Source organism: Gymnoscopelus braueri (genome assembly GCF_963280865.1).
Source record: "Gymnoscopelus braueri genome assembly, chromosome: 8".
In the NCBI taxonomy this organism is placed as follows: Eukaryota; Metazoa; Chordata; class Actinopteri; order Myctophiformes; family Myctophidae; genus Gymnoscopelus; species Gymnoscopelus braueri.
In genome coordinates this window covers 6,781,716-6,907,940 of record NC_137609.1, presented here as the reverse complement: position 1 = coordinate 6,907,940, position 126,225 = coordinate 6,781,716, and the positions used below count along the sequence as shown (strand labels likewise).

The 126,225-nt window shown below is 40.2% G+C and overlaps 2 protein-coding genes and 1 long non-coding RNA gene across 3 annotated transcripts; 2 read left to right on the top strand and 1 right to left on the bottom strand.

Moving 5' to 3' along the window:
- Positions 1-19,334: 19,334 nt before the first annotated feature.
- zbtb20 (zinc finger and BTB domain containing 20) lies at positions 19,335-69,369 on the top strand. Its single transcript, XM_080435789.1, has 4 exons — positions 19,335-19,529; positions 56,430-56,586; positions 59,523-61,151; positions 65,833-69,369. The coding sequence occupies exons 3-4, from the start codon at positions 59,543-59,545 to the stop codon at positions 66,501-66,503; spliced, it is 2,280 nt and encodes a 759-aa protein (XP_080291915.1). The 5' UTR covers positions 19,335-19,529; positions 56,430-56,586; positions 59,523-59,542; the 3' UTR covers positions 66,504-69,369.
- A 2,214-nt stretch (positions 69,370-71,583) lies between these two features.
- On the top strand, positions 71,584-83,098 carry LOC308090588. The gene is made up of 2 exons (XR_013933639.1): positions 71,584-74,467; positions 74,606-83,098. It is a non-coding gene; the product is annotated as an uncharacterized lncRNA (long non-coding RNA).
- A 25,621-nt stretch (positions 83,099-108,719) lies between these two features.
- LOC308090137 (ADP/ATP translocase 2-like) lies at positions 108,720-112,322 on the bottom strand. Its single transcript, XM_080435184.1, has 4 exons — positions 112,081-112,322; positions 110,208-110,694; positions 109,552-109,692; positions 108,720-109,167 (listed from the first exon to the last, which is right to left on the bottom strand). Exons 1-4 carry the CDS (start codon positions 112,195-112,197, stop codon positions 109,010-109,012), a joined length of 903 nt encoding a protein of 300 aa, XP_080291310.1. The 5' UTR covers positions 112,198-112,322; the 3' UTR covers positions 108,720-109,009.
- Positions 112,323-126,225: the final 13,903 nt, after the last annotated feature.

The window sequence follows — 126,225 nt, the reverse complement described above, 5'->3', positions numbered from 1 at the left end:
TTAATCGATAGAAAAAAATAATTGTTCTGGGTGAACTATCCCTTTAAGGAACAGATTTAGAAAGATTTGTATACATTTGAAAATTTGTGAAATGGAACATTCTGCATAATGAGTACTTTTACTTTTGGTACATTTTGATTCCAATACTTTTGTACTTTTACTCAAGTACATTTTGAATTCCGGACTTTTACGTGTAAGGGCACGGTCACGGCGCACTTTTATTTTACCTATGCCAATGCTTTGTCAATGCAAATGCTTGGATTCATGGTCTTGCACATCTTTCCGTGTGTCGCACACATCTTGCGTTTGTGTGCTCTATAAGCCTGCTGGTACATGCCACACCATAGGCCTACTGGCCTACTTTTGGTGTGACCGTGCCCTAACACGGAGTATTTCAATATTGCAGTATTGATACTTTTACTTAAAGGGATATTTCACTTTAAAAAAAACTTTGGGTCATTTTATCGTCTACTCAGCCCCCCAGACCGTTTTTAAGTTGCTTGATTCAGTATTTAGATATTTGATATTCATTTAATCAGACACGCCCCCTTCCTATACGAACCCATTATAACTTCAAACTCCATTTTTAACATGTTAGATTTATCAAAAACACCCGTCCTTGGCTTCTGGTGACTCACCCTGCCCTCCTAATACGCGAGGGGGCTGTGTTTTTTCGATTCATTTTTCCAAAATTATTATTACATTTTTTTATTGTATTGAATTTTTTTTTATTTTCCTTTTTTTTAATTTTTTATAAATGAAAAATGTTATCGAAAAAACAGCGTGTCTGATTAAATGAATATCAAATATCTAAATACTGAATCAAGCAACTTAAAAACGGTCTGGGGGGTTCACAAAGGCCTGAGTAGGCCTAGATAGACAATAAAATGACCCAAAGTTTTTTTGAAAGTGAAATATCCCTTTAAGTAAAACATTTGAGTACTTTTCACACCACTGTCCGCGACCCACAAATGGGTCCTGACCCACAGGTTGAGAACCACTGCTGGTTGGTTTACGGTAAAGGACACGTGGTCATCACGTCTCCATGGTGTTGGAGGAGTAGATGTAAACAAGGAGGGTGACTTTTTCTTCTTCTTCTTCTTCTTCTTCTCTGCCCAGAATCCATCCATGTGAAACGCTTTCCCACACTAACCTCAATAACAGTTGTTAAACATGCACATTGAACTTCCACATTTTCCCAGTGGTGTAAAAGTAACTAAGTACATTTACTCAAGACCAATTTTGAGGTACCTTTTACTTTACTGGAGTATTTCCAATTGTCAATACTTTTACTCCACTATATCTCTGAGGAAAATATTGCACTTTTACTTCACTGCAATTATTTGAAAAACTTTAGTTAATAGTTACTTTGCAGATATAAATGATTATATTATAAAACATACATTAACCACTTTAGCCCTATTTTATACCTAGGCTATTTGACAATAACCAATCTACAAGCTCACAACGTGTCGCATCGCGACGCGTTGTGAGCTTGTAGATCTGCTATTTTCAAACTTTTTAGTGCTTTTACTTTGGGTACTTTCTTATTGATGCCAATACTTTCATACTTTTTCTCAAGTAACATTTTGAACACAGGCCTTTTACTTGTAACAGAGTATTTTTACATTGTGGTATTGCTAATTTTACTTAAATAATGCGTACTTCTTCCACCACTGGATTTTCCCCAGCTGGGATCCCAGCCACTTTGTACCACAAATATTGCCTCCGTTTCCCCGTTCCAACAGCACATTATGTTGATGGTTTTATGGTCCAAGTTGGTTGTTTGTTTGTTTTTCCCAACATGCACAGAGTGGGAACTGGGAATGTCTTCATGAATGTCTTCATTTTCGGTCAGTGACGACGAGAAGCTGCCATATATATTAAAGGGATAGTTCACCCAAAAAATGACTTATTTTCTATCAATTACACACCCCATGAAGCCTTGAATTCATGGTGTTTTTGTCGCATTCCTAAGCCAATGATTTGATGACCAGCGGAAAGATGCTAATGTCTCCGGTAGGAGACTCAAAGTTGACTCTTTGAGTCTCCTACCGGAGATACCGCCGGTCATCAAATTATTGGCTTAGGAATGTGACAAAAACAAAAAAATCTCCATGAATTCAAGTCTTCATGTGGTGAGTAATCGATAGAAAATAACTCATTTTGGGGGTGAACTTTAAATATCGTTGCTGTCGAGGAGAAACCTCCTGTCTCCATATTTTATTTTTTGGCGTTTTTTCCGTAAATTAACGCCCTATTTGATCCTACTACAGCGTCACACAAAAACATCAAAGTAGCAGATCTACAAGCTCGAAATGCGGCGCGTTTTGAGCTTGTAGATCTGCTGCTTTTGATGTTTTTGAATATGAATCCTGAAAAGTAAACAGACACACACACACACACACACACACACACACACACACACACACACACACACACACACACACACGGTAAGAACAGAATATTTTTGCTGCTCCTGCATAAAATATAATAAGAGAACATTTTGAATTATTAGGTAGAAATTGGCAGAAAGCCGTAAAGCAAGCAGCCTTGGGGAACGAACAGTTCCAGAGCCATGTGGCCCATTATGGTCAGGAGCCTCCCAGGAGATCTCCTGTTTCTGTAGCGTGAGGTAGCCCTGAAACATGACTGTCATATCATGACAGTCATGGCGCAACTTGTTCCTGGTTTAGGATATTTCTCCATTTACAACCCGTACATCTACATAAACGTTCACATTTCAAATATAAAGTGCTGACCCCACGCAGTGGCGTGCACAGACATTTTGAGGGGCAGTTGCTCAAGTAAAAAAAAAGGGCACCTTGCACGGCACGCAGAACCGCCGGCTGCCCTAGTAGTGTCAGATTTATAGAAGAAAATTGCAATGCACATTTTGGGGAATTGTCAATATATTAGAAGCTTTTAATCCAGAATTGATCGATGTAACCATGGGCTACATACTGTAAAGTGAAGAAGAGCAAAAGGGCACTTCTGGTCAAGAGTGCAAAGGGCAGGTGCTCTAGCACCCCTAGAGTCTATCTGTGCACGTCCCTGACCCCACGGCCGAGGATGTAACTTGAAACGCTCTGGTCTAAGTACCGGTATCTTCCGTATTGTTCAATAAAAAGCATTTTAATCCGATCGGTGGCCAGACGAGCGTCATGTGAACCACTTCAGCTTGATGTACAACTGTATGTGTACAAGTACAGTACAACCCCTGGACGTGACGCTAGTATGTCGCAGGGACTTAGTAATCCCCAATCCGACCCAGGCAGGGGTTGCCCGCAACACGAGATATCTGTCTAAACACCTGAACGTGGCCAGAGCGCTCTGTCCTCTGGTCTGTGGAATATAAAATAACAGCACTCTTGACCTTGTATCTCAACGAACGCATCGAGCCTTATGAACCTGCCAGAACACCATTGCGTTCACAGCATGCAAAAATGCTTAAGGTTCCAAAAATTCCAAAAAAGGTTAGAACAGGAGGCAGAGCACTTTAATTGCAGGCACCTATCAGCCATGTGAAACGCTCGAATGCTTCGAGCTGGAAATATTAGAATTTCCTCCTTACGCACAAGATCGGGATCGGTATCGGCCGATCGTGAGAGAAAAAAGTCGGGGATCGGTCCCAAAAAACCTGATTGGAGCAACCCCCTATCCAATATACAAGACATTAAGGAGACAATACTAAAGGAGCTGCCATTTACACTGACGCATGCATTTATACTGATGTCACGAGTGATGCAACCTGGGAAAAAACAGGCTTTTCGTTTTGCATGTGACACCGTCATCCTGACAACACAGCTGGGGGTCCACGACCCCGGTCTCCAATGTTCTGTGTCCAAGTGTGACCGCTGTGTACCGGCCCTACTAATTGCTCCATTTCCATAAACAGACATCTTATACCGCCTGGAGGTCATTTCTGATGATGGTCACTGTATTGTGCGCGTCACTCCTTCATGCATCCTTGGTACTCATTCATGGTCATTGGTCATGTACTCTTTGCTGGCCTCCTTGGAGTGCAGGAACACATTCAGCTCAGACATGTCCTACTGTGATGTTTTAGAGACAATGCACAAGTCACGGCCATTCATCAACCCTCAGCTGCTAGCCTGTGAGGCAGAGGCAGTGTTGCCAGATGGGATATTTTAAATTAAGTGGAAATATGTAATTTCACAAACAACAATGGCGTATTTATTGTTTGAAACTCCTACGTGAATAAATGCTTCACATAATTATGCTGCGTGCAGAAGCAGGCAACTTCCTGGACATACACAAATGAAAGCCTGATGTTTAACCGATGTTTAATTTAACCAGTGTTTTAAATGCCTCCAGGTACAGATCTAGGGTCAGATTTATTGATTTACTGGCTTATTTTGAAAAGCAAAACCGTATTCCCGAATCAGCAGCGAATGGCGAAAATATCGTGCGTTTGGGATTTTTTTAAATTATTGATGGTACATTGCACAAAGGTTAAAATGATCGCACAAATACAATAATTATGGTACATCTGACAACGCTGGGCATATAGGCTATATGGCATCTTTCCTTGTTCAGTGAAAGGGTAACAGGAACATTCGGCACCATTGTTTTCTTTATATTAATTTATTTTGGTATTTTATATTTTACATTTAATTAGATTTTTATTTACATTTATTTTATAAACGAGCGGCCAAATACATATAATATTTTTAAAATTACATTTAAGGTCCAATATTTCTACAAATACTACACCGCCAACACAGCATATGAGTAGCACGGTTTGGGTGCAGCAGGTCGTGCGGTAAGTACTGGGGGCTGATCGTAGATGTGGTGCAGAAAGCTGCGGCTCGTCTGGTGTTCAACCGCCCCAAGTTCTCCCACACAACTATCCTTCTCCGTTCTCTACACTGGCTCCCCGTAGCGGCTCGCATTCAGTTTAAAACCCTGGTGCTAGCCTATAGGGCAGTGAAAGGAACAGCTCCTTCTTACCTCCGGGCTATGGTCGATGCTTACACCCCTGCCCGACCACTTCGGTCTGCCACCTCGGGGCGACTGATTGCCTCGTCACTCAAGGGTCCTTCTGGTCGATCGACACGGCCACAACTTTTTTCTGTTCTGGCCCCACAGTGGTGGAATGAACTTCCCACTGATGTCAGGACAGCAGAGTCACTCACTGCCCCTATCGCCGCAGGCTGAAAACCCACCTCTTCAGGAAACACTACCCTTCCTCTTTGCCTGGCCTACTTGTTGTTAACTAGTTGTACGAACTCTTGTTTTATTGTTGTATTGTTTTATTGGATCTTGTTTAGTCGATACACTTATTAGTTTTAGCTCCTGCTCATTTGATTTTGCTATTTTGTCTCATCTGTTTAAGAAAGTAGGTAGCTGATATATTGCACTTTTACCTTAGCGCTAGGTATACTCTTGGTTGCTTGTTTTTGCAGGAAATGCACTTAAGACCTCTGGTGATTAGTAGTTTCGTTCCCTACCTATGTTGAATGCACTTATTGTAAGTCGCTTTGGATAAAAGCGTCTGCTAAATGACTGTAATGTAATGTAATGTGCTCCACCTCAGCATTCCATCTTCCAGGGGTCTAGCCTATAGCGCATTGAAACGGGGATAGACTCCTGTGTTCTCGGCTGCTATACCGACAATAAGCCTCTCCGATCTACTTATTTAACAAATCAAGGGGGGAAAGGCAATGAATAAGATATCTATAAGAGGAGACACTCAAAGCGAGTGCAATATATGCAAAGCCAAGTGTGTCCATTCTACATTCACTAGTCCCTGGCAGTGTAAGAGTTGATATATATAATGGCTGATTTATACTGGTGGGAAAACTGTGTTGATCCTCTCTGCTTGAATATGTTGACTGGCTCGTCTTCAGTACTAGACAGTATAATCCACCATGACCCAATATTGAAGTTAAAAAACGGCTGTACGTACACTTATTATCAGCTGGTTAATGCAATGCAAATTATGCAATGCGTTTGAGATTTGATTATTGTATAACTGTACTGAAAACTGTTAATGAAGCATTCAAATAAATCCCTGAGTTGTAAGGCATGTGTGGGTGAAGAGGAAAACACCTGTAGACATTTCTTCATGCATGATTTACAGTATACACTATAACCTACTGTATTTACATGATAATTATTTGCATGTAAATAAAATCATTAAAAAAGGAGTACTTGTCAGCTCTGTTAGTCAGACCTTAGAAGGCCATATACTGTAGTAAGGGCCTTGTACTAGTGTATTTTAGTGTTAACCTATATACGTGTGGTTATAGATGGAGATGGGTCTGTCCTGGGACGAGGCCCAGGCCAAAGCACCAGACGGGGTTCAGTGAGAGTGTATGATTGCAGGCTTTACGCCCCAGCAGGTATGAAGAGGATAAGTAAGTAAAGTAGATCAGATATACTGTAGCTCTATAATATCTCAGTCTGTTTAACCACTTAAACCCATATTATACTTGGTTGACCGAAGCAAAGTCCCCCAGGGGTCTACTACTACACTCCTACTAGGCCCCCTCCTTTTACACTCCTCTAAATCAGAAAACCAGGTGCCCACCACCGTGGGCGGAGTCAAGGGGTTCAAATCCACCGCTGCGATGCATCCGATTTGGCTGACCGTCTGTACCAACCAACCATTGGACATGCTGGCCAAACATAGATACTGCAGCTTATTACGGCTTAAAACGCGTCACATAGGCCCCAAATAGGCCCCGCCCGTTACAATTCCCAACCCGGAAGAAGGGGTGAAAAGGGAGCTGGGTGAGCAACTCCATACAAGTGGATGGGCGGGGATTTCTGGTGCCCTCTCTATTATTTTTTAATATATGGTACCAAAGGGGGAAGCAGGACGGGGAGGGTAGTCTTTGTTGCTGCACAGGGATCTTCAACGTTTTTCAGGCCAAGGATCCCGTAGCTGAGAGAGAGATGAAACAGGGACCCCCGCTACATATTGTATGCAATTGTGTTGCAGATTAAACTTTTTCGGAGATTTCATGAATTAGATAGCTTCATAGACTTGTTAGACAGTACTATCATCAGTAAATTTATGTTATTTTTTTGTTTATTTGCATACACAATATATCGTCTATTAATACGTTGGAAACATGTGTATTTTCAGACATTTTACCACTTAAACCCTCAATACTTAGTAACAGTGGTGGAAAAAGTACTCACATTTTTTACTTGGGTGAAAGTATCAATACCGCAATGTAGAAATACTCTGTTACAAGTAAAAGGCCTGTGTTCAAATTGTTACTTGAGTAGAAGTAAAGTATTGGCATCAAAATATACTTAAAGTACCAAAAGTAAAAGTACTAAGATGTTTGAAAATAGCTGATCTACAAGCTCACAACGTGTCGCGACGCATTGTGAGCTTGTAGATCTGCTATTTTCAAATAGCCTACTGTAGGTATAAAATAGGGCTAAAGGGGTTAATGTATGTTTTATAATATAATAATTTATATCTGCAAAGTAACTAGGGCTCTAATGTTTTCAAATGATTGTAGTGGAGTAAAAGTACAATATTTTGCTCAGAGATGTAGTGGAGTAGAAGTAAAAGTATTGAAAATTGGCAATACTCCACTAAACTTAATACCTCAAAATTTGACTTAAGTACAGTACTTGAGTAAATGTACTTACTGTAGTTACTTTATACCACTGCTTAGTAAACTTGATATTTGGCTCTGTACTTGGTCTGCTCTTTTTTCCCATCTACAGGTGTTTGCGAGTTTGTAGATTGGCTATTTCCAGCTAATGTTTCCCTCAGAATAAAAAAAAATCCCATCACAGAAAGATTAGGCGGCCCCCCCTGGAATAACTCTGAGGACCCCCTAGGGGTCCCGGACCCCCTGTTGAAGACCCATGCCTGTCAGCGCCTGTCAGCAGGGAATGTTGAGTAGCACGGAGGTGCTACATCGTGGCAACACCGAAATATGTGGCAGAGGAATTAATTGGCATAACAACCTAAATTGGGAGAAAAAAGGGGTACAAAAAAATAATTGGCTGAAAATGAATGTTCATCCCAGAATAGGGAGGCATATAGGGTTCAAGTGGTTAACCCATTTAGACCGGGAAAGCATCTGTCATTTTAGATTTGAACCATTTTTAACCATTATTTGGCTATTTAAATATAGCAGATATACAAGCTCATAGCGCAGCACCGAGTGCCGCGCTACAAGCTTTTAGATCTGCTATTTTTTAAACATCATGAAAATTTGAATTTGTATTGAATATATATATTTCTTTAAATCATTTGTAACAAACAGTTTTGCTTCTGGGGGTCCCTGGAACTAAACATTTTGAGATGGGGGTCCGCGGCCAAATACATATAATTTTGGGGGTCCTTGACATGAAAAGGTTTGAGAACCACTGATATTGTAGCAACATAAAGTGTTTCAGAAAACTGTTAGGATTTAGAAGATCATTTGTAGAATCGACCTCAGGGTCTTATAAAACAATTATATATTCAAAGATTTGCACAACAAAAATAGCACATCTACAAGCTACGAGCGCTACGAGCTTGTATATCTACTATTTTTTGAAAAGCCAAATAAATCTAAAAATTACACAGATGCGTTCCCGGTCTTAATAGATTAAGTAACTCTGGCAGCACTGCCTGAACAAAGTGGCCGAGTGGACTGATGATAATAATGCTCTGGAGACTGACACACTAAAGAGATTGTATTTGGTTCAACCATCACACTCTTATGAAGCTCCAATTGTTCCCCGTTAATGGGGGAAAATGGAAAATATCATGCATGCATTTTTCAAACAAATGCTGTAATGATAGACCACCATCTGTTATTCTGGAAATGCCACACTGTGTTTGTCTGCAAAGGGACAAAACAAATAACTTATTTTTTTCCGTCTTAGACAGATTCTTATTTATTTCTGTTTTACTTCTGTAGAAATTGATAATTCAAAATATGCTCCTCATTGACTTACATTGTACACTGAAACAGCTCTCAAAGTCACTCTTTTAGCACATAAACGAACGCAAACAAAGTTGATTCAGACAATATAGAACATCACCAAACCCTGTGCTGTTCTTCTTTGTTTGCGTTCGTTTATGTGCTAATAGAGTGACTTTGAGAGCTGTTTTACTGTACAATGTAAGCCAATGAGGAGCATATTTTTTAATTATCAATTTCTAATCAATGGAGCAATTCTTTTTGATGTCTTGCCCACCTTTGGAGTTACATCATGGCACAACACAAACCTCTACAAAAGTGGTACAAGTGTCCATATGAGTGTTCTAAAGTATTGTAATACTACAAGGTACAAGTGTCCATATGAGTGTTTTAAAGTATTGTAATACTACAAGGTACAAGTGTCCATATGAGTGTTTTAAAGTATTGTAATACTACAAGGTACAAGTGTCCATATGAGTGTTTTAAAGTATTGTTATACTACAAGGTACAAGTGTCCATATGAGTGTTTTAAAGTATTGTAATACTACAAGGTACAAGTGTCCATATGAGTGTTTTAAAGTATTGTAATACTACAAGGTACAAGTATCCACAACTTTATCTACCGTATATGAACCCTTAATATGTAGTTGGCCTGGAGTTGTCCAGGGCTCCATACTAGGCCCCCCTCCTAATAAACAGAACCTGCATTTTCAGCTCAGGGACTCAGTCAGGATGCAGATTAAACAAGTGAAAGTGGAAGTGATGACACAAATAAATGAGCAGACACAATTGGAACTGGAACAAAGCTGATAAATGGGTACTCTCTCCTGATTGGCTAAAATTTTGTCACCTACCTGAAAATGTATTTTCTGTTTATTAAAGAGCTGGAGAAACAGAGAGACTCCTGTTACTGAACAAACACTCTGTAGTCTATGGCCATGATTACTATCAGAATATAGAGCTATAAAACATTTTTTAAAAAAGTCTTTGTTTTAACCAAAAAATATCACTTACCCTACCATTACCCATTAAGACCGGGAACGCGTCTGTGTCATTTTTATTATTATTATCATTATTATTATTTTTCTTTGGCTATAAAAAAAATAGCAGATTCCCACGAGTGCCGCGCTATGAGCTTGTAGATCTGCTATGTTTTTGAAAAATCGTGAAAATTTGTGCAAATCTTTGAATATATATATATTTTTAAAGCAAACATTTTTAACTCGAGTCAAATCTTTGCTTCTGGTGGATTCTACAAATGTCTTCTAAATCCTAACAGTTTAAAAAAAAACTTATGTTGGTATACAGTATATCAGTGGTTCTCAAAAGTTTCATGTCGAGGACCCCCAAAATTATATGTATCTGGCTGTGGACCCCCATCTCAACGCCCCCCCCCCCTCCAGAAGCAAAGATTTGACTTTAAAATGTTTTCTTAAAAGAAATATATATATATTCAAAGATTTGCACAAATTTTCATGATTAAAAAAAAATAGCAGATCTACAAGCTGAGCTTGTATATCTGCTATTTTTTAATACCCCCAAAAAATCTAAAATGACACAGATGCGTTCCCGGATTGAATAATAATACATCAGACTTATATAGCGCTTTTCTAGTACCCAAAGTCGCTTTACAAAACAGCTTAAAAACAATTTTATTAGGAGAAAAGAAAACATTAAAAAGGCTAAAAACAAAACAAACAACAAAAGGCTAAGACTTAGAAGAAGAAAGTGAGGTTTGGTTTAGGCAGGGAAAGCAATGGGTTAAGTGTCTTGCTCAGTGACACTTGGACACATAGACCAGGGCCGGGGTGTTGAACCGGAGACCTTCTGAGTGATTCCCTGACGGCCTCTATATACTTGTGAAACTCAGCTTGTCAAGATTGTTGGCCGACCCCTTGAGAAACTCCTAGGAATCGTATTAACATAATAACATATAATAACTATAATAACATATCTTGGACTGACCAAACAGCATTATCTCTGACCCCACCCACGTACTGTACGCCCTGCACAGTGAACATGAATTATTACCATCAGACCGGAGATACTAGGGTTCCAACATTTAACCCATTAAAACCGGGAACGCATCTGTGTAACCACTTTAACCATTATTTTATACTTTGGCTATTCAAAAATTGTAGATCTGCTTGTAGATCTGTTATTTTTTTTAATATACATATTTTTTTAAGCGAATTTTTTTACTCAAATCTTTGCTTCTGGGGGTCCCTGGAACTAAATATTTTCAGATGGGGGTCGGCGGCCAAATACATTTGATTTTGGGGGTCCTTGACATGAAAAAGTTTGAAGAACCACTGATATAGAAACATATGGTTTTTCAGAATACTGTCAGGATTTAGAAGACATTTTGTAGAATCGGAACCTCAGGCCTTAATAGGTTAAATAGGGATAGACTGATGAAGCACTCTTTTGTGTGTAACAAACACATGGGATTTGAACCCGGGGTCTCCCATCATGTGGGAAGGGACACACTAATAAGCCAAACATCTTAACCACACTAGCAGAGCCAAAGAGGGAATCCCCCCTTCTTTGGCCAGGGGGAGGATATTAGGCTTTTTGAGTCTTCAGACAGAGGCTCTGAGCTTAACCACTTAAATCTTACAGCATTGGTTCTCAAAGTCGGGTCCGGGGACCCCCAGGGGTCCTTGGGGGGGTACCAGGGGGTCCCCAGCTAAATTAGTTAACATAGTGTCACAATCATTTTTACCACTTACACCATATTTTATACTTTGGCTATTCAAAAATAGCAGATATACAAGCTCATAGCACGGCACCGAGTGTCGCGCTATGAGCTTGTAGATCTGCTATTTTTGAAAAATATTGAAAATGTGTATCTTTGAATATATACAGGCTATATTTTTTAAAGCGAACATTTTAAACCAAATCTTTGCTCCTGGAGGTCCCTGGCACAAAACCTTTTCAGATGGGGGTCCGAGGCCAAATACATATTAATTTGGTGGTCCTTGACGTGAAAAAGATTGAGAACCACTGCCCTACAGGATATGGTTGACCGGAAGTCCCTCAGGGCTCTATACCACTGTAGTGTCTTTTCTGTTTTCTGTTATTGTGGGGAAAGCTTTCCCTGAAAATAGCTACTTGATCATACTACAGCGTCACATCAAAAGCATCAAAAGTAGCAGATCCACAAGCTCGAAACGTGTCGCTTCTCACTGCGCTTTGAGCTTGTAGATCTGCTACTTTTGCTACAGTACTTTTGAATTTGAATCCTGAAAAGGACATATGAGGACATATGAGGTTTCCACCGACAGAGACGATATACAAAGGTATACTCAACCTAAACAGCACATTGGATAGTTACTTCAGTTCCCGTCAACAAGTCCATCCATGTAAACAAGCTTTTAATTCTTCAAAATCTGCATTTCTAGTCTTCCAAATTCTTAAATCTGCAAGCTCAAGTAAGGTAAGAGTACCTCAAAATTGTACTTAAGTACTTGAGTAAGTAGTACTTGAGTAAATGTACTTAGTTACTATCCACCTCTGTGTATTGTTTGTAGCAGTTATGTACTGTATATATTCTTTCTCACCCAGAATGAGGGAAAGCATAGTAAAAGTTGCAATGCTGCCATCTAGCGGCTACATGTATACAGCAATGAGGGGGGGAACAGAGCCCTCATAAGGATTTTGACATAAAATTATGCCAAAGAGTATCGAGCTGAACATTATCACGATTCCACTGTCAAATATATATATATATAAAAAACAATTGTTTTTCATTGATTGCAATTACCCGATAGCTGCCAACAACAACAGAACTGAGTTTGTACAATGCTTTATTATCCCAAAGACTTTAATTGTAAATTCATAGTTTACTGCTTTATCTCTCCAACCATTATTATTGTGCCTGTCCATGTCTGTACAGTTAATTATTCATTAATTATGGCTTTGTCTTTGCCAGTGGGGAAAAAGGAATATTGATTTTCTCTGTTGAAAGAAAAAAAAAGAAGAAAAAAAAAAGATGGCCAACAGGGTCTCTGTCTGGCTGCCATTGCCCCTCCCTACTACGTAGTTGCATCATCTGCAACACATTTTCCATTCCGCCCTTTTTTTTTCTCAATGAATTCACTGGTGCTGTTCTCAGTGTGAGGAGGTTAGTGCCGGCTCATTTATAGTGGAAAGTGACAGCTGACATGTTCCTTTTTGACCGAGCAGCACAGTGCAGTCACAAGCAGTGCCAGTGACAGGCTCCTTCGAAAAAAATAGCAGATCTACAAGCTCAGAATGCTGTAAAACGGGCCCACACACACACACACACACACACACACACACACACCGGCTTGGCAACAAGCTATAAAATCAGGGATAATAATTTGCTACAGTTAAACTGAAAGCAATGACTGTGTCACTAATAGAATCCAGTGCTTTGGCTGCCGATTATACAGTGGTAACCTTTTTTTGCCTGGCAATAATGGCCTTGTCCCATGGGAACTATACTGAACACTGTGTGGATTTATTTTAGGTAGCATGTTATGTAGACAGATGCCAGGTTCATTTGATGACCTGGCATCCTGGCATCCTAGAGTTTGTAGAGTTTTAATAATATTGATATAAATAGTATATGTATGCATATTATACATATTATTTATTTTTTTGATATTATAGTTTAGACTGATGATTGATGGTTCTTGGTTTAGCTATGATCCTAGATGACTATTTCTATGCATTTGATGTATATTACCTTGTGTTTGCCTTGCTTACTGTAAATTGCTCCGGATTAATGTCTAAATTGTAAATTGAATTATTATTGGTGCGATAAATAACAATAGGCTGTTACTTTTTTTTTATCCCAGTGTTTTTTTTAGTATTTACACAGTGTTGTTATTACATGGTTTTGTACCTGCCTTGTTTTTCCAATAGCTGAATATAACACAGTGCAATGGAATAATAATATTGTAGAGCCGTAATCCTTCAATCAATACAGCATACAGGCACAAAATAAAGGCTATTCTAAGGATAAGCAATTTTGAGTTCTGTTGATGTATGAAACATGTGGCATTATTGTTTAATCATTTTTGGTTTGGTTTTATCGCAGTCTGAGTTGTGTTTATTACAGACACTCTTAATTAAGCTTTGGTGGTCGAAGTTCAAGTCCCGTTAATTTCAGTCAAAATGTAACCATGTGTTTTAGCTAAAATTGTAATTTGAGGGACAATTTTTTCCAGTTAATTTTTATTACACCTACTGATTTCTATAATAGATTAAATAATTTATGTCTTGCAAAAAAAAAAGGAAACAAATGTTTACATCAAGACATGTTTATGCTAAACAAGAGCGTACTAAACAGGTGGGTCAGTCACATTCTGACCAACTGCATAAGTAGCAGCTGTTGGTTGTTTTATGTTATTTTTTATTATAAACACATTTATCGTAATTGGTCGCTGTCGGGTGGAAACCTTGTATGTTAAAAAGAATAATCAATTTTGTATCATTATTAATATTTAAAAAAACAATTTCAATTTTAGAAGATAGCCGATCTACAAGCTCACAACGAGTCGTGAGTCGTTGTGATCTTGTAGATCTGCTATTGTCACTGCTTTTGTGCTGTGACACTCTTGCATGATGAAGTAGGGCATTAATTTACAAAAAGAAACACATAAAAAGTTGAAATATGGATATACAAGGCTTCTGCCTGACAACAACGATATGGTGTTGATTACTATGCTTCTCTATTGTCTGGTATAGTGTAGTGTAGTGTATGTGTCCATTGATAAACCACAGTCAGCACGGGTTGTAGCCCAGTCTGTCACTGTGCTGCAGAGCTGTGCTGGCATGTTATTGACAATGGCTAAAATGGTTGTCATGGGACCACGATGCACACAACTAAGCTTCTCTTCCTGGTTGCCTGTTAATCTAGTTTAGCCATGAGCCAGAGTGCAGTGTGAGATCCATGAGCAGGCCCATGTCGGCACTACATAATATATATACATATACATACACATATACATATACATAATACATATACATATACATATACATATACATATACATATACATATACATATACATATACATAAATAGCATATATATGACATATATAGTAAATCAATGTAGGCTACACTGTACACATATACTGTATATATATGTGTGTGTATATATATATATATATATATATATATATATATATATATATATATATATATATATATATTTATATATATATATATATTTATATATATATATATAATGTATACAGTATATGTGTACAGTATGTGTGTAGCCTACATTGATTTACTATATATGTAATATATATGTTAATTTTTGTTTACATATATTATGTAATTACATATATATATGGTACATACACACATATGTGTCAGAATGTTTACATTACATAATTGTTACACCCATCATCTGCAAGCATTCGTAATATTATTATTACTGCATTTTTCTTCTGGAGACAAGAAAAAGGCGAGGTCACCTTTTACGCATGTACGGTGTGTGTGTGTGTGTGTGTGTGTGTGTGTGTGTGTGTGTGTGTGTGTGTGTGTGTGTGTGTGTGTGTGTGTGTGTGTTTTGTGTGTGTGTGTGTGTGTGTGTGGGGGGGGGGGGTATGACGCCACTATCTGACATTGAAATGTACACTCCCAAATTTCTCAAAATTTTGAAAACAATTAAATAGTACACACACACACACACACACACACACACACACACACACACACACACACACACACACACACACACACACACACACACACACACACACACACACACACACACACACACACACACACACACTCCACAAATCCCATGTAGGCCGTATGTACCTGTAGCTATTTATTTTTTTTATAATATCAAATAGAAATTAATTTAAAAAATAATTTAAATTGAAAATTCATACCTGAATTATGAAGATCATATGATGTGGACTCCATGCTGTGTAGAGAGAGAGAGAGAGAGGAGAGAGAGAGAGAGAGAGAGAGAGAGAGAGAGAGAGAGAGAGAGAGAGAGAGAGAGAGAGAGAGAGAGAGAGAAGAGAGAGAGAGAGAGAGAGAGAGAGAGAGAGAGAGAGAGAGAGAGAGAGAGAGAGAGAGAGAGAAATAAATAAAAAAGATAGATAAGATATTGCTCAATTTCAAGTTCAAATTAACAGCATTCTCCATTGTTCAGAACACAACAGACCCTGTCATTGTAATAATAGCGTTGCTAAGGAACAGCTTTGGGTCCCAAAGTTTATATTTTCCCCTGTCACATATTATTCTTCACAAACAATAATCACAGTGTGTGTCCAACAGGAAGGAAATAAAGTGGGAGTGGCAGGCAGGCACCCATTTAGAATGTTTACATTGTCATCATGTGTTAAATGGTCTATTATTATACACTGGTGGGGCTGTGTCCAGAAATCACTCATTCACATGCTCCATATATTCTACTACAGCGGGTTCTCAGGGTTCCTAAACTTACAAGTCTGTAACTCTGACAGTGTACAAATGGAACCAAATGGACCTGTTAGGGTCCATTTGGTTCCATTTGTACACTGTCAGAGTTAAGGGGGGGGGGGGGGGCGGGGCTCCTTGAAATGTAAAAGTTTGAGAACCACTGCTGTACTATCTATTCTTGGGGGAGTGATTTGGGACACAGACAGCCTCTGTCTATCAAGCAAGGCATTTGCAACAACAGGATGGGGGGGGGGGGGGGGGGGGGGGGTTTTAAAAAAAAGGGCTTGAAATATAGGCCAAGCAGCAGGTATATGGTTTTTTTTTTCCCTCTATTTTTTTCATAATCACAAAATAGCAATAGGTTAAGCCTGTCATTTTTGTCCTTTCGGAAGCTTTTTAAAGCTTATTCTAATGCCTGATTTGAATGAGACGCGGCCGGGCGGCGGTAGGGCCTCCCAGCGGGTCACATGCATAATGTAGGTCAAAGTAGGTGACAGCATGCCTGTCCTCCCTTGAACCCGTGCTGCGGCGATGCCCCGGACCGCCCAGCAGGGGGCGAGCAAGTTCAACTTTGTATGTTATATACTACACGACACGGACCCCAATGGTGGTTTCTTTCCTTTTTTTGGCTACTATTACTCACACAGTCACAATATCCTGTATGTCACCATCCACCACCACCACCACTACTACACTACTCTTTTTTTTACCAGTGTGTGTGTGTGTGTGTGTGTGTGTGTGTGTGTGTGTGTGTGTGTGTGTGTGTGTGTGTGTGTGTGTGTGTGTGTGTGTGTGTGTGTGAGAGAGAGAGAGAGAGAGAGAGAGAGAGAGAGAGAGAGAGAGAGAGAGAGAGAGAGAGAGAGACACCCCCTACTACCACACGCTCAAATCATCAGTGTTTATTTAAATCTGAGTGTGCGGAAATAAGGGTCCATTTGGTTCCATTTCGTACAGTCTCAGATTTATATACTAACCAAACACAATGAATTTTTAGTTCATATGAATTCCCTTTGTGCTTATTATATATATATAATTAAATATAATTTAAAATTAAGGCTATGTTGTAATTTAAAGAAGTAACTTTAAAATAGATATAATATAGCCTATATATTATTTTCCTTTCATGCGAGCACAACGCAGCCTGCACGCTCCCTTTTAAAAGACGCGTATATAAACCCCTACTTATTTGACCTATTTGTCTGTATATTAGCACCCAATAAATAAAGCTCGCTTGTTTAAAAAAAAGAAAAGAAAAAGAAAATCCATATTAAAGTCCTAATCTGCAATTCAGCGAGACAAGACACAAGAACATCCTGTACCTTCTTATACTAAACCATACCAAACCTAAACCAAGCCAAACCAACCCGGGACAAACATTAAAAACAAAGCCACCATGACGCTACGGTATTAAACCAAACGGGCATATTAAAACAATCTATTTTCCCCCAAAAAAATTACATTATAGCCCCCCTCTCTCCCTCCATATAACACTAAAACATTAATCTCAGCCCGTCCGCGTTTCATTATTATAATCTAGACTAGCAGACTAGAGCGCGCATACATGCACACCTGTCAGTGTCTAGACAGGGAGGGGGGGCATGGGGGGGGGAGAGGGGGGGGGGGACTGGTGTGTGTGTGTGTGTGTGTGTGTGTGTGTGTGTGGGGGGGGGGGGGTATCCCACCACCACATGACCCATTATACTGCTTTATTCTATGCCAGACAGAACTGAACATATCATCCTGAACGCATCGCATAACCACCCCCCCACCCCCCTCCCACAAAAAAAAATCAACAACAACAAGAAAGAGAGTGAAGAGAGAGAGCGAGAGAGAGGGAGAGAGAGAGAGAGAGAGAGAATATATGAAAAAAAAAAAAAAACAATCGCTTTACTCAATCTGATTGGCCGTCCTAAACCGACACCATTTTTCCCTCCTAACTTGAGGTCAGCTCGGGACGTTAAAAAATAAATAAATGAGGAAAATAGAAATGCGTAGAAAGTAAAAGACACGGCGAGACAATCTAGCATGTTGGTCGCTGCACGGGGGATGACGGGCGGGCCGCGCCGGCCAATGGGAAGCCGCGCGGCGCTCCGTGTCGCCGTGAGTGACAGCCACGGCGGCCAATCAGAAGTTCGCCTGCGCCGGTGATGGACACATTGCTGGCAAATTCACCCCCCCCCCCCGCCCGTTTTTTTTTTGCATCCACATTGCATTGGGTTTGGGATAGATTTGAGAGTTCATTCAGTTCACTTGCATTGGGTTAGTTGTTAATTTTAATAGTATAATCTGTGGGAATTGGGACGTGCGACAGCAGAAACAGACTAAATTATTCATTATATTCGTGACTCAAAGCCGTTATTTATTACAGACAGTCAGAAGAGAGGTAGAGAGAAGAGGGAATAATATAATAATATAAATTCTGTAGCCTGTATAGGAGAAAAATAATAATATAAATTCTGCAGCCTTGTATAGGAGAAAAATAATAATATAAATGATGTAGCCTAATAGTAAAAAAATAATAAAAATCATTAAGAAATTGGCAGCTTGTGGGTTTTGATAGTAAAAAAAAAAAAAAAAAAAAAAGTTTTCCCAGAAAGCGAGTACTAGTAAGTAGTGAGTAGGAGGTAACATGTGTACCTAACCAGGCTACTATACTAGACTAAAAAGAGAGAGAGGGATCCACAATGGAGCGCTCCGCCTGGTCGGGTCGGACAGGACGGGCAGATAGAGAGAGAGAGAGAGGAGGGTGTGCGAGGTGCGCTGCTACGATTGGGGCATAATAACCATGACCGATTTATTGTGATCCAACCTACAGCCTTCCACAGCCTCCTAAGACACCAGCCACTGTTCCAATCGGAGTTTAAGTGAAAAGGCGTGCCTGGCCCAAAGTATTCGATGTATAGTTAAAAAATGGGAGGGCGCACTTGAAATCGAGCGAGTGGCTCCTCTCTCTCTCTCTCTCTCTCTCTCGCTCTCTCTCGCTCTCTCGCTCTCTCTCTCTCTATGAAGGTAGGCTGCAGCGTGTGTTTATTGATGAGATGAAAGAAAGATGGAAGTGAGAAATGAAACAAAGTAAAAAGGGAACATATTAGAGAACTAAAAGCAGCTTTTTTTTTTGTTTTTTTTGGGGGGGATAAACCCGGAGGGTTTGGTTGGAACGACCCGTTACGAAGCCACTATTTCTAAAGAGCTTCTGGAATAGCAGGTAAGAGACATTATTATAAGGGGAAAGTCTCGGGGACGGGGGGTGCTTTATAATATCTTTAAGACTATTAATAAGGCAAGGGGGGGCATATTGTATTTCGCTGTATAAGATTTTTTTATTTTATTTTTTTAAATCGCAAATTTACTCTTGTGCTTGTGCGTGTGGAATGCAAATTGTAGTTTTATTTTACAACCGGTTTTCCGACCAAATATTTTAGCCATAGGGCTATACACGGGCATAATCAAAAACTTTATTCTAGGGCAAGGAGGCTTTTAGAAATGCATGACATTTTAATAACGGGAGGACAAAATGGAACAGGTTTCGGAGGACATGGTGTTGCATATAGAGATTGTCGCTCATTTGGATTTTTTAGACTATATTACGAGGAAAACCGCGCTATGTCCTGTGGCATGACGCAAGTTGCCCATCTGTCATTCTTCTCAACATGCTGCCTCTATAGTAGCCTATATAGAGGCTCTACCTTTACTTTGAGAGAGAGATAGCTCTATAAACTCTTATGAATGTTCTCCCTACCAAAACTAGCTCCACAAGGCCTATTTCAAGCACCCCTAACCGAGCTAAATGATGCTCACTGTGGGGCTGCATTTGACACGTTAGAGCCCCTATGTCTGGAGAAACATCCACTGGACCCCGATGTGCGCTATTTGGCTTTTAGGTCAATTATTATTTGGGGGAAATCAAGGGAGGAAACAGACTGTTGCAGCTTAATAAAAATCCCCCAAAAATAAAAAATCTTCGTTATTAAGGGGGCGTATTTACTTTCAACACGTTTCAATGTGTTTTAACTTATAAAGGCTACTATAAGTGTGTAGTTGTTGAAGAAGAACAGTGTCTCTGAAATGCATCATTATAACGTCGGGGGCTGTTAACAGCAGACTAGTCGAGCCCCATTGGACTCGGATTAATGAAAATGTGGTGTGGCATTTTGTCAAATGAAGTTACTGTCTGCTTACTAGACATGAGACTAGTAGTGGAAAGACCCAACAATATCTATAAGGCTTTGTACCTTCCCTTCTTCAGCCCCCTAAAAAAAGAAGACAAGACAACCGCGGCTTATATTCAGTTTCAATGATAAATCAAAACCAGCCAGTAGTGCCATTGTGGTCTATATTTTTTGGTGCCATGTTCTTTTCTTTTTTTTTACCAAAATGAATGCTTCAGTTTCATTGTCGCAACGTTGCTCGGAGCTGTTATAACGTTAAAACGTTGCAGATGGATGGATGTTTTTTTGGCAATAAGGTGGCCTAGATATGAAGTCGATGATGCTGCGTGGTGTAGGCTATGTACAGTAATTAAAGTTGCACGAAGACTGTCTCCTTTCCCCCGTGTTGTCTGTTGCCTTTTGAGACATTTTGTTCCAAAATATTCCATGTTCCAACTTTAATATGATTATAACCGCTTCTCTCCGCATGCACGCTTCCAACCATTTATACGTGTTACCATTGGATTTACGCATAACCAGTTGTGGAAAGTTTATGGAAAATGTATTTTGCAATGTTAAGTTACTCTTATTACCCGGCAAAAATACAATATGGCTACATAGTAGCCAGTTCTAACTCCATGACACTCAGACGTATCTGATTATAGGGGCCAAATGAGGAGACATGCAGAAATGGGATTAAAACATGGCAATCACCTTTTTTAATCTTATTTATCCGTCTTTGCCATTTTGAATTGGGGGGAGTTTCTGTGCGTGCGTGCGCGTGTGCCGTGCGTGCGTGTGTGTTTGTATGCATGTGTATGAGCTGTGCGCGCGCGCGTGCGTGCGTGCATGAGGGCGCTTCTTTCTTTCACGGCTGGCTAACAGATGTTGCATGTTACCCATGCAGCGCGTCGCTTTGTCCATAGTCCAGTGGTGATGGAGAAAAAAAACAAAACATTAACAATTCTTCATTATTATGGGGTCGTTATTGTTACGATCGGCATTAATCACGCAAAAGATCGTTGTGGAAATATAGTTTACACCATGCATCTTCCACCGGCCTGACAAGTGTAGATATTAAGTGTGTGATGGAGGGGCCACATGGATGGATGGGATGGACCCACCGACCCGGCCCCTCCACAGAAGTTTAGGCCGCCTGGCCTGGCCGGTCACAGGCTTGCCTGGCCCGTCTTGCATGCATGGTCCTATCCTATATATGGAACTATGCACGGTATACTTTCACAGAAAAGCCTGAAGTCTGATGAGATATGTGTGTGTGTGAAGAAGAAGGTCCGTGCGTGCAAGCGTGTGTGTGTGTGCGTGTGCGTGTGCGTGTGCGTGTGCGTGTGCGTGTGCGTGTGCGTGTGTGTGTGTGTGTGTGTGTGTGTGTGTGCATATGCGCGCGGCTGTGCGCTTGAGCGCACCGACGAGCGATGGCTTCGGCAGGCAGGCGCGTCAGGGGGTCCACTATATTATAGACAATACTACTTTTTATTTTTTTAAATATATATATATATATTTACACATGTATATGTGATTATGGTTATGCATATAGTTTACATAACTGCCAAAACAATTTCCCCCTTTGTGCTGCTCAGCAAAATATATACATAGACACACTCTAGTGCATAAGATGGAACCAAATGGACCCCGCAAGGGTCCATTTGGTTCCATCTTGAACACTCTCAGAGTTATACAGACCTATAGGGGGGTCCATGCTGTTTCCATGTACACTCTCTGGAGTTACAGACCCCACATAAGGGTCCATTTTGTTTCATGTATACACTCTCAGAGTTCCAAAACCCTTTGAGGGTCCATTTTCTGTCCATGCATGCAGGGCTCCTCCTTGGCCCAAAAATGTGCTCCGTTCCAACATTAGATGTATAGACCATTGGTTCTCAAGGTAGGGTCCGGGGACCGCCAGGGGTCCTTGAGGGGTTAAGGGGGTCCCCAGCAAAATGTGTTATTATAGCATCACAATCATTTTAACCACTTTAACCATATTTTATACTTTGGCTATTAAAAAATAGCAGATATACAAGCTCATAGCGCGGCACTATAAGCTTGTAGATCTACTATTTTTGAAAAAGAAAACATTCGTGCAAAATCTTAGAATATATCATTTTTTTAAGCAAACATTTGTAACTCAAATCTTTGCTTCTGGGGGTCCCTGGAACAAAATATTTTGAGATGGGGGTCCGTGGCCAAATACATATCATTTTGGGGGTCCTTGGCATGAAAAAAGTTTGAGAACCACTGGTATAGACCATGTTAGCATCTATTGAGATGATCATGTGCGTCCTCTCTCAGTGTTGTGGCACCCTTGGATGTGTAATGCTTTTTCTCTGTATAGTAAGCGAAGCGTCTTGCAAAATATTGATGCGAGAGCCCGTTTACTGGCCCTATATCCAATGACATGTTGAGTTATGTATAGGGGGGTCATCAGGGCTATACTGTGAATACAATGCATACAGTGACATCATCTGCACGTTGGGCTATTGCATTGGGTTGAATAAAGCATTGGTTCTCAAAGTGGGGTCCGGGGACCCCCAGGGGTCCTTGGGGGAGGTTCCAGGGGGTCCCCAGCTAAATATATATAACATCGCAATTATTTTAACCACTTTATCCAAATTGTATACTTTGGCTATTCAAAAATAGCAGGTATACAAGCTACCTAACTCTTCTCATATGGGGGTCCCTGGCACAAAACATATTCAGATAGGGTGTCCGCAGCCAAATACATATCAATTTGGGGGTCCTTGACATGAAAAGGTTTGAGAATAGAACCACTGGAATAATGGGCAAAACTTGCCTCATTTCAACCTTATATTCTTTTATTGAATTTCTTTTATCAAATATAGGATAATAGCGCTGGTGTGTGTGGTAGTGAGTGACTGCACTGACGCAATGATTGATGCCTGCCATGGGCATGGGTCATATATTGATGCTATATTGATTATTGTGATATGAGATTAGATATTATTGTCTGGGATTTTTGGAAGCTTGTTGTGTAGTTATATTTTCAAAGATTATTTGAAAATCTTTGAAAGATTGCCTCAGCCACTACCATTATGTATATGGTAGTGACTGAGGCAATGATTGATGCCCGCCATGGGCATGGGTCATATATTGATGCCATCTATTGATCATTGTGATATGAGATTAGATATTACTGTCTGTGATTTTTTGGATCTGGTAATATCGGTGATCATATCATAGGTGTTGTCTTCTCCTGGTTTTTTAAAGGCTGCACTGCAGTAAAGTGATGTAATTTTGTGAAATTACATGACTGTAGCGGTTCTATTATTATTTGCCTTTGTGCACGCTTGGTTATTAGATAGTCATTGATGATTATTTATCAACAGTATAATTGTGTAAATATATATATTTTTTGGGGGCGAAAGCACCAATAGTTATGCCCACAATATGGTCACGCAATAAAGATATTGAGGTATTTGGTCAAAACAATATTGTGACATTTGGTTTTGTACATATCAGCCCTAATGCCATGCTGTTAAACACCACTGCTTTGATCACACACAAGAGTGTGTGTATATCGGGCAAAACGGGGAGACAGCCATTACTAAGAACCCGGGGTACACTTGTAGTATCAGGTGCCGGGCGAGCTATCCGTGATACCAACCACTAATGAGCATTTATATGAATATATTCCCCGTTGCATTAATATTCATAATGTTTGAGCCTTAGCCATTTGCCCTCTTTCTCTGTGAATGTGAGAGACCCGCCCACAGTTTATGAATATTTATGAACTCGTCTCCCCAGACCAAGGAGACTCATTAATATATGAAGGAGACTTAGCAGTTGTGGAGACCTTCTCGATTTGTGACTTCACCTTTTTTTAAATAAGGGAAGAAGAGGAGGAATGTTGGGAGAGATATTCAAGTCATCTCCTACACGACTCCACCCAACAATCTGTCCAGTTTTTTTTGTGTGTGTGTTTTTTCTTTCTTCCCCTCCCTGCCTAATCAAAGATCCTTCACTTGTCTAAATAATGCCAGCAGTTCTCAGCCTCTCTTTGAGAAGCACTGAACATGGGATAGCATAGATTACCCCTATATCCACATGCGTCACGACAACAATACATTTGACATTTTAGTTTTTTTCATGACAAATACGCTTTCCTAAGTCATTTTGTAAATAGATAGATAAATAAATAAATAAATAAATAAATAAATAAATAAATAAATAAATAAATAAATAAATAAATAAATAAATAAATAAATAAATAAATAAATAAATAAATAAATAAATAAATATGTATCACTGCTAATCCTACACCATCGCCAGGGGATGCCATGTGAGTTTTTTTTTATATAAAGAAAAGGGATTAGCCATATGAACCCTATATACTCCGTTGACTGGGAGTCCCCCAGGGGTCTGTACTAGGCCCCCTCCCCCCCCCCCCTCTAGAGTAAATCTCTCTGCTGAAAATCTACAAGATCCCAACGTTGTATAAGCTTGTAGATCTGACTGCTATTTTCACCCGAAAAGTTTGCCGCAGAATAGGGACGCTAGGGTTAGACAGACAGACAGACAGACAGACAGACAGACAGACAGACAGACAGACAGACAGACAGACAGACAGACATGTGGTTACATGGATTTACTTGCAGCACTACAACCATTTTGTAGTGTCTCTCCATGCACGATTGGAGCCAGACCAATACAATATCGGTAATTATACAGCCGATTTTTCTTTTTTTGTCCCAATTTCAACCACTTTAAACCGGAAACCCCTATATTGGACATGTCATTATAGGAGATAAGGTTCAGACAAGTTTTTATCTATTTATTTTAATAGCAGATCTTCACACTTTGAGACACGCAGTGAGCTTGTAGATCGGCTATTTTAGAATTTTCTATTTCAAAGAATATATAATTTTGCACTTTTTTTGAACAACAAAATTGTTCAAAACATCGGTAATACGTGGTCTAGGGCATTGGTTCTCAAAGTGGGGTCCGGGGACTCCCAGGGGTCCTTGTGGGAGTACCAAGGGGTCACCAACAAAATTAGCTAGCGTCACAATCATTTTAACCACTCTGTCCATATTTTATACTTTGGCTATTATTATTATAAAAAAAATTGAAAATGTGTGCAAATCTTTGAATATATATTTAAAAATGTATATATATATATATTTTTTTTTTAACTCAAATCTTTGCTTTTGGGGGTCCCTGGCACAAAAAAAAATCAGATGGGGCTTCATGGCTCCAATGAATATCAATTTGGGGGTCCTTGGCACAAGTTTGAGAACCACTGGTAGGGACTCTCCGAAATCGGACCCCCACAAAAAACCTGGCATGCGGGTCATGGCCTCTGGTCATGATATGTCCACATCGTTTTATTTGAAAACATACAGCACAGGATACTGATTCGCTGGCCGCCTCCTCTGACTCTCTCACACGCCACGCTGTCTTCTTGACAAAAATGTCAAACCTGATTGCTGACGTTTCAGTCATGCTCTGACGAACATCTGTTGACTTCAACGTCAGCGATACATTCAGGGAATGTGCCAGAAGAAAGCATGCAGGAGTCCAGTCCATACAATATCTGTTGACTTTATTCCTCCCAGCAGCCCGAGTGCTGAAGTGCTCGCTAGCGTGTGTAAACATTTATTTTTACTATTGATTTATTTTTACTCTGAAGTGAAAATATATAAAATAATAATAATAAAAGAAAACGGTGCCAAGTTTTCAGCGGCCCTGATCAGCGCACCCATTGACTCCCATGATGAAATTATTAAGTTAAGTGTTTCAAAAAGTATTAAAAAAAACATGAAAAGAGGATGCACTTTAACTTTCACAACTTGTCACACATTGGGAGCTGATTATACAAGGCTATTAAGACTAAAACAAAAATATGATGCTAGAGGTAAACAGACGTTATCGTTACATTAGGCTTATGTTATGAATGAAAAAGAGGTTAATAGTGTTCTGTTAAACATCAATTATCCAGTCAGACCACCTGTAGGCCAGCTACTACAAGACGTCAAGAAAAACCTAAAGGAACACCGGCAATTTTGAGCCTGTAAGTCCCATTGTTCTGATATATGAGGGGATTATGTACAGTACTGGGGCAAAATACCTTATTGTCTCCGCCAGGCCGGTATGTTTTACCCCCTGTCCGTCCGTTTGTGTGTGTGTCCGTTTGTGTGTGTGTCCGTTTGTCCATCTGTCTGTGAACAGCTAATCTCAGGCACCGTTGGCCCGGTCGCTCCGAAACTGTGCAAACACACTCCCTGGATGCCAATTCAGAACCTCTGCCCCAAATTTTTCACATGGGCCTGTTATAGCGCCACCAGGAGGCCGATTTGTGCAACACCCATTTACTACAGATTTTATCCAAACGTCATGCAAATCGGTACACAGTATCTCTATAGTCATGTGATCAACACGGATCTGTCCGATTTTCCATATTCCATCCTCATTGGCTAAGGTTGGCTTCCAAAATTTGCAGGATTGGTCCGTTTTGAACAAAATGCCTCAAATCATGAACACAGCTTGCGCTTTCCGTGCAATTTCACACACACATTGCACTAGGCCGAGGAAGAAATGCCACCCTTTTCACATTGGCCTGTTATAGCGCCACCAGCAGGTATAATTTAGCAAAACACATTTTTGGAACAAAATGCCTCAAATCATGAATGCAAGGTCCGATTGCCGTGAAAGGCCCAAGAAGAGATGGCACCCTTTTCACATTGGCCTATTATAGCGCCACCAGGAGGCCACAATAACCTACCTAACCTGGCGGAGACCTGTGCTCCGAGGAGCACTTTTTCTAGTTTGGTATGTGTATTTATCTGCAAGATGCGGAAATGTCCGCGTCATTGCACGTACAGAATAGAATGTATGTGATTTCTGCCACACCATCTCACATCAAAACAATGGGACTTACCGTAGATTCAAAATCATCAAAGTTTTCCTTTAACCAAAGGAAGAATTTAAAGTTTTAATTCATAAGACTGTTAAATTTGCCACAGACCTTTTTATTTTTACTTCAGTAGGCTTTTCCCTTTATTTCTGAATCCAAGTAACCCTAACCTGACTACATTTTGCTTAGAAAACTACACGAGAAAACCATAGCTAGCATATAATGCCATAAATGAATGATAACCCACCCTTTGAAGAATATAACATAACAAAACTGAGTGAAAAACATGCAAATAGGTCCTCCTGAGCGGATTTATTGTGGCCATAACATTTCAGCAAGTCCAGTAATGACATCAATAATATTTAAATAACGTGCTGCTTTCTATACAATAGTAATTGTGCTAGTCACATTTTGTTTTTAATTTAATGTATTACTTTACAGATCAACAGGTTCACACAAAGAACAGCTTTCTCTCACGTACAGTACAGCCTGCAGTACCTCTGCTTACCCCTAGGGGTACACTTACCCCCATTTTAACTACTTTAGCAGATGTAAAAGGTGTGTGAGGATTGGAACAATGTGGGTCCACTGTAGCGCTTCTCGCATCACTTTGGCACAACCTTGCATTGTACAGCTATACTTTTACTTGATCATGACGTTATGGGTCCAAACATCATCTTTATCTGAGTGCGAAGTAGGGATTCCATTCACTCACTGTGTGGTGAAAAAAAGGTCTCAAAATCTCACTTTTAGCACATAAGCCAATGCAACCAAGGATGATTCTACTTACTGTATATACTGTTTAAGTCCTGCTGGTTCATAAAAAAGTGCTGAGAGTGTGATTTCGTGACCTTTTTTTCGCCATAGAATGAGAGTGAATGGAATCACATATTTGGCTGAGTGAGCACCGAAGCCAACAGTTAACCGAAAACGAAAAAATCTCCATGAATTCAAGGCTTCATTTGGTGTGTAATCGATAGAAAATACGTATTTTAAAGTACTCCTTTAAGCCCTATACAATTGCGGGTCTACAAGCTCAGCTATTTATGCGATTAAAAAAAAACATTGAACGTTCTGAAATTTTGGGAATTCTTTAAAAAGAAAATCCCATTATAACGACAAAAATAGGGACGCAAGGTTAAAAGTGCTTAAAGATGATCGGATAATATTTGTACTGACAGTAGTATATCACGGCCCAAGTTCAACAGCGCTTTAAGAGGCATTTTTATCACCGTATAATGGAGATAAATCAATATCATTAGCCACTTTGTTGGTTTTTCCCTCCAAAATGTCACCCTGGTTGGTGGTTGGTAAGTGCACGGCTGCACAGTAAAATGGAGCCTTTAACGAGTGCATTGCATCTTTAACACTCGCAGAGTGAGACGAACGCCGAGCAGATCTTTGTTGTGTATATCATCATCTTGAGATGAGTTAATTTAACACTCTAAAGATACCAGTACCGGCGCAAACGTTAGCAAAACATTTTTGAAATTGTAACCCCGTTTTTCAGCTTTCTGATGCGTCATCAAATGTTTTCTTGTTGTTTTCCCAACGTTTTCCAACTAATTGGAAGTACAGAGTAAAACATCTTCAGGGTTTCATTTTCCCCGCACGTGCAACTCTGAGAGTGTACGAATGTAACCAGATGGACCCGTACGGGGTGGGTACCGGTGCCATTTTGGTTACATTCGTTCACTTTGAGAGTTACATTAACACTGAGGATTTTTGTTTGTGTATACAGTATAGATAGAAGCATGCATGACCCAGGGACCAGATACTCAGCACCCTAACTGACTAACTAACACCCTTTACGGTTCAATTCTTACACTCTCAGACAAGTATTTTCCTGTGTACTGTAGGCGGACAAGGGGGGGGGGGGGGGGGTTCGGGCCCCTCTCTCTCTCTCTCTCTCACTCTCTCTCTTGTCAAATGAACGCTCGTTCCATAATTCAGCCAGAAACGACGGTCTATCTCTCTTGTTGTTGGCCAAAACAATCGGTCAGGGTGACCCGCGGTGTTGTGAGTGACGCCGTCACAAACCATACAGTGTGCACGTACGAGTACACACACACACACACACACACACACACGCACACACACACACACATGCACGCGCGCACGCACGCACACACGCACGCGGCTCCTATATGCACCTTGGAATAAAACGGGAGGCCGGATGCTTCAGAATGGTATAAAAGCGCGAGGGATCAAGCGGTCACAGACACTGTACCCGGCCGCTTCCCTCTAATTGTACCGAACCACTTTAGATGACTGTTTTCATCTGGCGGAATAAACATCCTGTGTTCCACTGTGTGTGTGTGTGTGTGTGCACTGGATAATGTACATAATATGAGGCCTGTTGTTGTGTTGTCTGTGTGCTGACCAGTTTAACAACGTACGGCGGGCGAGACAAGTGCGGCAGATGAAAAAACAGCTAAGCAAATAGAGGCGGGGTCGGGCTGCTCTTCAGTCGTGAGACAGACCTGGCAAACAGATTAAAAAAGATTTAACCCATAAAGACCGGGAACGCATCTGTGTCATTTTTTAGAGTTGTTTGGCTATTCAAAAACAGCAGATATACAAGCTCGTAGCACGGCACAGAGTGCCGCGCTACGAGCTTGTAGATCTGATGTTTTTGAAAAGTTGTGAAAATGTGGGCAAATCTTTGGATATGTATTTTTTTAAAGCGAACATTTGTACAGTAACTCAAATCTTTTGTAACTCAAATCTTATGAACTCTTTGCTTATGGGGGTCCCTGGAACAAGATATTTTGAGATGGGGGTCCGCCGCCAAATACATATCATTTTGTAGGTCCTTGACATGAAAAAGTTTGAGAACCACTTAGGTTTTTTCAAAAAACATAGGATTTATGGAAGGAAGGAATAGGAAGGAAGACATTTTGTAGAATCGGCGTCAGGTCTTAATGGGTTAAACTGAAATGTTGGCATATGTTTGTCGTGCATATTTTTTTTTTACTTTAAATTTTTTTAAGGAAAGGCGTGGTGGAAATGCTTGTATACCTGTATACCTGTAGCATAGTTCCTACAGTGTCTGGGTATGAATAAAATTTAAAAAAAGCACTCCCAATACATCAATCTTCTCACGGAGCTAACATCAAGGTTTGTTTTTTTAACTTAAGAACTTCACGGGTGTTTTGAAATTCTCAGTCACACCAAAGTGACAGCTTATCCCACTATCACAGCCTAATGAAAGCCTTTGTGTTTGGGAACGTTATGGTGAGTTGTTATGAACTCTTGAAAAGCTTTAAGAATATGTAACAAACTATAGCTAGTGTTAAGCACCCCCTAATCCATAATGAGAAATTTGACTATTTTTGGTCGGACGCCATAATAGATCATAACAGTATAGAAGAGAGAATAGAATCACACACTGCTCGCATCAAATGAATTGAAATACAATTGATTCATAAGTTTACCTTCATCTTATACGGTTTCTCACCATAGTTTGATTATCGGTTGCAGAGTATAAATATATTCCTCTAATGTTAGAACGACTCTCTAAACAATGTAAAATGTCCGTTTGTATGAAAATGCATTTTCATAGCCAGCACTCAGGCTCTGTTGTTGTGTGAAGCAAGTGAATTCTTTTCAGTCGTGGCGCTGTTCTTTGTTAACCAAATTGCATTTGGATCATGTTTCACACTCATCCAAATGACATGTTTTACATCTTAGAAAAATAATAGCACAACCACCATTACAAATCATTGTAAAGGCAACGTTCTATTGAAGACGGTCTGGTTCTGCATATGACAACAATGCAGGGACATGTGTAGAGGATTGAAGTGATTTGACTTAGTAGTGTAATGATTGTCATTGTACAAAATTACAATTACTTACACACGTACAGTACGTACTTCACTGTACTTCGCACACTAAGCAGTTACCAGTTTACTAGATCTATAAACATACCGTACCACTGTACCTACAGTATATGCCTGCCTGCACACACACACACATCAAAAACAAGAGTTGTAGGATCATGACAATAGATGCTATAACTGATCATTTGTTTCCATTGCCTATGCTGCTAACAAACTGCTGTTTCATGTTTGTATGTAGCTGTGTATAGTGTTGATGTTAAAATGTATTTTCATAGCCAGGGGCTGGGAACCTTTAGCTTTCCAGAGCCCAGTTTTCCCCAGTATATTTCCATACGTGTGTGACGTGCGTGTGTGTGTGTGTGTGTGTGTGTGTGTGTGTGTGTGTGTGTGTGTGTGTGTGTGTGTGTGTGTGTGTGTGTGTGTGTGTGTGTGTGTGTGTGTGTGTGTGTGTGTGTATATATATATTTATCTATCTATATATCTATATATCTATATCTATATCTATATCTATATATATATCTCTCTATATATATATATCTCTCTCTCTCTCTCTCTCTCTCTCTCTCTCTCTCTCTATATATATATATATATATATATATATATATATATATATACACACAGCATATATCAGATGATGTGTATAACACTGGTTGCAATGTTTCTTCATTCCGTTTCAAACCTCCCGTAAACTTTTCAACTAAAACGCGAGGGAAACGTTTAATTTGTGGGTAAAAAATAAAAAAGCACTAACGTGTCTTTTTCTTTGCTTTATTTGCCCCTCTCTCTTCTTTCTTTCTCTTTAATCACAAACACGCAGCAGGCCGAGGCATTCGACTGATGTGAAAAATGTATCTTGGATTCTAATAGCGAAGTTGTATGTTTGCCAAGGTGCATGTGTGTCCTCAGCTAACCCCGGCTACCCATATGGTTTTCTACAAGTCACTGTGAGCTCAGAGCCCAGTTAGGAGGGAGGGGAAAACTATCTGGAGGAACATTTACAACACAAAAAAACAAAACAAAACAAAAAAAAAGACGGAGACTTTTTCACGGACGGACACTTTTTCACGTTCACTTTTTTCTTGGGATTATTATCAGGAATTATAACTTTTTTTTATGGTGTGTAATCTCTGCTTACACCTTGGCTCCAGGAGGAGTTTCTAAAGCCCTCTCTCCATGCCGGTAAACATCAGTGATGTGAGCCAAAAAAGAAAAAGAAAAAAAGAAATGTTAACACACAGTGCATAGTCTCATTCAAAACACACACACACACACACACACACACACACACACACACACACACACACACACACACACACACACACACACACACACACACACACACACACACACACACACACACACACACACACACACACACACACACACACACACACACACACACGCACACACACACACACACACACAGTGACGACAGTGTGTTATAGGCCTTCTGTTGTTTGAGAGAGCTAAACTTATTATCTACACAATTAGTATTTGTGTTATAAAGCACCAGTTGACCCACAAAAGTAAAGACCTTTAAAGACTGACACACACTTCCACAGAACCTTATTATTTGAAGCCCTTATTTGAAACTTTTTTTTTATGAATACATTTAATTTTGTCCATTCTGTATGGTAGAGTATGTTAATACAATATAACTTATACGATTGGGGTGGTTGTATTTTGTCTCCCTGCTCTTCTATTGAGACATTTAGATCGTGTCAAAGGTCATGTCTCACCTAGACACAGGATCTGACAGGAATTTTGACCTGTGGGTCAAGATTACATTTATCCCCTGTGCAAGCAGGTCGGCTCTATTAGCTCAATGGTAAAATAAATAAATAAAATAAAAAGTACCGGCTCAGGAAACGGTGTTCAAATCCGGGGTAGAAGAGGAAAGTTAAGCCACATATGCTTTGTTGGGCGACGAAACATACAAGCTTGTAGATCTGATGTTTTCTTGCTATTTTTCTTTTGTAATGTTATTTTTACATTTTGTTTAAAACCTTTGAAAAGGTTTAGCCTATAATGACATGCCCAAAGCATGGACGCCATGGGGTTAAAGTGGTTAACTGAATATGCTGTTATTCTCAAAAATATAGCCCTGGCTGCCTGTAATCACCATGCTGATAGTTTTATGTGCGTGTCAAAATGATCGTTTTTTTATTGGTGGAAAAAGAAAACAATATTTTCTGATACTTGTCTCCTTTTAAGTGACTACGATCATAAACTGGTTTTCAGAATATCATACCCTTGACGGAAGAAGAGCGGTGATGTTTTTTAGCATGCTGTAGTGTAGTGGTGTTAACAAGTTGGCAGCTAAAACGTTTGTGTAGAAATGTAGAGATGTAGCAAGATTGTTGAGTTGCATTAGTGGCCCCAGTTGGAATGTAACAAAAGAACACACACACACACACACACACACACACACACACACACACACACACACACACACACACACACACACACACACACACACACACACACACACACACACACACACACACACACACACACACACACACACACACACACACAGGAGGTCAGCCGTACTAGTATACTAGAATGGAGCAGATCCACCCAAGGTCGGTACAGGCAAATACAAGCATACGTATACTGTAGTGTCAATATACATTTAATTTCACATTTAACAGTAGAGAGGCTTTCGAGAGCATTAGCAAATATCGCTGCATTTGAATGCTAGACATGAAAAATGTACATTCATAGACCTAATATTACACAGAAGTAGCAGAAGTACTTCTGTCAATACAGCAGCTTCGTCCACTCATGATGTAATCACTGTGCAATTCCATTGTGCTATACCTGTACGGTCACCTCTTCAAAACCTCTCAGTTTTATTTCCATATAATTATATTGTTGCTGTCGGGCAGAAACTATATTTGAACTTTTTTAGTTTTTTTTGTAAATGAATGTCCTTCTTTTCTTTTCTTTTGTTGATATTTTGTGGGGCTTTTAGGCCTTTACTTGTATAATTTTTTACAGTTGAGACAGAAAGGAAACAGGGAGAGATATGGGGAGAGACATGCAGCAAAGATCGTCGGGAACGGGACTCGAAGCTGCGATGCGCTGTCAGGCTACTTTGGAGCCTAGGTGCCCGGACCGCTACGCCACGAAACACAGCATGACAGCATCACACTAAAGCATCACAAGTAGCAGCTATACTGTCCATCTGCTACTTTAGCTGTTTTTGAATTTGAATTATGAAAAGTAACGGTTTTGGATTATGAGGTTTCCACCCGACAGAGACAAAAAGCAACTGATAGTGTTGTTTAGAATATGGACTAGTATGTATACGTAGATATCAAAAGTAGTCCCTTATCTGTTGCCCTATACCTTTAGACAGGACTGGTGCATGTAGATGTGTTTTCACGCTTGTAAATCTGTCAGGGCTTGTTTGAAGGTGTAGCAAAGGAAATGGACGTGACGCACGCGTTGATTGCCTCCATAACACTTCAAATGAACCCTGATTCATAACACATTCATAAAGCCTCATTCATAATTTGTCGAGAACGTATAGCCAACCAGCTCAGCGCTGCAACGCTTTTCTGTGAGCTTTTAGGTCTGCTATTCTCGACCTTTCTCTCGGTGGGCATAGATTCATGTTCAAGAGAAATTAAAAAGAAACGTAAAAAGAAAATTTGCAGACACAAGATCAAAATCGTGAGCTTACAGTAGATCCGTAATTGTCGCTGTTTTTGAAAATGGGGACGCCTGCTTGAAAGTGATTATGCTAAACCCTTGGGATAGATTTTTATACTTAAAGGGATATTTCACTTTCAAAAAAGCTTTTGGTCATTTTATCGACTACTCAGGCCTTTGTGAGCCCCCCAGACAGTTTTTAAGTTGATCGATTCAGTATTTAGACATTTGATATTCATTTTATCAGACACGCCCCCTTCCTATACAAACCTATTGCAACTTCAAACTTTTTTTGAAAGTGAAATATCCCTTTAAACACATACATTGTAGTCAATGAAATGCTACGCCGCTATTGTTGTTATTTGTATGTATGTATGATGCTTTTCATATGCATGCAGTTTTTCCACATACAGTACCATACTGTAGCTATTGCTAGCTTCCTACTTGCCACATTTCGCTAGTGCTGTAAGCTTGACTATTCAGTGTAAAAGGACTATATGGCTTGCATTTAACTAACTGCAGTCAAATATCTTTTCAGACTGGTGCAAGCTACTTGCTTCCTTGTAGCCACACCGATAGGCTATGTAGTGATGATCAGCTGGCTTTATTGTAGCTATAGTGGACTGTAAAAGGGCACCTCAAGCACTATAACGATAACTAAATCGCTCAAACTCAAGTGGCTGGCAAAGTTCACACCACCACAACTATAACAATACAATGGTGAACGATATACTGTAGTTGTAAAGCGATTATTGTTAAAGTTATAGTGCTTGGTGTGAACATCCCTTAAAGTTTGTAAACACAAGCTGAAAACCACCTTCGGGACATAACTTTCTTTTAGATACAGACTCAATTCAGGAATGTTCTTCAGGTGTTATTGATGGAATAATAGACCATGAGAGGGAATGCTTGAAATTACAAAATGTAATCATCATAATGTAAAATGTTAGAGCCCTTTTTCTTCTGGTTCCACTTGTAGGAGTCCGTATACTGAGTCTGTATATTTATGCTGTGATACACGAGTGGCCGTGGTGCAGTGGTGGAAAAAGTACTCATTCTATTTACTTAAGTAAAAGTATCAATACTGTAGAAGTACTTTTTTACAATTAAAAGTCCGGAATTCTAAATGCACTTGAGTAAAAGTACAAAAGTATTGGTATCAAAATGTACTTAAAGTATCAAAAGTAGAAAGTACTCATTATGCAGAATGTCCTGTTTCACAAGTTTTCAAATGTATAAAATGTATACACATCTACACATCAAAATAGCAGATCTACAAGCTCACAATGCTTTCCCACCACGCATTGTGAGCTTGTAGATCGGCTATTTTCAAATGGCCGAAATGCATATAGGGTTTAATATATAAGTGGTTGATATATGTTTTGTAATAATGATCAAAATCTACGAAGTAACTAGTAACTAAAGTTTTCAAATAATTGTAGTGGAGTAAGTAAAAATACCTAAAAATTGTACTTAAGTACAGTACTTGAGTAAATGTACTTAGTTACTTTACACCACTGCCGTGGTGGTGCATGATCATATCACGGCTACGGGTTTTTGTGGCACAGCGTGGACTGCAGTGCCTTGAATGTCCAACAGTAGACTGATATAATATGCTATATACCATGGCCCCTGAGTGATATAATATGCTATATACCATGGCCCCTGAGTGATATAATATGCTATATAACATGGCCCCTGAGTGATATAATATGCTATATACCATGGCCCCTGAGTGATATAATATGCTATATACCATGGCCCCTGAGTGATATAATATGCTATATACCATGGCCCCTGAGTGATATAATATGCTATATAACATGGCCCCTGAGTGATATAATATGCTATATACCATGGCCCCTGAGTGATATAATATGCTATATACCATGGCCCCTGAGTGATATAATATGCTATATACCATGTCCCCTGAGTGATATAATATGCTATATACCATGTCCCCTGAGTGATATAATATGCTATATACCATGGCCCCTGAGTGATATAATATGCTATATAACATGGCCCCTGAGTGATATAATATGCTATATACCATGTCCCCTGAGTGATATAATATGCTATATACCATGTCCCCTGAGTGATATAATATGCTATATACCATGGCCCCTGAGTGATATAATATGCTATATAACATGGCCCCTGAGTGATATAATATGCTATATACCATGGCCCCTGAGTGATATAATATGCTATATACCATGTCCCCTGAGTGATATAATATGCTATATACCATGTCCCCTGAGTGATATAATATGCTATATACCATGGCCCCTGAGTGATATAATATGCTATATACCATGGCCCCTGAGTGATATAATATGCTATATACCATGTCCCCTGAGTGATATAATATGCTATATACCATGGCCCCTGAGTGATATAATATGCTATATAACATGGCCCCTGAGTGATATAATATGCTATATACCATGGCCCCTGAGTGATATAATATGCTATATACCATGGCCCCTGAGTGATATAATATGCTATATACCATGGCCCCTGAGTGAAATATTGATTTTATAACGATGAAGGCAAGAGTCACATAGTTTTAACCAAACATTGTTATGTTTAGAGTCAGATCTGTTTGGCCGATATACAGTATAGGCTATTAGACTTAATTTTGTTCGCGTATTGGCAAAGTATTCAGCCAATATGTGCCAATTAACCACTTTGAACCTGGCATCCCTATTTCGGGCATGTCATTACAGGTGTTAGGTGTGTTGTGAGCTTGTAGATAGGCATTTTAATGTTACCTATCCACGTCGTGCCTTGTGGCACATAAGGCCATTTTAGGCATTTTAATAGGGATTATAAAGTTCACTTTGCATCTTTCATATTTACTTATTTGCTTAAAGGAGTAGTTCACCCAAAAAAGTACATATTTTCTATCAATTACACACCCCATGAAGCATTGAATTCATGGAGATTTTTGTTGTTCTTGTCGGATTCCTAAGCCAATAATTTGATGCCCGGCGGAGTCTTCGGTAGGAGACTCAAAGGATACATTAGCATCTTTCTGCCGGTCATCAAATAATTGTTGGGCTAGGATTCTCCTAAAATTGGGATCGTATCAGACCCAAAAATCTAGCATCGGGGCGGGCTCTAGCTATGTTGCTATGCTAACCAAAGCCTAGCGTGGTCGTCATGGGCTATTATCGTACAATGGAGAACTTCAAGGCATTCCTATTGGGAGTTCCAATTCCAACTGTTACAATAATGTTTACTATATGGCTGTCTCCAAGGAAACTTGTCTCTCTCTGACTAAGCCTGCACAATATTACACAGACTGTATGTGTGCAGTGCTGCTGACCATACTGTAGAAATTATCTTCCACCTATCTTACTGCATGAATGAGTTTGCTGTTTTCAGCCAAGACAGAAGATTGTGGTCATGAGTCAAATGACGACGAGGCATTCTGGAATCTTCTGTATTTTGAGTTGTTTAGGGGGAGATTATGTTACTGGAATTTCTATCTGTTGACATTATTCCAGTGGTGTAAAGTAACTAAGTACATTTACTCAAGTACTGCACTTATAAGTACAATTTTGAGCTACTTTTACTTTACTGGAGTATTTCCAATTGTCTATACTTTTACTTCTACTCCACTCCATATCAGAGGCAAATCTTGCACTTTTTCTCCACTACAATTATTTGAAAACTTTAGTTACTAGTTACCTTCCAGATATAAATTATTACATTATAAAACATGCATTAACCACTTTAGCCCTATTTTATACCTAGGCTATTTGAAAATAGCCGATCTACAAGCTCACAACACGTCGCGATGCGACGCGTTGTGAGCTTGTAGATCGGCTATTTTCAAACATTTTAGTACTTTTACTTTTGGTGCTTTAAGTACATTTTGATACCAATACTTCTGTACTTTTTTAAATTCCAGACTTGTACTTATAACAGAGGACTTCTACATTGCAGTATTGATACTTTTACTTAAGTAAAAAACGATTCCAAATGAATCGTAGTTTAATGGACAGAGCAACTATTCACATGTCAGTTGTACTTCATTTGAGTTTGAGCTCAGTTCACGTGAAACATTATTAATTGTGGTTTGAAATGCCTCTTAGTCATAACTGTAGTAGAATATATATAAAACCTCACAAGTCACAACTTACAGTACTTGTATAAAAACCTGCCCTGTTTGATTTTTTTTTATTGCATTATTGCTATTACAGTATAATAAAAGCAGGGAAGTTCAGAGTTTTCCGTTCACTTTCACCTCTCTTGTGAAATTCTGTGGCTGACTTTCTTGGACGTGTCTTGCAACATAATTCTATGGGTTTCTTTCTTTCTTTTTTTTTCAAATGAAGGCCATGTAAGATTGAAATTTAGAATAGTATAGAGATGGCATGCCAGTTGAGCAGATAAACCATACATAAATGTAGAAGTACAGCTCTTTTATTTTGCACGTTTGACCAAAGTATTACTAGAATTTTGCTTGTTAAATTAACCCATTAAGACCGGGAAACGTGTTTGTGTCATTTTTTTTCTTCTTTGGGCTATTAAAAAATAGCAGATCTGCAAGCTCATAGATCTCAGTTTGTAAATTTGCTATTTTTTTTAAAACAAAATTGTGCAAATCTTTGAATATATATATTTTAAAGCGAACATTTGTAACTCAAATCTTTGCTTCTGGAGATTTGCACACATTTTCACGATTTTTCAAAAATAGCAGATCTACAAGCTACAACCTATTCATGTCAAGGACCACCCAAAATGATATGTAGCCTACGGACCCCCATCTCAAAATATTTTGTTCCAGGGACCCCCAGAAGCAAATATTGGAGTTGAAAATGTTCGCTTTAAAAAATATATGTAGGTACAGTACAGTACATTCAAAGATTTGCACAAATGGTCAAGATTTTTTCAAAAATAGCAGATCTACAAGCTCGTAGTGCGGCACTCGGCAGCTACAAGCTTGTATATCTGCTATTTTTGAATTGTCCAAATAAATCTTAAAACGACACAGATGCGTTCCTGGACTGAATGGGTTAAAAGACGTACAGCCTAAGAGATAGAAAGCTTTCAGCGAATGCAGGTCAAGTGGTCAGGGTCAAGAGTGTAGGCTCATTAGGAGAAGCTAGAGTTTAGACGTACACTTAAACCGTGCAAGTTACATGTAAGGGAACCTCGTGGCTAAAAGCTGCTGGCTGCCTCGCATATCGTTGCTGTCGGGGACAGAAACCTCTCATCTCCATATTCTAACTTTTTTGTGTCTTTTCGTAAACTCTCTCAGTGCCAAGCCCCGAGTTATTCCGAGTTTTAGGGTTATACCCTCAGTGCCAGAACGAGAAATCCCGAGTTAAAAAAAAAAAAAAAAAAAGGCTGTATCTCGCTTCCTAAGCACTTTCTTTTTCTTTGAAAAAACAAAAAAGAAATTCTGGCACAGTTCACAATATTTTTTTTATTTCATTGGCACTGGGATAGTTCACCCCAAAAAGAATGTATTTTCTATCGATTACTCACCCCATGGAGACTTGAATTCATGGATATTTTAGTTTTTTTGTTGCATTCCTAAGCCAATAATTTGATGACCGGCAGCGGTTCCAGTAGGAGACACAAAGAGTCTCCTTTGTGTCTCCTACCAGAACCGCTACCGGTCCGCTGGGCATCAAATTATTGCCTCAGGAATGCGACAAAAACAAAACAATATCCATGAATTCAAGTCTCCATGGGGTGAGTAATCGATAGAAAAAAAGTCATTTTGGGGGTGAACTATCCCTTTAGCGCCCTACTTGATCATACCAACAGCAGGGCCGGATTAGCACTATGTGGTGCCCCAGGGCGACCTCAAGTTGAAGTGCCCCCGCGCGAAGCGCGCGGGCGCCGAAATCGTGCACTCGCGCGAAAATTTGGCGGATTTTGTTAGTTTCTTTTCTGTTTTTGGTTACTTTATTTCAGTTATGTTAAGGTTATGTGATTTAATTCTTTAAAAAAGTTTTTTTTTTTTTTTTTTTTTTTTGTGCCCCCATTGGCTGGTGCCCCAGGGCACTCGCCCCCTAAGGTCTATGGGTAATCCGGCCCTGACCAACAGCGTAACACAAAAGTATCAAAAATAGCAGATCTACAAGTCAAAACGTGTCACATCTCGATGCATTTGAGCTCGTAGACCGGCTATGTTTTTTTGCTACATTTGTCTGACACTGTATTATTGGGACGAAGTCAGGCATTAATTTACGCAAAAACTAACTAAACTAAAAAAACATCAATGTTAAGAATATGGAGATACGAGGTTTGGGACTGACATCAACGATACGGGCCACCCATGTGGTTGCTGTGGGTCAGCATGACAGTTATAGACGGGTCATAATGTTTAATGAGCTAATGAGATATAGATATATACAAACTGTATTCCTTCATAGCAGCCTGCACAGATATAAATACACACTAAGGAAGTCCCCCCAACCACCCCTATATGCTATTTTGTTATTAAGGTAGATTAAAAGCGGGCGTGGCACGATGTAACTTTGTTTTAATGAATACAATTTTGTCCAATCTATAGGCCTATGGTAGAGTATGTTAAAGGATTGGTTCACCCAAAATATGACTTATTTTCTATCAATTGCACACCGCGTGAAGCCTTGAATTCATTGAGATTTTGTAGTTTTTGTCGCATTCCAAAGCCTCCAAACATTTTATGAGTGGTGGAAAGATGCTAATGTCTCCGGTAGGAGACTCAAATGCAGGTCATTTGAGTCTCCTACCGGAGAGTCCGCCGGTCATCAAATTATTGTCTCAGGAATGCGACAAAAACAAAAAAATCTCTCCATGAATTCAAGACTTCATGGGGTGTGTAATTGATAGAAAATATGTTTTTTTTTTGGATGAACTACTCCTTTAATGTAATATAACTTATACTATTGGGGTGGTTGTATTTGGTCTCCCTGCTCTTCTATTGAGACATTTAGATCGTGTGAAAGGTCATGTCTCACCCTAGACAGGATCTGACACGAATTTTGACCTGGTGGTCAAGATTCAATTTATCCCCTGAACAAGCAGGCACAGGCTCTATTAGCTCAATGGTAAAAAATGTCAGCACTTGCGCATGGAAACCTGGGTTCAAATCCAGGGTAGAAGAGGTAAATTGCGTAGTGCAGCTTTAATTATGTTATTAATTCCATTATTTTTAAAGTTATTTTATTTCCTGAACGTGGCAGATGAGGCAATAAGAGCGGTTGTTCTGTGGAATTACGTTGTGGCTCTTGAATTTCCACGTAAACAGAAATGTGTATGTGTGTTGTTGCCTAACGTTGCAAGCTGAAGAAACATGTTGCATCATAAAAACCTTTTGCAAAGTCCATTTCGTACTTTACACACCATTGTCTCTTTTACAACTTGCATTGTTCACATGCATTTTTTTTTACTGCACAATGCTCCCTCACACGCAACAAACAGCCACACCTACTGAAGTACTAAATGGACGAGGCACTTCATTTAGGGGTTAACGTATGTTAACGTTGCAAACGGACCGTTTCGTTTTTAAAGGACGGGTAGTAGTTATTATAAATCCTGCTACGTTCTGACGGAGAGAATCAAGTTTTTTTCTTCCTCCAATGCCGAACCAATAAAAAGTGCATGGTCATGCTGGTGCCTTCAGCACCCTCCTCTCAATAGTTGAGCTTGTCTCTGTGCGCCTGGCCTGCTGCGTGTGACGTGTGCATGCATGTGTCCTCACATGCACACACTCACAATCGCTTTACTCACCACAGCTCTACAAGTGAGAAGCACTGACTGAGTGAGAGCTATACTGCAGTCATTCATCAATGATGATGATGATAATAGTAATAATAATAATAATATTAACAATAATGAAGATAATAATAATAATAATAATAATAATAATAATAATAATAATAATAATAATAATAAATGTAATAATAATAATAATAATAATAGAATAGAATACTTGTATTGGCAATTTAAAAAACATTTAAAAAAATGCCATTGTGGATTATACACAAAAAGCCATAGCTTGTTTCCATTGTGGTCCACTTTGAGACACGCAGAAAACTGTAACCAGTGTTGATTTTGTTGACTAAGACTATACTAAGATTAAAAGACTAATATTTTTTATATTTAGTCGACTAAGACTAGACTAAGACTAAACAATTTCAGATGACTAAGATAGGACTAAAACTAAATGGTGTGTTATTCAAAAGACTGAGACTAAAACATCTGAATTTGCTGTCAAAATTAACACTGACCAGTACAAACCACACTACACTAAAAGAAGAATCCGATGGAATTAACCCATCCTTAACTATTAATACAGCGCCCGGGGAGCAGTTATTATGGGTTAAAATTGTCTTGCTCAGGGACATTTAGACACATAACATTTTGTAGTTTAAATATATTTTTTCTTCCGAAACAGCCAAAATTGCTGATCTACAAGCTCACAACGTGTCACATAGACATGTGAGCTTGTAGATTGGCTATGTTCACTATAGTTCTGAACATTTCTGAAAATCTTGAATTTGAATCTTGAAATTGAATTTTCGGAAAGATTTAGAATGTTGATTCGTTAAAAGTGGTCAACAAATATTTCTCATCTTTATAGCATTATGGTTCTCAAAGTGCGGTCCGGGCTATTCAAAAATAGCAGATCTACAAGCTCATAGCGAGGCACCGAGTGCCGCGCTATGAGCTTGTAGATCTGCTATTTTGGAAAAATCCCTGGCACAAAATGTTTTTGAGATGGGGATCCGCACCGCAGACAAATACATATCATTTTGTACCACATTACATGTACGCACACAGTTTCAATCACTGCTACTCCACTATTAATTTTTTCGCCTTGACATATTGACTGGCAAACTCATGCCATGACAAGACATAACAGGTCACTGTCACAACAATAGAATGCAGCCTAAAATCTGAGCCAGTTCATAAGCCCCTGCTCCGCTTTATGTTGACTGAAGCGCCAGTAAACGCAGTACACAAGTCATATGAGTATACACCTTTATTAGGGTTATTAATGGCTCGCAATGGGCTGGATAAGGAGGGTGGCTGAAAGGTTTATTTTTTTGGGGGGGGGGGGGGGAGGAATAACCACACGGTAGCTTTATAAGAGGAGAGACAGCTTTTGGCTCACGACTCGAGGTAAAGTGGCCGTTTGGGGAAACGGAAAGGTTCCCCGAGTTCGATTCCCCTCGGAGCTCCTCCAACCTGGCTTTGTGTCAAAGTGTCCTTGAGCAAGACACCGAACCCCCCCTCTAACTGCTGTTCCGAATACCAACACCAGGATCGTAAAAAGGCTTCCGATACTGCCTAAAATGCTGGAAGCGGTATCGGCGAGTATGCCAGTCCGTGCCATTCCGATGCCGTGTGATTATTTATCACATGATGATATTTCATTTACAGCCATCAATTATTTTGTATTTTGAATGCGTTCAGTTGAAGTTGCACTGCTGTTTTCATACTCTTACTGTATTATTTACATGATTATTTTGCTAACTTGTAGCTGCACTTTAACAATTACTAATGGAATTTTCATTTATTCCTATATCTAGTGGTTCTCAAACTTTTTAATTTCAAGGACACCCCCATAACTCTGAGAGTGTACAAATGGAACCAAATGGACCCTTACGGGTCCATTTGGTTCCATTTTGTACACTCTCAGAGTTACAGACCTGTAAAGCCTCACAGTTTCCAAAAATAAATCGGTAAAACCGAGGCACTGTCTCTGTCCCTTTTTTTTTTCCTTTTCAAATTATTTGGTGAGTGCTGTCATGAATGTTTGGATATTGTCTCTTTAGAAATAGATTGGATTTATTAGAACCAAAAGAAGTTTTACTCTGGGAAGGTGAAGGTGAAATCACAAATCAGACTCCTCCATTCATTTGCACTGACCCAAGTGTATATATATATTTGTAGGCCAAAGACATTTTTGTAATGTTCAAGGTTTCCTTATTATTATTACATCTCGTGCACATGAGAGTAAATATTTGACGAATACGATGCACATTCTAAAGCGCTTTTTGGACTACGGCTCTTTAGAAACGCACACCCCCATTTCACCATTTAGAGTGGGAGTAAGCCATTCGGATTGGAGAATGGATTGTTGTTTTTCATAAAGTTTTCGCATTCCTTAATATCACCGGGCATTTTTTTTTGTTTGGCCACGATCCTTCTCCCTCTTTAAAAAAAAAGAAAACAATGTCTTTTTCCAGTTGCTATGGACACCTGTGCGCCAAAATGATGAAGTCTTTCATTGTGAAATATTTGCTTCAGGGTTGGAGACACTTTTCAGACATCACATGAGTAGTCAAATGCTTTTTTTTCCCCTTGTGAGAAGCTCTCGTTTATAACAACACAATAGGTTATCCAGTCAGACGAATATTATTCAGACCATCTTTCCTGCACCGTGCCAACATAGAGCACAAACATATGCTCCCAAACTTTAGATGTCTGACGGTTTATTCTTTCTCATTATTATTCCTGTGGAAAAGATGGCACGATTCCAAATAGTATGCTATCATCTATTATCCACATTAACGCTGGCATCCAATATTTTGGACAATTCACATTTTTTTCCACACACACACACACACACACACACACACACACACACACACACACACACACACACACACACACACACACACACACACACACACAAAGAAAAGACAAAGAAAATAGCCATTCTACAAGCTTGTAGATCGTCTATTTGATCGCTATTCCTCCTACAAAAAAGTATTAAAGTGCTTTTAAGAAACATTCAACTACCCCCAGAGCCCCGGCCTAATAGCGTCTGTTAATATAGGTTTGAATATTTGATTTGAATTCATATCTCCTATTAACTTGGTGGTGATAAAATGCAAGACAAAACCTAAATGGCTTCGGTGTGGTTTTTGTCATGTACTGATTCCCCCGAGTCACTTCATCAGTCAGACAAATAGCCATGGTGGAAGAAGTACTCAGATATTTTACTGAAGTAAAAGTAGCAATACCACAATATAAAAATACTCCGTTACAAGTAAAAGGCCTGTGTTCAAAATGTTACTTGAGTAAAAGTACAAAAGTATTGGCATCAAAATATACTTAAAGTACCAATAGTAAAAGTACTAAAGTGTTTGATGCGACGCGTTGTGAGCTTGTAGATCGGCTATTTTCAAATAGCCTATGTATAGAATAGGGCTAAAGTGCTTAATGTGTGTTTTATAATATAATAATGTATATCTGCAAAGTAACTAGTAACTAAAGTTGTCATATTATTGTAGTGGAGTAAAAGTACAATATTTGCCTCTGAAATGTAATGGGGTAGAAGTAAAAGTATTGATAATTGGAAATACTCCAGTAAAAGAAAAGTGCCTCAAAATTGTACTTAAAATTGTACAGTACAGTACTTGAGTAAATGTACTGAGTTACACCACTGCAAATGGCTGGTCTTTTCTTATAATGCGTGTCTTTATATTGTACTGTTTGTAAATGAGATTTATTAGTGGTCAGAGGTCACGCCACAGATGAAAAGCCTACGGTAACCGTACACCTACGAAATACCGTAGCCGTCGGCTCGGCCCATTGTGCTGAACACACTCATCTCTGTGCGATACTTAACAAGTATACGTATTACACAAGATATATTGCGATTTGATAACAGTTCCAGTTAAGCTTATCCAGCAACTTCTTTTTTTTCTCTTTTCCCCACAAGTCACAGTTAAGCAATTCAGACCGGGAACGCATCTGTGTCATTTTTAGATTTCTTTGGCTATTCAAAAATAGCAGATATACAAGCTCATAGCGCTATGAGCTTGTAATCTGCTATTTTTGAAAAATAGTGAACATTTGTGCAAATCTTTGAATATATATATTTTTTAAGCGATTTTTTTTAACTCTGTTACAACTTCTGGGGGTCCCTGGAACAAATTATTTTGAGATGGGGGTCCACGGCCACAGATTTTTTTTTAAAAACGTAGAATTTAGAAGAATTTTTTTTTTCATTTTTGAACATCTCTTCTGAGCTCAAATCTTTAAATAGTTGTGAGAATGTGCCTTTTCATTGCGTAAAAACAAAAAAAGAAGAGGGAAAGTAAAATGCTTTTAACCTCAAGGACAATAGTTGAGGTGGCAGTTTATAATGGGCTGCTTCTGGAGGCATTCCATATTCTAATTCTTGTAACAAGACTGGTTATTCTAGTTGTGTTACACTCTACTCGGTGCCCTATCAAAAACGGTATTCCTCAATGATTTTTTGTTTCCACTGCAGGCTACACTGCATGTCCTATAGCAGTGGTGGAAGAAGTACTCAGATATTTTACTTACAGTAAGTAAGTAAAAGTAGCAACACCACAATATAAAAATACTCTGTTACAAGGAAAAGGCCTGTGTTCAAAATGTCACTTGAGTAAAAGTACAAAAGTATTGGCATCAAAATATACTTAAAGTACCAAAAGTAAAAGTACTAAAATGTTTGAAAATTGCAGATCTACTGATCTGTGAGCTTGTAGATAGGCAATTTTCAAATAGCCTATGTATAAATAAAATAGGGCTATAGTGGTTAATGTATGTTTTATAATATAATAATCATTTATATCTGCAAAGTAACAAGTAAAGTTTTCTAATAATTGTAATGGAGTAAAACTACAATATTTGCCTCTGAGATGTAATGGAGTAGAAGTAAAAGTACTGAAAATTGGGAATACTCCAGTAAAGTCAAAGTACTTTTACTTAAGTACAGTACTTGAGTAATTGTACTTAGTTACTTTACACCACTGCATTCAGCTTTCAGCCTGCCAGTTTTACTTTGGGCACGTCATTGTAGGCGAAAATCTCCACAAACTTTCGTTTCAAAGACGTTCAAAGACGTTCAAAGACGTTCAAAGACAAGTGAAGAAAGCTGATCTACAAAGCTCACAACGCATTGCACCGCGACGCGTTGTGAGCTTATAGAGCTGCTATTTTCTGCCATTCATTGTACGATGAATTATATAGGGCTGAAGCAGGTTAAGTCAAAGACAAACCTTAATGGCACGGCTTCAGAAGCAGCCTGTTTCGGTTTACATCAGCGTTTATTTTCTAATATAATTATTTTTGCAAATATGGTGGGTTTTCCGCATGAGCAATTAATAAAGGTCAAAGGTAAATCAATTAAAGCTGGGGGGGGGGCTTAAGAGTTGTTTTCCAACCGTCGCTGATAAAGTGTGCGGCGTGTGGGTGCATTAAATGCATTATCTGCTAATTCTCCTGTTTTCACTTCATGCTACAACAGTTTATAATGCACTTAAATGTAATAAGAGATATAGTACTCTGAATGACTCAGTAATTTAATTAGGCGGCAGTGTATTGATGGAAAAGAGGTGAATTGTCCCCTGTTACTTGGTTGATTTGGCGTTGTTTGTATGTATGGATTGTAGAGTGAAGCGAGACACAACTGTTTTTCGTGTGTTTATATTTCCACAAGTGGAGTAAAACTTTATCACGTTGAAGGATAACAGTCGTTTGTAAATGTCATTTTTGGGGAAAAAAGGAAGAGTAAAGATAAAACAGGTGTCGTGTTTGATATATACAATATACTGTACACTGTATTTATCAAAGATACATTATATATATAATTTATCATCTCATGCACACACACACACACCAACATAACACGTATACAGTATGTATTTTCGTAAAGGTTACACAGAACAAATCCATGGTTTCAATGAGCGAATCATTGTCGCTCCAATGTAAATTGGGATAAATTGGTGATTTATATTAATATACCAGACACACTGGGGTAGCTAGCAATCCAGTTGTTAAGCATTTCAAACAAATCCATAAATTACCATGAATTAGGCCCCGGCACACAAAAGCACAACCGGAATACATACGGTTATGTAAATGTCATGTGTCTTTTTGAGCCCCAGATAACAGGCGGTTTTCATCTTCAGCCTCATCAACACGTGCACAATGCATCCAGCGTCTTTTGAGGTGAGGCCACAATGAATGGCCCGATTTATAGTCGGTTAGCGCGCAGGCAGGTGTCACGAGCGGGGGAAAATAGCTGATCTACAAGGTCAGAACACAACGCTTCGCTCCGTGTTGTGACCTTGTAGATCGGCTATTTTCCGGCAACGCGACACCGACGTACGACTGAAGTATACAAAACTGGCTTAAATCAGAGCCCCTCTTTGCCCCTCCCACGTCCCTCTGTAGATTTCAATGTACCCCCAAGGACCCTGGGAATACGTGCTTGTAAAGTGGCATATATTGTAAAGCCTCGTTTGCATATTCAGGATGTATATTATCCGCGTGTGTCTGATACTGTCTCCTTTTCACGAGCACGGCCCTCTCTTATGTCTGGGCCCCCCCGTCCCCCCGTCCCCCCGCACCCCCATCTCCCGAACACCACCCTTGATTAAACTGATGTCCAATTCGATGCAGCATATTTCATGAGGTTGTCAACCAATTCTGGAAGCTCTGATTAACCGCAAGCCTGACTGAAGATGGCCCCCCCTCCTTCCTCCTCTGTCTCTCTCTCTCTTCTCTCTGTGTGTGTGTGTGTGTGTGTGTGTGTGTGTGTGTGTGTGTGTGTGTGTGTGTGTGTGTGTGTGTGTGTGTGTGTGTGGGTGTGTGTGTGTGTGTGTGTGTGTGTGTGTGTGTCTCTTTTCTTCCCTTGCCGTGGTCTTTGTTGTGGTGGCAGCAGAGAGGGCTATGGCACACTGGAGCGGCGTGGACCATTGTGTCTGATTTTCTAGCAGACAAACTGACCTCTGGGGATTTTATTGACAGCCTGACTCTCCATAGAGACAGACAGGCTGCTGGGAGGAGGCTGGTGACGCAGAAAGACAGGCAGACAGACAGACAGAAAGGCAGGCAGGCAGACACGGTGCTGGGCCCAGCACCGGTGGCTAGACAGACAGACAGACAAACAGACAGACAGACAGACAGACAGACAGACAGACAGACAGACAGACAGACAGACAGACAGACAGACAGACAGACAGACAGACAGACAGACAGAGGCTACAGAGGCAGACAGACAGACAGACAGACAGACAGACAGACAGACAGACAGACAGAGGCTACAGCGACAGACAGACAGACAGGCAGACAGACAGGCAGACAGACAGACAGACAGACAGACAGACAGACAGACAGACAGACAGACAGACAGACAGACAGACAGACAGACAGACAGACAGACAGACAGAAAGAAAGAGAGGCAGAAAGAAAGAAAGAGAGACTGAGACAGACAGACAGACAGACAGACAGACAGACAGACAGACAGACAGACAGACAGACAGACAGACAGACAGACAGACAGACAGACAGACAGACAGACAGACAGACAGACAGGGTAAAATTATGAGATGGAAAGACATAGAAATCGACAGAAAGATTGAGAGACAGATTTTGATGAGACCCTTGGAAAACTCACTGTGTGTGAAGGAGAAACTGAGAAATTATATCAGGGATATATAAAAAGCGTGCGTGCGTGCGTGCGTGCGTGCGTGCGTGCGTGCGTGCGTGCGTGCGTGCGTGCGTGCGTGCGTGCGTGCGTGCGTGCGTGCGTGCGTGCGTGCGTGCGTGCGTGAGGGCGTGCGTGCGTGCGTGCGTGGCTGCGTGCGTGGCTGCGTGCGTGGCTGCGTGCGAACGGGTACGTGCGTGTGTGTGTGTATTTCTAGACAGAGAGAGAGAGAGAGAGAGAACGAAAGACAGAGAGAGAAACGTCTCCCCCCCTTCCCAAAAAAGGAGTTTGATTTCCCCAAAAATAATTTGCCTTGGGTAGAGGCAATAAGAACTGAAAAGAAAATGGCCGCCTCCAACAAGGATCTAATTAATTTTGAAGGATCATCAGCCCCCTTTAGTTCAAGGCAGGGTACAGAGGGAGGGAGGGGGCACGGAGCGGGAGAGAGAGACAGAGAGAGAGAGGGAGGAGGAGGAGAGAGAGAGAGAGAGAGAGAGAGAGAGGGGAGTAGAGGAGGAGGAACGGAGGGAGGGAAGGAGACAGACCCCTGGGCTGATTAGAATTCACTGCAGGTAGGAGCTGGCTGCTGTTCACCCACTGTGTCACAGCTAAAATGGAATCAGCGGTTGTGACTGGCAGTCTGGGCAACCGAAGCCTTTGCCTTCCCCGCTCTCTTCTCGGCCCTATAGCTCCTTTTGTGGGGCCGTATTCACCTCACTTTACCCCTCCAGGCAGGTGGATTTGCATGTCTGGATGGTAGGCGGCCGAGGCCGGGGGGGTGTAAATATATATGCTTTGCATTGTCTCAGGCGTTAAGGCCCGCCCGCCTGCCAGCCTGCCGTGGCATCGGGTCGCTGTTGCATCATAAGCCAACCGTGCCATAAAATCGTGTTTTAAGGGGAGCAGTGCTGGTGTCAACAGTCTTGGGCTGGTGCACGTGTGCGTGCCTGTGTGTGCTTGTGTGTGTGTGTGTGTATGTCTCTGTGTGTCTGTGTGTGTGTGTGCCTGTGTGTGTGTGTGTGTGTGTGTGTGTGTGTGTGTGTGTGTGTGTGTGTGTGTGTGTGTGTGTGTGTGTGTGTGTGTGTGTGCCTGTGTGTCTGTGTGCGTGTGCGTGCCTGTGTGCGTGCCTGTGTGGGTGTGCGTGTGTGTGTGTGTTTGTTCAGACGAATGTTCTGCCTCAGCAGGATCAGGCATATTCACCAATTATTGGTGATTTAACAGGCTGTTCATTAGTTGTTATTGTTTTCCATTGTTTGGTTTTCCATTGACCAATGTACTGGAAGGGAGGATAAAAAGAAAATGTTGTGTGCCACAGAATAATTTCCCCATAAAAATGGCCTGGTGCAAATCTTAAATAGAAAACAGGTCTAATTTCAATATAGCTATCTGTTATTTATTGTATGTTTTCAGCTATAAGATTAATGTGTGGGGTTTGGCTGTTTCCATCGTAGGGTTAACTTCTGTCAAATAGTGTTTCTTTCCATGCTAATCGACGGTATACGCAATCCGTAATAAATCATATCTAAAAAACAAAAGGCTAATCTTATTTGCGGGTCCTTTGGGGCATATCCACATGGCCTAACGTTAATGTGTATCTATTTAAAGGTCCTTGACACAGAAAAAGTTTAAGAAGCGTATCTATCGCGGTAAAGAGCAGACCATCAAAAAGAGAGCCCCCCGAAAAAAGAATAAAGAGTAGAAAGACACGATGCAGTTTTCCATTCATCGTCCCCTTCGTTAAATCACAGTACTTATGTGTTATCCTACTTCCTCTCTTAAGTCGAACCGTTGGCTTCCTGCTCTCAAAGTGAGGGAAGGTGTGCTGCGTTCTTTGAACGTACTGGATGTTTGTAAATGTGGTTTCTGTGTAAATAATAAGAGAGCAGGTCTGATCAAATCCCAGAGCCCTCACTGTGCATTCAGAAACGTGATAGTTAGCGTTTGTACAAATAGCACTATAGTACGTGATTTTTACTAAGATACGGCTGTTTCCTTTTTTTTTTTAATTTAAAGTATCACACCCTGCTCGTGTTCATTGCTCCTTATAACCACATATAGGAAGAGATAAGTCCTTATCTTGCATCATGCTTTAGTGATTTCACAACAGTTATAAATCTGACGGTGTTCACAGAGCAAAATGAGCAGTGTGTAATATAACTGAAAAAGTAGAACCGGAATAGGTTTGATCACGGTACTTTTATTAATGTTTTGTGTGACCGAACGAACGGGTTAAATCGTACCTCGTCGTGTAGATATTGTCTCGATGCGTTTTATAATTTGTATAGTTATAGTCTCACGGTATAAAAGATACATTCCTGTAATGTTTTCTTAGACTCTCTCTCTCTAAAGCTGGTAATTATGTCTAAATGCTGGTGAGTGCCATTCTAGTGTTACTTTATGAATGTTGTTTTGTTGCACTGAGTTCTTTTTTTTTTTTACACGTGTGTGTACATGTGGGTAATAATATTCCAAGTTCTTCTTAGCAACTACTAATAGGCCTCTATACGTTTGCTTAGGGAATGTTGCTTTATTTGTTTAGTTTACAAAAAAAGGACATGCACACACACACACACACACACACACACACACACACACACACACACACACACACACAGCAAACAGACACACAAGTTGCGCACACACACACACACACACACACACACACACACACACACACACACACACACACACATGCAGTACACACACACGCACACACCTCACATTCAGTATATATACACACGCACGCACACACTCACACACACACACACACACACACACACACACACACACACACACACACACACACACACACACACACACACACACACACACACACACACACACACACACACCACAGTGAGTGTGCGTCGTCTTCTTTCGTCTTGGCCAACAAAAAAAATTGGGCTTCACTGACCCGTGATTTAGAGAGAACGGCCGGGGAGATCTTGGCTCCCGTCGCCGTATGATTTTCCACCTTGATTTGTAATTGGTGGTCAAGTGCCGAGCGGAATGTCCGCTCGTCACGGCGTTCCTTTGGAGACGTGTGAGCACATCTGTTGCAGAGAGACAGTGTGTCGGTGCTGCAGTGGTGTAAAGTAACTAAATATTTATACATTTATACAAAATTTATACAAATGTATAAATTTACTTAAGTACTGTACTTAAGTACAATTTTGAGGTACAATGCTCTGAGGAAGGCTCATAGCCGAAGCGCGTAAGCGTTCATTTATTGGTGTGTCCAATAAAGAAAGTGGAAATGTGACTACGTTGTCCTTCATTTAATTGAAACTTTGGATGTGCTACCCTTTTTGGGATTTTTTAAATTCCTTATTTTGATGTGTATACTGGACTTTGGGTCTAGGTATAATTACTTTACTTGAGTATTTCCAATTTTCCATACTTTTACTTCTACTCCACTACACCTCAGAGGCAAATATTGCACTTTTACTCCACTACAATTATGTGAAATCTTATAGTTACTAGATATTTTGTAGATTTGGATTATTATTACAAAACATACATTAACCACTTCAGCCCTATACATTTCGGCCATTAGAAAATAGCCGATCAAAAAATTACTTATTTCCTATCAATTACACACCCCATGAAGCAGATTTTTTAGTTTTTGTCGCATTCCTAAGCCAATATAATAATAAGACCCTAATGTATCCCGAGACACAAAGGAGACTCTTTGAGTCTCCTACCGGATACATTAGTGTCTTTATTTTTATCATCAAATTATTGGCTTAGGAATGCGACAAAAACAAAAAAACCTCCATGAATTCAATGCTTCATGGGGTGTGTAATTGATAAGAAATAAGTAATTGTTCGCGTGAACTACTCCTTTAAGTAAAAAATGTTAGTACTTTTTCCACCACTGCGGTGTTGTAATATTCCTGTTACCATACTGTATATCACTGCTGTCGTCGGGGGAGAAAACCTTATTATCTCTATATTCTAACTGTTTTCTTGATCACTTGATCACACACTACAGTGTCACACAAAAGCATCAAAAAGTAGCAGATCGACAAGCTCGAAACGCGGCGCGAACGCGGCACGTTTTGAGCTTGTAGATCTGCTACCGTTGCCGTTTTCGAATTTGAATCTTGAGAAAGTAACAGTTTTTACGGACATGTGAGACGACAGAGACGATATCCTGTTGCCCTGCGGGCTTAAATTTGGGAGTGCTGTATCGCTCGTGTCTTACATTTATAAATACCGCGCCTTGACCCCCCTCCTCCCGCCCCCCCCCCCCTCATCTCTAAGCCTCTAAGTTTCCAAATTGTGTGTGAGCACGTTTTCTCTTAACCTATTCAATCCAGGAACGCATCTACAAATGTCTTCTAAATCATAACAGTTTTCTGAAAACCGTTGTTTTCAGAAAACATGCTATAATGTTGCTATATAATATCAATGGTTCTCAAACTTTTTTCTTTTCAAGGATCACCCAAAATTATATGTATTTGGTCACGGACCAATATTTTGTGTGTGTGTGTGTGTGTGTGTGTGTGTGTGTGTGTGTGTGTGTGTGTGTGTGTGTGTGTCCAGAAGGAAAGATTTGAGTTACATGTTCGCTTTAAAAAATATATATATTCAAAGATTTTGCTCAAATGTTCATGAATTAAAAAAATAGCAGATCTACAGGCTCATAGCGCTATGATCTTGTATATCTGCTATTTTTGAACAGCCAAAGTATAAGATAATGGCTATAGCTAAAATCTAAAATGATACAGATGCGTTCCCAAATTGAATGGGTTAATTGTTATTTCAAGTATCAGAGGAATGTGGTCCGTCCGTCCCTCTGTGTGCCCTGTGGGCCCTCTGCCCTCATATGCTCCTCCTCACCATCGGCTATCTGATGTCAGCATCCATGCATATTTACCTTATATTTACCAACCATTGATACTGAAGGCCATGTTACCTGCCTACTACACGCACACGCGCACACACACACACACACACACACACACACACACACACACACACACACACACACACACACACACACACACACACACACACACACACACACAGGCAGCGACGCACACGCAATCACACGTAACACCCCCCACACACACACACACGCACAACAAATCGATATTATTTAAACACATCCCATACACACTTTATTTATTAAGATTGCAGTTGTAATTACAGTATATACAGTATATGTATATGTCCTTATATACACATAGTGTGAGTGTATGTATGTATGTATGTATGTATGTATGTATGTATGTATGTATGTATGTATGTATGTATGTATGTATGTATGTATGTATGTATGTATGTATGTATGTATGTATGTATGTGTATGTATGTGTATGTATGTGTATGTATGTATGTATGTATGTGTATGTATGTGTGTATATATATATATATATATATATATATATATATATATATATATATATATATATATATATATATATATATATATATATATATATATATATATATATATATATATATATATATATAGATAGATAGATAGATAGATAGATAGATAGATAGATAGATAGATAGTTGGACCCATGCACAAAGCACCTTCAAAGCACCTCAAAGTATGCTACAGTATGACTAATGTACACACGGCCATTTCGTGACCTTTTCTATACTTGCTGTTATTCCTAATTCTTCTGTCATTGTTTTGACTGTTGTTGGTACAATGTCGAGAAACCGAAACCAAAAGATTGTTTATCCTCGTGTACATGTGAGATCATGCCTATAACAAATAAAATGTTGAATCTGCCAAGTGAACCTCGGATATGAATGGATATGATGATACGAGTTATATGATTATGATCCGTGAGCTCATTTATTAATTTGTAACTCCGTCCGTGGTAACTCCGAGGGTAAATTAATAAATCTTCTCTGTCGTTACTTTTTTCAGGATTCCAATTCAAAAATAGCAAAAGTAGCAGATCTACAAGCTTGCGGACGGACGTTAGCAGGGCGTTCGTTTACGAAAAAACACAAACAGTTCAAATATGTTGTAAATATGTTGCCCAACAGCAACGATATGTATTAACATTTCTTTCCTTCTATCTAACCCCCCCCTCTCCCTCTCCCTCTCTCTCTCTCTCTCTCTCTCCCTCTCTCTCTCTCCCTCTCCCTCTCTCTCTCTCTCCAGAACACATGACTTGGCCAGAGAGGAGTAGTGAGAGCCTTGCCTAGCACTGGCCTCTGTGCACTTCATCTCCACCACCACCAGCAACACTGAAGCTCCTCTTCCTCACCTGCCCTTCATCATCACCAGCCCTCCTAACAACACAACACATCATCTGACTGTGAGTACTTAGTATATGCAACCTTTCATGCAAATACACAGCAATAATATATGTTTTTTTAGGTGTTGTTTGTTATTATCACAATGTTGGAGTTATGCAGCAATATGCTGCCCAAAAAAAAACACTACCCTCCTACTTGCTTCTGCGTAAAACAATGATAAAATAAATAATAATAAAGTGTTCTTTCACAAGAACAAATGGGTCACAGACAAAATCTGCTTCTGGTTTTTGTTTGACCCAATTAATGTTAAAATGTTCAGCTGTTTTCTTTTTTTTTATCGCTTCTTGGTGTAAAAGAACAGTGTATATTGTATAAGACATTGGCCATATGGTTCAATCGAGTTTTTCCATGCATACATAGTGCACATACATACATACATACATATATACATACATACATACATACATACATACATACATACATACATACATACATACATACATACAGTACAGTATATATTACATACTGTATGCAGTTATGTGTATTTCTCCTCAAAACACTTTTCCCTGGTATGTACAGCATATTAAATGAACATGCTCTCCATTCTGTAACAGTCAGAGTGCAGAGCAGTGCTGCAATAAGTTATTGTAAAGTGACGTAAATTCGTACTGTATCCAAGAACAAAATGGAGGCCCCATTCCATGGCCAGGTTGAAGAAAAACACTGTTCAACTGTCTTCCTCGACTGGGTGTGTCAGTGGTTTAATTGGTTTCAATGAAATTACATTGAAGCCAAGTTCACATTCGTACAAGGAGATCAAAGAAGCAGGATGTAATTAATTTTTATTTCTGTTTGCATACTATTGATGCTTTGCATACAATCCACTCTCTTCTATTTTAGACCGGGGCGGCCGGTTTTCCTTCAATGTTTCGACCGAGGAGAGAGCAAGCGTAGAAAATTTACTTTAAAAGCGTGGTTTGTTTCGCTGTGTCACATCCAAGTGTGCTGGCAGGATAGTTTGGCAGCGCCATCATGGTTGAACACATGGCTACCAAAAGAGATCTATCATCATCCTCTGTGGCTAGTGTGCCACCTACTGGCCGGTGATGGTGGTGTCTTAGAGATATACACGGTGTGGTTGCTGGTAATAACCAGATGGAAACCATCTTAAACGTCTTGCAGTGGTGGAAGTAGTACTCAGATTAAAATGTTACTTAGGCTAAGTGAAAGTAGCTATACCACAGAGTAAAAATACAACATTACAAGTGAAAGTCCTGCATTCAAATCTTACTTAAGTTAAAGTACAAAAGTATTAGCTTCAAAATGATAGTTAAAGTAGCTAAAGTAAAAGTACTCAGTATGCAGAATGCCCATTTCAGAGACATATAAAAATATATTACATAACATGTTATTGGACTATAATTATTGATAATTAACCACGTAAGCCCTATTTTATAGGCTACTTCGGATATAAAACAATTGCAGAAGTACAAACTCACAGTAAGCTTGCAGATCGGCTATTTTTGATTGCATTTTTTATTAATTATTAGTCATTTAAATCGGCAAAGTAACTGGTAACTAAAGCTGTCAAATAATTGTAGTGTGTGCGTCTGAGTTGTAGAGGAAATAAGTGTAGAAATATTACATAAAGTAAAAAGTACCTCAACATTGTACTTAATTCCAGTACTTGAGTAAACATTTACGTAGGTACTTTCCACCACGGCACGGCTTGCCACCCTGGTCATAAATGGTGTATGTGTTGTCAGGAACAGGTTGAACAGGCATTTTCGGTTCAACAGACATTCCCATGGCTTAGCAGAAGAAGATGGTGCATTTGTTTGGTTTGGTTGTGCCAGCTCGTTGTTAGGAGGAGATATATTGGATCGAGGGAATTACATTTTAGATTAGATTCTATGATATCGCAATATTATGAATTTGTACAACATCATGGCAAATAGTCTTGCTCTGTTAATAACGGCAGTATCTATGAGAATAATCTTTAATTCATTGTATTTACTTTTGAAGTTTTTAACTTTACAGTTTAAACAGCCCTTTTTAATGAAGAGTGATAGCACATGTAAAAAGTGGGTTGAAAATATAAGAAATGGAACGAGCTATTTCTGAAGATCCAAAAGCTTAAATCGAATTTGTGATATATTCGCCTTTCATACAATTATCACATGTCTAAGTCTAAAGTATACTAATTGTTTACGTACACACCTACCTACCCACCCACACACACACACACACACACACACACACACACACAGACACACTCACACACACACACACACACACACACACACTCACACGCACACGCACACGCACACGCACACGCACACACGCACACGCACACACACACACACACACACACACACACACACACACACACAACACACACAACACACACACATGCACACGCACACGCACACGCCCACATACGCACACACACACATAATGTGTGTATTAACTCATTAAAACCGGGAAAGCCTCTGTGTCATTTTAGATTTGAGCTTTTATCAGAAAAATCTTAGGATTTAGAACAGTGGTTCTCAAAAATAGCAGATATACAAGCTCACAGCACGTCACTTTGTGTCGTGCTGCAAGCTTTATACTTCATGCTTTTTTGAAAAAATATAAACAAATTCTTGAAAAAGGTTGAATAATTTTGAATTTTCTAACACAGATCTTCTCTTCTGGGGGTCCCTGAGACAAAACATTTTCAGATGGGGGTCCGCGGGCCAAATACATACATACATTTTGGGGGTACTTGGCACAAAAAAGTTTGAGAACTGATTTAAAAGGCATTTGTAGAATCAGACTCAGGTCTTAATAGGTTAATGATTAGCAAAGTTAATGTCTAGCTTTTTGTTCAAGAAACTTAATTTCAAGTCAAAGCATGTGAGAAATTCATCATAAAGGACATGTGACAGAGTTAGTTTTTTCGCTCAAAGAACATGTGACAGAGTTTATGTTTTTTCGCTCCACTTTGCAGGTGACATCAGTTGCAAGGGGATGACCGAGCGCATTCATAACATCAACCTCCATAACTTCAGCAATTCTGTACTTGAGACCCTCAATGAGCAGCGCAACCGTGGGCACTTCTGTGACGTGACTGTTCGGATCCATGGAAGCATGCTACGAGCTCACCGGTGCGTGCTGGCCGCTGGGAGCCCATTCTTTCAAGACAAGCTGCTCTTGGGCTACAGCGACATCGAGATCCCTAGCGTGGTCTCAGTGCAATCCATCCAGAAGCTGATAGACTTCATGTACAGCGGGATCCTGCGGGTGTCCCAGTCGGAGGCCCTGCAGATCCTCACGGCAGCCAGCATACTGCAGATCAAGACCGTCATCGATGAGTGCACCCGCATCGTCTCGCAGAATGTGGGCCTGGCCGGCCCGGGCGGGTTCCCCGACTCCGGTCAGGAGACGCCCCGCGGAACCCCCGAGTCGGGGACCTCCGGGCCCAGCAGCGACGCGGAGTCGGGCTATATGCAAGCGACGTCGCAGCAGAGCGTGGACCGCGCGTACTACTACCAGGGCCTGGCGCTGCAGAACGGCACGCGCGAGCGCTCCCTGTACACCGTGGCGAACTACGACCAGGCCCTCGACGCCGCACAGAAGGACCAGCAGACGCAGGACCCTCCCTGGATCACGCGCATCCACGAGAGGAGCCAGCAGATGGAGCGCTTCCTCTCCACCGAGTCCTCCACCCACTGCCGCAAGCAACCCCGTCCGGTACGCATCAACACGGGGGGCGTGGTGCACCCGGGCGGCGGTGGCGTGCACCCGGGGGGCGGCATGCACATAAAGCAGGAGGCCGACGATGACTACAACTGCTACAACATCATGCCGGACTGCCAGGAGGACGGCCACCACGTGGAGGGCGTGGAGAGCGAGCCCAAGGGCGAGAGCTTCGACTCGGGGGTCAGCTCCTCGATCGGTACCGAGCCGGACACGCTGCTGGAGCAGCACCAGCAGTACTCCACCATCTACGGCGGCCGGCGCGAGAGCGTCGGCGAGGAGGGCATCCAGGTGGACAGTGTCGGGGACGGCGGCGGTCCGGTGCACATCGAGGTGAGCGACTCCTCCCCGGAGCAAGCGCAGCTGGAGAAGATGGAGGACGGGGTGGTGAGCGCGTCCCACATGATCACTAGTGACAGTAGCATGATGCAGCCCCTGGCCAACAACCCGCTCCTCCTGGCCCAGTCCCTGCCCAGCGGGCACGGCGGGCACTACATGCGCGGCGGCCAGGCCGAATCACACACCAGCAGCAACCTGAGGATGCCAATCACTATGACCAGCAACTCCCAGGTGATGGGCACCGCCGGCGGCAACGCCTACCTGCCCAACCTCTTCGCCACGCAGACGGCGAGAGACATCAAGCCTTTCCTGTTCAGCCTCCCCGGGTCGGGCATCGGCGGGGGCCAGCAGCCCCCGTTCGCCCCCATGCCGTCATTCCCCAGCCCGCTGTCGGTGCAGCCGGTGTCCGCCGGTGGGCAGCAGCTGCAGACCCCCGGGGGCCTGGGCCAGCAGGGAGAGAAGAAGCCATACGAATGCACTCTCTGCAGTAAGACCTTTACTGCCAAACAGAACTACGTCAAACATATGTTTGTCCACACTGGTGAGTCATGTCTCCCTCTTTGCTCTGATCTCTTAACCACTTAAACCCTGTATACTTTGTTGACCGGGGGTCCCCCAGGGGGTCCTATACTTGGTCCCCTCCTTTTTTTCTCTTTTTTTTTTTTTTTTTTTACCAATACACCATCTGTTCAGCGAAAACAGCAGCTCTCTACAAGTTCACACGACGCGTTGCATTGTGAAGTGTTGTTTGTGAGCTTGTGAGCTCTGCTGTTTTCGCAGAATGTTCACCTATTTTCACTGAATGATCACCTATTACGAGCGGAAGAATAGGGATGCAGGGTTCATGCGGTTAAGATTGATTTATATTTTTGTCGAATGACGAAAATATCCTATCAATAGAATGGCAATTATTGGTCTAAATTAGGTATTATTGTAGATGCAGTGACCGTTGTAAAAGTATAGCGCTTTTGCATTTATCCTACATATACTGGCAACAGAAAAGTAAGCTTCTCTATTAAGAAAAAGGGAAAAAGAAAGCTAAGAAAATTACTACGTCCCTACATTCTTGACTTGAGACTGAAGCGATGTTGAACGGTAGTTTTATTATTATAATTATTACTACATTAATTTTTCATAATGATAAAGGTATTTGCTGCATTTGTATAAATTAAATAATATCCCTCTGTGGGGTGAGCATCCTAAAGTAAAGACTTACTTTACGTACTGTGAACCCTCGTTACAGTTTTGTTCCATGAGGCGATATTACACAAGACTATATCCATAAATCTTATTATTGCCCAACAGTGATTTGGTGACACCACTGTTGCTAGGCAGAGGCTCGCTCGGCAACTGGAAATGTTGCACCAGTAGCACCATGTACCAATACGTAAAAATAAATAAATACGCAATTCAAATTTCAAACAGAATCTCAACAGAAAACAAGGGCAGAGTTGAGCTCAAGACAAATGGATTAAGATAAGCTTTCAAATGCAAATCAGTCGCATTTCCATGATCAATAGTGTAGACCTTTGACCACCGTGTGTCACATATTGAGCTTCAGAGCTAATATATGAGGTTGAATGCTCTTTTGTTGTGATTTGACGGTGATACAGTGAATTCAAGTGAGTCATAGCAGGCAGGCAAACTGGCATACATAAATGCAGGGTTAGGGGTCCTGGGGGGGAGGTCCATGCCTCTTCTTTTGATATCTCGTCTGGTCCTTCATTTTTATGGCCAGTAGGAATGTTTTTTTATCCCTGATTCTGGTCAGACTGAATAAAAAACATGCATTTCCTTGTGGGAAATGTGGCAAAATGTAGACAGTCTACATGTGATATTTATGTTGGATAATATCACAATTTAACAATTGAATAACAAAATTGCGCCAAACCACATGAACCCCCGCATCCCTGTTTGGGGAAAATGTGTCCAAATTTGTCCATTCTTTTTTTCTTTTCTTTTTTTTAATAGCAGAAATAGCAGATCTACAAGCTCATATGAGCTCACGTGAGCTTATAGATCTGCTATGCCTGCTATTTGTTGCACAAAGATGTAGATTTAAGTGGTTAAGAAAATGTCCCACCCTCTGTTTTTTTTGTTTTTGTTTTCAAATACCTGCAGTACAAACATATGTTTGACGTGGTTCTGCTTGGCAGTAAAGGTCCTACATGAATGCAATGCACGCACTCACACACACACTCACACACTCACACACTCATACACTCACACTCACACTCACTCACACTCACACTCACACTCACACACACACACACACACACACACACACACACACACACACCTACCTATACTTACATACACACACACAGATGAACATACCCCTTCATTACGGTAATAGGATAGGTGGGCACTATGGACATCTAGGCACCTCGACGTAAAATTGGCTATTTTATCCAAAATGTTAAAAAAAAGAATATATTTGAAAAATGATCTTAAGTAAAGTAAAGTATACATGATGTGAACATGCATTCGACGATTAAAGGTAAGGTAAGTGATTTACTTTGGTTAAAATAAGTGTTAAATAGCTCTATATTCTGACGCTCTGTAGCAATGATTACTATCAGAATATAGTACTTTAACCTTTTTAACAAAAAAAAAAGAAATATCACTTACCCGACCCTTAAGGTCTAATATTTCTACAATTGCTACAAATTGCTACAAAACCTGTATATCCAGTCATTTTGGGGCATAAACAAGAAGTTGAAGGATAAAATGAAGTCTGATAATGATGTACCGTGCATGTTCACATCATGTATACTTTACAATACTTAAGACCATTGTTCAAATATATATATTTTCTTTTCACATTTTGGACAAAATAGCCTTTTACTTTGAGGTGCCCAGATGTCCCTAGTGCCCACCTATCCTGTATCCCTCATTACAATAGCTTTCGATTTGCAGCTCAACTAATAAGCTTAATTATGGTTAACTAGCACCACTGTGCTCACTTAGCATACTTAATGTTTAGCCTACCTAAGTGAGCACAATTCCATCTGCTAGCATTTACAGTGTGTTGTTCAACGTTACTCCTTTCACATGTATTAATTTACAACATGTTGACAGCAGAGACGGTGAAAAGTGTCTCACAGGTCCCCGAAAGTGACTGACAGGCAACACGGAAATAAATATTGAAAGAAAGAAAGAAACCAAAATAGATGTTTTGAATCGATGTTGCTCGGGATGTTTTGAAGGTAATTTGCCAGCGGGGGATTTAGAACGTATCATACTAGTGTGTTGTTGTTTCTTTTATTTCGTCTCTCATATCTCTCGCATCGCCTCTCTGTGCGTCTGATCTCTATCGATAACTCCACAGTGACTGCCTTTATCTTTATCAAAGTTTTATCGTTTTATCATTTTAATATTACATTTGAAATTTTAAAGATGATCTTTTGGGCATTTTTAATTCGATATAGGAGAGTGGAGATTAACAGACAGCACAACACAGACATCACTGTGTGATATATACAGTGTTTGTGTGTGTGTGTGTATATATATACACTGTGTGTGTATATATACATATATATATATATATATATATATATATATATATATATATATATATATATATATATATATATATATATATATATATATATATATATATATATATATATATATATACATATATATATATATATATATATACATATATATATATATATATATATATATATATATATATATATATATATATATATATATATATATATATATATATATATACATTTTATTTAGTATATATTTTAAGTATAACATTTTAATTGGTTTAATGTGGTTGACACACATTTTTCATAGTTAATTCTGTATATCAAACATGCAGTGAAACATATAAAAAGGAAATGCATGTATTTAATTCAGTTTGACCAGAAAGAGAAAAGGGGTATGGGGTATGTCCAATGACCAGAGGGTGGGATATCAAAAGCGGAGGCAAAGAAAAAGCCATGGCCAAATGACACTGCAGTCACAGAACCCTGAATTGCTTTTCACTTTTCCAGTAGAACCTGCTACAATATTCCTATTAGATCACAGCTTGGTATTGTCTCAGAAAACAGCGCTGGGGTAAAAAAAAAAAGGAAAGCCACATTTATACATATAACAGTCTGGCTTGTCTTGTCAGGTCCCAATATGGAACAATGAATCAACAATCAAACATCAGAGCCTCCTGGTAAAGACCGTAGAGTCGATACACGTTGATCTGTTTGGCTGAGCTCGCTCAAAGAATAAAATTCATATTTATCATTCCACCTGAAGACGGAGAGAGAGTGCCTTAAAGTGTGTTTCTTTTCCATGGTTATCTGCACCCACTTGGGGTGACTATAGATCAAGCAAAGGACTTCCTGGATTTTGTTTTCTATGAAGCATTTTTTTGTCTCAGACAAAGGCGGCTTTTTGGCACCAAAACTTTAAGCTCGATTCACTCCATTCTCATTTTGCGGATGTCCTCATTCTGCATGTCTTTCCAGTTTGTAAAGAAAGTCCAGACGCGGACTCTCTTATTTCATAATGGCTGTTTTATGCACATCGGGTCAACTGATACTCGCACACCGGACCCCAGCGCTGCATTCTCTGTGTAGCTAGCTTCCCTGGAAAAAAAAAAGAGAAAAGAAAAGCCAGTGCAATTCTCATTCTTGTGTTGGGAAAGAATGTGATAGTAGCCAGCGTGTCATCTGGCCAGTGGCTCTCACTTCAGTCTCTTTCTGTTTTCCGTCCCGTAGCTCTGTCACTGTAGTGTAACATTCCTTATTGCATTCATATTTTATAATATGAGTTACTGGTGTTGTTGAGAGGAGAACCAACCACCGAAAAAACAACAAAATAGCTCATTATATCTCACCACTGTTGTACAATAATACAACTGCCGAGATGTATAAATATTAGTTTGCTGGAGAGACTAAGAAATTACAGCTGCCCAAGTAAGCGCCGTTAGATACTCGCTAAAGAAGTTTGTGCCGGGTGAAGAGGTTTTAGCATTCGCTCATGACACAGCAGAGCTTTGCCAACAGACAGACTTCACTTGTCAGATCCGTGTGAAAAGAAATTAAGAAAAAGTACAAAGACACGACCATATGTTAAAGGCACTTGTGGAAGGCAGCAGGAAAAAAAGAGCGGTTTGTTTTGTAGTCGTGTTCATTCTTTGCTCATTTGTTTTTTCCCCGTATGCTTTCTGTCTTAATGTTTATGTCTTTTATGTATGCAACACGCAGGTGAGAAACCTCATCAGTGCAGCATCTGCTGGCGCTCGTTCTCCCTGAAGGACTACCTAATCAAACACATGGTGACACACACGGGGGTGCGCGCCTACCAGTGCAGCATCTGCAACAAGCGCTTCACCCAGAAGAGCTCGCTCAACGTCCACATGCGGCTGCACCGCGGCGAGAAGTCCTATGAGTGCTACATCTGCAAGAAGAAGTTCTCGCACAAGACCCTGCTGGAGCGGCACATGGCGCTGCACGGGCCCTGCGCGGGGGGCGGCGGCGGCCACGGAGGCCACGGGGGCCACGGGGGCTCCGGCATCCCGTCGGTGCCCGGCGCCACCGCCATGGTCCCGGGGCTGAAGCTCGACTCGGCGCCGGCCGGCGCCGTCGGGGTCGTCCCGGGGCTGACGGTGCCGATCGGCGGCGGCTCAGTCTCTATTCCTATGCCCATGGCCGTGCCCGAGCCGGGAGTGGTGGTCCTGGCCATGCCCGCCCCCGGCGCCGTCGGGGGCGCAGGCGGGGTAGGGGCCGGGATCGGGGTCGGCGTGGGCGGAGTGGGCGTGGCCGCGGAGGCGAGCTGCCAAGAAGGGACCACCTACGTGTGCTCCGTCTGCCCTGCCAAGTTCGACCAAATAGAGCACTTCAACGACCATATGCGAATGCACGTCTCCGACGGATAAGTACAACAACATAGATAAAACTTATTTTTGTTTGTTTTTGTTTTTCCGAAAAAGAATGAGAGAAATTTTAAAATGGCACTAGATTTTCTTTTTTTTTCTTCTTATTTTGGGGGTATGAAGAGTAATGAGTATAGACACTGGCACATTAAGTTTCCCAAAAAAAAAATGTTTTTGTTTTGTTTTTTTGTTTTTGTTATTTTGTTATTCTAAAAGAAAACAAAAGATGGTGGCCTTAAGGCTTAGTAGTTTGATTATTGATCTACTGGATGGATCCTAACTACAGGCCTCTAAATGTATGCTTTCCTAAAAATACTGATTTATGTGTTGAACACTACCGAAAGGCCTACGAAAGAAACACACATACACACAGACACACATATATAGCGTAGATATATCTGTTTGAGTGTAAATGTGCACCAAGTGCAAGTGTAACCGTATTGTGTGTGAGTTTGTGTGTTGACGTCAATACTTGTGTGTACGAGTGACGGTGCGTGTTTTTGTCTTTGTCCGTGTGTGTCCGTGTGTGTGTGTCCGTGTCCGTGTGTGTGTGTGTGTGTGTGTGTGTGTGTGTGTGTGTGTGTGTGTGTGTGTGTGTGTGTGTGTGTGTGTGTACACATACTGCCATGAAACCTTTTTCGCACGGCAGGTTGTGAACCCATACTGACCGGTTTGGAGACTTTAGATGTCCAAGCTTACTGTGGTATAATTTACAACAACAATAACAAAACAACATAAAAAAATATAATATACTATATCATCTGGGTTGGGCTAAATATTCCCTCTAAAATACTGATGGTCACAAGATTGCCTTCTCTTATGTAAAAAAGAAAAAAAGAAAAAAAAACGAGTAGTTAATTTGACACTGGGTTTCTTATTTATTCCTTTGGTTCTTAAGGGATTACAATGCAGCTGTTGTAAAAGGTACCAATTTCAATCATTTTAATGAAATATAACTTCCTGTCATTGGTTACAGGGGCAATTATTTTTGCCTACGTTTTATATAGATATTGTCCATGCGTTTTGACGGTTTAAAAGTTAAGTTTACTAAATTAGGGTTTCTTGATGAGACAGTATTTGAGCAAAACTATATAATGTTTCTTTTTTTTTCTCTCTCTCTCCAGAATTTAGCTCATTTGCATACACTGCCACTAATATCTTTAAAAAAAAAAGACTGTTAAGGCTGGTACACCTCTTCCATTTCAAGATGTAAGAAGAGATACAAAAGACAGAATTAGATTCATTTTCAATTATCAGTTGGAGAAATTCTTTGTTTTTGTTAATTTGTTTTCGAAGGCTTTCACACATACAGTACACACAGTGAAATCCTGCAGTGTTAATCTAACTCGGGAGTCCATTTGGTTCCATTTCTATACTCGTAGACTTAAATTAACGCTTCGGATTTTACAGTGCTGTTTTATGGCAGGCTTGCGTATGCGGACACGGCTCTCTCCGACAATATTGCTGCTCCTTAACTTGCACCTGACTGTTATGAGACAGATTACAGCAGGATTTGTCACTGTTATAACTATTATTGTTATCGAGTGGCCTACAACATGGTTATAATTTGAGAGTCTCGTCATTTGTCAGGGGTTGAGGTCAGCTGTCGATTGGCCCAGTGCTAAAGAGGGAGGAATTTGCTTTGAACCCAAAAAAAAGAAAAAAATCAATGCCATTCTTCTTCCTGGAACCCACGTTAAGAACCTGTTCAATACTATTGCAAAGCTGTTTTAGCAAGAAGGGGGAACTGATGCGCCTTTATACCCGGTGCGTTAGCTCCACCTGGTGGCACAAAATGGCATGCAACGTTTTGAAAGGAATTGCAGTCACATTAATAAGCGAAATACTGGACAGAACACACACAGAACCGTTAACCACTTAAGCCCTAATCAAAAAAATGTTTAAAAAAAACAGCCGATCTAAATCGGCTATTTTAGAAATATTTTGAAGATTTGGGGAAATCCTCCAAAACTTTCAGGGTGAAAGTGGTTGATGTCACAAGTGAAACTCGTGCTATGACCTACCACAAAGTTGCAGACAGACTTTCTAGACAAATGGTATACATTCCAGGTTTCTCTTGAAACCTAGACATCGCAGCATGTACAGCTAACTATACTATTTGGAAAGTTTAGTAGGAGAAGGATGTAAAGTCACACATCACATCACTTATAAAAGAAAAAAAAGGCTCATCTCTGTTGTTTTAATATTGCTTCTTATTTAATTGCTTTTGATCCAAAACAGGACACACACACACACACACACGACACACTCACGCAAACTGCCTACAACTGCAATCTGAAGGATTTGCTTGTTTGTGCGTGTTGTGAACACCCTTCGGTGGTCGTTTTCTCAAAAGAATAAAAGCTAACTAACCACGTATGGCTGTCCAAAACAGACATGCAGTAGATATATAAAAACAACAACAACAACAACACAGAAACAAAGTGCTATTTTTTGCACATTTTCTTCAAAAGATGCCTGTGCTTAATATTGAATTGTTTTTGTCCTTAAATTAACTTCTATGATTTTATTCAATTTCAAAGAAAAAAATATCTTCTTTTTTTTTTATCTTGATAAGTGGACTGCATTATTTTCTTGCATATATGTTGCACTGCTTAAACCAATAAGTGCACTACTGTTACCAGAGTTATTAATAGGTTTAGAACAGAGGAAGCTTTTCTTTTCTTTTTTTTATCTGATATTTGGTTGTAGAGTTCACATGTTATTAGAATAGCTTTGTTCCAGTTTATTCAATAAGTAATTCAGCATTTCTCTGCTTTTGTTTAGTGCTTGCAATTTCCTATATACTTGTGCTGTGTTAATAATGCAAGCATTCGTTTTGTTTCTCGTTTAAATTTGTAATATCGAGTGTGCTCGTCGGTCTTTTTTTAATTTATCTTTGAATACATTATTTTATATAGTCAGTCCCCTATTTACAGTTAAGCCTAATTTATACTTCCTCGTACGATGGTGTCCTGTGCCGAAACATAGCAGATCTACAAGCAGATCTACAACTTGCGCGTTTAGATTAGAGATCTGCTATTTTCGGCATATATATATCTATATTAGGCATTATCGGATCGCATACATGAGACAACAGATGCAGACTTTTCCTGTGAAAGCATCCAAGCCAAACAAAAGAGAAAAAAATAAACATTTTTATCATCATTATTATTACTAATAACAATAATAATAATAATGATAATAAAAGTGACAATTTTTAATTATTATAGTGTGTGTGAACATAAAATACATGTATCCTAGAAGACGTCTCTTTGCGAGTATAGCAGATTTCGGGGGAGACAATTGTATGCAGCAAAATTTGTAACGTCAGTTGTTCGCAGTTGTGTCCCTTCCTCTGTGTTTGTCCGTCTGTGGGTGTCTCCATGTGCGATATGATATCTAGCCTAATCCAACTGTTGAAAAGTTCAATATCTTAACTGTAGGGCTTCCTTTGCAATATGCAGCGCAGATATTTAACGAGAAGCAGCTTTTCTATAAACCTTCATGGGCTAACAAAACGTTTTGTGTGTGAGATTCGACTATAGGCTGTAGAAAGATCAACGACCGATTACTTCGCCGGCCCCTGTTTTTTTAAAAGACATAATGTTTTGGAAAGTCAATAGTGGAAGCAAAGATATGATAACTATTGGATTGCTATGGAGTCACATTTCCAGAAAGCATGTTTCACTATTATTGAAGATAAAATGACAAAAACAGGGAGGTGATGAAAAAGCATTTTGACAAACACAAATAGCCCTATAGATTCATTCAGGTCCTCTGATGAAAACAAAAAACCCAGCACATATTGCCAAATCTGTGCTTCGTCGCACGAGGGCTTCGGGGGGCGACGAAAACAGCAGGCCGACAAGCTCACAACGCGTCGTGGATGCAACGTGTTGTGAGCTTGTAGGTCTGCCACTTTTGCCGCCCGACGTGATGCCCCCATGCGACGAAGCATAAATCGGGCTCAAACATCCCAAAAAAAGGAAATAAGCGTCCATCTGGTCAGTGAAAATGGTTTGAGGTTTTTTGGTCCTCGATAAAAGTAGCAAATTGTTGGCCTTTGTGAGTGGGTACGTCTCCTATGGTGTGTACATATAAGCCTAAAATCGTATGGTTTCTATTGTATGGTTTTTAATCCGTAGCTGTTGTTGCCAGGTTCTCTGGCAATTATTGCTGCATGCTAGTGCTATATTTGTGTATACACAGCACGGGGAGGGTAATCTCTTTTTTGCCTTAACAGACAATGCACTACATAGAGTTATGTTATGAGCAACTGCCGAGATCTCTTTTCCAACAGTATTGCTCACAAAAATGTGGATGTTTGTTGTCTGCTCTCTCAGTAACAATGGTTTAAAGTTTAAAAAAAAAGAAAAAAAAGAAGAAGAAGAAAAAAAACACTGCCAAACTGTCATTGTGGCTGATTGGAAAAGCTAAAAAGGCAGAGACATGATTTTGTTGTGTCGGTGTGTGAGTGTAAAAAACGTACGTACGTATTCAGCAAACCTAGCATTCCTTCGTGGCGCTCTCCGCCGCACCTGGTGGTCGCGGCTGATCTGAGTTTTTCGGTGTAAGACATACTGTATATGCACTATCGACTGTAGCTAGATGAGCATTCCTTTTTCCCGTCAGCTCGTCGGCGTCATTTTGTTTCAATGGTAGGTCAAGTAGCTCTGTGTTTTGTTTTGTTTTGTTTTCTGTTATTTTTACTTTCAAAATGACAACATCAGACTTTTTTTTATATATAATATATATACAGTATATTTCTGGAATATCGAAAGTAGCCAAACTTAACATTATCCATATGAGGACTAATTGGTTGTCCTATGTATAGGGTCAGTTTGCCTAGTAGTTTGATAGTAAATCAAAATAAAACATTACAACAATTAAAAATTTCACAGCATAATAGTGCTTGCCCAGACTTTTGTTCCCTGCCATAGTAGCATCATCTATATATATATATATATATATATATATATATATATATATATATATATATATATATATATATATATACACACGCACACACATACAGTATACATACACACGTCTCACACACACACACACACACACACACAAACACCTTTAGGCCCGATCTCTCTCAGTCACGCTTTTTATAGTTGTTAGGGTTTTTATTTTGTGCTGTTCTCTCGTGTTTCATTTCCGTTTCTGTCAGTGAAACTATGTTTGCTATTGTATTTGTTCTCAGAAACTAGTCGTATTGAACGGTAGTTGAGCCTGCAGCTATTTGTAATGTGTTTCATGTTAGGTTTATTTTAGTGTGTGCAAACATGCGACGTTGCTGTCGTTTTTCATGCGGTGTTTATTTAATCTTTCTGCTTGGTTATTTCACTACCTGCTGTTGGTCCGGTTTCTTCTGTTTTCTTCTGGTGATCACAGTCATGTTAATTACACATAGCTTCCTCTAGGGCTGGGCGGTATGATTACAATTAGTGATGCTAATCTTGGGGCACGCTGGGCTCTTAGACCTAGCCGGTTGAGTGTCTAAACGGAAGTACCGGAATTTTGGTGGAAGTACCGCCCCAAGGAAATGACGTTGACGCTTTACAAATCTGTTTACATTCTCCGTGAATGAAACGAGTGTTGTGATTGGTCAAAAAATATCATTTCCGGGGGGAATACGTACGACGGAAGTCCGGCCCCTAGAGACACTCTCTGCTTTAGGTCGTGAACTGGCTCTTCTCTTCGCGGATGAGTAAAGGCTGGGAACAAGGCTAATCTAAGGGGGGAAACGACCCGCGGGTGCCCGCATTTATTAATAATTTGACCCACCCCGCCCAAAAAGTTTACATTTCTTGACCCGCCCTGGCCCACCCGCACATCACTAATTACAATTAATGAACGATTATACATTTATTTAAAGAGTAATGCGACAAGCATTTTAGTTTACTTTCACTATTTCTGTACCTAACCATTTTACAATGAAGTTTTAATGTCAATTCATTAAAAAATATATATTTTAAAAAATTATTTAAAAAAAAAACTGCATATCGGTTATTCGATTAAACTACATGAGCAAGATTAAAGTATTTCACCCAAAATTATTTTCTATCAATTACACACCCCATAAAGCCTTGAATTCGTGGAGATTTTTTTTTTTGTCACATTCTTAAGCCAATAATTTCATGACCGGTGGAGTCTCCGGTAGGAGACTCAAAGAGTAGGAGACTCATAGAGTCTATTGACCGATGACCCGGTCATCAAATTATTGGCTCAGGAATGTGACAAAAACAAAAAATATCTTCACAAATTCAAGGCTTCATGGGGTTGTGTAATTGATAGAAAACGAGTAATTTTTTGGGTGAACTTCTCCTTTAAGTCGGTTAAAATATTGGCTCTAAAATATCGGTTTCGACATATTTTCGGTTAATTACCCCCAGCCCTAATAACAATATCACACACATACATAGTTACAGTCAACCATTACGCGCAACACTTTGCAGTTTGCTTGCTATGCACAAAACCCAATCTGCAGGACTTGAATCGTTTCACCTGAGACGTGAGACACTGCAGTGAGACGAGATGGAGATGTCTAGCAGAACATTCTTGAAGGATTGTAATGGCGAGATTGAGTGAGGGTCACGCTAAGTGAGGGGAGGGGGCGGGGGGGGGGGATTTCAGACAAAGGACACGTCTGTTTTTCCCGTCTGTCTGTCTCGTCTTTCTGTCCGACCGGCTATCTTACTTCTCTCTTTCCATAAAGTCAGATTTATATTTTAAGCTTGAAATACGTCACAGAGTTAAGAAAACTAGGGGTAGTAAGAGTAAACAATTAAAGAGATAACAGTTTTTTGTTTTTTTGGGTCAAACTACAGTTTATACCACAGTACAAATATTCTATATAAGAAGCACCAACTCTACAACAGATAAAACTTAAGTTTTCAGACAGTTTTGATGCAGAAACACAAACAAACAGCAGCTAGAACATAACAGTACCTTTTGGGATGTAGGGAATACCCTGTCAAGTGCCTATTAGTACTTATTTACAGCTAACTATGTATACAGACAGAATATTCCGTTTTTCTCTCTCCTCCTACATTGCACATTATACAGTATATACAGCTTGATGGTCTATCAGATATGATGCTATATAATATGCTAACTACTGCAACAGTAATGCTGGTCATGAGTGTGTCCTATAACAGAGCGCTATTCATATTCATCTATTCATAGAGGTCGCATCTGCAGTTTCTTGTTTTTTTCTCCTGCTAGTATACCAATACATTATGGAGGATTCAAAGGTTCAAAACGCATATAAGAGATTTCTTTTTTTACTTGTAGTGACAGAAATAACCATGCCATAATAAGATATGTAAAGTTAAAATGACAAGAAGACATTCTAACAAAGAAAAATTAACCGTTTTCTTCTTTTCTTGATGCTGCTTTGACATTTTAAGAGTAATTATTTTATTTTCAATTCAAGCTGTGTACAAACCCATTGCTTTAATGACAGGGTCTTCCCTGTCACTGTCATTAAAGAAATTAGTCTTGGGACAGTGAACTGGCACATTAAGAACAGCAGGGGGAGTCACACTCCAACTTGACGAGTTCAGCCCACATACTGAGTGAACCACAAATACATTTTGAGAATACCACCATTCAATATATTTTCACCTCAGCTGGGTTTAAAAGGAGCAACATTCTACGATAGAATATTGACCTTTGTCATTTTGGTATACAAATAGCATGGGGTGGTGGATGGTTTCATTCATAACACCATACAGTACAGTGCCATGAATCAATACAGACTTCTAGCAAGGGTGGCTCAAATTTAATATACAGTATATATTCTTCAATTCTCCACACGGGCACATGTCATTATTGTAGGGGGAAAAGGTTTGTCATTTAAAGTTGTAAAAAAATATATACTATCAAATTGTTAGCTGATTTTAATTCAGAACGCTAACAATGAGACCAAGATAAAATGACAACATAAAAGCTTTGTATATCAAAACGCGGTGCAAAGCACCAAGTTTGACAGCTTGCCAGATCTGCTACTTCTGTGTGACGCTGTATAGGATGATCAAGTAGGGCGCTAATTTACGAAAAAAACACCAAAAGTTGACATATGGAGATAAGAGGTTTCTGCCCGACAACAACGATTACGTCATTAGTGGGTGCCCTATACAAGGCTTTTTGCTAAATGGCAGGACACACCCACTCATTTGCATACAGCTTGGATTTGAAAAGGCCACGCAGTGAGATAGTGGTTCAGACCGAACGTGACATTTTGACGTAAAGCACAGTGTAAATATTGGGAGACATTTTGGCTAGATAATCAGTTTTTGATTATAGGAATGTTTTAGGCCTTTATGTTCGACCAAGCAGAATGACAGTGTCCATTGTATTTGCATTATATCTAACACTCAGAACATTACCATAGCAGATTAATTTTTTACAGAGATTATCATTACTATGGCATGATTACTCCTGGATCTACTGTACAGTTATGAGCCAGGGCTTACACCGGATGTTATGAATGTCTCTCACAGACACACGCACACGCACACACACACACACACACACACACACACACACACACACACACAAAACACACACACACACACACACGCACACACGCACACACACACACACACACACACACACAAACACAAACAAACAAACACACACACGCGCGCACGCGCATGCACTCACGCACGTGCGCTCACACGTGCACACACACACACACACACTCGTGCGCATGTACAATCTTGTTTTTTATGTCTCTTTTTATGGTTTAGCAAAGTTTTCAAATGGCAAATGAAATATTGTGGATCGTCTGTAGGACCTTCTACAGCTTGAGGATGTTGACATACAGTTACAGTAAAACATTTATTACAACTGTTATAATGCCCCTATGAACATACACAGTATATTCTCTTAAACGTCAATCAAGTAGTGTACCAGGTTTAAAAGATAACTACATACATACATAAATACATAAATAAATACTATAAATTCACAGCACTATGATTGAGTAAGAAAAAAAATATTAAAAGCGATCATATCAAAGCATAGACTACCTTTATTTTGGAACTTTAAATCCTCCATAATACAGTGTTCCACACTGAGTTAAACAGCTATTATGACTAACGGCAAATAAAGAAATAACCATAATGGAGAAGGTTTAGTTTCATACACTAAAAGTTTTCAAAATGAAAGCATTTAATAGGCAATGTGATACAGTTAATCCCTGTCATCCAACAGTTATAATAAGAATACGTTATTACCACTGACAATAATAACACAGACAACAAAAGTATTTGTTCCGATTTTTAAGTGATGTACAGCTACGTCGTCTACCATACGTAGATTAGGTTTACTATCTTTACCACACACACACACACACACACACACAAAAAGCATCTCCAGATTTTACTACTCACGTTGGTGCTTTCTCTCTCTCTCTCTCTCTCTCTCTCTCTCTCTCTCTCTCTCTCTCTCTCTCTCTCTCTCTCTCTCCCCGTGTGTATTTATCAAGCTACCCATTTGAGTTTGTTTTCCTTTTAGCAAACCATCCATGTCACAACAAATCTTACCAGAGTACCATGTTGTAAACGTTTGATTTTATGAACAGGCTAGCCTAGCTCGGTGGTGCTCAACCTTTTCAGGCCACGACCCCCCAAAGTAATCATATTTGAACTGGGGACCCCCCCCCCATATTTAGTTTTGACTCTGAAAATAGCAGATCTACAAGCACACAACGCCTCGCTTTGCGAGGCGTTGTGAGCTTGTAGATCGGCTATTTTCACAATGTAATTTTTTGACAATTTGGCCACTGCTGTTTGACCAGTTTTTATAGTATAGTTTGTTGATTACTTTTGATGCAGCTACTGCAGTAATGGTCTTTTTTCTTTATTTTTTTGTTAGGTATTAAAAGGCCTTAAATTGACACCTCACTGCCATTTGCCCCCCCCCCCCCCCCCCCCCCCAAAAAAGAAAAGAAGATCATGTGGGGACCCCCCTGGGGGTCCCGACCCACAGGTTGAGAACCACTGGCCTAGCACACATCCATAGAACGTCAGCAAGCATTGCAGTCGTGTTTCAACAGCTTTTTGCTTATTAGGGAAGGACCTTGCTCTTTTTTACAGTATGTGTGGCCCTATACAGCAGTGGTTCTAAAATGGTCCCTTATTGGTCTGTAACTCTCAGAGTTACAGGGGGTTCCTTTTGAAATCAAAAAGATTAGAGAACCACTGTTCTACAGAACACACCAGGTTAGGAACATATATAGTGCATACCGTAATCTTTTTTGGTAAATACTTCACAATGGCCTTAGCCTGCATGTTAGCCTATGGAAAAACACAATCAACACTCTTTCAAATCCTTAATGAAAATCTCCCCCCAAATGCACTTACAAGGGTCCAACTCCCAACGATAGAAACTTTATTACAGTAACTGTTCTATTACAATGCATGTGTAAAGTGTTTTTTGCGTTGTGTGGTTTGTTACACCCTCGTAAGTCCATGACGCAGAGGGGACTTTAATTTAGAACCTGCACAGTATTAAGTGTACTTAACAACAAAATAAAAGATAAGGCCATTGTAGAAAGTAATCCTCTTGTTTTTTAACATAATGAATGGGGGCGTGGTTGTGATTTAGTTTCTAAAGATTAAAGATCGATCCCTCTCTGTGTTGTATAAGAGATCTGTCGTCAAAAGTGTTCAGCTAAGTCAGGTTCTATGGAAAGACTATTTATAAATATGTGCAGCATACCTGAAATATGCATTCCTATATAGTCTGGAACATTCCACCACCTATAGCCTATTCTGGCATACATTTTATACACTTAACGGACTTAATTGTGAATGGTGATTTCTAACGTTTAAATCTTTTGACACATATGTTGGGTATTTGATCATGTGATAGCAAACATTGCCTGCTATTATTATTGTTAAAAATCCAGCTGATATTATACCGTAGTAATAAAATAATCACAATGCCTAAAAAATCGGACTTTCCCAAGTACTGATTATTTTTAACCACATCATTGCTACACACAAAAAAACTCGCCAGGTTGTTATAACGTCACAGACATAGCAAAGCTGTATGCTCGCGTTGTTGACTAGTCCTAGACAACATACTGTACATTAAGTTATCCTTCCGTTTTCCCCCCGTTTTAGATGTGCATTAGTGTCTCTTTTATAGGGTGTAGCGCTATTTAAAAAAAACATGTAAAAAAAGAAAAAAAAACAATAATACTCCTTTACTGTGATGTTGGACACTGTTTCAACCCAACATGTAATAATTTATATGTCATGATGGACATGCAGATTTTTTTTCATAGCAACCATGTACAGTAATGCTGTAGGGATTCAGACAGGGTTGGTGGCGGGTGAACGTACAAACGGGGGGCCATGCTGAACAGTATAGAAGTCACAATGGGAATTCCCTGTCGTTTAGATGTTTGTAGGACGTTTGCTTTCATGAATACCAAAGACTGGTACGATCATTTAGGATAAAAAAAAGCATTTTATGGACTTTTTAGTGGAGAAAAATAACTTTTTTTCTATGTGTATGGTTATATTATCAACATGTGGGTTCCTATAATAATCTGGCAAAGATTCCTAAAATTAGTTTTTTAGTCTTTGTTTTGTTTTGTTTTTTTGTTCGTATGGCAGGGTGCTTGTGGAAAATGCATCTTATGTTTTTCGTCACTTAATTAATCACTATCGGTTGTCTCTCTCTAGTCTTGTGGTGTTGTTAATTTAGCCTCTTTAGACCAAAATAGCATTTTGCTTTGTTTTGTCTTATAAAGAAATGCAACAAAACAGCAAAATGAACCTGACACAGTAGCTGTGATGTAAACTATTGCATGTAAACAACATGTATTAGACTGTAAATGTTGCATTGCTCCTCTCTCTGACAACACATCATAGTAACTATATATACATGGGTTATGTTTTTCAGCCAACTAAAGCCGGATTCATACTTAGTCGCCACGCTGGTGTTGGCATGCCGTAAATAGCAGATACTGTATACAAGCTCACAACGCGTCACGTTCGTGACGTGTTGCGAGCTTGTAGATCTGCTATTTACTGAGCGTGACACCGGCACGCAACTAAGTATAACTGAGGCTTAACTAAATTTACACCAGCGATTCGCCAACCTGTGGGGCCAGGGGCCCACTGGTGGGCCCGTGAGGGTATTGCAAGCGGTCCCCCACACCCCAAATAATGGGCAAAACACTATCAATTAAAGAAAGTAACATCAATATTTAAGAAATGATGTAAAACTTAAAAAAATGCATTTTCATTGTTATATACCTATAAATAGGAACTGATTCAAGCCAGAACACAATCAATTGACTGATCATTAAAATATAAACATGCGGCCCACCCACCTGACCACTGAACACGACAGGCTGCCGTTGCTCCGTGGTCAGATTCGAGATTTTCAAGTGAGCCCTGATCCAGAGAAGGTTGGGAACCGCTGGCGTAGTTTAGAGACCTTTTCAACCCAGATATAGTTTGTCTACCTTTGATACAGTTTGCTCTTCCTGTTTGTTTGTTTGTTTGTTTGTTTGTTTGTTTGTTTTTTTAAATCATATCTTTATGTTCTGTCTAAGCCTATCCCTAAAATATTATACTAACAGAGTAGAAGATCACCTCCAGACTAAATTCATCGATTTATACTTGAAATGGACCAAGATGTTAATTTTGCACATCTTTGTAGATCATTTTATTAAGCCAAAAAACAACGAGACATGCAACTTTAAAGTCAGCAAATTCAAGTCACATCTCACTCAAAAACGGCTCATCTTCTGAGCTTTAGTTGTCATTAAAAAAAAAAAACGTACTTATCGATTCATTTTGATAAAATAACATTTAGGGGGGGGGGGAAATAAACCAAACTCTCAAGATGACTTTTAATAATCACCCCAATGTGGTCCAAATTTGTGATACATCAAAACCATTCACAAAAACGACACAATATACTATATTTTTCTAATATCAGTACATCCACAATGTAAACCCTTTGGTCAAATTGCATTGGCATCTTCTCACTGACGGTGAGGGAGGTAATTCTAATTCTAATGCTGTATATCTTTCATTCTGTTTGTTCAATACATGACATTAATCCATCTGGGACATGTTTTCTAAACCTGTAGTAAGGTTGCATTTCTTAGATGTTGACATACAATTTATTTTAATGACAAATCAGAACTTAAACGTGCCCTTGGTTAATAGAAGCTTAGGATTTGTCACATCCTTTGACTTTCAAGCTTTTTTGCTGCCATATATTATATGTAGATGCTTTTGTAAAAAGGACAAAAAAATGCACTTGGGTTGAACTATGAGACGTGCTTATGAATATGTGTATATTTTGTTGGGCTCTGTGGCCTACTTTAGCTTGCTATTTTATTATAACCCTAAAAATACATCTACAGAATACGAACTTGGCAGAAGTGGAGCTGTTGTAGTAAAAGGTAGTTAACATCACAACTAAGCAACCCTAAAACATATGCTGCAGTAGTGTGTTTTTGAGTTTGTCTTTGTTAATTTATGCTCCAAGTTGGTTTATATTTTATTATTTTTACTGTTATGAAACAAGCTTGTTTGAAATGTAATGACTGCTGTTATTTTTTGAAATAGGGGGATAAGGTTGTTTTTATTTTTTATTTTTTATTATATATATTTTTTATTGTATGTGCAAGGAAGTTTTATAATTTGACTTGTCAAACACTGGACTGGGGGGTGAGTTTTCCAACATTTCCAAGTTGAGAGATGGCTGTATTTTTGACAGAACAGCGGCACAGACTGCATCCTTAGCACAGACACTAGCAGGCTCACAGACGAAGCACATTCTCCCAGTTACATAGAAAAACACGGTGACTTAAAAGACAAGGTCACCCTTCATCGAATCAAATAGGTGTCAGATTGAAAAAATGGATATTTCATTTCTGCTGTGCACTTCCATCAATTTTGGGATGTATTAACACACATTTAAGGTATAATGAATCAGGTTTTCCTTCCAAATTGTTGCATGGCATGGGCTGGTAACAATATTGAACCGTTTTATGTTAAACTTCCTCTAAACCTGTACTGTTCTCTTGAATATTTTTTTATTATCTTTTGTTTAAACATCCAAAGGGATACCACTTGACAGCTATCCAATTAACTAAATCACCTGGTATGCTCTTATATACGTTGTAAACGCCAACTACCACTTATCAAAACAGAAAAGAGATTTGCACTAGACTTATTTTGGTCTTCTTTTTATCTAAAAGCAATATAATTCAGCTCACTCAACACCTTTTTAACCCGTTATGAATCAGTTTTCATGCCCCGCGAGGGCAATGATGAGTATTGGTGATATTCTACAAGTTTTTGATTTGATTTTTTCTTTTTGTTGTTTTGTTTGTTTGTTTGTTTGTTTATATATAAAAAATATATATATCTTGGCTTTGGAATACACATGAACTTCGAAATATACATTTTGTTGTCAACGGCCGGTTTGACCGGGCTGCCCTTAACCTGTCCTATAGTGTTAGTGTTCAGTTTAGATGGGGCATTAACACTTATACTGTTTCCTCCTGTGATTGTGTTTTGGACAAATCTAACAGCTTTGTGTGAATCCTTATGAGAGGATGTACTGTATGTGACCCGCTACTATATTAAAATGTCATCCATCGTCTACAATGCCATCCATCAAATGGCTGCGCATACAAAAATGACGTGATATACCAAAACATTACCCCATCAAGTTAACATGCTTCGACTGTCCACTGACGCACATGCTTTTGTTTGTAAACAACTGTGTTATATATATATATATTATATATTTAGGCATATTTGGTCACCTTGAGTGCTTTTGTTTCCTGGGACATTACAAAAAAAAGAAGAAGAAGAAATGCTTTAAAGTTGAAACAATGAGATAATTCTTGGAACAACGGATGAATTAAAATGCACATTTTGTTATACACAACAGCATCACTGACTACGTAGAACATTTGTGTCCACCAAACTGTACCATAATCCATAATTTTTTCAGCTAGGTCATTGACAAAAGACCCACACGATGTCTCCATTTTTTGTCGAATCAATAAGTGTAAAAATCCTCAATAATTCACGACAGCAAACTTTTCACCATCTTTATCTGGACGTATAGTAGCTTTCCTGTTCTCACCGCTTTGTGGCGTTGTCGAAAGGTGTCGCGGTTCGTCTACTAAATATGTTTGTATGTTAGAGGAAGCATAAGTATGTGCCTTCTTGTAATCTCCTTGGTGAGCTTTGTTATTATTGAGAAGCTGAAGCCAGCCAATTGTGTTTGCACTAAAAACCAAATTGCTTTTTTTTTCGTGATGTAGACTATTTAAGCAAGCTTGTTGCGTCACTTTAAACCGTACAGTATGCATGAGGGTGAAATTTGGTAAAGTCTAGGGCTAGAGCTCTCATCTGTTGACCTGTAAATCAGTGCAGCTTAGAGGATCTTTGTGAATATCTTGGCTTAGTTATGCATTCAGTTTTTTACGATTCCATCTCTTTACTCTTCGAGTTCTGTCATCGACAACTTTCCACAGTAAAAAAAAAAGAAACAAAAAAAATACAATAAAAAAGAAAAAAAACGAAAGAAAAAAACTGCAAAAGATAAAATAAAATAACACATACCATGAATAATACAAATATGGCTTTAGTTTTTTCACATGCCACAGCTGGACAGCTATTACCTACACGACTGTAGTAGAGATATTCATTTTTTTTCTGAAATCCATGGGAATGCATGAGTATATGAGGTCGCCTTGAGACTATATGGTCAAACTGATTTAAGTTGTTTTTTTTGTTTTGTTTTTATGAAAACTTGTATTTATAACTTATGTTTGTGTTGACATCTAAGAGAAAGGCCTAAATGCTTTGAGTCTTACAAATGCACCTTATTCATGTCAGTCCATGGTGGGGGGGGGAAAGAAAAAAAAAGACAACAGGCTGACGATGTAATATCTCTGATTTAGCACCTTACTACACAGCATGTTTTCACTTTATGACAGTTTTTAGCTAATCTTCCATGCGTATGATTTCCAAAATTAATCTTTTTTTCTGTTTTTGGTGAAATTGTTTTTAAAGGGATGTGCCAAAGTTTGGAGGCGATCTCCCCAAGTGTTTATAACTTCTCATTTTATTTCTTTCTGTCCTACTTCAGTTAAAAGCAATGGTATGTCAACCTTTCCTATAACAGTGTGTGTGGAAGCAAGTTATTTCAGCAACAGTATCATTACTTGCCATTTTACAATAAGCCCTGTATTTCACATATATTTACCAGTGATGTGTATTTGTTATTATAAAGAAAATAGCCGTAAAATGCTTCATTATGTTACATAATATTGTGACTTTTTTCGAAAAACTGTGAAGACTTATCTTGCATATACTTTATACAGAAGTATTAAGCCTTAATACAAAAGACTAAAAAAAGTGTGGAAGAATAAACTGATTGTTGCTAAGTAAGGATGATTTTTGTAAATGTTACCAGCACTTTTTTTGTAATTTTCACTCTGAGGTATTGTACAAGTTCAAGCTGTTTGTGAAGTTTGATTATGAAGGAATAAAAACTAGTACTTTCCTGTACTTCACAGAAAGTCCTGTTGGCTGTAGTCTGTTTTTCATTATACACAGAGAGTCTCGTCATGAATAAATAGCCCTGGCATATCTCAGCATATTAATCAATTTATACAGTAGGCTTAACAGCATTATTTATTGCTCTATAGTTCATGGTTCGATCTCAGAGCTCTATTTATCCAAGAAAGAGATTTCGCAAGTACATAATTTATGTATTTAAAAACACCCTGATTCAGCGTCATTACAGTGTCACACATTCACACCTATAGGTGCCAATGCTGCACGCATGCAAGCTACTGTATAGTGCAGTGATTCTCGACCTTTTCTGGATTTCTATCTTGAAAGTGTTCGCAATTGTATAGCCAGGGAAGCCATTGATTGTACTATTAATATGAATTGGAACTTCAAACACACAAAAATACATTACAAGGGCACACATATTTTTCAGTTGATTCTGATGTCCCACACACTTGAAACAACATGTGTCTCAGTGCTTGAATCCAAAAGTCCAGAATGTACAGAATGCACACACACACACACACACACACACACACACACACACACACACACACACACACACACACACACACACACACACACACACACACACACACACACACACAATGTCCATGTGCAGGGACACATATAGCCATAGAAAATGTGTATAATTTCGTATATGATTATGAAATAACAGGGTGCACAACACTCAATTTGAAAACAGGCCATCGCACATCCATGAGATTATACAGTGCTGGTCATCTTTTTATTGTACTTTGCTCAGCTGGTGCCACCGGTAGCAAAACTCTGAACACTTGGTATAAGCGGGACTTGATCAATCTTTGTGTATTTGCCCCTTTTTGGCTATGTTCCTCCTTCCAACCATCCAATGCAACTAGCAGTAGCATATGGTAAATGGTAAATAAAAATAGTAAATGCTAAATGGTGCATTCATATGGTGCTTTTATCCAAAGCGCTTTACATAGATTGTGCATTACATTCACCCATTCATACACACATTCAGACACTGATGGAGGAGGAAACCATGCAAGGCACCAACCTGCTCATCGGGAGCAATTAGGGGTTCAGCATCTTGCTCAAGGACACTTCAACACTAACTCTGGGGAGCCCAGGATCGAACAGGGAACCTCCGGCCGCACTACCGGCCACTCTACCCCTGAGCGACTGCCACCCCAAGGTATTTGGTAAATTAGGCCTGAGTGACTAAACAACACTTGATAGTGACAGTGGCCCGTTTGTTGAAAAGAACATCACATCTACTGTACAGGAACATCTGCAACACGTTGCGGTTGCATCCTGACAAGTTCTTGGCCTTCCCTTCCCTTCCCAGACATGCGTTCCACCTGCACAAATCCCATTCAACACTTACAAATGTGACGGCTACGTTGGCCAACCGAACATCATCATCCCAATAAAGAAATCTACGCACAATTCACACGCCATGCCTCATTTGACTGCATATGTGTCTCATTTGACTGTATTAACCCATTCAATCCAGGAACGCATCTGTGTCATTTTTAACTTGAGCTACAACCATTATTTTATACTTTGGCTATTCAAAAATAGCAGATATACAAGCTTATAGCGTGGCAACGAGTGCCGCGCTATAAGCTTGTAGATCTGCTATTTTTATAAAATCATGAAAATGTGTGCAAATCTTTGAATATATATTTTTTTTTAAAGCGAACATTTGTAACTCAAATCTTTGCTTCTGGGGGGGTCCCTTGAACAAAATATTTTAGATGGGGGCGTCCACGACCAAATACATATCATTTTGGGGGTCCTTGACATGAAAACGTTTTTGAGAACCACTGATATTATAGCAACATAAGGTTTTCAGAAAACAGTTAGGATTTAGAAGACATTTGTAGATGCGTTCCTGGATTGAATGGGTTAATGAAAGGAAGTCTAGGATGAAATACTAGTAGTAGGGGTCGGAGAGACTTATTGTTGGTATCAGCCCGAGAACGACGGGAGTCTGTCGCCGTTTCAAGGATGAAATAAAGAAAATGTGCACCGGAATACATTAAACTGAAGCCTCTCAGGATCACCTCAGTTTAAAAAATATGATTTCAAAGGCTCCCAAAGTTCTCTGAACGACCACTGGGGGGCCCAGTATAAACAGTAGTAGCCTACTGTACAGTAGCATTGTATGAACACTGTATGTACGGTGTACAGTGGTGTAAAGTAACTAAGTACATTTACTCAAGTACTGTACTTAAGTACACTTAAGGAATTTTTACTTGAGGCTGAGGCAAATATTGTACTTTTACTCCACTAAAATGATTTGAAAGCTTTAGTTACTAGTTATTTTGCAGATATAAATTGTTATATTATAAAACATACATTAACCACTTCAGCCCCATTTTATACATAGGCTATTTGAAAATAGCCGATCTACAAGCTCACAACGCGTCGCATCGCGACGCGTTGTGAGCTTGTAGATCTGCTATTTTCAAGTACTTTTAATTTTGGTACTTTAAGTATACTTTTGTACTTTTACTTAAGTAACATTTTGAACACAGGCTTTTTACTTGTAACAGAGTACTTCTACATTGTGATATTGATAATTTTACTTAAAAATTGCAGTACTTTTTCCACCACTGTTGGTGTATACAATGTGCGTACAGTAGCCAAAATGCCATACATTCAGTAGTACTGTATGTAGGCTACACTGTATGTACCCTGTATACTGCTGTACTGTGTAGCCTATACAGTAGTAGTAGCCTGGTTCCAGACAAATGTGCCATTGCAAAAGAAAATTGCCCATGGCAGATTAGGTCTGGCCCCTCTCAATAGAGATTTAATTTCTCTCCCTCCGAAGTTGTGAGGGACCAATCAGGGCCCAGTATGTAAATATGGGGCGGGTTTATCACCAGAGGCATTTTTTTTATTTGCCCCCCGGAAATGCAGGTTCCACACAGAGATTCCAGACTAATATCTACGCAGTGATATTAGTCTGGCCATGCCAGGCTAATACAGTAGGTGTATACATTGAGAAGCTCATTGACACTCACCCTCCAGGTCCAGGGATTTGAACCAGCACCCCACCACCACCAGTCAGAGGCCAACTTCTCTCACAGGCAACAGGCTGTATGGATGGATATTAGCATGTATTAGCACTCACTGACAATGGACTGACAACTCCATCTTTAAGAAGTAAAGTAAAGTGTTTTTGTTTGTTTGTTTGTTTTTTGTTTGTTTGTTTGCTGTCTGACAGCCAAAAACAGAACAATTGATGACATGATTTAAAAAATGGAATAAAAATGATTACGGTAAATATGAATGAACACCTTTAAGCTCTGCATACAAAACAAGGACACTTATAGGAAAGATGTTACATTAACTCATACTGTACGTATAAGCAAGAGACTTGATGTTATGGACAATGATGCATTTCTACAGACAACTGTCTGTAAGTGGAAGGACAACAGCATCTCATAAGATTTATTTAGCAAATATATAGTCACTTGAAATGTATAGGCAATGAAAAATAATTATTTACAGAATAAAATTAATTTATTATTGGAAAAAAAATGTTTGAGAGGGATTTTAGATGGAACACAACATCGTAGATGACTTCACACACGTGCAATGATGACATGGATAAAAAAAGAAACAGGTTAAATCTCTTCCCCATCAAAAAGCAGAGAACAATTAGGCTATCTTGAGAAAAAAATACCATCTCTCTTCTTCTCTCCAGTAGGCCTACTATCTCTGTCAGCCTTGGGCTTGGAATCATGTTCCAAGTTCCAACTGGACAATAGTAGATCTGGTCTGGATAAAACAAATGGATAGAGAGAGAGAGAGCGAGGGGAGGGGGGGGGTAGAAAGATATCAGTCACGTAGCCTACTATAATGACATAGGGGTCTACTCTAGTTAGTAGGCAGCCTACAGGCTAGTGAGGCTACATGATCATGCAATTATAATCATTATCAACAGCCAAGCTACACGCACAGTCAGTGTGTCTCTCTCTCTCTCTCTCTCTCTCTCTCTCTCTCTCTCTCTCTCTCTCTCTCTCTCTCTCTCTCTAACACACACACACACACACACACACACACACACACACACACGCACACACACACACACACACACACACACACACACACACACACACACACACACACACACACACACACACACACACACACACACACGAAGATACACAGTCGTACAGTAACAGTTTTGAACAGCACCCTCTAGCCTGTAAGCATTAGCCTATAATATAATTATCATCATGACATGACAACTGGCTTATCATAATAACTAGCCTAATTACTGTAAGAAATACGTTTATGTATCGATAATAGGCTAATAAATGAATGGTCATATAATATTTGTTTGAGGAAAATAAGCAATTAAGTCACTCGACGCCACCTGCCTGCTCATGGCGTCGAGAGAAACACGCTACACCAGAGGTTAGGCTAATGTAAATATATTTGATGACAACTAACACTCAACCTGTTGACGTTGACTGTCTCTGGTCCTGTCATTCTGGTCTCAACCAGTTGCGTTCTCACTTCTCACTGACAGCTGTGAGGCTGACAGCTGTCAGTCAGACAGACAACTATTCTACCGCTATACTGTCAGTGAGAAACGAACTAAAAAATAAAAGCCTCGGCTAGTGAGAAACTGTCAGCCAGGAGATGATTTCAAATGTGGCGCCAATCCGTCTGTCAGAATGTCAGGGGAGTTCTCTGGTCCTCAGACAGTCAGTACTACTGTGAGATGTGTATTACTCCGCCTCCTCAGCCCCTCCGCAGGGGGAAGTAGTCCTTTCTCGTTATACCAGAAAGCAGTGGTGGAAAAAGTTCTTTTTTTTTTTACCTCAAATTTAAAATTAAGTCAAAAATGTATATGTTTTGTGATAATAATCAAAATCTATGAAGTAACTAAAGTTTTCAAATAACTATAGTGGAGTAAATGTATAATATTTGCCTCTGAAGTGTAGTGGAGTAGAAGTAAAAGTACTGAAAACTGGAAATACTCCAGTTAAGTAAAAGTACCTCAAAATTGTACTTAAGTACAGTACTTGAGTACATTTACTATACTTTACACCACTGTCTATGATTGTTGTATGTATGATTAGTGTATAGATGATGTCCATGTTTCAACCATGCAATGGTTTAAAGGTAGGGTGAATGATATTCTTTGGTAAAACGTTTTTTGTTAAAAGGTTAAATCACTATATTCTGATAGTAATCATTGCTGTGTAGAGCACGGTTTCCCAAACAGTGGATCGGGACCGATATGTGGGTCGCAGACCAATTTTTATGGGTCACGAGTAAATACCACATTATTTCTTGTTTCCTACATTTAGTTTTTCATTATTATTATTTCAAGACACTTATAAAACAGCCTGAGCTAATTCTAATATACATGACATCATGGAAGGAGTGTATAGGATGAAGTGAGCGTCATCCCATTGAATGGGGCCATTATCACCGTTCTCATGCCATAGCTATGGTCCAGTAGGTCCCTACTGGCCTACCAGGAGGCTCCGGTAGGCTGTTATCAGCCATTCTATGGGTGATTCAATGTTGTGATAGTAGCCTACTCATTACTATGGAGTGTTTGTTCAGTAACAGTGTTAAATAGCTCTATATTCTGATAGTACTCATTGTTTGTTCAGTAAAAGGTCCTGGTAGGCCAGTAGGGACCTACTGGACCATAGCTATGGCATGAGAACGGTGATAATGGCCCCATTCAATGGGATGAGAACATAGGTATCGGGTGGCTGTGGAGGAGAAAATGAAAACAACAGAGTGCTGTGTAACACATTGGTCCAAAGGTGTTCAAATGGGTTGAGATCTGGTTGGTGTCTGTGAAAGCCTATTCACATCTTTTTCAACCATTCAGTGACCCCTCATGCCCTGTGGATGGCAGCATTGTCAACCTGGAAGACACCATTCCCATCAACTTTATATATATTCTGTCTCTCCTGTGAACAAGCCTGCATTGCATTGACAATGCAGTTGAATGCATTTGATTTAGTTAACAGTAAATAAAAACATCTAGTGATGCACAAACTTGGACACATCAGTGTTGTTACCTGGAGTCACTGGGTGTTTCTGGGTCACTGGGTGTTTCGCAACAACAGACACCCTCCTCCAGGCGACCCGACCAAGGCTGATCAGACCCCGGCCTGTGTCCAAGTGGCATGCTACTGCCCCCACTGTCTCTTGAGGGGAGTAAGAGACAGTGCTAATTGGGGGGTTAGGGTTTAGGGTGGCAGGTGAGATGTTAACAGCAAGTGTTGGCAAAACTTGGAGGCTCTAGACACTGTGGGTTGACTCCGGGCCTGGTTCCTCCTTCATCTGACCAGAAGTGGGCATTCTTCTGTGCGTTGCGTCGTCATCATTGCTGCTAGGCAAAAACATCTCATTCTGCCTTGATGGATTTTTAAACCCTCCTTGCAGGTTTTACTGCAGTCTGTAGCTTTTGGGTTCTTCCTCTCAGAAGAAGTGGTTTGAGCTGCCAACCCACTCCACCCCGGGTCGCCGTCTCTCCGGCCGTCCTCTGTCTCTCCAGATGTCACCACGCTCTTCGTGGCCGTCACCCAGTCTGGTAAAGGTGATCTCTCAGAATAAATGTGATCTCTCAAAATATGTCTGTATTGATTTGCGGTGACCCTTTCCTCTAAGGTCATAATTAGACCCAAACCATGCCAGGAAAAAGCCAGCATAACGGATTCACCGGAACCCCTCACACTATTATTTGGAGCTTGATTGTATTCAACACGTTTTTGGGCCAACTCATAAACATGGCCACTTAAATTAGAGTCAGCTCTCTACATAGTGGCTCCTATGTAAACTAAAAAGAAACATTTACGGATTTACAACGTGTGAAGGATCATAAAGCAGTGATATACTGTATGATGAATATGATTATTATAACTGGACTGGACCAAATAAAACAACCGACAAATTACAACTTGTTCAAAATGCGGAAGCCAGAATTATTATTACTTTTCTTTGACCTTTTCTTTGACCGAGTTTCTTTGCCAAGTTGACAGTGAAAAAGGTACTGGAACCTCCAGGATTTAAAAATGCATGTGTGTGCACAACTTTGTCATTTGTCTGGCTTTTCGCCGGACCTGCTACAATGGAGAAGACTGAACTGTCCTCCTCACCAGCCCCAATATGACCACATGTCTCAGGCTGTCCAGGTGTGACACTCAGTGGAAGGCTCACAGTTTCTATAAAGGATGTACCTATACCCTTCTGCTCAATGTGCAGGATGGAGGGATGCTTCTAGTGGCATACACTGCAATCCAAACGACTCCTACAGTCTTTGCTTGTGTGACCAGATTTTAAGCAACCAAAACAAATTCCATTTTCCTTTATGGAACTTATCTTGTCTCGATGCATCTTTGACTTAAACTGTGAGCATACTCAATGAGTGAGTGTTTTGTTGGCAAAATAAACAACATTTGAGGTTGCTTTCAACAGAGGGGAACTTGGTCTTTTTGTACATGTAGATATTTCCTTCCTTCACTGCTGCGACACTAGTGGCAAAGGTGCTTTCCTGTTCCCCTGTAAGGTCACAAGGTCTCTGAACACTGCTCTGCAACCGCCAATCACATTCACTATTTCTCCATTTTTCTCTTAACTTATAAGGAAGTTTCATCTCAATGTTTCTGAGATTGAATGGCATGGCTAACTCCATGTGCATGATTTGACGTGTTAAGTGGGAGCATTTTCGAAGAAAAAGATAAAATGATTGCAGGTCGTTGACATCCTCTGCTTTAATGAGAGGCCAGTTGTGATTTTTTTCCATGTAAGCAAAAGTAATGTTGTACTCATTGCCAAAATAATCAGCAAGAAGGGATTTGGCCATTTGGTATCCCGGAGCAGGGGGTAGCTGCTGACAACTCTTCACCAATTATCTTGGCTCACCCCTGGTGTACTGCTCCAAATAATGTAGTCGTCACTTGAGTTGTCAGTTTTTCCTTCGACACAACTTTCAAAGGCTCTAATAAAGGAATGAAACTTAAGAGGGCCACCATCAAACACGGTTATCTCTCTCCTTGGTAGAGAGTATGCTAAAGTTTGCTGAACCAACAATGCAGTGAATTCATTCTGCCATTGCATGATGTTCACAATATCATTCTGAGTGCTATTGTTGCATGATATATTCAGAGAAGAATCACATGCTGTCTGTTGAACCACTTGTGCTACGTGTTACCTGTTGCTGTTCTGAGGTCATGTTACGACCCAGGCTAGGGGTCATTAGGCGTTAATATAAAGGATGGACTTTCTCCTTCCCAGTCCAAAACTCTCTCTGTCAACACAGGTTTGGTTTTGTTTGTGAATGTGCAAAATTTAGGATGTCAAGGTATAACAAGGTACAGTAAACTGTGGTTTCAATGGTTTATTGGTACCATTAAAAGAAGGTAAATGTTTCCAAATTCATCGCTATCGCTGTTGGCTGATAAGGAACATTGGCGAAGTGTTCGAACACACTGGTGGCCAAGTGCCAATTAAACAAACCAATGTTTGACGTTTGTACTGCCTTCAGGTATGATTAGGGGGAGTTTACAGGAATCACACCAGTGCATGGATGGAGGAAAACTAGAGTCTGGATTTTGTTTCTCCTTCAGCACACCTTGTTGACAGATAATCAGGTAAGCAGTTGATAATCTTTCAATATATATCATTATAGATCAAATTATATCAAGTTGCAGATGTGTTTTTAATATAGACCACATGATTATAGTAAATTAGGGATTTAAAGTTTACTGTACTGTATACATAGGTTTCCGCGCGACGTCATCACAGAGCAGAATGCGCAATCTGCGCATGCCCGGGGTAGAACGAACCCGGAAGTGCCCTTCACTCTGTTGTTGTGTTCGGGAGTTAGATAGGAATAATGCTGCTATTATAGGCATAATAGGCATAATGCTGCTATTGTATACAAATAAAAGACGAACAGATCCAACTTCCGACAAATCATTTTTATTGAGTAAACAAGATATTACAAACTGCATAGTTTAATCTACTTTCATTAAACCCGGTGAAGACCATTTATTTTATGAATGTAGATTTGACCAGAGCTGCTGCGGGTAATAGCGCCCTCTATAGGCTCACCCATCCACTGCTCGCGCATATCCTCTCATGTTTACAAACAGGAAACCCGTCTATAGTCACCCCTGCAATGGACTGTTCACTCTACTGTCCAGAGAATGTTAGACTCTTGTTCTAGAGCTTCCACTATATGAGGGTCCCACATTATAGTCTACCTTTATACATTAAACCGCAGGATCTTCCCATTCAAGTCTATTTAATAAACATGCAGTACCTTTATTGTAAGAAGGCCATTTTACTTATTCTATAGGCTATTATGTAACCTATGTTAACTTAAAGGGAGGGAAAGTGATATTTATTGGTAGTTAAATTGTTTTGGTTAAAAAGGTTACTATATTCTGATAGTAATCAGTACTACAGAGTGTTTGTTCGGTCACAGGGGTCTCTCCAGCTCTTTAGTAAACAGAATTATGGTACATTTTTAGGTAGGTGACAAAATGTAAGCCAATCAGGAGAGAGCACTGAAAATGCTCTCTCTGTTTAATAAAGAGCTGGAGAGACGTGAGAGACTCCTTTTACTGAACACTCTATAGCAATGAGTACTATCAGAATATAGAGCTAGTTAACACTTATTTTAACCAAAGTAAATCACTTACCCTACCTTTAAGCTTTATTTTATTATTTGGCTATTCGAAAATAGCTGATCTACAAGCTTGTGACAGTAATGTAGATTAACAACAATTGTGAACATTTCTGCCTTGAACTACAGGCCCAAAATAGGTATGGATGGGTTAAAGTGGTAAAAAAGATCTACAAGCTCATAGCGCATAACATCGTGCCACGCTATATGAGCTTGTAGATCTGCAATTGTTTAAAAATCTTGAAAATGTGTGCAAATCTTTGAAAATATATATATTTTAAAGCGAACATTTTTAACTTAAATCTTTGCTTCTGGGGGTCCGCGGAACAATACATTTTGAGATGGGGGTCCAAATGAAACATGAAATCACATTTGAGCGACATACGTTTTTCAGAAAACTGTTCGGCCTCAGGTCTTAATGGGTTAAGAATGCTATCCTTCATGTCGTCACCTTGCTAAACTAATGGCCTAAGTCATTTTTTGATGAAAATGGTATTTTTGCCTAAGTCAGCTCCTCGTGACACTGGCCACCTCTGGTAAAATCGTCTATCTCCTAATTGAAAAGGATCATGCTGTTCCCTCCCCTTTAGTATAATCCCTAGTGTGACTTAGGCCAAAATATGCATTTTTATTCCAAGTTTTTCCAAGTCAGATTTTATCCTATTTAAACCTATTTAAATCTCTTATGTTACATAACTGACAGACAGTGTTATTTTAATTTTAATAGTCATAATTTGTTATAAACATTTTGGGTGAAATGATTAAGAAATATCATATAGCTGGGAGGCAATTCGGCCAAAATCATCAAGATCGTGCACTTGGTGACAAGTTTCTGATTTTTGGCATGAGGTTAGGTATGGGCATAAGGTTTTTAAAAACCACCGCAAGCAAGTTGGGATCGCCCCCTAGTGGTCTGCTTGCAATGATTCCAATATTAGATTGGTCAGTATATGATTGAAAATCCAAATAATTGATAGAAAATATTTTTCAATGGATTCTGTTACTATTGGGCATGCTAAAAAGCATACAAATAAAAAAAAAATCACACCCTGTGTGAAGTGGGCGGTGTCTTGCTAGCTAATCACAATACTGAATGGAGTCAATCAATCATATACAAAAAATAAATACATTTATTGAAACACTCTTTATGATGGAAGAAACCATAACTTAAAAAAAACAAATTTATGGGTTTTTTTAAGTTATGGTTTCTTATATAGGGCTATGCACATGTGTCATGTGACACTGGCCAATCACAGTCCTGAATAGACTGTGATTGGCCAATCACGGTGCAGGGTTAGGCGGGGTACATTTTTGTACATTTTTGTCCATTTTTGGCCAATCACAGCGCAGGATTTGTTGTACAAATATCCAAACCTCACTTATAGGGGCGGTTTCACCACCCAAAAATCACACCCAGTGTGAAGTGGGCGGTGTGGTCATCACAGTGGTCATCATAGTGATGGAAGCTCACTTAAAAAAAAAATGGATTTTTGGAAGTGCATAATCCTATTTATAGGTTATTAATGTCATCATGTGTCTCACTAGCCAATCACAGTGCTGAATAGAGTCAGCCAATAGAGTCAGCCAATCACAGTACAGGAAAGTGGGCCAAGTGGGCCAATTACAGTGCAGGAAACTAATACTAATGAGGTGTCCCAACCCCACTTATAGGGGCGGCTACACCGCCCAATTATAGGGGCGGCTACACCGCCCAAAAATCGACAGTTCAATCTCAGTTGTGGATCACCCAAGACCCGACCAGCCTCACACTGGAATCAGTGCACATGCAACGCCTTGAACACTGGACTGTAGGCCTACTCATGTACAGTAAGAATTGCAGTGCAGTCTCGGTGAATGAAGCAAGGAAACTCCTGTTCACCCATAGCTTCAAATCCCTGGATTCGATCCCCCCAACCCAGCACACTTTATTCCAGCATGGGAAACGTGCCCTGCACACTGCAGCTTTTGTCTGGAAGCTGTCCCTCTCCAAAACTCCCAAGATCCCAGACCCCAGTGAATGGGGTTGGGAATGGAATGCTAGAAGCAAAGTGTGGGTGCCATATTGGACAGATCTGGAAGATGTCAGCAAGGCATGCTCACTGATCCTCGACTGTGGCTCGTGGCTGTGTGGTTGCCTGTAAGGGCAACTGTAAGTGCCACCGAGCTGGACTTCGCTGTACCACATTGTGCAAGTGCAATGGGCAGGGACGGCGCCAGGGGGGGTCTTGGGGGGGCACAAGCACCCCCTGGCGAAAGCCTAGCCCCCCCTAAGCACCCCCTGCCACAAACCCAATTTTTAAGAAAAAATATTTATGGAATACATTTTTTTGATAATAAATCGGTAAAATCAGGCAAAAATTTGAATTAAATAATGTAACCCTAACCTAACCCTAACCCTAACCCTAAAACCGAGATAAAGTACCAAAACCCGCCCGAACCCGCACATTTTTGGACCCGAAACCGGGCCGAAACCGCAAAAAAAAACTAACTCTGGGGGAGCCCCGGATCGAACTGGGAACCTCACGGTTCCCATCCGGTCACTCTACCGGCCATATAAAGAACGGTAAAAGAAACGTGTGATCTCCCCAGCACGCCCATACCATGCCATTCATTAACTGACCTGTTGCACCTGTGTCCCTTATGTCATTGCCTGCCAATCACACACCACTGCCCGCGGTGAACCCGCCCACAACCGGCCAAAGTTGCTACTAGTGGTAAAAATTAGATATTGCACTCCTGTGCTTCTGCCTGCACCGGTCATCTGGATAATGCATCTGCATACCCATGACTGAGGAATGTACTGTATAGTATTGAATATCATACTGATGCTGCCAGGATAAACATACATACTTACTTACTTAAACATCCATCTCTGTAGCAGTTTGTGTACGCATGCACACCGTAGGACCTAGAATATTGACTAGTGGCAGATGGTCTGTACAGAGGGTACTGAAACTTTTGCATGCCAAATATATTACTCAATGCCTTATTTTGTTTATTTGTCTAATGTTGTTGTTGTTTTAAAGCAGTGGTTCTCAATCCTTTTCATGTATTTGGCCACAGACCCCCATCTGAACATATTTTGGACCAGAGACCTTGGATTACATCCTGTTGAAACTTTCTGATCGAATTACGGCAGAAAACTGTGTATTTTAATTGAAAATGGTTGCCATCTTGAAAACTAGAAACCATATAGAATTGTTATGGCACCATTGGATTTATCATGTCAAAATACATACATTTTTATAAGTAGATCATTAAAAGATGTTCTCATATTGAAGTTCTACGCTGAAAACCCTTGTTTAACATTTGATGTGACAGCCATCTGGAAAAATGGCCACCATCTTGGATTTGTATGTGGCTAACAGGCTTTTCTGGAAAAAGTAGGTCCTCGCATGCCAAATGTGATGCTTGTATCACAAAGTGAACGATTGTGTCACTAATCTGCTGCACTATGGTACTATACTGTATGAGACAAGGCTTGAGGGGAACCACTTCATTGAGTACAGAATAGGAATTTTAAATGTTAATGAATGTTTTGCTTAACCTCCCAAGTTATAACATACACTAAACCTCATATTTCAGGAATTAAAAACCGAGACTAAACTGACAGAAAGTGTCAGAAAACAGAGAGAAGTTGCTGAAAGAAATGTGAGTGTGGTGAACTGTCCAGACTGGTCTACGCGTCCATAAAAGAAAAATAGAAGACATGGTTACGAGGAACATAGGGCATTTTGGACCTTTAGACGCAAGAGAAGAAGACGGGTCCATCAGAGACACAGGACACTTCAAGGTGGGAGTTGAGACAAGACGGATGACGCTGTTTGAAAGATTAAAAGGAGAGAAAGCATCCACTGCTGAAGAATGGAAAAAAATAGAAGGGACAGAGCCAGAAGAACCAGCTGGCAAGAGAAGGAAGAGAAATAGGAGCAAAGAAAATCCTCCAAGTAGTGAGTATCATTGTAATTGATTCACTTTTCAATGTGATCATTATTACAGTGACTAAATGTAACATTTCTTCATGCTAAACTCTGAAATGTGTTCTGGTTCCTCTGTAATGTGGACAACATTTAATACTTGAAAAAAGTGACTTAGACTTGAATTGAAATGATTTTTTTTTCTTTCTTGGGTTTTTCTCATTAGCACATCTCAAAAGTCCAGAACAGTGCAGGCACAAAAAGGACAAAAATAAAGATAAAAAATATATATAAAAAAAACAAAATAACAACAGTAAGTAAAACAAATACATTAAAACAAAACAAAAAATCGTTCTAAATGTCTTGCTGCCTGTTGTCTTCTGTTTCAGTGGATGGTGGAGTTGTCTTCAGCATATGACACACTGAAGCTCCCAGTCCACCCTGACCGACAATGACGTGATGACTGTGAGTTGCAAATGTTTGACTTTAATCAAAGTTCACTCAGACACATTTTTATTCTCATTTCTTTCATTAGGGCAACATTTGAATCTCCAAAATAAGCTTTAGTGCGGATGCATAGAATGTAGACAAGTTCAAATAAACAATGTTCCACCCATCTGTCAACTCATTGGAGACAGCTGGTGAATCAAGCAAACAAGGACAATATTTACACCTCTGCAACATACATTAAAGAAAATATGTATTTGTAAAAACAGTATTTTATAATGAAACAAATAATAATAATAATAATAATAATAATAATAATAATAATAATAATAATAATAATAATAATAATAATAAATAATAATAATAATAATAATAATAATAATAATAATAATAATAATAATAACAATAATAATAATTCAAAACTTCAAAACTTTAGTTGCAAATAAAATACTTGTATCGTAAACATGAATAACATTTCAGTACAAATCTGGTTCTCTCACAGAAACAATGTAGATGTTACACTATGATTGGAAAACCAGTCATATTGAAAAAGGAGTGCTTGTTTTCTTCGAGTTTGCCTCCCGTGCTCCCCCGCGGCATGGCGGGCCCCACGCCAAAAAAAGAAATGACGTCTCGGAGGTACCGAGACTATAGGGGGGACGATGATTTACGATTATGTCCCCATCAGGACATAAGTCGGACGGCGCTGAGTTTACTGAAGTTGACTTCGCAGCGCGCGCCTAAGCTCGCTCGGTGAAGCCTCTCGTGGCTAAAGTCCCCTTCAGACCCGTCAGTGAAAACGAGTTCACCTTTTTCAATCTGACTGGTTTTCCAATCATACTGTGACATCGACACCATCTCAGGTTGATTGAGCCACATGGACCAATCAGGTCACACAGTCAGCCTCAATTATCCAATCAAGCATCATATTCAATCATAATGCCATGTGCAATATAATCACACTGCCAACAATCTCATAACTAAAAGTAGCTAAAATGTACATAAGCTTGACAGAACGGTCTATTTGATTATGTCACCAGACAAGAGAAGAGAGGAAACCGAATTAGGGAAAAAGAAACAAAATACAGCAACAAATCATATGGTTTTTGGATGAAATGATTCACCCAAAAACCTAAAAATACAAATCATGCCAGAAAAATCACATCCAACGTCTGCCTCTTAACATGACATTAATGTTTAACTCTTTTAACAACAACCTGGGTCATTCCTCTGTGTGACATCATGAAGCTGTGCATTTCAATTATGCCAATATGACATGTCATCTATAGGTTGTTGTGGCTTTGAAAGGGTCAATCTGTAGACAATACAGTAGACTAGTGGCTTTAAAAGGGTCAATATGTAGACAATACAGTAGACTAGTGGCTTTAAAAGGGTCAATATGTAGACAATACAGTAGACTAGTGGCTTTAAAAGGGTCAATATGTAGACAATACAGTAGACTAGTGATCATTATTATCTCTGAACACACATCCTGGATCAATAGCGACCTCTTCAGGATGTGACTCAGTGAGGGAAGCTCACACATTGTATTTCTTAATTTGTTACTTTACTTTATATATATCATACATGATCATTGTAAGAACAAAGTAATACTAGTTCCTTCTTCCTAATTGGTTCTCACTTACTTACTTATTGTCTCATTTCAAATCCACATCAGTTTGGCATCAGTCTTGTCAACATCATGCAGTGCATGTCAATGTATTTCTATATCAATGTAAAATCAGCATTACTAATGTTTTACTCTCTCTCTACGTTGTCCTCAGACAAGCCCTCCATCGGCGTCGCCAGTCATCCCTGTTCTCCATACATCTGGCCAGCTCGTTTGTGCTTAGGTGTGCCGAGTGGGACGTCCTACTGATCGACGCCCTTGTGTTGGTTCCCACAGTATGCTAAGCTTTCTGGCAGGGAGTTCTCGATTGGTGTCAATGGCAATGACCGGCTAAGTCTCATCCTCCTCCTGATAGCAGTGGCGCCGCTGCCTGTTTAATTAAAAGACACTCTGTGATGCAGTCCAGTCGGAGAAAAAAAAAGATTCAGTCCAGTCCCCCACCTCGAACACCGTGAGGTGGGGGGACCCAGCCTGGGTCTCCCCACCGTGGGGGGACCCAGGCTGGGTGCTCCCACGCGGTGCTCGCCGCGAGGTGGGGGCAGTCCATTCCGTTACAGCGGACATTTGGGATGAAGAAAAAAGAAAAAACCTCCGACATCTACACTTCATGGAGTACTTTTTTTGTACCGAATTAACCAAATTAACATACGACGACATAGGGGGCACGCGCCGCTCGCCCCCTATGTCGTTTTCCGTGCCAGCGCCCCTGCCTGACCTTCCCATACAGACGTTTGTTGGTAATGTGTTCATCCTGTGTTTTTCTATGTATTATAATGACCCATTTACAAGTGGGTTTGTATTGTACAGTATATAATAGTGTGGCACCTGTGTCTGTGAATATGTGTAACATTATAGGGGGGCACGGCGCGTGCGCCACTGACCACCAGAGAATGTGGTCCACTGACCACCGGAGAATGTGGTCCACTGACCACCGGAGAATAATGGTCCACTGACCACCAGAGAATGTGGTCCACTGACCACTGGAGAATGTGGTCCACTGACCACCGGAGAATAATGGTCCACTGACCACCAGAGAATGTGCATTATCTTGTTTAGCAGTAAGTAACTTGTAGTAAGCAGCTATTTGCAACAGTTCATCTTGAAGACATTTGTCTAGTACCTCTAATGTTGGGTTAGCTGCAAACTGGTCAATATCAAAGGTTACCATTATCCCTCAACCTGATTTTCAATGGTAACGCACCAGTTATTACTGCACCACTAGTCAAATCACCAATGACAACAAATTCACTTTACGGGAAAAATTTATCCCGGACGAGCCCCCATCTGTTACGACTACGTCTGTTACGACTACGTCTAGGGGTATCCTGTGTTTTTCTATGTATTATAATTACCCATTTACAAGTGGGTTTGTATTGTACAGTATATAATAGTGTTGTGATGGGCAGCACAGGTGAATATGTGTAACATTATGTCGTTTTCCATGCCAGCGCCCCTGCCTGACCTTCCCATGCAGACGTTTGTTGGTAATGTGTTCATCCTGTGTTTTTCTATGTATTATAATTACCCATTTACAAGTGGGTTTGTATTGTATATAATAGTGTTGTGATGGGCAGCACAGCCCTGTGGCACCTGTGTCTGTGAATATGTGTAACATGGGAATTAGTTACCTAACGATTTGAGATACCTCTCCTAGTCTGACCTTATCTACAAGGAAAATGTAGTTCATGTGCAAAATGTATTTCCACATTATTATGGCTACTGTATATTTCTACGTTTCAATTCAAATAGCCTATAAATGTAAAATATATCTCTACAGTATACCTGCTGATTCATTGTGAACTCCACTGCACAAGTGATGATGACTGAATTATAGATTTAGTTCTTTCATTGATTATGGATTCCATTGTTGTAGCCTATTTGTTTTATATTCCGTTTTGTTTGCTGGATCCTGTATATTAATGTACAGAATTTTGTGTAATCTATCAAGAAATAAATGACTGGTTCATGTAAAAGTACAATGGCTTACTGGAGATTATTTGATCTGGTTGTATCTCTATTATCTGTTAACCAAATTACCCCTGCATGGCCTCCCTATTCGGGACAAATTTTCAAAAGATTGTCAACGTTTTTTTTTTTTTTTAGCACAAGCAATGTGTCGCAGTGTAACACGTTCTTAATTTGTTGATGAGCAATTGCTGAACATTTTGGACAATTATTTTAATTATTCGCCAATTATTCGGGTTTAAGGTCATACTTGACAGTACTCGTACTTTGCTTTTTACCCTTATAATCTATTACACAGCATTGTGGAACAAATGGATAAATCAAAACCTACCTTCAACCAGAAGCATGTGACCTATAGGTTGATCTACTGAGACAGTGAGATGATGAAGATGATGATGTTGATGATGAGGATGACCCTTATTTCTAACTCTATGGGATGACCTCCAAAGAGATCAGTGACCTGCTGAGTGATATTGAGGATCCTCGGAAGGCTCTCCTGCCCCCTGCTGGGCAGCTGATATACCACACAGAGATACGGTACACCGGTAGACCCACACAGACATTCATTACCATTAGGACACGCTGGTTCTCAATATCAGGTCCTGGGACCACTAGGGGTCCAAAATGGACCTTGTGGGTCTGTAACTTCGAGAGTGTACACATTTAACCAAATGTGGTATCATTTGTACGCTCTCAGAGTTAAATAAGCACTGAGGACAGTGTAGACTGGGTTTCAACCATTCCAGTAGGCCTATATGGTTTAGTTCAGTGACTCAACATTTTATAATTTCAAGGACCCCCAGTTTGATATGCATTATGATTAGGCCACGGGCTAGACTGACACCCATTTGATATGCATGCAATTATCTCTGTGATCCCTATCTACACTCACTGTAAAGTCCTCAGTTCATAAAACTGAGTGTGCAAAAGGAACCAAATGGACACTTTCCATTGGTACACTTTCAGAGTTACAGACCTGTAAGGGTCCACGGGGACCCGTGGTGGTCCCCGGACCCGAAGTGTGAGAACCAGTGCATGAGGACATTATGCACAACAATCAGTATGGCAGGAGTATTGAGATGACAATAAAACTGAAAGATATCCATATGTAATATCGTCTCTGTCGGGTGGTAACCTCATATGTCCAAAACTGTTACTTTTCAGGATTCAAGGTCCACAAGCTCAAAACTTCGAGCTTGTGGACCTGCTATTTTGGATACTTTTATGTGATCAAGTAGGGCATTAATTTACAAACAAACTGAGGTTTCTGCCCAACAGCAACGATATGCAACATTTGTTCAATGCCTTGCGGTGTCATTGGTGGCAAGCTACTATCTCTAGTCTACAGGAGCTGCACCTCTAACCTCTACACACACACACTGGTGGTCGTTCCGGTTGAAACTCGATCTAGCATCTCAGAAAACATGAAGTTGTGCACATATCGATTATTGGTAAATGGTGCATTTATATAACGCTTTTATCCAAAGCGCTTTACATAGATTGTGCATTACATTCACCCACCGATGGTGGAGGCACCAACCTGCTCATCGGGAACAATTAGGGGTTCAGCGTCTTGCTCAAGCACACTTGGACACTAACTCTAGGGGAGCCCGGGATCGAACTGGGAACCTCACGGTTCCCATCAGGCCGCTCCACCAGCCACTCTACCCCTGAACCACTGCCGCCCCAATAAACTGGAACATCCATTATTTTACAAAGAGCCACCACTGTGTCAGAGTTCTGACGCTGTTCTCCCTGGACAGAGGTTTGTATTTCAAGTTTCCAAACTTGGCGGCCTGAAAAGAAAGTTGTGAAATGATGACTCAGGGTTCCTCGAAACATTAGTTTCCCAGGGCCCCCCCAGGGAGTATAATCCACCATGACTAAACAAATACTCTGGAGAGAAAAAGCTAAACAACTTGAACACATTTAGCCCAGGAAGGAAGAAGTAACATACATAACAGTTTTGTTTGGACTGCTGGTTCTAAACGTAGGGAACGGGGTCTAAATCAGGGGTTCTCACACTTTTTCGTATCAAGAACCCCCAAGTTGATATTTATTTGGCTGCGGACCCCCCCCCCCATCGCAAAAAGGTTTTGTGCCAGGGACCCCCGTGAATGATGACGATGATGATGTTGATGATGAGGATGACCCTTATTTTTAACTCTATGGGATGACCTCCAAAGAGATCAGTGACCTGCTGAGTGATATTGAGGATCCTCGGAAGGCTCTCCTGCCCCCTGCTGGGCAGCTGATTGCGAACGCGGAAGGAGCTTACTATGTCACTGTGCTTGGGTTGTGTGTGTGTGTCTCCGTGTGTCTGTGTTCACGCTCTCATTGGCTCATGCCCCCATGTGACTCACATGCGTGCACTGCCTGTAAGCAGCCACCCGAGTGCGCCAGAGTGCAGGAATTTAGACAATGCTCTGATTACAATGCACAACAGCCTGCAAAACACACACACACACACACACACACACACACACACACACACACACACACACACACACACTGTCAATGTTCTCTCCCCATCACGGTGAAATAACACGGATTACAAGTCCGTAAATACACAATATTTTCGAGCTGCGTTCGCTTCCAGCGTTCGCGCGTCTTACTTGTATACCACACAGAGATACGGTACACCGGTAGACCCACACAGACATTCATTACCATTAGGACACGCTGGTTCTCAATGGTCCTGGTATGTTTATGTTTTCAACCTTTTTCATGGACCCCTAAATTGATATACATTTGGCCGTGGAACCCCATCTGAAAATGTTTTGTGCCAGGGACCCCCAGAAGCAAAGATTTGAGTTAAAAAATGTTCACTTGGATGACAAAGATTTGCACACTTTTTCAAGAATTTACAAGCTCATAGCGCGGCACTCTGTGCACTCTGTACCACTTGTGGTCCCCGGACCACTGGTTGAGAATCACTGGTCTAGGTGAATGATTTTAAACTTACAAGACCAGGTCGTACATTTTTTACTTTCTTTTTTTAGTAACATGGACCTAGTCCTAATCATAGATCAATTTAATCTGATGGTGCTAGATCATAATTCTTTATCTCACCAAGTAGCCAATGCTATATTTGCATCATTATGTCTATAAGGAATGTGACTTGGTGAGGGTTGGTGCCTTGTTACAAACAAAATATTGCTACATGCAAGTTATGTGCAGTTATGCATATATTACACAGGAAGCTTGCAGGTCAGGTTGGACAAGTTTCAAGTCCATGCAAGAATGAAGTGTTTAGTTTTCCTGAAAATAAAACAAACCACAGTATGCTTTGAAAATGTTTGCAGTAATGTCAGGTATACCAGGGTGTAGTGTACTGTATAGTCAATGGGATATACTACAGTATGTCCGACCAGCGCTAAGGTCTTTTAAGTTATACCCACACAAAAAAATCCACAAGTTTCCAGTAGTGGAAAGTCACTAAGTGCATTTACTAAAGTACTGTACTTAAGTACAGTTTTTAGGTATTTTTTACTTTACTGGAGTATTTCCAATTTCCAGTACTTTTACTTGTACTCCACGACATCTCAGAGGCAAATATTATACTTTTACTCCACTACAATTATTTGAAAACTTGAGTTACTAGTTACTTTGTAGATTTTTATTATTATTATTAGATTTCTCATGTCCCTCCACAGTCAACGACTTGAATTTAAAATGGTTCTCATTTTCACTGTCATTGGTCTTGCTGAGGGTAGTTCAAAGGGATAGTTCACCCCCAAAATGACTTTTTTTCTATCGATTAGTCACCCCATGGAGACTTCATGGATATTGTTTTGTTTTTGTCGCATTCCTAAGCCAACAATTTGATCCTTTGTGTCCGGAACCGCTGCCTACCGGTCCACTGGTCATCAAATTATTGGCTTAGGAATGCGACAAAAATAAAACAATATCCATGAAGTCTCCATGGGGTGACTAATCGATAGAAAAAAAGATTATTTTTTGATGAACTATCCCTTTAATTGCCATCTAGGGTCACAGGAAATGAATACAAGAAAAGAAAAAAACAAGCCTTCCCTCAGCATTGAATTGACGTTCCCGTGTACTGTACAGTAAATCAGTGGTTCTCAAACTTTTTCGTGCCAAGGACCCCCAAAATGATATGTATTTGGCCGCGGATGTAACAAAAAATTATATATTCAATGATTTGCACCAATGTTCAGTTTTTAAAAAATAGCAGATCTACAAGCTCATAGTGCGGCACTCGGTGCCGCGTTATGAGCTTGTAGATCTGCTATTTTTTAATAGCTAAAGTATAAAAGGTTAAAGTGGTTAAAATTATTGTGATGCTATATTAACACATTTTGCTGGGGACCCCATGGAACCCCCCCAAGGACCCCTGGGGGTCCCCGGACTGCACTTTGAGAACCAATGCTGTAAATGACAGTAGGTAGATGGTGGCTCATATTTATTGGGCAGTATCTGAAGCTATTAAAGGGATTTCTGTGAACAACGTGTCACTATACTCTTAGCAGGTGTGTTTGTATATTAAAGTGTATCCTGCATTGATTGTGAAAACCAGTAGCTTCACAAGCAAGGCCTGACCACCGCCTGTCATCAGGTTGACCTTTGACTTTTGCTTTCCTCATGGACCTACCTGTGGATTGTACTACCAGTAGAGCAACTTCTGAGGACCATATGGTTGAACTTGACACTTGGCCATACACTGCACCTTAATCTTCACGTACTTGCACGGATACTCTTCTTGCACTAATGTCCATCCATGAACAGTATATACCAGTGGTGGGAAAATAACTCAAATGTTTTACTTAAGTAAAAGTATCAATACTGCAATATAGAAATACAGGCTATTTTCAAATGGCCGAAATGTATATATATGGCTGAAGTGGTTAATGTATGTTTTGTAATAATAATCTAAATCAACAAAGTAACAAGTAACTAAAGTTTTCAAATAATTGTAGTGGAGTAAAAGTACTATATTTGCCACTGAGATGTAGTGAAGTAAAAGTAAAAGTCCCCCCCCCCCCCCCCATTAACCACTTAAAACCTTATTGTGTACTTTGTGCTACGATGGAGTCATGCAAAAACAGCCGAAATAGCTGATCTACTACTAGTGGTTCCCAAACGCTTTAGCTCAAGACCCAAAAGATAAATTAGATGTTTTATCCCGAACTAGTGAAAATGGCAGATCTACAAGCTTGCATCGTCGCTTCGCGCCGCGTTGTGAGCTTGTAGATCTGCTATATTCACTACTTCTTAAACGCTGTATTTGTTTTAATTCATGGCAATTGTTGAATTTTTACTTTTGATGTTGGAATCGTTTTTTTTTATTGATTGAAAAGTTGTGATTTCTTTGTTTTAACTTTAAATCTTTTGAAATATATATATTTTTTAATGTAGGAATCGGAAAGAGGGGACATTTACTCGTGACCCATGAAAATTGGTCCGGCGACCCAAACATGGGTCTCCAACCCACTGTTTGGGAAACTATAGCTATAGCTCACAGGCTTATAGATTTGCCATAATCACCGTTTTTGAACATTTTAGCCTATAATAACAACATGCCCAAAAATAGAAATGCCAGGTTCAGAGAGTCTGTCCTTTGCCTGGTGACAGATAAGAGATCAGGTTAGCCCTCCACAGGACAGGACTGTCACCAGACATTGCAACATGTCACACACACTGCATAATAATGTCACGGGCACGCCGCCATTTCAGTACCCAGGTCAAGTTCTACTGCAGCTGGCTTCATGTCACACTGTGGCATCTCAAGAAACACAACATTGACATAGTGTGTATAGCACAGCGTGACTACAAATACACTTTGAAAACATGTCTCAAGAAATGTGCCATGCACGATAGATCTTAACCTGTGACCTTTACTAATAAGTAAAGGACTTATTAGCCAGTGGTGGAAAAAGTACTCAAATGTGTTTACTTAAGTAAAAGTATCAATACTGCAATGTAAAAATACAAGGAAAAATGTCCGTAATTCAAAAGTACAAAAGTATTGGTATCAGTATGTACTTTAAGTACCAAAAGTAGAAAATACTCATTGTGCAGAATGTCCCATTTCACAAGTTTTCAAATGTATAAAAAACATCATTTGAAAATATCAGCTCACAATGCTGCTATTTCGCGATGCGACGCATTGTGAGCTTGTAGATCGGCTATTTTCAAATGGCCAAAATGTATAGGGCTGAAGTGAGTAATGTGTGTTTTGCAATAATAATAATCAAAATCTACAAAGTAACTAGTACCTAAAGTAAAAGTACAATAATTGCCTCCAAGATCTAGTGGAGTAGAAGTAAAAGCACAGAAAATTGGAAATAGTCCAGTAAAGTAAAACAAATACCTCAAAATTGTACTTAAGTACAGCACTTGAGTAAATACTAAGTTTCTTTATACCACTGTTATTAGCACATCTCCAACCCTTGAGTCCATTAGCAGGTGTTGTTAAATTAACCTTATGCCCTTTATATAAAATAGCCAATCTATAAGCTTGTAGATCTAATATTTTTTTGCCATTTGACCATTTTAGTCTATAATGACATGATACTCAAAATATAGGTACGTTGGGTTTTAAAGTGATTATGCAGTGAAAAACCACTGCAGTTTTCTAAAGCCTGAAGCACATTATGCAACAATGGACAGTCAGCTATAGCACTTGACGTGTTGCAAAGTCCAACTTCTGACATTGTATTGTTAATGCACACTTTCCTGTAGAAAATTAACCGCCCAGTTCTTTTCAACTAGTGTCACATTCTGTATAAATCATAGGCAAATGGCTTCCAGGCACGTGTATACACTACAGTTAATTTACTGAAAATGTGGACTACTCTCATTTTGTTATTAACCTGTTATGGACTCAAAGCCAACCAGTGAAGCAAGCAGCTATTAACATTGATACTTAATTAGTGTAATGAGCCATCTTCCATCATTAACCCATTAAGACCTGGAACTGTGTCATTTTTAGATTTGAGCTAAAAAGCATTATTTTACACTTTGGGCCGAGTGCCGCGCTACGAGCTTGTAGATCTGCAATTTTTGAAAAATCGTGAAAATGTGTGCAAATCTTTGAATATAAATACTTTTAAAGCGAACATTTTTAACTCAAATCTTTGCTTCTGGGGGGTCCCTGGAACCACATATGTTGATGGGGGTCCGCGGCCAAATACATATAATTTTGGGGGTCCTTGACATGAAAAAGATTGAGCACCACTGATATAGAAACATACGTTTTTCAGAATACTGTTGAGATTTAGGAGACATGTAGAATCGGCTTCAGGTCTCAATGGGTTAACCCATCTCTGGCCCGGCTGCTTGATGCGCCAATTACTAGCTCACTATTTTTAAATATGGTCTTTGCAGGGAAATGGGCCACAAACTTCCAAAATCACACCAAAACAAAGAGCACAAGTGTAATGGAGCGGTTGCAGTGCCAGCAGAATGACTGAGAAAAGACCTGCGCAGCATTTCAGCTTCTTATCATCAACACTCCAAAGCTTACCACAGGTGCATGAACTGTAAACGATGACGGTCACCTTATCGAACATTTCAAATAAATTGCAACCTCAAAAACAAGTAGCTGGAATTTTGTAAGTCACAATATTATCCACTTAAGCCACATCTAAAAAAATTGCAATCTACAAAAAAAGTCAATCGACAAGCCCGCATGGCAAAAACACATATGTGAGCTTGTAGTTCTGCTAATTTTCCGAATTTTTGCCTATGACGACATCCCCAAAATAGGGATGGCGGGTACAAAGAGGTCAAGCAAAAGAATCAGTTTTAATCTATGTAGCCGACTACCGCGTAAGCCTCCTGTACAGCCCGAAGGTGTAGGCTATCAAAGGCAAGTCATGAAAGGCTAAGCAGGAGATAAGCGCGAGTAAATATAGCAGGTAAGTGGCGTGTAATCCATTTTGTTATCCAATGAGCGCTCATTTCCTCAACCCCATGCTGCGTGGTGGAGAGGGCTGGATCACGGTACTGTACACAGCTGAGGACACCAGTGAATTAGGTTGTTCCCAGAATAAATTTATTCAAGTTACCATACAAACCTACTGAATGACAGAAGGGAGGTATCAGAGTTTTCTTTTTTTTAACAGGAATGACATTGGTAAAGAGGTTGTGGAACGTTTAAAATGGATAAAAGGAAATGAACATCGTACAGCCATTGCCGACAACTAGTGGTGAACCGCTATAGTTTTGTTCCCATAAATAAGGCAGAATGCAGAGTTCTTAGAAATGGAAAGTTATGTTACATTTAGCCAAATCTGGACAGTGATGTTTACAAAAAAAAGGATTTAGAGGACTTTCTTCAGCTCGTCGTACAACACCAGTACGAAAGCGCCGCCCATGCCTCGGAGAACATTGGACAACGCTCCCTTGAAGAAGGCCTTGCCGCCCTCATCGCGCGCAATCTTCTTCCAGCAGTCGATGGTCCCACTGTACATAATGTCGGCTGGGGGGGATAAAAGAAACACACACAAAAAAAGTTAATTGTCAGAAAAGTCACTCAAATGAAAAATAAAACGCTTTTAAAAATATGTTTATTTTCTTTTGCCAAGACGACAAAATACGTTCTTTTGAACCACGTGAAACTATAATCTATAACAGTGGTTCTCAAAGTGGGGTTGAGGGAACCTCAGGGTTCCTTGAGTGGGTTCTAAGAGTACACTCAAGAGTTACGGGGGCTTTGATATTAAAAAGTTTGAGAACCACTGATCTTGGTAAAAAAAAAAATATATATATATATATATATAAATATATATATATACATATTCACACATCATCATCATCATTCTGAACACCTGCGATTCACGCATGTAGAGAAAAGACAGCTTACCTCCTTTGCGGCCAGACTGCATCATCATGCGTCTGCGGACAGTGTCGAAGGGGTAGGAGGTCAGACCGGCCACGGCGGTCACAGACTGTGCGATGGCCCAGCTGACTAAGATGCTAGACTTGGTTCCCTCTGGGAGCATACCTGTTAGGCAGAGGACGAAGAAGAAGGGGCCATTCAGTCACACATTGGGCTTCCAATGAAGAAACAAAAGGTGCATATAAGATTCATCATGACTTGCATACATCAACGACTTGGAACTCTAGCGTACCCTCCCTATACTGGAGCGTGCCGTAGACTCGTAACAAGCTAACATTCGGCGAAAATAGCCGATCTACAAGCTCAATAACTTTGCAAGCTTTGCGCCAATTTTTTTTTTTTACGTGTTTTGAGTTCACGAGTTCATGTTTCCTCTGCTTGTCGAGATCTTGCACTTGTAAGCCGCTGTGGATGAGAGCATCTGCTAAAATGACTTAAACTGTAATTGTAAGATTTGATGTAGAGGGAGGAAAAGGAGCGGTCCTGGTGCAGAGCCCTGGGGGACCCTGGTCAACAAAGTATACAGGGTTTAAGCGTTTAAAAAGACAAGAGAAACGTCTACAGACAAAGCTCCTGCCCGTGGAGAATCAATCGATCTTCCATCAATCGATCGAACCTACCCTTGGCTGTGTCGTAGATGCCAAAGTAGGCGGCCCTGTAGATGATGATGCCCTGGACGGACACGTTGAAGCCCTGGTAGAGGCCTCTGAGACCGTCGGACTTGTAGATCTTGCCCAGGCAGTCTCCCAGGCCGTTGAACTCTCTGGTGGCGCCGGCCTTGCCGATGTCGGCGGCCAGACGGGTTCTGGCGAAGTCGAGTGGGTAGACGAAGCACAGGGAGGTGGCTCCGGCGGCGCCGCCGGAGGCCAGGTTTCCGGCGAAGTACCGCCAGAACTGGGCGCGCTTGTCCACGCCGTCCAGGAAGAGCTTCTTGTACTTGTCCTTGAAGGCGAAGTTGAGGGCCTGAGTGGGGAAGTATCTGATGACATTGGCAAGGTTACCCCTCCAGAAGGCCATGAACCCCTGCTCCTTGGGGATACGGACGATGCAGTCGTAGATACCCTTGTACTGCATATCTGCTGTGATCTGCTTGCTGGCATGTTGGACCTGCAGCGATCAAATAAACACAAAACATGGAGGCACATGGTTAGAGTATGAAGGCTGGAGTGGACACAACATTCAACAGGCCGTCTTGTCCCGTCCCGTGTTCCCCTTGTTGTGACCTTGGCACCGGTCCACTGCCAGTGTCACGTGAACACAGCCACTAGACAGCCAGCTGACACTGACCAGGAGTCACTAGAATCACCTATTAGCAATTTCATTCAATTCGCCAAAGAGTCTTCATTGACTTTAACATGACACAGTCAGAGAGAGAGCTAGCTTCCCAACAGGTCAGGTATACATTAATGTGACTGACTAGATAAATGTCCCAACAGGTCATTTAGTAGAAAAGCTTTGGGTGAAAAAGATGAGCAAAGTTGGCATGGAGCCACCAGGGCAGGATGATGATGATGAACCCGGGCTGGAAGTCACTGTCTCCGGGCCGGCGGTTCATCTAATATCCACCCGGATACTTCTTTAATTAGCCACCACCATCTTAAATAGTCCCTCCACCATGAAAAAAACAAAACAACGAGCAACTAAAAAAAATCTACTTATTGCCAAATACAAAGCAATTAAGTGACACTGCTTTATTAAAGAAAACACCTGTCATTTATGTACAAAGTGTTCATCCAATGTCACCGGTAGATGGTTTGCCCTTTGTTAGCCGCCTGCCTCTTAGCATGTGTCAGGCTAACTAGCTGCTAGCTGTCAGGCTCGTGTTGTAGGTCATTCCACATCCACTGATGACCTCGAATTCCTACAACCCATCTTCCACACACCAGCACCTCAACCAGGCACAAAAAACACAGAAACGTGGACATTTCAAGTGGTAAAATGTAATTTAAAAAAAAAGAAACAAAACTAACATATGTGATCTGTACTATGAGGAAACTGTAACATGATATTAGCCTGTGTTAGCTTAGCTGCTGCTGTAGCATCAGATCAGATGTGGCTGGCTGTGGCTGTGGAATGCAGGAAGAGCTAATTGAACTTCCCTACAAAGTCAAAGTGTAATAACTACGTTATTAGACACACACTACTTATCAGTGCATCCCAAAGGTCAAAATAATAATGTGATTTTGGGGGATAAAAAAACTATTACCTCTAGAACAGATTTACAATTAGTGTAATAACACTTATATAAGATGATATCTCATTTGGCAGACCGGTTGAAACACATTTTTAAACCCATTTATCAGTCAATATGTTTTTCATAGTTACTTCGTTTTTACTGCCACTTATAGGGCTTTAATTGTAGGCAAGAAAATCTAGCCGACATTGAACTAATGCAGGAAGCTAACAGCTAGAGGCTAACAGCTAGCCGACATTGAGCTTCACTCTCTCCCCCTCTCTCTCTCTCTCTCTCTCTCTGAGTGTAGGTCTCTCTACCTGAAGGAGAAGCTTCACTCTCTCGATGGGCGCCACGGCTGTCTTGGAGATGGCGGCGGAGATTCCTCCGGCCAAGAAGTCCTTGGCGAAGCCCACGGCTGCGTCATTCATGCTCATGGTGGCGGTTGCTTAGGGGATGTTTCAGATTCAGATAAAACAGATAATTATAACCCCCACTGGCCCTCCGTCCTGGTTCCTTTAGCTTCACACACACACACTCCGACGAAATGGCCGATGCTGAAGGCTGAGAGGGGTTTTATCAAAGGCGAGGGAGGACCGGCGGAGGCGGGAGAGATCGCGATAAGAGACGGGAATCACGGCAGTCTCGGGAGGTGGATCCTCATTGGTCCATCCCCCCCCTCCCGGGCCCCCCACACGCAGTGGTGTGAGAAGCATATAAGTACTCGCATTTTTGTACTTTAAGTAAAAGTGCCAATACTGCAATGTAAGAAATACTATGTTACAAGTATAAAGTCCGGAATTCAAAATGTACTTACTTTTCAGTATGAATTGAGTACATGGGGACCCCATTTGAAACAAGCCATTAGGCTCATGGGCATCTATTTAGTTGACCTTGTATTTAAACTGTACTTTCATGTGCTTTTTTCTGCAAACTTCTAAATAAAGTATTCAATCAATCAAAACTTGAGTAAAAGAACAACAAACGTATTGGTATCAAAATGTAAAGGTACTGAGAGTAGAAAGTACTCATTATGCAGAATGTCAAGTTTTAAAATGTGTAAAAACCTTTTGAAAATAGCAGATCTACAAGCTCACAATGCGTCACATCACGATGCATTGTGAGCTTGTAGATCTGCTATTTTCAAATGGCCTAAATGTATATAGGGCTGAAGTGTTTAATGCATGTTTGGTAACAATAATCAAAATCTACAAAGTAACTAATAACTAAAGTTTTCAAATAGTAGTGGAGTAAAAGTACAATATTTGTCTCTAGATGTAGTGGAGTAGAAGTAAAAGTACTGAAAATCGGATATACTCAAGTAAAGTCAAAATACCTCAAAATTGTACTTAAGTACAGTACTTGAGTAAATGTACTTAGTTACTTTACGCACCCGGCACCCCCCGGTCCACGTGACTGGAGGATGTGCGAGGAGGAGGGGGGTGTGTCGGTGTGTGTGTATGTGTGACGTGTGACCTTAGAGAAGATTGCGTAACACCGCTGGATTTTAATACGCTTTAGTTGCGCGCCGGTCACGTGCAAATCGCTGATCTGCAAGCTCACAGCGCGTCGCTCTGTGACGTGCTGTGAGCTTGTAGATCAGCGATTTGCTGTGCGCAGGAGCACCGGCGCGCAGCTACTAAACTAGACGACGGTTTTGACGTGTTTATGTGAGTCATAGAGTGAGTCCTTAGCAACCAGAGACCATAGGCTACTATGAGAGAAGATGGCTTCAGGCTGTTAGAACTAACTTCACAAATTGCGTGTCTGAGTAAAGTTACACCCAAAGACTGTTTCACAAACAAGATAATCCATAACAGACAGTGAGTCACATCACAGAGAACCAGGCAGCCGACATGGCATTCATTTCACTGTAGACCAACAATGGTGCAGTGACTCATAATAGAAGACATCCATTCCATAGTGAAGGAGGGACCAGAGCACCAGAAGTGGGATTTTTCCCGTTAGAGTGCTAGTTATTCTAAACAGAATTGAGTCTATTGATTTGAGTATGTGAGGACCCCAATTGAAACAAGCCAGTGACTTTTTTGGGCTATTCAATCCTATTTAGTTGACCTTGTATTTTGAACCGTACTTCCATGTTTTTTTTTCTCTGCAAACTTCTAAATAAAGTATTTTAAAAAAACGGAAACACAATAAAAATGGGTGATTTTCTCCTGTGACCACTGTAGATATACATGTTGAAGGTCACCTAGGTGACATGCAGCAGTTTCACTGTTGTTTGTCATTGACATGGAAATGACTGACGTTGTTGACGTGAGCTGTCTGCTTTACGTCATCATAAATCCACCAACTGATGATCTTACTTACTCTATGGCTTTATACACCATTCATTCACTGTAGCCTACTGTATACTCTATCATACTGTAGTAGGCTACTATACTCCGTAGTGCATTGGTTCTCAAAGTGGTGTCCGGGGACCCCCAGGGCAGGGGTCCTTGGGGGAGTATCAGGGGGTCCCAAGCAAAATGTGTTCATAAAGCAATTTTAACCCCTTTATACATATTTTATACTTTGGCTATTCAAAAATAGCAGATATACGAGCTTGTAGCTCTGCAAAAAAAAATCGTGAACATTTGTGCAAATCTTTGAATATATATATTTAAAGTGAACATTTGTGACTAACATCTTTGCTTCTGGCAGTCAAAATATTTTGAGATGGGGGTCCGCGGCCAAATACATATCATTTTGGGGGTCCTTGACATGAGAAAGTTTGAGAACCACTGCTGTAGCCTCCTGTATACTCTATCATCATACTGTATAGGCTACTACTCTGTAGGCTACTGTAGCACTGTAGACTACTGTACTGTATATAAACAACTCTACTCTGCAGAGCCTTATCATTACTTTGTATATCATGATAATTTCTTACTACAACCTGGCAGCATGCCAGCTAGGTTATGGACCAAGTTGGCAGATAATGCACAAGAAAACAGAGAACTACCCGTGTCTGCATAGTGTATTGCAAGACCAAAGTTTATTTGTAGTCATGCCATGCGCTATGTATATGTTGTGTGTTCTTGAGATGCCACAGTGTGATATGATCCCAGCTGTAGAATTTGACCTGGGTGCTGTGAGCCTGACATTAGTGCATGTGTGTGTGACAAACGGGGCCATGTTGAGGGCCAGCCTGATATACTGCATGTAGCCTATGTTATATTGTTTTTAGTTGTTTTTTTTAAACTTTTATTTACCCAGACAAGAAGGTTCACAGAAGGTTCACTGAGAACTATTCTCTTTTTCAGGAACGCCCCACTTCACACAGACACACACACATTAAAACCTGGGAGCTGCCCAGTCCACAGTCTTTTATTTTTTAAAGATACATTTTTGGCCTTTTTCTGCCTTTATTGATAGGACAGTAGGCTGACAGGAAATGGAGAGGTGACACGCAGCAAAGGTCGTCGGGATTGGGAGTCGGACCAGTGACACGCTGTCAAGCTATTATCAGCCTATGTGGTATGCGCCTGGACCACTAGGCCAGAGGGTGCCCTACATCCACTGGTCTATACTGTTGTGTTGGCCACTGAGCAGCTCCACTGGAGCAGTTGGGGGTTAAAGTGCCTTTGCTCAAGGGCATTTCAGCTGTGTTGGGGGGGGGAGTGGTTGCCATTCACTTCCCCACTCAGACTTTTTTTCTGCTGGTGCAGGGAATCGAACTGCAAACTGGCTTTTCTAACCTTTAGGCCACCATCGCCCCATGTATAGTATGTATAGGCTACGTATGTATGTACCAGGGCCGAGCAGAGACCACTGGAGGGGCAGGTGCTGCCTCAAAGATTATAAAAGGACACAATATGTGTGTGTTTGGGGGTCCCTCGTGCCATTTCACACCAGAAATGTAATACATAATGGAAGCAAGATGTTCCACAATAATTGTATTACTCTGGGCTATCTTCTCTGCCTCCTCCTGCATCTCTACCACAAACAGCCTAACATGTTCACTTTAAGATGAGGGAAAACTAAAGCCAGGAGCCAGTTAACTTAATTATCACATTGATTGGAAATAGGGGAAAACAATTACAATGTATTGATGGGGGAGTGAATTTACCATGCGTGCTGAGTGCATGTCTCAAGTTCTTTGCAATGCAGCTGCATTGATTAATGAGGTAGGTGACATCACTGCATCAGGTGAAAAGTGAAACTAAAGCTGACTGATGGCAGCCAGCTCATTTTAATTATAATATCATTATAAATAATAATTATGATAGTGAAAAATGTTCTTCTTGATGAGGGCCACAGTCACGGGTGTTGGACATCAGAGGCAAAGGGGCAGGTGCCAAAGCACCCCAAAGACCCCCCCCCCTCCTGCACGTGCCTGGTATGTACTGTAGGCCTACTGTATGTATATATATAGAGTCTATAGAACGGAGATGGGGCCTCCAGGAAGGTATAGATCAGAGAACACATAAAACACGACCTTCCCAGTTGTGGATTTATTTACAGTTTTGGTCTACAACAAAAATACAACTAAAGTACTGTACATACTTCGATGCAAATAAGGACTGTAATATCATGTCTATAACCAAGAAGTAACAACAAACAACGTACTGGTAGCAGACTGCTCAAGGCCTATAGTTATAAGCTAAACACAACAGAGATAAAGATGCAGTCACTAAATAAACACTGCCTAGTCCACAATAACATAAACACACTCATCTTTGGGCGTCCACACACAACTAAGCTCAACCTGTGGGTCGGGAACCCCAGGAGGGTCGTCACTTGACAGCGAAGTGACAATTTAAGGACTTTTAAGACCTTTTTAATACCAAAAAAAAAGTTAAATACCATTGCTGCAACAAAAGTAATCAACAAACTATACTAGAAAAACTGGTCAAACATTGGCCAAATTGTGTGTGCGTGCGTGCGTGCGTGCGTGCGTGCGTGCGTGCGTGCGTGCGTGCGTGCGTGCGTGCGTGCGTGCGTGCGTGCGTGCGTGCGTGCGTGCGTGCGTGCGTGCGTGCGTGCGTGCGTGCGTGCAGCGTGCGTGCGTGCGTGCGTGCGTGCGTACGTGTGTGTGTGTGTGTGTGTGTGTGTGTGTTTATATTTGGCAGCCTCGGACATACCCACATACTGGTTGTTAGAGGGTTTCAACAACTTGGGATGCCCAAAAAGGAGACAAAAGGGCTGGCAAAGTACTGTGCTGTCTCTGAATTGGCAGCCGCCACATATGGCCACATAATACGCCATTACTTATGCTTACGACTACTGAGTGACATGCTTATTGGATCATGAAGACATATTTCTTGATTTTGTGAATGTAACCTTAACTGTACCTTTAATATTTGTGTCCTTGTATGCTCTCCTTTATGTGGACATGAATACATTGTTAAAATGTGTGTGTGTGTGTGTGTGTGTGTGTGTGTGTGTGTGTGTGTGTGTGTGTGTGTGTGTGTGTGTGTGTGTGTGTGTGTGTGTGTGTGTGTTACGACTGGGGTCGTATTTGAGGTTATTATTATGAGTTAGTCCTAGTGTGGAAGAGTGTGTGTGTGTGTGTGTGTGTGTGTGTGTCAGAGGTGAGATGGTGGAAATGAAAGGAATGTATGCAAATTCAGGTGTGCCATTCCCGGAAGGCGATTGGTGGGGCGTTCATCCAAGCCGGCCAGTGATTGGTGGGGAGCTCACAGGAGTGCTGCCTTCCAAGTGGCTAATAGGGTGGAGGCTCCCTATATAACAGGAGCACAGATTTAAGTGCGGCATGCAGGGGGCAGGAACCCGTCTTCCTCCGCTTCCAACTGGCCACCACACCTTATGTTTTGTTACTTATGAGTTCTGTGATTTGACCCAAGTTATTTTCAGTTGATCCTGAGGTGATTGTTTCTTTTGCTTATTGTTTATGATAGGAAGGTAAGCTATTGTATTATTGGTTATTTTGATAGGTAAGATATATTACTTTCCAGTTAGTGATTTGTTACTTTAGTTCCTCAGTGAGTTATATACCCTTATGACCCAAACTTATGTTACTCTTGTGTTATTACTTTATACATTTGTAAATAAACCATTGTTATATTTTTGCACTTCAACCCTTTGTTTGTGTGGCTACTTGGGAGTTGGGGAAGGCGGGAACATTTTCGTGTGTGTGCCTGAAGAGTTTAGAGTGAGACAAAGCTGTAATCCTTAAAGGGATATTTCACTCTCAAACATGTTTGGGGTCATTTTTACTTTCAATACTCAGGCTTAAGTGAGCCCCCCCCCCCGGCAGTTTTTAAGTTGCTTGATTCAGTATTTAGATAGCATGGCTATTTGATATTCTAGAAGCAAATCTTTACAGTGAGAAAATGGCAACAAGTCATCAAAAGTCAACCAAAGAACAAGATTTTTGTACAGGATCTCCTCTCTGGTCAGTAAGAATACATTGAGGACTCTAACAGGAGCACTCATCCAATGTCACTTAGACTACGGATGCACTTCATGGTACCATAGCACTATAAAGGCCTTAAAAACAAGGCTCCAGACATCCCAAAATAAACTGGTCAGGCTACTGCTTGGCCTCACACCTACAACTCATCTAGCCCCTGCTCACTTTGCTAGGGTGGGATGGCTCAGGGTAGAGGACAGAGTACAACAACTTGCAATTGGCCTGGTCTACAAGATACACTACACCACAAAGACACCCATGTACCTGTCAAACTACTTCAAAAACGTCAATGACGCCCACAATCACAACACCAGAGGGAGCTACACAAATCACACAGATTTGGCTCGATCAAGGGATACAATTTGTTCTACTGTTATGCCACTAAAATGTGTAACCAACAGTTATAAAAACACGTGAATCCTTACTCTCCTTCAAAACCGCTCTAAAAGAGCACTTATAGGTGGCTGCAATTCTGAAATGGCCTCTGTAAAAAGTTTGAAGTTATAATGGGTTTGTATAGGAAGGGGGTGTGTCTCATAAAATGAATATCAAATATCTCAATTCTGAATCAAACTGTCTGGGGTTAAACACAAAAGCCTGAGTAGACTTAAAATGACCCCAAACATGTTTGAAAGTGAAATTTACCTTTTATTTATTTCTGATTCCATCTTGTATTTTTAGCTGTTTGTGTAGTAGCTGCACACATTCCCTGAATCTTTGTTCTCAGTGCATACATTTATGTGCCAGTGTTATGCATAGAAAACATATTTGGAATTGTGTCCTTGTGTCACGACGGACTATTTACTCAAAGACAACACACTCCAAAGGTTAAATGGTTCAGACTGTCTTGGTCGATATTTACCACTAGATGGCAGTATGAGAGAGGCTATTTTTTATCTGGTACAATCTCGAAATAAACATATCCAGTATATGCACTATGCAGTATCTATTTGAGCAAGTTTTGCCAATAACAAATAATTAAATTACTGGAGGAATAATTGGATGTGTACCCTATAACAGCCATTGTGCAAATGTTCACATTATTTCTTTCTGTTTCCTTTATTTATTCAGGGAAGCCCATTGAGAGAAAGCTCTCTTTTTCAAGGACGCCCTGATAACAGCATATAAAACACATAGGCCTACATCATTAAAAACACAATAACAAACATTTGAATCACATTACAATGTCACAGATGCAAATATTGTGTTATATGAAACAGGTGCAGTCACTATGTAGTGTGTCCTCAAGAAGCACCCTAAATGTCTCTATTGAGACCAATAACACCAGTTTCAGAGAGTCCTGAAGTTTGTTCCATTTGTGTGGAGCATAAAGAAATGAAAGCAGTCTTTCCTTGTTCACTGCTCTTACGTGGACTGGTATATCTATAATGTGTGTTTGTGAACATGTTGAATGTCCAATAACCTTTGGTTCTATAGTTTTCAAATAATTGCAGTGGAGTAAAAGGACAATATTTGCCTCTGAGATGTAGTGGAGTAGAAGTAAAAAATATAGACAATTGGAAATACTCCAGTAAAGTAAAAGTACCTCAAAAATTTACTTACGGTAAGTACAGCACTTGAGTAAATGTACCTAGTTACTTTTTACACCACTGCCAAACAGGATATCCACTCCACATGGTGGTGCTGCTGCAATGCCAAACTGAGAGGCAATTATTGTCCCTAATGGCATGGATTCATGTTTTTTTTATCACTTCAACCCCTAGCATCCCTATTCAGGGGCAAACATTCAACAAAAATAGCAATAAATTGGCTATTTTCAGTGAAATGATTTGGTGCAGTGGGAAAAAAGGAGCAAAAAAGGACCCCGGTCAACAGAGTTTATAGGCTTTAAGTGGTTAAACAAAGCTTTCTACTGGTTTGAATTGAAACGCTGTGAGGTTGCCATGGAACTAACATTGTACCTGGGTCACTCACTGCCAGTTACTTTAATGACAGTCACTGTCCATTTACATTATCTTACTGCCACAGTTGAACAGGATGTGTGTAATCCACTAATCCTTTTGTTATCTTTTAATTACTGTAAGGACAACAGGTTAATGGATTAAAATATTTCTGAAATTGCATTTGCTCATTGTCTTTTTCTTAGAGAGAGATGTGGAGCATCTTGTTTCTTAACCCCACTATAGTGTTTTATTCTCATTACACAAATAAACATCATTTAGGTTCTGAGAACCTAGAGTTTGGAGATTGTTTGAGTTGTGTAGCGATGTAGAATTTAGACATTGAATTGTGTGGGAAAAAATGTGGTGGAAAAAGTACTCACATTGCAGTATCAATACTGCAATACATAAATACTCTGTTACAAGTAAAAGTCTGGAATTCAAAATATACTTGAGTAAAAGTGCATAAGTATTGGCATCAAAATGTACTTAAAGTACCAAAACTCATTATACAGAATGTCCCGTTTCAAGTTTTCAAATGTATAAAAATCATTTCAAAATAGCAGATCTACAAGCTCACAATGCGTCGCGATGCGACGCATTGTGAGCTTGTAGATCTGCTATTTTCAAATGGCTGAAATGTATATAGGGCTGAAGTGGTTGATGTCTGTTTTGTAATAATAATCCAAATCTACAAAGTAACTAGTAACGGACGTTTTCAAATAAATTTAGTGGAGTAAAAGTATACCTCAAAATTGTACAGTACTTAAGTAAATGTACTTCGTTACTTTCCACCACTGGATATATGCACAGTGTAACACAAAGACAAGTGGGACTGTTCTTATAGTGTTGAAAAGTTCTGTCTCAGCTGCTGTTCAGTGATTCTCAACCTTTTGAATTTCAAGGACCCCCAGTTTGGGGCCACAGACGAGTGGGCCCCATTTGATACCATTTTTTAAAAATCTCTGGAACCACAATATAGCCTGTACTGTAAAAGAAGCGGCCCTGACATCAGTCATATCAGACGAGACATTGTGGTTGTCAGTGTTCTATAGGACCAGCTGTAGGAGTGACAAGGGACTAGAATACACAAGGAATGGGAATTGGCGTGATGACTAAATTTAGAGGGAGGGGGACTCGGGGGAGGAGAAATAACTCTCAGAATGAAAGTGATCGGTCAGTGGCAGATTTCTTGTGTACCGTAGTGTCAGTGTCGGTCAAAGAATGACCCCCCACAAATTGTCACATGTTTTATGCTTTTTAAATATTCATTTCATAATGATAATAGTCAACTTTTAAACTGTGCTGCTTGGAGATGTTTGCTTTGGCTTGTGGCTGTCATACTGTACATCTTAGCTTAGCTTTTGGAAGTTGTATGGCATTAGCCTACCTTCACTTCTAAAAGTGAAGTTATGTGCACAACTGATCTCCTCAAAGAGATAGTTTAGGTGTAATTACACAAGGTAATGAGGTACTCACTATAATGATGCATGTACAATTATCTTATGCGGAGAGACCTGAAATAGCTCTTTAATGTACAGTATAGTAGCTGCAAGAAGCCTGAAGTTATTTCCAAATGTACTTCCTTTATTTTGCAGTCCCCTGTAATGAAGAAACCTCACTTATATTTGTAGTCAATGTGTTTGAGGGATACTTTACCTTTGGAAATCATAAGGCATGACATATATAGCCTACATAGAACTTACTTATTGCTTACTCCTGTTCGTCCGCTATGGGTCATAACATAAGGCTTCAATGAGCGCTCTCCATTGCATTGGGTCAGCATGTTGCGCCTCTCTCCCCAGCTCTGGTCCATAGCGTTAGAAGGAGTTCTCCTTAAGGAGAACTCCTTCTAACGCTATGGACCAGAGCTACTCTCTCCCCATGACAGGTTTTCTTTTGCCTGGTGGTAGTGTCCATCTTAAGGTCACCTTTGTGATGCGGTCCTGCTCCGTCCTCAGCACATGTCCTACTAGCCATCTAACAGTGGTGTAAAGTAACTAAGTAATTTTGAGGTACTTTTACTGGAGTATTTCCAATTTTCAGTACTTTTACTTCTACTCCACTACATCTCAGAGGCACATATTGTACTTTTACTCCACTACAATTATTTGAAAACTTTACTAGTTACTTTGTAGATTTGGATTATTATTACAAAACATACATTACCCACTTCAGCCCTATATACATTTCGGCCATTTGAAAATAGCAGATCTACAATCTCACAATGCGTCGCGATGTGACGCATTGTGAGCTTGTAGATCTGCTATTTTCAATGATTTTTAGACATTTTATTCATTAGAAAACTTGTGAAATGGGACATTCTGCATAAGGAGTACTTTCTACTTTTGGTACTTTAAGTACATTTTGATACCAACATTTTGATACTGTTTTCCTTTGTACAGTTACAGTTGTTGGAGATTGTTATTTGGCCAAAAGATCTGTTATATTTGTCAGAGGCATCTGTTGTGGAACACTTCCATTCTCCTCATGTCGGTTTTGACCACTCGCCAGCTCTCTGAACCATACAGCAGAAATGACTTGACGTTGCTGTTATATACAGTATAGGAGCATGCATGTATCTTCGTTTTAAGGCTCCATTGCTTAGATGTCCAGATGGAACGGAGTTAGGAGAAGGCACCCTGAGCCTTTCCCAGCCTTGCCTTGATGTCTTTTTTGATGCCCTGCTGTCCTTGATGAGGCTGTTGCCTACAGTATGTATACTGTATACTGTATATATTGGGGATCCAGTGAGATGATGTCCAGGCCTATATTCCATTAATGCCACTTAAGCCCGGCCTATACTTGCTTCCCCCAGGGTTCTATGGACCTGCTTAATTTTCCCTCAACAACAAATATTCGACAAAAAGAGGCGATCTACAAGCTAACAATGGATCGCAAACACACAACATGTTGTTTTCGCCGAATGTTTTGCCGATGAAGGTTTACCCCAAAATAGCAATGCTAGGGTTCATGTGGTAATATTATCAGCTTGATCGGAACCCTCTGCTAGGAGGTGCATTGAAATACCTCTCAAACCAAAGGATTTACTCTTTTTAAAGAGCCTATAGTGTAAATATTATTTAAAAGAGGCTTCTGCAGACATTATTCAGGTAGACATTATTCAGTCAGTATAACCAGCCTTCGAACCTACGTCTGAACTTGAATTTGACCACTGTAACTGAATGGGTCGACTTCATGATTTTGACTTGACTTGACAAATTGTCTGAGTTGTTGGAGATGGCTTGGACATGTGCAGAGGAGGGATGAGGGGTGAGGGGTGCATTGGGAGAAGGGTGCTGAAGATGGAACTGCCAGGCAAGAGGAGAAGTGATGAAAGGCATAGAGGAGGTTCATGGACGCGGTGACAGAGGACATGGTGACAGAGGACATGTAGGTGACAGAGGACATGTAGGTGACAGAGGACATGTAGGTGACAGAGGACATGTAGGTGACAGAGGACATGTAGGTGACAGAGGACATGCAGGTGACAGAGGACATGTAGGTGACAGAGGACATGTAGGTGACAGAGGACATGTAGGTGACAATGGACATGCAGGTGACAGAGGACATGTAGGTGACAGAGCACAATGTAGGTGACAGAGGACATGTAGGTGACAGAGGACATGCAGGTGACAGAGGACATGTAGGTGACAGAGGACATGTAGGTGACAATGGACATGCAGGTGACAGAGGACATAGGTGACAGAGGACATGTAGGTGACAGAGGACATGTAGGTGACAGAGGACATGTAGGTGACAGAGGACATGTAGGTGACAGAGGACATGTAGGTGACAGAGGACATGTAGGTGACAATGGACATGCAGGTGACAGAGGACATGTAGGTGACAGAGGACATGTAGGTGACAGAGGACATGTAGGTGACAGAGGACATGCAGGTGACAGAGGACATGCAGGTGACAGAGGACATGTAGGTGGTATGGAGTGACTGAGGACGATGCAGAGAACAGAGGCAGATGGAAACAGATGATCGGCTGTGGTGGAGACCCCTGAAGGGAATTAGTCGAATGAAGAAGAATAATCAAATTGTCAGTGTTCTTATCAGCAGGTGAGAGGTTGTTTTTCACTAACACACGCACACACACACGCGCGCACACACACGTGCACACGCACGCACGCACGCACGCACGCACGCACGCACGCACGCACGCACGCACGCACGCACGCACGCACGCACGCACGCTCTCTCTCTCTCTCTCTCTCTCTCTCTCTCTCTCTCTCTCTCTCTCTCTCTCTCTCTCTCTCTCTCTCTCTCACACACACGCACACACACTCTCTCTCTCTCTCTCACTCTCTCTCACACTCTCTCTCTCTCTCTCTCTCTCACTGTCTCATACACTCTCTCACTCTCTCTCTCTCCCTGCAAAAACAACACCCCCACCCCGCTCAGTGCTCGGCAGCTGCAACGATGGAACAACTGGAAGATTTCAACCCCCCCCCCCCCCTCCCTCAACCCCCCGGGTCCCAAGCATGCTGTAAACTGATATGAATGGAAAGAACAGCAGGACTTTACTGCAGAGACAAGTCCCCAAGACAAAGCACTGAACTCTGCAGCACCACGGGGCCCTTTGGACAGCCTAATACCTTAACATTATATATATAACTCTGCTGCACCACAGGCCCTTTGGACAGGCTAATACCTTTACATATGTACATTAACAGCATCCCTCTAGATTCTAGAGGAACATGGATCAAGTGTTTGGCCTATTGTAAGCAATAAAAGAACAATTACATGGACCCTGAAGGACTTTATGGAACTGTCTACTTTTCCTGTTTAGGAACTATAAGCAATCCATTCTCTTTTTCCATGTTTTCCATTTTCTTTTTTTGTTTTGTGTTTTCTTTGCTGGGAAGAAATAATGCGCCAGTCCTCAAGACGACTTAATTAGTTTAATAGCTTATATCTGTTTAAAAAAAAAAAAAATTAAGTGAACCAGTCAGCTCCATTCATTGTCATAGGGTTACACTCTCAGGAATGGAGATGGAGATGATCGGCGATAGACTACTAGACGGTCCATCCATCATCTTATGCATCACGTTGTAGATTATGTCTATCAGTTATTCGGTCAGCGACAGCCTTAAAAACAAGGCTCCAGACATCCCAAAACAAACTGGTCAGGCTACTGCTTGGCCTTGCATCTACAACTCATTTAACCCCTGCTCACTTTGCTATGGTGGGATGGCTCAGGGTAGAGGACAGAGTACAGCAACTTGCAATAGGCTTGGTCTACAAGATACACTACACCACATAGACACCCATGTACCTGTCAAACTACATCACATACATTAAAGACGTCCACAAACACAACACCAGAGGCAGCTCTCCTAATCACGTTCAACCCAGATTTGGCTCAAACAAGGGGTTAAATTCGTTCTCCTGCTATGCCACTAAAATGTAAAGGAGTGTAAATCCCTACTCTCCTACAATTCCAAAACCGCTCTAAAAGAGCACTTACAGGTGGCTGCAATTTGAAACTGGCCTCTGTAAAAGTCAATGCCTAGACCCCCCCCCACTCTCGAACTGTTTACTGTACATATTTTAGTTTTTGTTTTCTAACTATATGATGTTTTCTATAGTATTGTATATTTGTCTGTCATTCAATTTCAGTTTTGATGAATTGAGTACAAAGGACCCCAATGGAAACAAGCCATAGGACGTAGTGTCAGTATAAAATCCTCTTAGCATACCTGTTGTATTGAGCTGTACTTTCCTGTTCTTTTTTTTTTTACAAACTGCTAATAAAGTATTCAATCAATCAATCAATCAATCAATCAATCAATCAAACAAACAAACAAACAAACACACCGTCGCACGGTGGACTTAGCCGTAGAATATGACTCTTGTAGATATATTTTATGATTCTGACATCTAAGAGTCGTAGACACTATATCCCATGGACAACTGGACTTTCAGCTCCTAACCCGTCCGGGCTCCAAACATGTACAAATGCAAAAATAAAGGTGCTTACCCCAACGCCCCAAATGTTAACTAACTGTCCGGAGTTCTAGTGCAATGTAATAATCCATATTTTTCAATAAAGAAGTGTTTTAATGCCGTCTGTGGCCAATTCTGTCGGAAATTCACACCTGGCGGTAGTGACGAAGCGCATACAGAAATACAAAACATGTAAACATTAAGTCAACAAGGGCCGAGGGGGGAGAC

What these genes read in the sequence shown, in the direction of transcription:
- zbtb20 (XM_080435789.1), top strand. Translation starts at nt 59,543, where the DNA reads ATGACCGAGCGCATTCATAACATCAACCTCCATAACTTCAGCAATTCT. An exon ending in ACATATGTTTGTCCACACTG is followed by an intron (nt 61,152 to 65,832) that starts GTGAGTCATGTC and finishes TGCAACACGCAG; the next exon opens with GTGAGAAACCTCATCAGTGC.
- LOC308090137 (XM_080435184.1), bottom strand. Translation starts at nt 112,197, where the DNA reads ATGAGCATGAATGACGCAGCCGTGGGCTTCGCCAAGGACTTCTTGGCC. An exon ending in GAGTGAAGCTTCTCCTTCAG is followed by an intron (nt 110,695 to 112,080) that starts GTAGAGAGACCT and finishes TGATCGCTGCAG; the next exon opens with GTCCAACATGCCAGCAAGCA. An exon ending in CATCTACGACACAGCCAAGG is followed by an intron (nt 109,693 to 110,207) that starts GTAGGTTCGATC and finishes TCTGCCTAACAG; the next exon opens with GTATGCTCCCAGAGGGAACC.